This window comes from Amphiura filiformis, chromosome 6 (assembly GCF_039555335.1).
Source record: "Amphiura filiformis chromosome 6, Afil_fr2py, whole genome shotgun sequence".
NCBI lineage: Eukaryota > Metazoa > Echinodermata > Ophiuroidea > Amphilepidida > Amphiuridae > Amphiura > Amphiura filiformis.
The window spans coordinates 68,763,752-68,907,930 of NC_092633.1; the positions used below are offsets into that span (position 1 = coordinate 68,763,752).

Here is a 144,179-nt window from a genome sequence, read left to right on the forward strand (position 1 = left end):
TTTTTAATTTAATTGTTTTTGTGGCATACTTGTGCATTCTACATTCAATTGTGTTTTATTCATTTCTTGTATATAATTATACGTTGTTGTTTTGAACGCGCCGCTGGTTAGGCGTGTGCCACTGATACAAAAGTGTATGTTCCAATAAATAAATAATAAAAAATAAATAAATAACACAAATATTAGCAGTAGATGGCTTCGTCAACATCAATATTAGAAGTGAGCGTCTTCATCAACGCCGATATCAGCAGTAGATAACGTTCTTATCCCAATGCAATATCAAGAATGGAGAGTTTCTTTATCAACATTAATAATAATATATAAATCAGTAGGTTAATCGCTTCTTCATCAACGCCAATATCAGCACAAGATAGATTCTTCATCAACACCAATATCAGAGTAGAATATAAACACCAATATCAGCCGATTTCTATGCCACCAAAGCCAATCATTATTTCGTGCGATGATATAGACTTTAGTAAATTCACCCAGTGGCGTTTAGATTTCTTTTTGACATTGGAGGAGTTGGCAGGTTGATGTAAAAACCGAGCAGGGTGATGAGTAGAACTTCTTTCGTTCACAGAATATGTGATGAGAATAACTCTTAATAGAACTTCATAATTAGGGCCTAGTAGTATTAGCTATCTTCTGAAGATAACGAAATAGACCGCACGGAATTAATTATAGGTGGCGCATGTGCCTAGTAAGTAAAAAGCAGTAAGGTAAAGAAAACTATATCAAGGCAGCCTACTTTGCTTCAAGTTGCATAGGCTTTAATAGTTTGCTTTTCCAAACATACTTTGCTTTTACAAAGCATATAGTTTGACTTTGCAAAGCAAAGCAAAGCGTCAGTAAGAACAATATAAAGTCAAGTCGATGAACATTGATCATGTTGATCACTGATTGGCTCATCATTCAGGATGAGAATCAATGATTGGGGGAGTTCATTAGAGGTTGATGCCTGGGTTGATGTAAAATCTATGTATGCAGTAAGTGGAACTTCTTTCGTTGCCAGATAAATGATCATGTGCCAGTGGCGTGCGCAAAGGGGGGGCGGGGAGCAGGGGCCATGCCGCCCCACTTTTGTTGGTCATTCGGGGGATTCGGGGGAAAAACGTTTAAAACATCAAAATTTGCTCCTAATCAGACTCCATTCGGGGAACTGAACAACCTGCCCCCTTTCAATGTGCTGATGAGTGATGATCAGTGACTCATGATTATGATGATGATAAAAATGCCTGATGATGATAGAGGAGGAGGAGGAGGAGGAGGAGGAGGAGGAAGGATAATGATGATGATGATGATGACGATGGATGCCTTTGGATTTATGATAATTGAACATATCTGTTTGGAAGGTTTTTTTTGATTTTTTTTTTTTTTAGTTTTTGTGTTTTTAGTTATTTTTTTTTAAAGTTTATTTTTGTGCATGCAGTAGGCCTATTCATTTTGGTAAAATCGGTTGACTTTGAAAAAAAAATCATTTTTGAAAGTAATTTTGCTTTAGGATAGGTTTCATATAAAAAGCCAAAATTTACAAAATGATGAACGGATCAGGCCTATTTATATAGGCCTAGGCCCTATATCGCCATGCATTGGCACGGGATGGCATCTCATCTGCCAGGGAAACTTGATTTCCAAAAAATCTAAATTTACTACAAATTCATGAGCTGAGGAAACCTTTGGTAAACATATTCTATTTTTAAGTCGATTTAACCTCCCTGCCCAGCATGAATTCACAGTCTAGAAAATTAATATCATGATTAAAGAACTCTAGACGACTCTAGAGTTGAATCAGGGATCTGGAATGCGAACAATGCATCTTTCCTTGTGCCAGTGACAAACTTTATTATAGCATTTCACATTCATTCGCAACCTTTTAATTCAACGAGAGTTTTTTCAAGATTCAAGTGCTTGAAATATTTTACATGGTCAAGTTGAAAATATTTTGGGAAATCGAATAGGAATTTCTTATTCATATTTTTAATTTTTTTACCACCCGTCTTTGCCAATTATGGCAAAGTGACGTCCCATAGTGCTTTGCGTTCGACATTTCCAAGATGGAGGATTTATCTGTAGAAGTTCGGGATACCAACGGAGCGTTTTACAAGGTAAATTGTCACCTTTTACTTTGTTCTTTTCAAAGATTTTGTAGTTGCGTGTAAAACGATAACTTAGAAGTTTATATTCTTAACCTCAATAATGGTAGCCAGTTCTTTAAAAAGCTGTTTCCACGGTGATTGCATGAACTTGTGTTACGTGAAGCTTCATGTGCATAGCAAATCATGAAATAGCATTGGCCCATTGGCATTGCATTGAACTGCACTGTGCACAGACCAGTACCTTCTCGATATTAGCACAATGAGTACAGGGAACCTGTATGTACATATATATTGTTGATTCTTTTTTAAAGATCTGCATAGTGAGCACTGCAACGCTTACAAATTTCCCGAATCTTAGTCTAGAAAATTATCGGAAATAAATGTCAACTCATGTGTGTGGATTTGCATTACTGGTTCAGTTTGAGACAGTATTCAATGAGTATTTAGGCTGAGACCAGGTATTATGGTCTCAGATTTAGGTATGAAAGGTGAATTCAAATTTGCCATCAAACTGCATCATTTTATATATCAAATTACAGCCCTTGGCTTGAGTAAAGAAAGCCAAAAATGAAAACCGTTTCATGATAGCTCTGGTCATAGCACTTTCCGTACTTCTACTTCTACGTTGATACTCAGCATAATCCTCCAGAGGATGTAGAGCCAAGGAAATAACTTAGAATGCTCTAGTGCGGTGCCAAAGTTGCGGTGCATATTATACAGGGTGCAAGTAAAAAAGTCTGGTCCTTTAAATGTGTGCTGCAACTGCTCCCTTGAAGGCCTCAGCTGTTGGCAGGGCGAGGACATCTCCAGGGAGGTTGTTCCACCAGTTGATGGTGCGTGGGAAAAATGAGTATCTGTACAGTTGGATGCGAGATTGAATGGCTTGGTACTTGAGAGGGTGATAGGACCTGGTGCTGCTCTGGACCATAGGAGTGAGGTAATGGTCTGGATTTATGGCAATCTGATGGTGATGGATACGGTACATCAAGATGAGGCTGGCGGCTTGTCGTCGGCTCTCAAGGGAGGTCCACTGGAGATCACGTAGCATAGCTGTGACACTCTCCCTCCGGACGGTAATTATTGGTGACAAAGCGGGCAGCTTGACGCTGGATGTTTTCAACTTTGGATATACTCTTCTTGGTGTATGGATTCCAGACAACAGAGCAGTACTCCAAGTGTGGACGGACTAGAGAGATGTAAGCCTGTTCACGTAGCTTGCGGGCGCTTCCTCTCAAGTTGCGTCTGACGAGCCCTAACATTCTATTGGCTTTGGCAGTGATGGTGTTTATGTGGTTTTGCCAGGATAAGTTGTTGGATAAGGATAGTCCAAGGTAAGGGTAGTCAGGCACCATGGTCAGCAAACTTTCTCCCATATGCTAGTATGTATTAATTAAGTTACGCGGAGAGTGAACCTGATGGTATGGCACTTGTCGGTGTTGAACTTCATATTCCACGTGGTGGACCAACGATGGAGAGAGTCCAAGTCTCGTTGCAAGGCTGCAGAGTCGTTGCTGTTATTTATGGTCGGTACATCAAGCAGTCATCTGCTAAAAGCCTAGTCTTCGATGTTGTTCCAGATGGCAAGTCATTGATGAAGCTAAGAAATAGTAGCGGACCCAACACTGTGCCTTGGGGGACACCTGATGTTACTGGTACCCAGCTGGATGCCTCTCCATCAACCACTACACGTTGGGACCGTTTGGTGAGAAAATTGTTGATCCACAGCAGGAGGGAGTCCCTGACTCCATAATGGCGCAGTTTACTGATCAGCCGCTGGTGAGGCACACGGTCAAACGCCTTGGAGAAGTCCAGGACTACGGCGTCAACCTGCTCTCCCTTATCAAGTGAGCTAGCCAAGTCATTGCAAGTGATGGTCAATTGTGTCTCACATGATCTGCCTGGTCTGAACCCATGTTGTACGTCGATAAGGATGTTGTTGCTATCGTAGTGGTGCATTACATGACTGAATATAATATGTTCGATGATCTTGGAACAAACGGAGGTAATGGAAACTGGACGGTAGTTGGATGGAATGCTACGGTCGCCCTTTTTGTAGATCGGGGATATGTTTGCCATCCTCCAGTCTAAAGGCACTTCACCGGTGTTTAGAGATTGTTGAAATATACTTGTCAAAATTGGAGCTATTTCATCAGCAAGATCTTTTAATATTCGGGCTGAAATTGCGTCCGGTCCTGTGGCCTTGTTGGTTTTTAGCGACTTCAGGAGCTTAAGGACGCCTTCACAGGTAACATTGATGTGACCAGCTGTGGGGTACTCTGAAGTGCCCAAGTCAGGAACTGTGCTAGTGTCCTCACATGTAAAAACAGAACGAAATTGTTCGTTGAAACAGGTGGCTTTGCCTTTGTTGCTGAAAACAACCTTAGTCCCGTCTTTTAGCGAGGAAATGGTAGTAGAGTCAATTTTCTTAGATTTGATAAACTTCCAAAATGCTTTATTAGACTTGTCACTTTCGTCAAACATGTTGTTCTGGAATGACCAGTAATTCTGGCGAATTCTCTTCTGGGTTGCTTTCTGATATTCTTTAAAGCGTTTCCAATCATCAGGTTTGTCGGTCAGACGAGCCTTGTTGTACAGGCGTTGCTTTTTCTTACTCATGCGCCTAATTTCCTGTGTGATCCAAGGGTTGCTGAATTTGACCCTGGTTACTTTTGATGGGATATGGTTTTCCATGGCATCACCAATTTTGGTCTTAAATAGGTTCCAGGAGTCTTCAACACCTCGGGAGTCAGGGTTGTTTCCAAGAAATTCTTTCTGGAAGTCTAACATATCCCTTTTCAGAGCACATGTATCAGTAGCAAAGTTACGGTACATCTTGTCAAAGATTGACTTTCATCAAAAAGATTCAGCTAACAATTTCACAGCATTTATAACTTAAGGCCTGTTCACGTTATTCAGTTAAGGAATTCATGGTGATGTTGCATCAGCGCATCACCAGAAACACCTGGAAAATAATCATGGCCGATCCGATATCCGTGCCGAGAAAGATTTCAGCATGGACTGGAATGCCTCAAACACACCAGACTGAATTGTAACAGGTCGTGCATCATAAATTGGGTACCTTAAATAGGAAAAGGTGGAGGTGTTACATTTTTTCACTGGGACGTTTTGTCCTCAGATCTCAAGAATGAGGGGTACGGTACTGAAATAGTTTGGGTCTCATTTTGTTGCTCATTTATCTAGCGCAAATTGTGGAAAGTAAGAACTTCACACTTCATTTACTTCTTATATATTGCAATTCAAACGATGTGAAGTCATCGGCAGCCCTCGAATTAAGGATCTGAAGGGGCACGGCAACTTTTTTAGGGCAAGTTGATAATTGCCTTGGATTTTCACTAAAAAGGCAAGGCAACATGGCAGTTTTTAATATTTCAAGAGGGCATCATGGCAACTGTTGAAAATTTGAGAAGGGTACCAAGGCAATTTCTCAAAAGTGAAGAAAACACACACAAACATAGATAGATGATTTTATAATGAAGGGTCAGGACTGGGGCACCTACGGCAAGTGACTGCCTTGGGTAAAGGACATATTTTGAGGGCATTACGGCAGTGGGGATGGGCACCCACGGCAAAATGCCATGGGTGCCGTGGGTTAATTCGAGGGCTGGTCATCGGTGGATGATCCTACATGTATGGTTGAGGATCCTACGGTTGAGGCATACATGTATGTGTTAGGGAATGTTGATTTTTAGTGCCTCACAAATATGTTTTACTGTAACTTCATAACCCAGCAAGGTACATGTATTGAGATGGATTATGAGGATTGTATGTACTGGTCAATGGTCATTGTCTTGGTTTTTGTGTATAGTTTGATATGTGACCAGTTTTACTCCAAGTTAAGTTAATTTGTTGCAGGTGTGCGGCTTTTGCTATACGTTACTGCACTGTGTTTTAGTGTTCATTAAGGGGATACTACACCCCTGCCCAATTTTGTGCCTATTTTTGCAGTTTTCTCAAAAATTATAGCGCATTGGTAACAAGTAAGATTATAAGGGCAAGGACTACAACTACTGCACTGGCAATTTTATTTCAGCACAGACAACAGCTGTGGAGTTACAGTCAAAAATGAGGGAAAACCAATATTTGATCAATAAATCAATAACTACTTGCCTTGAGTTGCTGAAGTTTCAGTGCAGTAGTTGTAGTCCTTGTCCCTGTAATATACATATTTTACTTGTCACCAATGCGCTACAATTTTTGAGAAAATGCAAAAATAGGCACAAAATTGGCCAGGGGTGTAGTACCCCCTTAAATGCTCTGAAATGTTCTGCAAGGTCATATTTCTTGAAGGAGTTACCCTACCACTGCTGTAAAAATGTACATTTTTTGGATGGAAATTTGATGAGGAATTCAAATTATATATACGGTATGCCACTGGTTTTTGTGTAGAGCATGGAGGAAAAAAAGTTTTGATTGACGGTGTTATAAAAATCAAAAAAATTATGTACGACTTTTGAACACCCTGTATCTCAGTTAGGCAGCAAAACTCACCACAGGTTTGCTTTTATTGAAAGCCTATTATAAAATATTATCACATCTAAAAAGGTTTTAGCAGAAAAAGTTAGTAAATAAGAGAGTTACAAAATTTTATACTTTTTGAACCAAAATATATAACTTTTTCACCATGATACCTGTGGCACCCTATATATATCAACTTAAAAGAGTCGATTTTAAAATAGTCTTAAGTTTATGTTTGAAGATAGCCAATGTTGATGACTGTTTCAAGGATTGATCCGAGGGAGTTCCAGAGCAGGGCACCCTGAATCCGAAGGGTATTTTCACTATTTTTCAGCCAGGCTGGTATTGGTAAGGCCAGGGTTAGCGCTGGGTCAAATTTTACGGGGTCCATTGGACCCCTTCAACCCCCATTTCCAAAAATTTCGGGGTCCGGGGTAACTTTTTCGGGGTCCCAAATTTTGTTAAGCATTTTTTTGGGTAATGTGATATATGAACACATTAAGAAGAGTACTGAAGACGAACAATAAAGAATTAAAGAAACAAGGAGTTATTTTGTGACTGATCATGTTTTGAAAAATTTTGTGACAATAATTACCACATGGCCACCCATGCATGGAAACTGTAACATTTGTTAAGCTTATTACTGGGTAATTTTGTCATTGGGATGGAAATTTACTAGATGATGTGAAACAGTCAAATTTTACTATCTGCGCCGGTAGAGGCAAGTCAGGCAACGTTATGCAATTGCAGTGTTGCAGGCCGAATGTGGTTCAAAATTCGGCACCCTAACTTCTTAAGCTGATTATCATGTGCCCTTTCTAATGCAAATTTTCCTTCAGTAATCAAGAGAAGTTCTACATTTTTGAGTAGAGGAAACTCACAAATTCACTAGCTGAAGCATTAAAATAATGTGAGGAATCTATGTAATCCTGAAAATCTTGTATAATTTTGGATGATTGTCACGCAGGGCAGGACACACGATATTTTCGTCTCACCACTGAACTATACACCCATATAAACATTGCTACTTCTATGATGTCATAGTTGTCTGGCATTAAGTTTTGAGTATGAGATCCATGAACACACGTAATTTGCATAATATAATTTGCATATAACGGAGAATACTGTATTTAGTTTGATGATCAATTGGCGAATTTCAGGGATCTTTCTTGCATTATGAAGACTGATATTGAAATTTATTGCGTCCGGTCGGACGCAGAAGGTTTGATAATTTCAAAATTAATGCGTCCGGCGCTCAAAAAAAGCGCCATGGACGCGAAGACGCGATCTGGCGCGAACCCTGGGTAAGGCTAACATGAAGGCCATTTGAAAATTAAAACGGGTGTCATGGGTGTAGTGGGGGTCAATAGTATGAGATGGTATTTGGTCAATGTTCATGATAAAGGTAGTTGAACATAAATTGGGCAGTTTGGAAAATGTATAGGTCTTGGATTTTAAGCATCCGGAGAGGCTTGAATAAGAGGTCGGTGTGGGCGAGCCAAACTGAATTGGTAGATGTTCTGATAATTTACTTTCCGCATTAATAAAAGTGTATGGAGATGGGAATTGTTTTTGTTAGCCCAGATCATGGCACAGTAGTTTAAAAAGATAGGGAAAACATGAGCAGGGACTGCCTTTTGAGGAGAGCGAAAACAATTGCTCGCTACTGCTCTCCGTAAATCTGATATGGGAGAGTGATTTTTAGCTCTCCTTAGTTGACCATTCTCTCCTTACATTCTATTGTAAATGCTCTAAAGTCTAAACAGCTCTCCTTAACGGGTTATGCCATTTTAAATCGACTTTCGAAAAGTTTTTTGATACATTCATTGATTTCTCAAAAAGTAAAAATCGCAGTTTAACAAATAACGGTTCAAATGAAAGCCATTATTGGGGGCTAATTGTTGTATCACTATGATAGGCCTGACACCAATATAAACACTTGTTTCGGTGACCCAAGTTCATGGTCATTTCTGCTCACGCACTTTTTTACAGATGGCCTGGAATTTCATATTTCGGTTTCAGCGATTGCCGAAAAAAGGTGGTATGTTTTTGAAAAGCGTTTCCGCTTGGAATGTAGATAGTTATTGTTGCTATTACTCTTCGCGATTTTAATTTATGCCCTCTTTAGCCGACAATTTTCAATGCATTTTACACAATAGATACGTCGCTTGCATAAATACCGCTATTTTTAACAGTATCGTTTTTGTTTTTAACATCCAAAAGAGTTCTCAAGACTTTGATGAGACCATAGATACCAAATCGGACTACATGCGATGAACAGATTTTACACTAGAATCAAAAGAACCAGCGTAGGCCCTCTCAAAATGTACTTTTTAAAAATATCGCGTTGTGATAAAAATGACTGCCTTTTCCTTGTTTTTTATAACAAGGAAAAGCTTTACTTACCTCAAACTTCAAACGTAGTGCTGTCTCAGTGTCCGTTACTGGTTAGTATTATGCCGATTAAGCGATTTTCATGATTTAGGCCTACTTAGCCTACATTTGAGCAACTATTTGCCCACACCGTGTACGAATATATTCCAAATATGGCGCTGCATTCAGTATCACACTAATACTAAGATGTGTAAGACTTTCTGACACTATATTCACGGTTGTTCTAATGGCTATTCAAACTTATGACAAATTTGGCTGGTTTGCGTTGTTCAATACCATTTCACCTAGTCTTGGTACCAGCGGTTTGTGCTCCTCCGTCACTAACGGTGACGGAGGAGCACAAACCGCTGGTACCGAGACTTATTTCACCCTGATGTGACAGTGACGTCACATCCGGGTCACGTCAGTATAAAGCTGGTTTCCACATATCTTACTCCTCTGTGCTGGTTTCATACTACCATGCGGTTGCAATGAGCGGCGTGGCATGACGCGCATTGCAGACAAACGGACACAATCAAGACTTGTCATTGGTTGAAACGCTCTGCCGCTTGCCGGGTGTTCGTGATCGTGCGCCATTATCGTGATGATCGGGGATTCCTTTTTTGTGATGAAGGCACCAGCCGAAATTTCCGTTTTCCAGAATGCAATGAACATAACTCTGTACTCCCCCGGGGAGATGATGTATTTTGCGCACAGAGGAGTAAGATAAGACAGAGCGCGTACCACCAGTCAAAGTCTCCGCCTCATCCGATAATGAGGGCCGATTGTTCCATGAAATGCGATAGGCGAGACTGCTACGCAATTGCCGCGTAGTTTCAGGGTCTATCGGGTAATCGCGAAAGCACGCAACGCTCTATCGCGTATGCCGAAGGCACGCAGCGCTGGCGTGATTGTTTGACACGACACGATCGAACAATCGGCCCTCATGAATATGCGAGAACTGGTAGCATACAATACATGGGGACTTTGACTGATGGTACGCGCTCTGTCTTATCTTACTCCTCTGTGATTTTGCGACACTCGTGGCGGGAAAGAGATATGAAACGAATTTTATTAGGCGCAGCATCACTCGCTGGAGTTCGATGGCGCTGGTGTACATACGCACGCGCTTAAAGACACCGCATAGATGCGTGAGCGAAACAGCTGTTCACAACGCGCTGACATCACTGCCACATCGGGTGAAAATGGTAGGTAATAGATGACTATGAAACCTCAAACTCGCCCCTCGATAAAGGTTGGCAATTGAAGCAGGCCTCAGTTTAGCGAACTTTGTCTAGTTTAATGCGATGCGAGTGCAAGCGCCGCTCAGACTGTGAAGGTTTCTGGATACCGAATATGGGTTTAGATTAGGCCTGTATCATGTCCTCTAGGCCATATAATTTATTTTTGGAAAGGAAAGTCTAATCTCGGAGCCTATTCAATTGAGAAGGGACTGGATTTTGTCATAATAATATAAAAATTAATACTTAATGCCTCGCGATTTTTTTTGATATCCAGCCATAGTGTTTTAATTGATTAAACTGAACATAAAGCTATATCTTTACTAGCTTCATGCACTAATTTGCAGACCCGCCCGGCCTTCTACATGTAGTGAGTACCACATTAGATTGTGTTTACAAGAAATAATAAGCGCTGCCTCCTCGAAATTTCTTATGCCATCAGCTTTGATGATTAAATATTATCTACAACTCGGCACCTGTGTTCAAGGCCTTTCTTTTATCTATTGACCTCAAAAGAAAGGATTAGAATTATCAGAATGCCGTCCCTGAACCCTTTCCACACATTAATAATGAGTCGGTAAGGGAACGTGCTACCGTTATGAGTACGTATGGCTACTACGCAGTTCAATGGCCTTATTGTGATCTGGCGGGAGTTTTAAAAGCACGGTCCCTGACTGCGTGGGCATATTTCCGGACAAGGAACAATAGAGACCAATGACGTCACATGTAATCCCAGTCTATAGTGTGATTAGAACATTATAGGCTGGTGGTCACTTATAGTACGATCAGTACGAAAAGTCCAATGCGATTATTAATGTATTTTCTAAAATTAAAAGAACCACTTTTTAGCGGGAATTTTTGTAAGTTACACAGCTGAAGTTGTGAAAGGGTTGAAAGACTACAATATTACGGCTTAAACAAGAATTTCTTTGTTTGGTCGTTATTCCTATAGACTCATCCCTTAAAGGCTCTAGAAGAGCTTTTTAATGCTCTCTTGCAAATTCCAAAAGACAGTCGCTGCATGAGTATTGTTACAAAGAGTGATCAAAGAGTCAGGGGGGGGGGAAATGGTCTAACCTTTCTAATGATACAAGTATTTCCAAACAATTTTTGTAACATGGGATGTGTGTGATTTCCATGACAGGTCGTCTTCTATTAGAATGCCCAGAAATTTAGTTACATTAACTTAATCAATTAATCTATCGTCAATGCAAATTTTAATAGTAGATAGGGGGAAGCGAGTGTGTTTATTTTTAAATAGCATGAAATAAGTTATTTTAATATTTAGAGAAAGTTTGTTTAGTTTAAACCAGTCAGATATCACAAAGTTCTTTTCAACTTGGACTCAAGAGATTTTTGGTCTTTATCCGTCATAATTTCAGTTTTGATTGCACCATTTTTCATTTCCGACGGCCAATGAACAAGAAGTTCATAAAAATATTAGTAAGTCACCTAAGAACTAAGAAGGTCCAAAGTTTCATGTAATATAGGATGCAGATGTCAAGGGATCGCTCGCATTATTTGAATGTGAAAAGTGAGTGTATAATATTAATATAACCAGTCCTTCGTTTTTAAGGAGCGCAATTGCGCTAACCCTCCTTGGCGCTCCTGAATTCTGATCCTTTAGCGCAATTCACTGCGCTCCTTGCAACATGTGAAAGAAAAATAAAAGCTTCGAGCTCCAATATTTACGACCCGTCCAGAAATTATGTAACATAAAATGCAAAGTCGCGGTAGCATTGTAACATAATTTAAAAATAAGAATAAAATACACACCACCATCGTATATTACACAGATTGCGATATTGTCTAGAATCACTGATGAGTTATTGCAGTACTGAATGACGACACGTACGTGAGTTGGTAATTTCTAATTCTAGGGATCGGAAAGAATTGCTTCACAGGTGGTGTGTAGAGATATGCCATCGGTGAAATACGAGGCCGTAGAAGAAAAAAATGACAAAAATGTTTAATAGTCAAAATACTCCAGTAAATTCAATAAATATTATGATATTTGGCCTAAAATTGAACTCATTTGCAATGAAATGTAATTTTTTATTAAGTAAACATGGGTTTTTAACTCATCCATGTGACTTGCAATGCTGTTGAATTCTGCACTTTGGCAAAGTTGAATTGCATTTTGTGGAATTCAGCGAACTTTTATGGCATAAAGCAACATTTTTATAGTAAGTACACTGCTTGGGGACTTTCTTAAAAAGCGAGGTAGTTGGTAATAATAGCAAGATCGCGTTTTTTGCTGGGCCTTAACTATTTATTAGTAACACATTATTATAACCAAAATGAAAATCACAAAATCTGATACTGATTGAAACGGTACATTCAATACTTGACAGATTAGAGAACCCCTTATTTTAGGATTTGAGCGCATATTTTTAACACTTTCAGGGGGTTCAGTGGTTCTGAGAACCCCTGGTTTTAAAACCTAGTGCGACCCCTGTTTAACTAATGATTAAATTTCAAAGTTTGGTCTGTGTCCACATACAATAAATGCATGGGATATGGACGCAAAACGATCTGCCTTCATGTTCAATTGGGAGCACAAATTGAGCTCCTCAGTTCTACCAGGAGTGTAATTTTAAGTGCTCAAAGTTGCTCTCCTGAACAATTCCAGGAGAGCAATTAATTGAGCTCCACTGATTTATTTAAACGAAGGACTGTATAACAATAACATCTTCTGTTGAAATGCTTTTGTGGCAAGTACATGTAGTGAACAGTTGATTTGAATTTGTGCTGCTGACTCAAGTGTTACAAAATTGGTAGTGAAATTGAATACCTGAGTGGAAGAAGGGCCCAACTCCATCAAAACTGTTTTTGAGATATTAAGAAAAAACTTAATATTTGGAAAAGTTTTATAGACAGAATGTTTTCATCTTTAGGGGACGTTTAACACATGAACATACAGTATTACATACATTCAAAATTATATATGATGTTTCCATGGCAACGGTACAGGTCTTAATGCGAGCTGGAGTTGGGCCCTTCTTCCACTAATATACTTTAGTATACTGCAAGCGCCAGTTCTGTAAGCAGATGCGTTATAAATAGCTACAGAAAATGGGTAAATTATCCATTAATTGCAGAAGTAGAAGCATGTAATAATGTTAGCAAGAAAGTTTATTGCAGTGAAAAGCAGATTTCATGGATGAGCAAAATTCCTCTTTTACCCAATATTTGTGGAAGAAGGGCCCAACTCCATGGAGTTGGGCCTTTCTTCTATGAAAACCATGATTAAGTGTACGTGGAAGACTATTAGAGAGTGGATTTTGGTTCATATTTCGCACACAAGGAAGAACAGTCTGCTGGCAATAAAATGCTGGGTCTAACTCATTTTTGTAAAAATTGGAGTTGGGCCCTTCTTCCACTCAGGTATTCAATTTAAAACCTGCCTTTGGTGTGTCAATTAACTCAAACTGCCCCCTCAACCCCCGTGGGGGCTCTGCCTCCTTGACCCACATGGATTTCAGAAGCCCACTCTCATGCCTGAATTAGAGCATCAGAATGGTGATTTCAAAAATCTAAAATCCATGAGTTTATTAGGGGCCCTAAGGCAGGCCCCTGGACCCCAACCGTTAAGGGCAAGTGCCAAGGGCCCAAGGCACTCACAAATTTCACAGAAAATTTAAAGCAACATAGTTTAAGTTCCCAGACAGGAAATATTTTTCCTATGCTCTGATGCTCAGAATTGAATTGAAATTGATCATGGTAGCTGTTAATTTCACTGCATTCAATTGGAATTGAAATGAAATGGGTTTGATATTATAAATATTGAATTGGAATCAAATTGAATTAATTCTAAAGCAAGGTGGATTGAATTGGAATTGGATAGGAAGGCTCCAGCTCCAGGTGTAGAAAGTATTGAATTTGAATTGAAATCCGTTTTCTGGAGTGAAATAAAGAGGCCTACTTCAGGCCTCTGTTTATTTAACTTGAACATGAGTAGTGAGATAGTATGTGCAGGTCAAAGGTCACAGGCCAGAGGTCGTTTGAGGTCAAAAATATTTTTGAAATAATGTTCATGTAAAAGCAGACAGCAGTTGCTTTAAAAGTTTAAATGAACACCATCCTGAATAGGAAACCGATGGAGATTTGGCCTTCCGTCGCTAGTAATTGCATGATTATGGGGATTCCCCACTTGAGCTGACATGTACATACTAGTACATGCATGGACTTCATTCAGTTAAATCATGCAACAATCACATTGTGTTTGGGAACTAAAACTCAATAATTGCTTTGTGTGTGGGTGGATGGCTATGATAATGATTATCTTGGTGCAAATTCCAATGTGGATTGTGGACATCAATAGTTATAATTTGTTCTCTAATATTAATTTGAAACTAATTGATAGAAATTTGGTGAATGGTATGTTACAATTTGGAGGCTTAAAAGGGCATTTCGTGATCCACAGCCTCATCCCCCATTTTCTCAAAAAAGTTGAGATTTTTATATCACTGGAATACTCTGGCTACATAATGTTTATGTACAAAATATTTCTTTGCAGATTAATTCGTTTAGCAAAGATATCATGAAATTTGAATTTCGTTCTGGTGCACCAGAACGAAATTACAACGTATTGTCTATGGAGCAGTGTAATACACATAATCATGCATAACTCGCAAACGCATAAAATCGGAATCAACTGAAATTTTGGGAATATGCTTTTTCGTGGATATGTACTGAAAAATGTCATAAAAAGAGGATGCTAGGATCACTTAAATACTCCTTTAACCTCTTTGCATACATCCTGTCACAGAGGAAATTTTGATTTTGGTGAAGTCTTAAGTTAAGGTTTGTTGGAAATGTGGAAACTTTTGGGCCTCATGCTAAATTGTTGGTCTAAAAAGTATGTACATTAGAAAATTGCAAAGACTTGAATCCATCTGCAAGATCAAATTTGGACAAAAATGCTCAGTTTTGGAGAAAATCCCATAGATAGATAGATGGTATCTAGGACTTGTTTTTTTTTTAAATCTTGATCAACTTCACCCAAAATATTTGAAATTGAGCAAAAATCAAATTTGTCAAAACAAATAAAGAACGGGTCCTAGATATTTTATATCTAGATTTTTAACATTTTTTTGTTACGTTGTCCGAAAAAATTTGGGCAAAAAATACATTAAAAAAAAATTCTCCAAAACTGAGCATTTTTGACGAAACTTGACCTCACAGATGGATTCACCAAGTCTTTGCCAAATTCTAAATATGTATACTTTTTGGCCCCCACACATGTGTGGGGCTTATGTTATCATCCAGATGGTTGCCTGGTTCTTTGTTTGTTTCTTTCTTTGTTTCTTTCTTTGTTTGTTTGGCTGTCCGGGCGGAAGCAAATTCTTTAATCCACTGTGCAGCCCGAACGCAATAACGGATCAACTTTAAACTTGGTATGGTCATAGGATATGGTAGCCTGATGTGCTGTATAGTTTTGTGACATGTTATTTGCATATTTATGAATATTAATGAGCTTATTTGCATATTTTGCCTAAACTGTCATTAATCCACTCTGCAGCTCCAACGCAGTAAGCGATCAACTTCATTATTATGTTTTCAGGGTTATTAGGAGTTAAGAAAACCTAATAATGATAATATTGGATGGCTTATTTCGCATGATACCATATCATATCGGATTCGTCATACAAATATCGAACTCGCCGTTGGCTCGTCCGATATTTTTATGACTCATCCGATATGTTATGAGTATCATGCTCAACCATCCAATATTATATCAAACTTGGTTTGGTGATTGGATATGCTGGCCTGATGTGCTGTATAGTTTTGTGACATGTTATTTGCATATTTATGAATATTAATGAGCTTATTTGCATATTTTGCCTACATTGTCATTAATCCACTCTGCAGGTTAAACGTAATAAGCGATCAACTTCATTATTATGTTTTCAGGGTTATTAGGAGTTAAGAAAACCTAATAATGATAATATTGGATGGCTTATTTCGCATGATACCATAACATATCGGATTCGTCATACAATATCGAACTCGCCGATTGGCTCGTCTGATATTTTTATGACTCATCCGATATGTTATGGTATCATGCTCAGCCATCCAATATTATATCAAACTTGGTTTGGTGATTGGATATGCTGGCCTGATGTGCTGTATAGTTTTGTGTCATGTTATTTGCATATTTATGAATATTAATGAGCTTATTTGCATATTTTGCCTACATTGTCATTAATCCACTCTGCAGGTTAAACGCAATAAGCAATCAACTTCAAACTTGGTTTGGTGATTGGATATGCTGGCCTGATGTGCTGTATAGTTTTGTGTCATGTTATTTGCATATATATGAATATTAATGAGGTTATTTGCATATTTTGCCTACATTTTCATTAATCCACTCTGCAGGTTCAACGCAATAAGCGATCAACTTCATTATTATGTTTTCAGGGTTATTAGGAGTTAAGAAAACCTAATAATGATAATATTGGATGGCTTATTTAGCATGATACCATAACATATCGGATTAAGTCATACAAATATCGAACTCGCCGTTGGCTCGTCCGATATTTTTATGACTCATCCGATATGTTATGGTATCATGCTCAGCCATCAAATATTATATCAAACTTGGTTTGGTGATTGGATATGCTGGCCTGATGTGCTGTATAGTTTTGTGTCATGTTATTTGCATATTTATGAATATTAATGAGCTTATTTGCATATTGCATATTATTTGTATAATTTACAAACCTTTGTTATTTACACACCTTTGTGTGGGGGCCACCTTAATTACGAACCGCGTAATTCTAGTATCTACCAAAAAAACGTTGACAACGTAAAGAAATCAGCAAGTTTAAAAAAACCCACCTCGGCTCACTTTTTGAAACTTGGTCCCATTTGTAAAAGGTACTGATTTAAACTTTATCATATTTATATAAATTTAAAACATTTCCAGAAGTGTTATGTATCTTTAATGTGCAGATGCGATATTAATTTGTAAGCTTTCTGGAACGACCTGAAAGGTTATTATCTTGTTCTTGCACGGTAAGCCAATATCCTATTGTGTTTTGTTTTACAATAATCATGATTAATGATTGAATTAAACAAATAACACGTAGGCTTGTACTCTTGTTGGAAACGCTGTGTTCTGTTGAAATAAAATAAAAACACTGATTTGCTGTTGATGTTTAAAATGGGACCAAGTTTCAAAAAGTGAGCCGAGGTGGGTTTTTTAAACTTGCTGATTTCTTTACGTTGTCAACGTTTTTTTGGTAGATTTCTTTTCTTTTTATGAATGTAGCCAAGCAGCTCCAAGCTTGGAAAGTCATCAGGTTAGGATGTGCTGCTCCATAAAACAAATAAAACGAAAAATAGATGTTTGAAGTTGCAATTCTGGATTCATGACAATAAATAATTAAACAAAACTTTATCAGTCGTTTATTTTAAAACTTGCTTGTCACACGTGACTGTAATGTTAAGAGGCGTACACAATGATCAATATACATTTTAATATATTTTAATTATTCAAGGCAACGTAAATATGTAAAGAAAATGTAAATATGAACAACACACACCCAATGTTGACAATGCCAGAGAGACACAGAGAGTAAGTCCGATTTAGGTCTTACTTCAAGTCGGAACTGGTAAATGCGCATTATATTTAAGCCTATACTACGGAAGCGTCTAAATGCCCCGAGTAGGCAATATAATCGTGTTTTAATGTGTGTGGTTCTTTGTAGCCCTGCGGGGCAACCTAGTTCGATATTCCTATTAAGCGGCGGTTGTCGGCGATCTTTCGTGGTTTGTGGTTTTCATCATGCCCTGCCCTCTATCGGGAGCTAATTTATAGTTTAAGCTTGTTGGATATCCATATTTCGTGGTTTCTGGTTCTTTGTAGCCATGTGGGGCAATCTAGTTGCATATCCAAATTTCGCTGTTTGTAGTTCTTTATAGCCCTGCGGGGCAATCTAGTTGGATATCAATATTGAGCTGCAGTTGTTGTTGATCTTTCGCGGTTTGTGGTCTTAATTTGTTGGATATCCATATTTCGCGGTTTGTGGTTCTTTATAATCTGGCTTGCTGGATATCCATATTTCGTGGCTTGTGGTTCTTTGAAGCCCTGTGGGGCAATAGTTGCATATCAAAATTCTGCGGTTTGTGGTTCTTTATAGCCCTGCGGGCAATCTAGTTGGATATCAATATTGAGCGGCAGTTGTTGTTGATCTTTCACGGTTTGTGGTCTTAATTTGTTGGTTATCCATATTTCGCGGTTTGTGGTTCTTTATAATCGATAGGCCTGTGGGAAATCTGGTTGGATATCCAAATTGCGCGGTTTGTGGTTCTTTGTAGCCCTGCGGGGCAACCTAGTTGGATATTCCTATTAAGCGGCGGTTGTCGGCGATCTTTCATGGTTTGTGATTTTAATTTCCGTATCAAGCCCTGCCCTCTATCGGGAGCTAATTTATAGTTTAAGCTTGTTGGATATCCATATTTCGTGGTGTGTGATTCTTTATAGCCCTGCAGGGCAATCTAGTATATATCCAAATTTTGCGGTTTGTGGTTCTTTATAGCCCTGTGGGGAAATCTAGTTGGATAACAATATTCAGCGGCAGTTGTTGGCGATCTTTCGCTGTTTGTGATTTTAATTTGTGACAATTTATAATATTTATTCCAAATATAATTTCAGTCTGAGCTGTGAACAGAGCCACTTAATGTGTTTTAAATGACGAAGATATCATGATAGTCAGGCATGGTGAAAGCCCGGGGTGAAAGCATCTGGATGGTGAAAGTAGGCCCTAGGCCTAGGCCTAAATGTGAATAAAAAATCAAACATGTTCGTTTGATGAAAAAAAAATAATATCACAATAGCAATGGATGTTGAAATGGTGTTATTCTTGATTTATGACAATAAATTGGTTAATAAAATATTTAAAAAAGGTGGTGGGAAGTTTGAACTTGGGCAAAACTTCATAAGTGGATTAGAAGTCCATGGCCTTAACCACTTCGCCACGGGGACGTCCCGAAATAACGATAATGGAGTATTTATTAATATGAATGTATGCTGTGGTCCGGAAAGCATAAAAGAATTGTGAAAAACTTGATTTTTTGGCGAATGGGATCCAGAATTTGTATGTAGGGTATCCAGGAAAATGCTAGGGTATATTTTGAAAGTGAATCTCAAAAAGTAGTGCGACAGTGACAGCCATGTATGGCTGTAGCAGTGACGAAAGTTTCTGGATATCAGTATGATTAGCTATGATTTTACACTAATTTTGGCTATGAAATACCGCGTGAAATAATACAAGAATGTTTGTTTATTATCAAACAATCGGATTGACTGTAAGATTGGTGTAACTTTTTGAATTAATGAGTTATTACAATATTACACTTTGGACAGGATAAGATTTAGCATGGTTTTAGATATATTTTGTACCCAGCGAAAAATATCACAGAACAATAGCGTTTTGTTTCGTGTAAATATAGTCCGCGGTGCATCTGTTTATTCTTCTTTATCAGTCGTTTTTTTAAAACTTGCTGGTCATGCTACCGCTTGACTCTAATATATTTTAGACCAACAATTTAGCAGAGTTTATGAGGCCCAAAAGATACTAGTATGAAACTCTTTTCTTTTCACTTGCATTTTAAGCCATGCAGGAAAGGTGGAACATTAAGTTCAATCAGAAGATTCCAGGAACTTGAAAATTTTTGACAGTAGGCTATTGGCTGCTATGTGGGTTTATACGGTCTACAATCAAGGATGCAAGAAAACAAAATCATCAGATTTTCATAAATACACTAACACAGATTGAATATACTTCATTGAAATTATTTGTGTGAATTTGTCCATACAACTTAATTTGAAAATAAGTAAAAAGAACCATCAATTATAAGCATTGCAAAAACCATTTGAAGCATATATTAAAATGATTGTGAAGGTAATCATAATGAAAGAGCTGTGCACATCATTAGTTTCATATCAATATGTTTTGCTAATTGATGGACAAAAAGTACAAAACATTACACAACTCAAGGATATGTGTGCAGCCGTAATCAGAAAACACACCAAATGCCGCTTAAATCAATATACTCGCAGCAGAAATCATTGACCCTATTGTATATCATTTGATGGCCATGGAGAGTAAGCACACCTTGCGTGTATGATTGGGTTTATAACAAAATGCTATCGCAAGCATTATTTTGTGACTATTTGCACAATTTCATAACTTAAATATTTGTTAATTGCTTTATTATAACACAAAATACCCGGTACTAGTGCTAGTGTTGGTAAATCTGCTGTATTAAAAGCAGTTTTGACCTATGTTATGGTCACATTTTTTTGTAATTTCATGAACAGAAAAAGTGATAGCCTCATCTCCCATGATGTTTTCCACACATACTGTTCTATAGGCCAATGTGAAACACATTTTGCTTCTACAAAACCGCTAGTGCAACTTAACTCAAAACTCGGGTATCTGACCCCCCATGTCGTACATAAAAACAAGAAAATACTTGGTCTTACAATTAGTAGGCCTACTCTTCAGGTACATTGCAACCTGCTTAGGCCTAAGCTACTGGACTAAAGGAAAAGAACCAACAATTTAATTTTTACCAATTTTATGTTACTTTTGAAGTAAACTTTGACAGACCATATGTCGATTTGCAGCACTTGCTTGTAGTTGTTATTTTGAGGATGCTGGCTCATATGATGGATGCCATACTTCTTGTGATGCATGAGAGCAAGCTGTCAGTAATGGCACATATACTATCAAAATTTGAATTCGCTGTTTTACAATTCATGTAGGAGACAGAGCCAGGACACTTAGTAAATTTTGGATAACACTTTTTGTCTAACAATTCATTGAAGCGAAATTATGCATCATCCATGGAAGTACATGTAGGCTTCTAAGTTTCAGATGAAGATTTGAAATTCCTGAAAATAAGACCAACACATTTGACAGCAAACATTTTAAGACTAGATAGAGTTAAGTCATCTATCATCATCATCTTGTCGGTCCTATTTGATGAAAAAATAAGCAGGAAGTAGAAGTAGTTACTACACATAAAAATTTAGACGGTCATTGAAAGTTTGAAAATAATGGCAAACTTTTCTCCTCTTCTGTGAGTGATGCATCATATCGGAAGTCAAAATGTATGTTGATGCAATGTTGTTCTTAATGTTATTATTAGGTAAATTGATGAGTTGAACATATCTAGTGAGATTTCAAACTATATTCTTGTAATAGTGTAGCAGTCAGGCTGAATCAACTCCTATGTTTACCTACGTCACATGGCCAATGCCAAGCAACTTTGGGCCATGTGTCATTGCAATGAATTTGAAATAGATCTTGTATTGCAGAACTCAGTCAGCCAACCAGTCAGCAGGTATAGTAGTCATGAGAGTGTACACACAATCATGTGGAGGCATTTACCTCATGCAGCTTGATGATCAACTATTTTGATCTGATAAATGATCTTCATAAGGTTCTGTCTGCTTAGCACTACTTTTGGGCTCTTTTGCTATTTTATTTGTATACTATCCAGAGAGTTTGTGTTGAGGCTCGAGCCAACTAATTTTAATATCTACTATTCAAGTGCTGGCTTGGTGCACAATCATTTTTTTTTTATCTATTAGCTCTTTTTATGATGAAAAACTAAAATGTCAATGAAAAGCCCATTTTCAGCGTTTTAATACTCAATCTTTTAATACTTAGTATTATATATTGGTGCCCATTTGTTGAAATTACAGCATTTTGTTAGGAAAATCTAACATTTGCCTGAGTGCCCACTTTATTGTCCCTTAGTTAACCCTTTAAATCAACAAGAATTTTATCCCTCATTAGGCCTACATACAATGTGTATAATGTATGCACATATTTTGGGGTATTAGGTAGGTGGGTACACAAAATGTACATGTACCTCTGGCATGTACCATACATATGTGTAGTAGATACCTGCAGGTTTATTTCACCAGAAAAATTTGATAATACTTTTGAAGAAATACTGAACATCTGAAAACTGGTCAAATGTGTTATTATTTTCTGACTGTCAATTTAATGCATGCAACCTGGATTCCTATGTCTTCCAATCCATGCTATTTGTAGCCATCAGTGTCACTTTGAATTTAACTAAAGTTGGATATCTAGTTTCATTTTTACGTAAGTGTGAACATCCCCCTACTCACAAAAATTGAACTAGATGAGGTATTTAGAGAGATGGAAGCAGTAATAATCATAATAACATGAAGGCCCTGCCTGTTCTTACATTTTAATTTTTATTTACATGCATTCATATAGTGGCCATGTACAGAACTAAGATCAGAGGAAGTGTATTTTGATCTACGGTACTTGATGTTGCCAGCTGATAGAGGCTAGTCAAAAATAGCGATGTTAAAATAGCCGTCTGGGTAGGGTGTCAATAATAGGGTAACTGCTGGGTCTCCTCTACTGTCTATGGTCCGTATGCTTATACAGGCTCTGTGGCATTTGTATGTAGGAAACTGATCACGATGTACTACGTAAAACTAGCTTTTAAATGCAGGTCTACATTTTTTTACCTTTCAAATTATTCCCCTCAACATAAATCTTAAAATAGTCAAGAATTGTTTTAGGCCTATATTTTGAATATGAAGAATATTGAGAATGCCAGCCCGCCACCCGGCAAGAAGTTGTGATTAGGATTAGATTTTAGGGTTAGGGTTAGGTTACGTATCTCCCATTGTTTTCTTGAAGTGTCCATGTCCATATTTGTAGGCCCTACATGTGGGAACCGAGTTTCCTACCTTAAAATATTAAGTTAAGTTTGATACTAATGATAGGCACTAAAATTGTTAGTCGATGCATAATGCATTGATTGTCAATGGCATAAATACAAGAACTGTATTGATTGTAATTGACATATTTAACAAGAGATCATTACACCTAGAGCTCTCTGATGATTTTTATAACATGATACAATAATGCCGGTAATCTGTTTTTCCCACTCTGGTTGTAGGCAGTGTTTACTCTTTCTGGAAATTGAGTGCGCCAAATGAAGCATTTCTCCCCCCAAATTGACTCAATTTTGTCTCAGTAATTCTTCAAATTAACTAATTGTAATACAGCATCGCAAATTGTTGTGGGCCAAATATAATTTTCACTGGGCCAAATTTGAGACATACAGCCTCTGAGTAAACACTGGTTGTAGGATGTGCATGCATTTCAGTCAGAGGTTCTAAATGTGTTTTAAATACTTGGTCAATTATATTATAAATGACGAAGAACTTTAATTGCTTGATCATGTTGACAGCTTGCAAGGTTCATGCATGTTACATTGTGTGTGCATCAGATCAGCTTGCAGTCATAGCTCTACAAAAACATTCATTTAAATTTGTATAATTAGAAAATTGCTAATTTATATGTAAAAAGTAACAGGGGATTTAGAACCTCTAAAATGCATGCACATCCTACAACCAGAGTGGTAAAAACAGATTAATTACCAGCATTGGTTTTTCTTGATCCATCACATGTATGTGTCTTAGCCCTACCTTTCAAATTCCAGCTTTGATGATATACTTTCTAATGTCAGAAACAAACAAATATTTAAAAAGATCTTTGCATGTTTGTATTCATGTATAATTGGCGCAAAATTTGATGTAAAATATGTGAATGTCAGAGTCAGATGGTGGGTATTTTCAAGGTTAAACCAATCATCTTATGCTGAAATGATCCATAAAAGTGAAAAGGTTAACCAAAAAACTAAAATCAAACTACAACTGGTGCAAGGATAATTCATTTCAAATGTAGTTCATCATGAACATGATCAAGACCTGGGTTGAGTGTATGTGTACAGCTGATGAAGAGCATCCATAGCCATGGGCATCAAAATTATATTTGGTTGGTCATCGCTTAGAGTCATCGCTAGGCTGGATGTTCTAGTTTTACTTTATAGTTGTGTAAAATACCTATGAGTGTACACAGATTATCATCATGATCGTAGTATAGGAACTTTGTGTTGATGATTGATATCACCCAGTAAGAGTGATGTACTACTTACATGTAGACAGATGGATATTTGAAATGTTTATGATAATTTGAAGAAAAAAAGAATATTGTTGAAGCTTACAAATCTACCATTCTAGAGTCCGTGGTGATATATTTTACCATGTTCTGAGAGTGGCAATTTTTTTTCTTCATGGGTTCCAGAAATTATGTTGTACATAAAATGTATTAATTATATCACCATGTAGTCCACCTAAAATGTTATAATATTCCAGTACCACTTAAACACACACATGTACACAGAACCCCACAGCAAACAAAACAAAGAGCAACAAAACAAAAACCTAGATGTTGCAATTTAAACTTTATAAGTGGAAGAGAATGCAAGCAATACCTCCTAATTATGTATCAGATAAGTCATGATTAGACATTGTTCACTTACAGTGACTGACTCATTAAAAGAGGAAGGAGACAATCTATTTATGAAAACTGGTATTAAATGTCATCCATCAGTTGGAATCCCATGCACAATTAAAGTACTACTGTGTAGATAACATGGGTCATCTTGGTCATAGATCAACCTCCTGGTAGGGGAGGCCAGTGTTAGATACCATCCACAGAAAATCTCATAATGGAGGCATGTGGACTGAGAATGACAGATTTCATGATAATATTAGCAACTGTAACCCAGATACAAACCAAAGGTGACCATGTTAAATTGGTTTTCATATTTGCATTCAGTGTTTTCTTCCTCCTGTTCCATCATAAGTAAAATATTCTTGCGCATTCTGTGGTTTTAAAATGATACCAAGTTGTGTTCATGTGATGTCTTATCATAGTGTTAAAATAAAATTACAATTGTTTCTTTTTGTCTTTTCTTTTACTGTTTTACAGGCAACAATAAAAGTTATTCATGATGAAGAAGTAACTGTTGAATTTGAAGAAAAGTAAGTTTGGATCATGGGTATACCCAGCAAACACAAAAATGTTTTTATAACATTATAAAGGTGAACGGTGAACATATTTTGATTTTGGTCAAAACATTTAACATTTAAATGTTGTGTTATATAAAGGTCATGAAAACATTTTAAAAACATTGTATATGAAAAAACACTACAGCAACATTTTAAAAGTGTTATCAAAATGTTACTGCAAAATGTTTTTAGCAAACATTTTGGCAGCATGTTTTGTTGACACCAAACAACATTATATTACAATGTTTTGTACTAAGGTTTCAAAAATGGTTACTAAATGTTATTAAAACAGTTCCTACCTTTTATATGAACGGTTTCTGAAAAACAGTTTGTTTTGCTGGGTATATACAGATGTCATAATTACAGAATTAAGTGGAGGCATCGATTTCTGTATTGATATTCAGTGATTTTAGAAAAAGAGCTTACTAAGAGTTGATTGTGTAGCAGTCATAAACTATATTGTGTCAGAAAAAAAGCTGCAGACTCAGTACACCGGTCGATCTTACCGTTTCCGATGTTGATTAAGATACTTCTTGCATCGATCCCGAGATGCGGAAAAACCAATAGTCATTTTGTCCCACATAAATGAATAAATAACAAAAACCCCGATCCCCGGTGGACTCACCCAAAAGGTGACGTCACACCATATGATCGCCCTTATCCTCCTTGGTCTCCGACTGACACAGACGTGCCTATCGATTGTTCATAGCACTGTGTATCAATTTCTCGACCAAAGGCGAGCGAGATATACGGTTGTAGTTTCACACCTTAGGTAAAACCAAACCGGTATTGTTCGGCTGAGGATAGTTTTGACGGCATTTTCTGGCGAAAAAGTGACAAAAACGATCCAAAACTTAGCTACATATCGTGCCTCCGTTTGTATACGGGACACACGAGCAATTCAAAATGGCCGCTCGTTGACGCCATTCATTTTGTTTCCCAGCCACAGTAGTAGCCAGCGACGGGCAGCATGCAAGGGTACCCCGGGCTTGCCTGGGTTGAACCCTAGCATGCATGGGTTCAGCAGAGACGATACCGCTGCTAACGCTGTGGGTGTAGTCTTAGCAGAACCAACTGGGGTTGTCACACGGCAGCGTTCCATGGCGGGACCGCCGAGTGATACCCTGGGCCCTAGAATAACTGCTGGCTGTCCACAGGGACTGGCTGGCGATTATTCAGGGGTTGGGCTCGCAGTCTCTCACGGGACAGCGACCCAGGTGCATTCGGTGGCAGCTACAAAGACGAGCTACGGCTTGACTTCAGTGGTAGCCGCTATGCACCCGCCCATAGCTGCCGTGAGTGGTCCGCCACACACAGCGACCTTGGGCGAAGCTCTAGAGGGTACAGTAAGTAGCTTGAACAGCCTAGCTGATCAACAACCCACTTATGTCCTCGAGAGCCAGCGGAGCGTGGGTGATCCATTACCGTCAATGGGTCAATTACCCTCTCTTGATCGATCACTGTCAAATCAACAGGGCATAGCTCCATTGATTGGACGCTGCCTATTCAGGTGGCGAGGTGATTGATCGGGGTATCTGCGCTCAGCTACCCGTGGTACTAGGCAAGCTCCCTCTAGCCAAGGGACAGCCGGTATAGCGGGTACCCATACACTGCGGCTTGATCCCCTTGCGGGGAACGCAGTGAGGCATGGGTACAGTGGTACACAGCCGGGAGCCCTCACGGGCACCTACGCTAGTACAGCGCCGGTACCACGCCAGCACACAGCTTGATCCCCAAAAACAGGGAACATAATGTGGCGAGGGTACAGCGGTCCACAGTTGGGACCCCGCCACGGGTACCCACGCTGATACCGCACCGGTACCGCAGCCCCCGCCTTAGTCGCCACAGTCTCTGTGGCAACAAGGGGGGGGGAGGCGGTGCTGGTACTGCAGTACCATGGGGTTACCCTGGTGGCGGATCCTTTCAGGGTCAGCTGCCGGCGGTATGCCCCGTGGTACCCGCCGCAGGGTGTTTCTTCCACGGCCTAGCACCGTGGCAAGTGTCGCCTAGCGATGGCCACGCAGTACCAACATCAGCTGTTGACCAGGCCAGCCGGCTTGGGGCTAACCCAGATCTTGATCAGGGTAGGCCCCGTGCTGCTAGCGCTAGGACGACGGCTGCGAGAGCAAGCGGACCCAGTGGTGCCATGGCGGATACCTCAGGGTCTTGCGGATTACTCCCTCTTCTGCTGGCAGGTAGTCGGCGAGCCACACAGTGGTTATGCCTTCTTACCCGCTTTCAGATGCCCGTCCTCAGTTACCGTCATCATCGGAGCATGATACGGATACTGTGGGCGAGGGAAAGGAGTCGGAAGCTGAGTCCGGTAGTGACATCACTACAGTCTCCGTCCCCCGCTGCCCCGCGAGGGGAGCAACAGCACTGATCGTCCTCCGGACACCCCCTAAGGGGGAGTCCATGGAGGAGGACCAGGGATCCTTTCAGTAGGATGCTCAGCTGCTGCTTCCTCACAGGGACGCCTACACTCTCATTCCCGGCAAACCTCACGGGTAGATATCGTAGGGCTGTCGAGCTCAGTAGAGCTATGACGCCGCGTGCTTGCACGCTTCCTCTGCGTGTAACGCGGGAGGACCACGGGACCTACCTGAGGGGATCCGAGAGGGACCCAGATGTCGTCAAGCGTATCACGCTCAGACAACATCTGAGCTCTTCCGCGAGGTGAGCCTATTAGCGGTGCTAACAGCTAGCCTCAACGAGAGCTCCATGGGCCTAGCCCATAGGGTGTCCACTCAGCTCCGGGGGGAGGGGCCTGCCACTCCAATCGCTCAACGCGATAGAAAGGCAGGGTCCTTTTTCTCTTTGGATGCTTCTGCGCCACGGTGGAGGACCGTGCAAAGAAGCTACCAACGGGAGCACTCTGAAGAGGTCGGAAACTGCCCTTACCATGGGTAGGAGCTCCGACTTCAGCAGGCCGTGCACCACCAACAGTACCCGAGCCCACTACCTCTGCAGCACCCATTTCTGGGAGGCGCAAGGGTAGCACAGGAACAGCTGGCAAGCCCGAAGAAGAGCAAGCGCTCTTCCAAGGGAAGCTAGGCAGAGCATTCCTGGGGCTCAGCGGTTTTTCCACAGGGGATCTCCCAGTGGGACGACCGCTTATGGCTTTCACCCAGAGGTGGGAAACCATCTCTTTGGCGCCTGGGTATGGTCAGTGGTGAGTGGGGGTTACAGACTGGCAACCCAGTCTCCCCACATTCATCTGCACATTTCAGAGGTCCACAGTAGTGCCGTCAGACGGCCCCCAGCGTCGGGCACTACTGACAGGGATCACACAGCTTCTCACAGGCGGGCGATTGTCCGGTCTACCCCCGTTCTACGGGTGATCTTGGAGCCATTGGCTCCAAGGAAGACCGGCGACGGGAGCCCCATCCGGAACCGCAGGCTGTTGAACACGTTCTTCAGGCCCAGAGGTTCAGAATGGGGACTCTCGCCTCGGTGCTAGCCTGCTCCATCAGGGGCATGGGAACAGCATCGCTAGATCTCTCGGACGCCTATCTGCATATGCCAATCGCCTCTCAAGATCGGAGGCATCTGCGCTTCTAGGTACAGGATCAAAATTACCAGTTTTGATACCGGCCATCCAGCCTGTCCATCTCTCCCAGGGTGTTTAACACTCTTGGTCAGAGCGGTGGCAGCGTGCCTGAAGCACAGGGGTGTCAACATCAGTTGCTACCTGGACGTTTGGCTCATATACGGACGCACTCCACTGAAGACTACGGGTCTCATGGGGTTGATAGTCCGTGGGGTAGGGTGCGGGACCCTGGATTTTTGATCAGCTCAAAAAAGTCCAGCGTGGTCCCGACGCAGTCACCACTATTTGTAGGGCCCAGATCACCCTCACGGAGGGGTTCGCGGTGCTCTCACCCGAGCGGGTGGCGAACATGGTGCGGTGTGCCTGACTCTTGGCGAGTCTCGGGCAAAACCCGCTGTGGCATGGATGAAGGTGGTAGGCCTAATGGCGGTATGGTAGACCTCGTACTGTACTGCCGTTTCTCGTTAGGGCTTACCCAACTACACCTTCTAGCCTGCTTGCAGGCCCAGTCGTCACCAATATCCCTCGCGGTTCCGTTGTCGGAGATCGCGCGAGAGGAACTCTGGTGGTGGACCCATCAGCCCAATTTGACCCAGGGTGTCAGGTTTCCTGCACCCCGGTATGTCACGTAGTGGCGACCATAGCGTCAAAAGCGGGGCTGGGGGTCCACATCCACGGAGACTCCGTCTCGGGCCTATGGGGGCCATAGAGGCAGAGTTTCACATCAACCTCCTCGCTTACGAGGAGGTGATCGTGGAATCACATACCGTTGTCCTGACGGATAACACAACCGTGGTAGCCTACCCCAACAGACAAGGGGACTCCGGGCCACCACGATTGAGCCTGCATGCACGACACCTGATAGGGTGGTGCAAGTTCAGGCAGATTACGATGAGAGCGATACACATCGCGGGCGTCACCAGCATCCTCGCGCACAATCTGTCACGAGGAAGGGTGCCGGGACCAGCAGAATGGTCCCTTGCTCGCGAGGTCGCTCAGGCGATCTTCAAGGGGATGTACCACCCCTCGAAAGATCTGGTCGCATCTCATCGCAATCATCCACTGCCGGTGTACTGCTCAAGGGTCACGGACCCCCAAGCATTCACCGTGGACGCTCTGTCCATAGACTGGGGAGGGATGACAGCTTATGCAGTCCCTCCGATCTCACTACTCATGAGGGTGGTGGCCAAGATCGGGTGGGAAGACTGCATTGTCATTCTGCTAGCGGCAAGGCCGCTGGCACTCCCAGTACCAGATCTACTCCGGATGCCCGGAGCGGAGGTACCCAGTCTATCACTAGAGCACCTGCAGTTAGCTGCATGGCCCTTACCAGGGAACACGCAGCGGAGGGATACTTTTCATCAGAAGCTGTTTTTCTCATCGCCGGGGCTAGGCGGAAGTCTACCCTCCGCACGTATAGCCAGAGTCTGGCTCCATACTACGCTTGGTGCAATGAGACAAATAGCTCTCCCGCTAGAACCTCTGTGCGGCTAGTTCGGAGTTTCTGACAGAAAAGTTCCAAGCAAGACTTCAGCGGGCCACTGGGGCCAGCTATAAGTCAGCTGTCCTCTCCATTCACCGAGGTTTGAGGCGGTCGACTATCATAGCCGATGGTTACCTTATTAGTCTACGCCTCGACGGTATGTTCAGCGAGTGTCTACCAAAAGGAAAGTGATCCTCCTAAGGGATCCCAACACAGTCTTAGATTACTTTAAGGGTCACCCTTTTGACCTTCCGTCAAAAGCGACGCTTAAATACGTAACTCTCAAGATGGCTTTCCGGTTTGGCGTTGGCTTCGGGACGGCGGTGCTGAGTTGCACACGGTCTCGAGGTTAGCTTCCGTGTTCACAAACACTGGAGCGACACTGTTTCGGGCGCTCTGTTCTCGTGACTACGAACGGCGCGGTGCATACCGACATTCGTCCCTCTCCAATCCCCAGGGTTGGGCAAGGTTCGGCTGAAGCCAAAGATAGGCTGGGGTGTCCGATAAGGCGCTGCAGCACTATTTCTTCCGAACACAAGCCTTGCGAGGGACTCACGACCGCATTCATCACCCTTACAGAGCCTTTCGGTCCAGCCGCTGTCGCAATGGCTGGTCCAGGTGTTGGTGGGGTCCGGGGAATCGCGAAGGTTTCGCGTCCCACGACCCACTCGACACGAGCTATCTCATCATCTTGGGTATACCGTTCGGTTGTCCCTTGAGGAGATCTAGCAGGCGGTGTCCCGAAGCCACCTTCGCCCTTCTCTACGATACTTCCGTTTACGTTAGTAATCAGAGACGGGCGGGCGGTTTACCGGGACATTGTTCGGGCGATCATAATACGGTGGTGTACGGGTACCAGGTTTTCAGACTATACAGAATACTCAGCATGGTAAGAACCAGTGTCGCTATTCTTAACCACCAAACTTATTAAGTAAGGAGGTTTATGTCTGTGATCGCGTGGTCTTTTTTGTTTCCCGACCGTTGGGGAAAATATTTTCTGACCTCGCGAAAACCATCGTTACCCGCTCCCGATCCCTGATCTGATGCTGACCAATCTTGTACCTCCATCCGTCGGTTACTTGCTAGATCGATCTTTCAGATGTTGATGCAAGAAGTATCTTAATCAACATCGGAAGCGGTAAGATCGACCGGTGTACTGAGTCTAGTCCCAAACAAAAATGTTTGGTAGACTCATAACCGTGCGATCTTACCTTTCCGATGTTGATTATCCGGACCCGCCACCCCTACAAGTTTGGTCGGTAGGGGATCCCAAGTCGGATAAGGCGATCATATGGTGTGACGTCACCTTTTGGGTGAGTCCACCGGGGATCGGGGTTTTTGTTATTTATTCATTTATGTGGGACAAAATGACTATTGGTTTTGTCCGCATCTCGGGATCGATGCAAGAAGTATCTTAATCAACATCGGAAAGGTAAGATCGCACCGGTTATGAGTCTACCAAACATTTTTGTTTGGGACTAATTATAAACATTTGACAAAAGTTATATAGTGTCTGGATTGTATAGTTTATTCTTCATAATTTGATCACAACAAATTTGCAATTGTTAAAGAAACATAATTTTGTGTAAAAATATCAAGGCATGATCTTTTCATCCCATTTTCATTCCTTCCTTCCTTCTTAGCTGGGCTCCTGAGCGCCGGGTCCCATTTGCATTAGTGCGTCTTCCCCTACTGATAACAATGATGACCCAGTAGATCTACAAGCAGGAGATGAAGTTGAGGTAAGTGGAAAATAAAAAGTACATTTAAAAAAATCATTAAAATCTAATATTTGCTATCAAAATATATATTTTTGAAACTTCCAGTATAATAGTCCCTGGTGGACCTTTCGGGAGTGAAGACTACAAGGTACATAATACTACATATTATGTGCATATGTTTTGACAACTGATTTTGGCCTTTTTGTTGAAGTGCAGATCAGTGTACAGGTGATGCTGGCTGCTGCTTAGCAACAAGTTTGAGGACAGATGATATTGTTATCATCAAATCATCAAAAACATGAAATGACATCAAAGCTCTATTTTAATAACATCTAAACTACATTTGAGATTTGATGTACCATTGCAAACTTTTTAAAAACAATTTACAAGACTGTTCTTGCATTAACAGTTCCGATGAATGGCTTCAAGAGGTATTTTTCTCTGTTCCCCAGCTGCAAGGTTCTGACACATTTCATGCAAACCCTGGAACACTAATGTCATCACTTGCTGAAAGAATAAAAACAAAATCTTGAAATGAAAGGTTTTATGTGATGTCCATGACTTCTTTTTATATTCAAATGTTATGTACCGTACTCTAAATTTACATGATTTTGCTAAAATTTTGCTGAAATTACTAAAAATAATGCCTTTCATCTGTTGCTTTTACAACATTAATTATGCCCAATTTTGCAAATTCATTTTGTGTTAATTCAAAAACTGTTAAAAGTTGCTTATGTGTGAACTGTGAATTACATTTTGCACATATGTTATGCAAATGTATGCTACAAAATTGCCTAGAATTATTTATGGTCGAGCTTGGAATCAAATTACACCTAGGCAATAATTATCTAAGGTAGGAAGTGCTCTTATTTAAGAATTTTGGCAAGTGCTTAGATTTATAATCTTTTATGTAATTACCACTCCACCCTTTACTACACTCTACTCAACAAATACGACCAGTAAATATTAAATATTGTTCCATTATATTGATCCACACCTAGTTGGTAAATTATGTATGGCAACATGTATTTTGGTATGTTGTAATGAGAAACAGTGAATGCGAAGCCAAGAGAGCGAGGGATAGCTGGTGGGTGGGGACCAAGTCATGCACCACCTTTGTAATTATTGTACAGGAAACTGATTATTCAAATTGAAAATTATTCACAGATTTACCGTCAGTGTAGTCCAGGGGACGATGTGCCCATCTCCCTTGAAGCCACAGTCCCGGTAAATATAAAATGATTTTTTTGAATTTGGTGAATGGGAGGTATCTTCTTCAAATACTTCATCAAATTGAGATTTCTTGTTAAATGATGTTTGCAAGTAGATCAAGTGCATTTAGATTGAATGGAGAGAGAGGGTTTGCATGAAAGAAATAGCATCAATGAATTTTAAGCAGCGACAGCACTACCGGTATATATTGATAGGTTAGAAATGCTAAATTTTTTATGATAACACGATTTACATGACATGTCATGTCTATGAAAACAGGAGAGACTAAAACTAGTATTTATTTGAATTATGGATGTAATTGATATGCAAACAGGATTAACTGGATTGTTGACTCAATACAGTTATATCCACATGTGCTATTTCACCTTATCAAAACAATGGTACTTGTTAACTTTATAGTAAAGTTCTGCAGCTGATGTTTGCATTTGATTTGATCTCATAAGAAAGTGTGCAAATGTAAGTTGTGCAACAGAAGTTGGCGCAAACCCATATTTAAACATAACTAGGGAAATATGTCATGAATAAATATAGAAAACAATAAGGAATTAAAGCCATAATGTATGATTTCCTTTAAATTTTAAATTTGTTATGCTCAAAATGCTGAAATAATGCTAGTTGTCGGGAAGGGTTTCTGTTGATTTTGAGCTGAAATAGCAAGGGCAAGTAACCCTACTGGTTATTTTAGCCATTTAACGTGCAGTTCTACAGGAGAAAATGAAGTCATAATTCATGAACTATGATTTTATGTCGAACTTCGCTCTGTTGACCTACAAACACAACAAATTTGGCCGATTCCATTTCTAAACGTGCAAGATGGGACATGTGTAAACATTACAAATATGCCCAAAAATCAGGTTTTAAAAATATAACCAATTTCATATTATAAGATCGTACATTATGGCTTAAACTAGTACTATATTTGTCACATGAACTCAATATTCTACCTCTGACATCAATGTGTGAGCTGTCATTGTAAAAGCATGCAGGAGTCTTGGTCAAGAAATCTGAATTTTTTGATGACAACTAACATGTTTTGATGTGATGGGTCACAAGTAAAGCATGATTGCACCTTTTTCACCTGATGTTTTTTAGCATGAGTACAGTAATGAATAACATGATATGCGCATTTTGTAATAATGGGGAAAGGAATATGTGATGAATTACCATTTCTAAACGAGTATGAAGCTTCAACTGTTTTTTGACGATCCAGGTAATTACATAGGCCTAATTTGAGTGATGAATGGCTAATTAGTGAATATCTTGTTGTATTTATTGATTGACAGGTTTATTCTAGGGCGGCAGAAGGTGAGCCATGTGGCTGGTGGAATGCCAAGATTCAGATGGTTAAAGGAGAGGTAAGGGACCCACAATGTTCATGTTGATTACATCTTATATGTCTGAATCAGATAGAAGATGTTAGCTAGGAGATGATCGGCTAGTGAAATGTCATATTTTGGGTTGATTGATTTATGTTTTTAGGAACTGCTCTATTCATGTACCGCATGTAATTGGGTATGCCAAATGATTACATACGTTAAAGTTCAATGAGTTGATAACAAGGTCAACAAATCAGGCAGGATCTAAATGTCAACTCTTCATATTCAAAGATGACTTCGGACAGCATATTTGAAAAAATATATGACAAAATTTAAAAATGTACCAGATGGGGAAACGGTTCTTATGAATATCAGCTGATTTGCATGCGTAGATACTTTTTGGAATGTTTTCTTATTTGTTTATGTTTCAGTTTGTTCTTGTGTCTTTAACGTAACCCACTTGTGTTGGGACCATTGCTTGTGTTTGTATACTGCTCTTGTTTTTTTTGTATATTTTATTTTGTTATTGTGATGTTGTCTTGTCAAACCCTGCTTAAGTTGGGTGTTCCAGCTCTTGATCTGGGTTTATGTGTTCCATCTTAGTTGTCAAACCCTGTGTTCCAGGTCTTGATCTGAGTTTATGTGTTCCATCTTAGTTTTTTGATTGATTTAGTAATTTTGATTGAATCAAAATATGCTCCTGGTAATTTTTGTCATTTCAGTTCTTTGTCATAACATATGTAGGATACGATAACACATACAATGAAATTGTTCAAGGAGATAGACTACGGCCAAGAAACAAAAAGTAAGTCAACTGCTTTGGTGTATGTATACTTAAAATTCTTCTTAACTACATACTATTCGGCAAGGTCTGTTCTCACCCTGTAAATTTGGCGCTGTTCACAGCATAAACAAGGATGTGGGGTTCTGATTGGCTAATTAGAATCACATCATCATCAAACATAGCACCTCATTCGCTGAACAAAATGCGTAGCAGCATTGACCCAGGTACTGGACAAGCGGTCAGGCAGTGCAAAATATAAAATCACGTCTGAATCGCATTGACACATCATTTGCTGAACAAGATGTGTAGCAGCATGGCTTGACCCAGTCTTCTAGGCATGACCTAGTTCTTTTTATGCAATAGAGGCCATCAGCATTTTCTGCGGGATCCGCCATCTTGTGGGTACTGCCGTTCTACATGTCATGCGTTAGACATTACGCCCCCGATTACACGGAAGTCGCAGCGCGTGGCGCCCCTCTTCAGTCAAGCGTCAACGCGGTGATCATAGCAACAAGGCACTCCGTACCCACAAGATGGCGGCATTGACGTCACAATGACTACTTCTATAATCTGGACAATCGGTCGGGCTCTGCAAAAAAAGGACCTTGCTGAATAGTATAGAACATAAGTATGTGAGAAAGAAAATCTTGTATTTGAAAGTAATGTTAACTCGTAGAAAGTCTTAACAGATTTTAGATAGTAGTTTTAGATGTGTTTCAGGGATATATCATATATCTTGGATGAATATTGCAGTACTTAAGCAATTTTGATCATATAATAATAATATTTAATTTTCTCCTGTCCACAGCCCATGTTTATCAAACAACACATTTTTCAGGGCAAGCATTCAAATGCCGAATGACTTAGGCAGTTAGTAAGTATCATTTTCTTGTCTTCATATTAAGATGCAAAGTATGTAACTGCTCAATAAATTTGTTTTTTCCTGTGTCAGAAGATAGAACTATGTTAAGTGCTATTATTTTCTAGCCATCAGTGTTTGTCCTAATGATTTTGGTAAAGCATGACTTCAGGTGGTATTTGACTATGTAATAATTTTTAGCAATCATTTATGTGGTGTGAAAATGTCATCCAAATGCTCTGAACCTTCCTTCTCTTAAAAAAATTGCCCTTTTAAAAGATATGTCAATATCTGGTGTAACAATATTTGCTATCTAATTTATTGCAGTTGTAAAAATACATCATGGCATAGTGAATTTGTGAAAGCATCCGGTGCGCAAGCTGCACTGTATAATGAAGAAACGCAGTCATTAATTGTCTTGGTAAGTATTTATGTAAATCTATCATCAGGCATGAGAAATCTCCGCGTTTCCGCGATTTTCCGCGTTTTCAATGACCCAAATCCGCGAGAATAACTGCTTTCCGCGTTTTTCAAGTATTAGGTAAATCGCGGAAATCCCCGTCTGAATTGTACATGTTTTACTCGCGATAAACGACTGGAATCGAATATTAGCAAAAGTAGTCTCACCATCAGACTCTTGATGACGCTAAAGATTAACATATCGTGCACTTGGGCTACCCACAAGCTTGGGGATGAGGCTATATAGCAAAAGACCTTTGACCCGACGATAGTAAACTTTTTTAAAGATGGTTCATGTCATGAATTTCGTCTGTAAAGAGATGCGATCGGGTGAATAAAATCCAAACAATCGTGTCCGAAAGCGAAATATTTGAACTAAAAAACATTACCAAAGAGTTAGTATGGCGTCGAGGGATTGTGATTTCCTAGAAAGGGCACTTCTGCAAGCAAGCTAGCTATTCAAGAAGATCGAAAAGACCCACTGGTGAAGAACTTTATGGCGGTGGGAATGGCTGGATCATACACACAGTGCAACCGGGCAGAAGTTGTCGCATTGCATAAGATTGATCAAGAAACCTGGTTTTGCTTTCTGCATTGTTTGTGATAAGGAGATCAAATACGCAATGAGTGGACGCGTGGCTCTAGTTGACCACGTGGGAAATGATAGCCACAAGAAGATATTGAAGATGAGGAAGAGTAACACTGTTCTTCCGTAAGCTTAAAACTCTTTGTCATTTTTTGTATCTTCATGCACTGATGCATGCATGTCATTCATTGTATTGTTGAATTTGTTGACTATCATTTTAGGAGGCACATACCTCATTTCGTTTCTCACATGGTTGTGCCAAAGTCTAGGCCGGGTTGATTTAAGTTGGGGTTATATAGGCCAAAGGGTATGTAGGGGTCAAAGGTCAAAAAATAATCGAATTTTAATTGTGCATCACATATCCAAGAATCGGCTTCATCGGTCATGTTGTTAAGTAAATATGGCCAATTTAAGATGGCCGCCCGCATGTAAAAGTATAGGCAGTTGAAATTTCAAATCGCTGTATCATCCAAACGCAACACATTTTTTTATGTATACATTTGCTAGATGCCAATTAAAACCAAACTTGGTAACAATGATCAGTGGATGGGGGACTAGGGCTGAGGTGAAGGGTCTTGAGGTCAAAGGTCATCTAGGGGTCAAATTAGGTGAGGTCACAGGTCAAACCATCCATCAAATGGTTTGCGCACCAGTAACATTGTACTAAAAAGTGCTATTTTTTCATTCAAATTAAACATTTTGTCTTCATTTATGTGTCTTTTTTTTTCCTGTAAAATTGCTCTCCTGAGAGGGCCTCAATAGGGTTTTTACAGTGTAGAAGCCCTCTGGCTTCGGGGGCTCCGCCCCTCGACCCCACCGGGGCTTCGCACCTGGACCCCCCGCCGTGAGGGGCGATACTCCGGTCGCTACGCTCCCTCTGTTCGCCATTTTTCCTCTTTTTTTAAAATTCCTCACTCTCATGCCTGTATCATAGGGAGCCCACAAAAATCACAGCATTTGATAGTTACCATATGTGTTATCTTACACTTTGTTTCTCCTCGAGTTTGGTGATGTAGGGGTGGATTTCGCTTTTTGCAGATTAGAATCGTGTGCGCAAACCTAATCCTGCAGAGCATATTCTTATGCTTTCGAAGGCGGATTGCTGGCGTGCTTGTGGTGCATTCAGGTACAAGCATAGATGTTATACCAAACTTAAAGTGTAATCATTGGGAGCTCTTTCAATTTCAGAGACCTCATACCACTTAACAACAGATTTAAGTTGCATACTCATGAGTATCTGATTTGATTTTTTTGTTTAAAACTGGCAAAACAGGCAATCAGCATTTTTGGGTTCTAATTAATTTTATGAACATAGGCGACTATTATGTAGTACTTCAGGAGACATTTGCTTAAAAAGTTTCCTTTTTCAGAGTCTTCATTGAGCAGCGACGTAGCTTGCGACACCATCAGGAGACTTCAGGAGAATTTTAGACATGTTCAGATTCGGCAGTATTGATCAATCTCAATCCTTAGTACATAGAAGTGATAAAAAGTACTTTTGAAGGATGAAAACTGTTGGGTGTTTGTAGATTGTACAGGAAAAATTTTGGTGTTCACACATGTTCACACAATTTCTTTGGCTCTAGCTTTGTCCATCATATTTGTTACTAAAGTGCTGTGCAACAGTGCAAAATACTGAAATCCAAACAGATGTTTCTCACAATATAACAGTGATCTCTTCAATCTAATTAAGGAAATTAATCGTTGACCGAATTGTTGTTAATATTTTGTTTGTTTTTTTGTTTGTTTACTCAGTGTCCCTCAAGAAACACAGTACGTAGAGTAGAGATGCTGGGTGACATGCATATACGTAACATCCGAGAAAAGGTCCTTATGTTAAATAGAGCTGAGGAAGCTGCCCAACAACTAGAGGTTGGTTTTTATCTTGCCTACAATCCTTGAAAAAAGTCCTTGGAACACTTTAGTCATCTTTAAAATAATCAAACATGTATTTTTAATGTGGATAAAAATGTTCAATATTAGGTATTAGGTAAAAGCTTGGCCTTCAATTAACACTTTTCCCTTCCCTGCCCCCATCATTCAATGTTGCGACACTTTGGAGACACACTTAACACATTTACATGTTTCAACATTGCACGAGGAGTGGGGGAATAAATTTTCCTTAAAGATGCTTAAATGTTTCAAGACTCTTTTCGAGGATTGTAGTTGCTAATTACTGGTAATAATTAATTGTTTTCACTTCCAGAATGTCTTAAAATGTCTATTTTGGATTATTTTCATCATTCAATTTATAATCTTCTCATTCAATTCTGACTTAGGAGAGGGGTAGTAAAACTACATAACATGAGCAAACAAAACTAAATGTAAATAACAAAGAAGTCATTGCATATAAATGGCTTAAATTCTTCAGTTGCAATTTGTCAATGAAGTGGCTATGTAACTCCTTGGTAACCAAATCATGCCCGTTTTGGAATGCTTGTGCATACGGCAGATTTTGTATGGCGATCAGTTTGATCGTGAGTTAGGACTAGTATGATCCAGTTGACATGGTGATAATCACCTAATACCTTGATGGTGAATTAACATGATGTACCCTTATGCTGGTTTCATACTTCCCTGCCGCTTTGCAGCTCTGAAGATGATTTTGCTTCACTGCGCAGTTGCACCAGAAACGCTAGCAGTGACCAGCAGCAAGCAGATATATTGATCACTCCACTGCTTTGCCCAAGCGGCACCACCGCTGTGAGTTGAATTCAAGTCACCTTGGAGCTCTGACATATGAGAACAAAATACGATTTTGGAGCAGTGCTAAGCGGCAACAGTGGCTTTCAGAGTCTTACCACTGCCACCCAGCGGTGTGCCGCTCCGCTTGCAGACAAGTGCAAGTGGCATGATGAATCGGCGGCAGAAAGTATGAAATCAGCATAACACTGTGTCAGAAATTGGATAATAAATGGCAATTAGATAACCAAATCTTCCAATCCTACATGTAAAAGTATTTTATATACCACACACTATACCTTTACTGACTCTAAACATCTATCTGTAGGTAACCAAGCAACAACTAGAAGGTTGTGTAGATGAGTTTGCAGTACGTGAAGACCTGATGGGTTTAGCAATCGGAGCACATGGAGCAAACATCCAGAATGCCAGGAGAGTGGAAGGTGTCAAAAGAATTGACCTGGATGAGAACACTTGTACCTTTAGGATTTATGGGGATGTAAGTGCATTGTGAAGGGTTTATCTAAGGCCGGGCAAAATCCATGTTCGTGGAAAATTATGTGTTATTCAATTTGGATTTTGATGCAGAATCATCGCCAAATGAATTTCTGTGGATAAACCATTTTTGTTTCAAGAAAATGTAATTTTACTTGTTGGGAACAAAACATGGTTTCTGCTGGGCACCATACCATTTTCACCCTGATCTGGCAGTGACGAGCCCTTCGGATGGGGGTGGGGGATGCATTGGACACATCAACATCTCAATGTATAAGTGCATTATTTTGAACATTTTTTTTATTCAAAATCTCGCTATTTAAAAGTGTATGAAATCTCAACATTGACACTTACTAAACTGGTAGAGATTGTAAATTCTACTGGGGTGGCCTGTGATACATCTTGTTCATCACTCATCAGTAACAAATTGAATTGTGTGTGTGTTTGTTTTACAGAATGCTGCAGCAGTGCAGGAAGCTCGTAATATGTTAGAATTTGGTGAAGACTCCTGTGATGTACCTAGGAATCTTATAGGTAAGGAGACATAAGTAAAAAATGCAAAAGTATTATTGACTGATATTAATTAAGTGGCGGATGTAATACAGTTTATGTTAAATGAAATGTTTTTAACATTCATACACAGGTGTCTAGACAATCTTGTGTAGACCTAGACATTTATTATATGACAAAAATGATGTCTTTTGGACATATACATAATACTTCTCGGCATGGTCCTTTAAACTTGACAACAAAAATTAAATTAGTGAATAATTAAATCTGGTCAACCAGAAAAACTCACTTTTTTGGTTAGATGGAATCACTGATGTTGCGGCCAAAACCTTTGGCCTTCAGCTGGGTAGATGATTTCTTCTTTGGCGGCAATATCAGTTATTCCATCTAACCAAAAAGTTACGTTTTTCTGGTTGACCAGATTTAACTATAACCTAATTGAACAAATACTAGATGCCTGAAAGTATAAACAGCGTTAACAACAAAAAGTCTTCAAGAATGGGGATTTTATTTAAAACCATAACATATGATTTTGGTCAAATTATGATTTTGTTATTCTTTGCCAAGAATTATGAAATAATATTTAGCAGGAACTGTCAAAAATGTTTTCTGGTATGGTCATTTACAAACACGTCTGATTTGGCCGAGTCCAATTTATTTTAAATTGGAACAAGATTACAAATATGCCAAGAAATCCAAGTATAAAAAATTTAACCAAATTCATTTAAAAACACCGTACATTATGACTTTAATAAAATGGTTGAGGGAAGTCATTATAACTTGATTTCAATATTACAATGACGAAATGCTTTGCATAATTGTTTAACATTTTACAGGTAAAGTTATAGGCAAGAATGGCAGAGTGATACAAGAAATAGTGGACAAATCTGGTGTAGTGCGGGTGAAGATTAAAGGAGATAGCGAGAGAGATGATGACTTTGATGACAGTGTTGTGCCATTCTTATTTGTAGGAACCAAGGAGAGCATTGCCAATGCTCAAGTTTTATTGGAATATCATTTGTCACATCTCAAGGTATGTCTTAATTTATAATAGTAAGAACATCTACTCACTGGTTATAATTAGCTTTACAAAGTGTTATACAGATTCTAAGAAATTTACACACACATCTGTATATTTTGTTAGACTTTGTACATGTCTTTTGTAGGGAAGAAAAAGAATTTCCGACTCAGACTCATAATCTGAGGGTTGTGGTGGTGCATTGGTGCTATTGTGTTGTGCCTTTAGATAAGGTGCTTAACCTCCATTGTCTCTCTCCACCCATGTGTATAAATGGGTACCGGCTTAATGCTTGGAAGGGCAACAAGATTTGGGATGAGGGAGGAGTGGCAGACCCCCCCAGCAACATTATTTATGTAGGAGTCTGGCCCCAAATCACTTCAAAAGAGAAATGGCCACTCCAGCCTGTAAACTACAGGCATGATCTTTTACTTCCCATATTGAAAGAAAACAATATTTAAAGGAAAAAATGAAGTTGACAAACGAACTTAAACCTTGTTCTGATGAAAGCTTGAAAGAGCAGCTGAGTTGAAATGTTAGTAGCTAAGAAATAACTTTTAAGTACCAAGCAATAGCCCCTTCACTGTGACAGCATGTTGCACAATTTCTCAATAGGACTTTGAGGTGACCACAGTTCTTGTAAAACATGTTAGGCTAAAACATATAATTAGGGATAACCATCAAAATTTCATGTTGACCCTATTGCTACAAAAGATTGTTTTCTGGGTAGAACTCATCAACAGAAGTATTTTGGTGGTTAATGGTCAAAATCGGTCAAAAACTTTTGAATTATGAATTATCAAAGTTTCCCATTCTGACCGGTCATTGGAGCGAAATAAAATGACAAGGTCCAAAAATAGCAATTGGGAGCAAAATTGGCATAAGCATATATTTACCTTTATATATTTCTTTATTTTAACATATTTGCAAACATGAAACAAGCATATTGTGAAAGTATCAAAGGTGTTTCTTATGAAATGGCACTTAACTAGTCACTGGCATAACTTATTTTTTCAAACCGAGGCATTGAAATCATGCATTTAGAGGACATTTGCCAAAAATCATCCAAGATAGCCGATATGGCACAAAATCAAAATTGCACTAAGAAGGTGAACTTTTTTTCACAACCAAGAATTTCAATGTTATTGGGTTTAATATGACCAATTAGTAGGTGTATGTAAACAAAATCTTAAGTTTTGAAGGTCATTGACTCATTCACAACAATAGAGATTATCCACTCATCATGCTCATGTGTGACTTCTAACAAAAGGCGCTGGTTCCTGTAGTATTCCTCATTCAAACCAAAGATACTCAATACATTATATGAGTATCTTTGTTCAAACCAATTCAATGCTTGACCTCGGAGTTACCTGCATGACTATCGCGGGCTATTTTGAAACAGTTATGGTTGCACATTCAAGTACTTCTTTTGAAAGTCCTAAACAAGGTATAGCCAGCAGCAAGTTGTAGATGTTATAGGCCTACATATAAGAAAACGTTTAGGGTTGATATCAGGTGAAAAATACATCGAATGAGCACGAAACTTCACATTTATGTTCAGAAAGGTGTCTTCTTAACATGAGTTGAAAGGAGTATGGAAATTCCAAAGGGAAGCTGGTGATTTAATTTGTAACTCGAGATCTACATGTTCAATTTTTAACCTTTTTACAGAGGGTATGATAGAGGTATTCCTGGCAACTCTGCCACATTACAGCTCAGTAGGCCACGTTTTCACCTGAAATTATTGACATGAATATTTTGTGCCATTCTTGAGCAGTGCTAAACTCAGCCATTGGCAATTAAGCGCACTGTGGCGATGGACCAATTTTGACTCGCACTTACAGAAAAACGAAATAAGTTATGTTGCTGTAATTTGCAAGATAGTTACCAAATATAATTGGCAGTAACTTCCCCAATTTTTACAGAAAAATATTGTAAAATAAAAGAATGAGATCAATTTAGAAATGTCTGTGCAAGCAGTGCACAGTTGAGCTCCCTGCATGTCTATGGGAGTGTTCTAATCAAGTTGATGGTTCATTGGTCATCCCTAATATAATACTATGCCTCAAAGCACTTGGCAGTTAAAATTTTTTTTAAACACAATTTTGAATTAAGATGTCATTTGCGAGTGTTCAAAAGTACACAGCATAAAATTATGGTTCATTTACACAATTGATGTACAAACAATAACATCAATTGTTTTATTCCTAAACAATGCGAGTATTGAATCTAGTAAATTTTCTTCAAAATATTTCTCAGAATTTCATGATTTTACGATTTTCATGAAAGAAAAAAAATTGCTGTTTCAGCTGAAATGGACGCGCTAAGAAAAATGAATGTGCGTGGGCAATTTGAGACATAGCTTCTTTTTTTAGCCTTAGGAACTGGTCTATCGACACACATAAGGTAAAGCATATGATCACTTCATTGCTCAATAGCGTTATTGTCTTATGTCTGATTTGGTGTGAGTAACCTTGTGGTTGCCTGACATTAGGTATCGGCTTGCCATCACATGCCACCTCATGATTTCATACAATAATGATAGTTGGTCTCTTTATTCAGGATATGGACAAGCTACGTATGCAAAGGCTACAAATAGATGAGCAACTCAGGAGCTATGGGACTGGGTATGTGCAAGGTCCATATTTCCCACCACCCAGAGAACGCAAGGAGAGAGGCTATGGGTCAGACTACTCAGAAGACAGCAGCAGTACGGGAGGAAGCCGTGGGAGGGGAAGGGGTGGATTTAGAGGAAGGGGAAGCTCAAGAGGAAGATATAGAGGAGGTGAGTATTGGACGTTGCTGAGAAAACATTGGCTTGAATTTAGATGAAGCAAGATTTACAAAAAAAATGTTATTGTTTGTTGTATAGAAATGTGCCTTGGATTGGCTGTCCTCTCAAATCTGTACATGACTGGAATGGGTGTCATCAATAAAACTACTTTTTAGTTTTTTTGGAAACAAAAGTCTTCCTGTTATGCACATATTGTTGCTGCTAAACCTGCATTACTCTAAAAACATTTGATATCTTGTTTTGGTTTGGAATGCTCCATATATGAAAATTAAACTTTAGGGTCTGTATGCACAAAAGAGTTAGACTGGGTCTAAAGTTAGACCTGGTCTAAGTGGAATTTAGTCCCATGAGAAAGGACTTTTTCCTTTACATTTGCTGAAGTTATTTTGTATTATTTTTGAACATTGCATTAAAGTCTTGAGAATTTGCTAGCTATTCTAGGAAGGGAAATAAGAGTAAAGGACCATTCCTGATGGAACTTAATTCCAGTTAGACCTGGTCTAACTTAAGACCCGGTCTAACTCTTTTGTGCATATGGACCTATGAGGTAAACTTTTCACTCAGCCTTATTATTATCCTTTGCAAGATGTTTTTTCTAATCAACGTCTATATTTTTTTTTATTGATTGATTGATATTATTTTATTGCAAATTAGTGGCCCATGGGCCAAATTACATACAATAAATTACAATATAAAAATACACATATGTGTACATCCATATCAAAACGATGCACCTGCCGGCCGCTACATGTGTCTCATTCCACACAACAGCTAGGATCAAATACCAGACCCATCCCCGCAGTGGAGGTCACCCCAAATCATCCGAAGTCACATGGGTTAGGAATACATGTATTATAGCTAAAGAATATACCCATTCTTTATGTCCAATTCGATCATTAACTCAAACATTTTTATAAAGATGACATTGGTGGAGGTGTCTATGCAGAGATATCATAGACAGATGTAAAAAAAAAATCACCAATCGAGGTAGTTAACATTATTATTGCCAAAATCACTATTTACAGACTAAAATTTGTGAGAAAAATCTGGCCAAGAACCCATTTACCGCCCAAATAATACAAATGCTGTACTTTCAAGAGGGGGAATGGGGCATGACCTTAATGTTCCACACAGGGAGTGTGAATTTCAAATGGGGTTACCTGAATGGGTGACTCCATTTGTAATATACAACACGTGTGTATGAAATTAAAGTTGTGTCCTTCATATAACTTGTGTAATGGATTTCAACTGGAATAGCTCAGTACAGGTGTGGTTCTCTATCATCATATGAATACTGTGTTTACCTTTCCTTTCTCTAGATTCTGGTGCATCAGGAGAGGAAGGTGTTTCCAGTGGTACATGGGCAGAGCAATCGGACAGAGAAGGAGCAAATAGAGGCCCTCCATCTAGGGGAGGATTTAGGGGAAGAGGAAGAGGACGAGGTGGCAGAGGAGGACGTGGAGGAAGAGGCAGAGGCATGCCTTTTGGCAGGGGTAAGTTTCCATTCTTGAGTGTTAACCAGGGTTCACGGTTTGCTCTCAAATAAGCGGGTCCACTTTTTTTATGCTGGACCCATTCAGATCCCATTTAGTCGAAATTTGCGGGTCCCAAATTGATTTTTGTGGGCCCAAATTGCACTTACGTACGGAACTTCAGAACACCCGGAAATGTATTTTCAGTACTGGCGCAAACAATAAATATTGAAGTTGCCGAATTCGGCACCCACAATTTACCAAAGTCGAGTCAAATTACTGGGTAAAAGACGACTTACCGCGATCGGCCGCCTTTCTCATAAAAAACTACAATTACTACCTAATAACATGCATTACTTAAATGATCTAATTATTTGGTTATTTTTTTATACTTGCTCGGTTGAAAATACAACTACCGCGAAAACGTGTTTTCGCGATGTCACCAGAAATTGACCATGTTTTGTTGACATTATTATTGTAACATAATATTTGCACGATCTGAAAAAATGCAAGTCAACCTCTTCCATTATAGTTCACCTCATATCACTGATCAAATATCTGTGCATGAAATAGCGATGGGGTGTGTATTATGTTGCAGCGATATTAATAATTGTGTGTAATTTATGAATGAAAAGTTGTTAAAAAATGTGCTGTGAGTCGATTGAGCTGGGTTCTCGCACAATGACGATCTGTGATGATATTTTCTATTTCTTGATGGGATTTTTCCGGGAACAAGCACAGCCTGCTGGACCCATTCAGGCTACATAATCTTACTTTTTCCGGGTCCAGTGAGTTCAAAAAGCGTCCTGGATGCTAAAACACGAAAAACTGTGAACCCTGGTGTTTATGCATTACAAGTGATCTCATTGGCCTACACTGGTTCCCAATAAGCAACAATCGACTTTAAGATCTTGGTCCTTGTTTACAAATCACCAGCAAACTCCAGATTATATTTCCATGTGCTTCATGAACAAACTGGACGCAGACATCTTCACTTTACAACAATGCTATTTATGGAACAAAGACATACCATTTGTGGATAGGGTCTTTGTTATGGACCACACATCTGGATTAACCTGCCTGAACACAGTTAAGGTGCAGGGTCTGTTGATAAACTTCCCGTCTATAGACGAATCTGACGAGCCAAGTGATGGTCAGGATTAAGTCGACCATAGCTGGGGCCATCCGCGCCAAACTATCTTAGTTCGTTTGGATTGTGATCCAAGATGCCCACTATCGCGAGGGCAGCGTAGCGGGAGCGGTAAACGCTGCACGTCTATGATACTGGTGTCGCGTAAAATGGATGGATGGCCCCAGCTATGGCCGCCAGTGAGGTGTAGGAATGCGGATCGTCAGATTCGTCTATATAATCCCAAAAGACCTACGCCATGTTGCAGTACCACAATTGCACAAGGATGGAAAATATCAATTTCAAATTGCATTTCAACTGAGCCCCATTGTTACAATTAATTAATGTGTTTTACTGTAATCTCATGATGCAAATCATAAAGTGTCAATATGTATATGAGTTAGAAGAACACAAAAGATCAGTGTTGGAAATAAGGTGGGATCTATCGGTATCCCAGAGTCAGCAAGATGAACTTGTTTTCCATTGCTCCTTATCAAAAATTGAAGTTTTTGCCCTTATCATGGATACCATAAAGATTCACCTAATGGCGCACATGGCTCCCTTGACATACTGGAACTTATAGCACAAACTAAAAGTGCCTTGCCGTAAATGTAGACAATTAAAAAAATTTGAGTTTGGGGCCGTACGAATTGATGAGAGTTGGAGAGATTGAGACCTATGTGCCAAAATGCCCTGCTTATTTCCAACATGGCAAATGATGTACCTCATTGCAAAACCTGTAATAACCGTAATACAAAGAGACCTGTTGTATATAGAGTGGTGCAACATTCACATGTTAAGAACAAGTATATTTTTAAGGAACTTGTCAAACTTATCATTCATGTATTGTGAATGTGGGAGATGTTTTGTGCATTTGTAAAGAATATGTAAACTAACAATGACCCTGTCTGTTGATTAATCCACAGATGGCAGAACAGCAACTCCACCGTCAGAAACTGATGAGGATACGTATCTAGACAACCGTCGCCGCAGACATGATGATGAGGACACCATATTAGAAGATAATACTACATTAGATGAAGATTCAAACAATATGGATAGAGATGGTAGGTGTTTGGTTGGTAGCAAGGCACATCAAATTTGGATCCATACATGTTGAATACATGATGAACGCAAGACAGAACTAGCAGGGGAAAGTTGGGTAATGGCAAACGGTGGGGAATGGCGAACGCCGCAATTTTGGTGAAAGTAGAATATAGGGCGCAATCAAACTAGTCCACAACAATTTCTATTCATCCACTCTTTAATACCATTCACAATTACCCAACAGGGTGTTGACCAATCAAGAATGCGGCCATTTTGTTTTACAGGCCATAAGTCCCCAGTGGAATGTGTTTTCTTCGTATTTTGTGGTTGTATGTTACAAATTTCAATTACAAGCCGACGACGGATGTCGGCTTGTTCTGTCTCTTCTCAATTCTTTCTTCTTCTTTCTTCTTCTTCTTTCTTTCTTCTGGCAACCAATCAACTGCATCTAGCTTCGCAAAGGATTGACAGATTTCAACCAAAGTTGACCCAAATGACCACTGGGCTAGGCCAAACCTTCCATTTGACTTTGACCTCGCTGTGACCTTTGACCTAGCTATAATGGTCAAAAATAAAAAAAAAAAAAAAATGCTACTCCTTCCACAAATTTCATGCAATGATCATGTGACTCATGCATATGAATCAACATGTGGCAGTGCTTAAAACTTCCTAAAAAGAATTGAGGTCAAAGGTCATTAAGGGGTCATTTCCGGTCTGAAAGCTAAAAATATTCAAAAATCACTGTCTTTACAAAATATATAGCAGAGAGTCGCCATTAGCACACATGCATTGCTACTAGCCAGGGTCTTTAGGATGCCTACAGGTTTGGGGTCAAAGGTCATTAAGGGGTTCTTCCGGTCAAAAACCAAAAATGTTCAAAAAAATTTTATCTCAAAATGTAAACAGACCAGAATAATATAAGCAACATACATGAATTAGTGTTCCCTGATGTATGCATGGTATTTTTATTTTGGGGGTCAAAGGTCATTAAGGGGTCACTTCCTGTTTTTAGCTGAATAACTTCAAGAATTTTTATCTCAAGAACTGAACATGTTAGAATTTTTAAATTAAAATTAGAACAATGCATTTTGTCGGTGTACATAAGGTTTTTTTTACATTGAGGTCAAATGTCATTAAAGGGGTCAAAAGGTCAATCAAAAATTTTCAAAAAATCAAAATCCATGTATAAGTTCCGATTAAGCTGAAATTCACCAGGAATATTTCTTATGCCATCCTAAGCACAGTGCAAGAGCAGTTGACCCCATCCGTAACCCAGGGGTCAAGTTATAGGGGTCAAATTGCGGCTTGTATTCAGCGTCTGTTGACTCTAGTTTATGTTTGTCCGTTGTTTTTAGAAGCCCAAGAGAAAAGGTGTTCGCCATTACCCAACTTTCCCCTATGTATGCAAATTTCAAATTTGGTCCAACCATGGAGTACAGAAAATATATGTGAATCAAAAGAACGGATCCTGAAGTGTGTTTTGTTTGTGGTGAAATAATATTGGTTATTTTTATTATGCTATGAAATTGGGATAACATTGATCGTTTTAATCATCCTAAAATGTGTGTGATCTGTCGTTGAAGGTTGGCATTAATTTAATCATAGGCCTGTAAAATATACTTTTCACCTACAGATCAATCAGGCAGAAGAAACCGGCGGCGCAACAGAAGGCGTAGACCACGAGGAGGGCGTGGTGGTGGTCTATCAGGTGATGAATCATTACGAGAGGCAGATGACACCGATACCAGTAAAACTGGTTCACCTCAGCCACGCCGCAGAGTAAGTGGGAAGCCAAGCCCATTAACAATGCAATCATCTAATGGAGGAGGTGAGATAACTGGAGCGGCTGCTAGGAATGATACAAAAACTGATAGCAGGGGACCTTCTAATAGAAACGAAGGTCGTGGGCCCGCCTCCAAAAATGGAGCGCCCTCAGTGGCTACTAATGGTAAGAATGAAAGAGCCACAAACTCTAGTACAAAGCCTGTAGCTAGTAACAAAGACAATAAACCAACAGTGCCTGTAAGTCATAAGCCCCCATCGGGGGCAAGTGTTATCAAGGAGCAGAGGGATCCACGGCCTCCGAGGAACCATAAGCCACCTATGGTGAATCACAAAGGAACAAATGGTAATGCAGTGGGAAATGACAACGAGAGAGTGAAAACAAAAGCAAAAGTAAACGGAGGTGGAGCTGAGACCAAAGAGCCCACAAAATTAGTCAATGGTACAATGTAAGGATGTAACTCATATTTTAATTTAGGGACATAACGAGTATGTTGTAAATGAGGAGTCTGTTTCAAAGCAGCTATTTTTTTCTTGCTATTACAATAATGTGTGCCATACTGACAAACACTTGTTGAAGAAGCAGCAAATGTATATGAACAAGTATGCTATTTATACCTTTACTTTCATTTCAGACAATCTTTGAATCAGTATGTTTAACAGTTTTTTTTTTTAATAACTTCATTGTAAAAAGTTTTCTGTTTTGTTTGTAATATTTTTCCCTCCCATCTCACCTTTTGTAGCGTAATACCTTCCTATCTTTCCTAATCCCATTTTTCGATATCCAATTGTGTGTATAGACAACATCTCAGCTAAACTTTAAAAAGTTTTTTTGTTGTTGTTTTTGTTTTGAGCAGTGTGCAATACACCTGTAGATTTGTATCGCATTTTGTAAATACAACCAGAAAAGAGAGCTGCAGTATATTAATTAATTCAAATAAAGCAACACAATAATAACTAGAATTGCAAAGTTTGTGCACAAATATAAAGCGCAATTCGCCCAAACGTTGGAACAAACATAGATAAATATGTTTATATGCAGTTTGTTTGTCGATCTATGCAGGTGCCTTGAAGACTATACTTAGTTATTTATAAATGGTAAAAATAGAATTTTAGTTATGGGAATGAATCCCAGTCACCCAAATTTCTTTGTAATAGTTGCCGGATCATCGAATATTTGAAATACCATTGCATTACATGGAAAGTTTTTGCCATAATCAGGCAGGTGTGTGTCCGCTGCCATTATCCAAGATCATGTCAGGATGACCCAAGAACATTTTATTACACTTGTTCAATACTGTTTGTAAGTGGGTTCAACATCTAGCATGGGGCTGAATAGCTCAGCTGGAAGCATGCTGGACTTGCTATCCAGAAGTTATTGGGTCAGAAATTTGCAAGCAAGTGCGAGAATCCTTTTGGATTCTCTCAGTGGAATTTTGCAAGAATCCATGGATTCTAGCCATATAACTTTGTATGATAAATTGAAATATTTACGAGAATCCATTTAGATTCTTGCAATTTTGTTGACGCGAATCTTTGCGAGAATGGATTCTCAGATTCTGGTTGAATTTCTGACCCTCAGTCCCAATATCATCTCATGCAAATATCCTTTGCGCCTAGCACTTTTTGTAATGTTTACTCAAGTCAGTTGCCCAGAAGTATATTTTAAAAGGTGTATGTTAATTGATACCTGCACTGTTGCTTACTAGCTTGTATCCATTGCAGCAAGACATGGCTTGTGAATATTTAGTATTTAGTACTTGGGTTTGCTGTTGATCATAGGACCTGTCGTGTTAGGCTTACCTTCAGTAATTCACCAGCTAGAATACTGCTTTAATCTGTCTATGAGCATTCAATTAGTAATTATGTTTATAATTTGGTTCACCTCAAGTTCAGTAGTGACATCAGTGCTTTGTCGCAGTTGCACCGCAAGGCTAAGCATGTCAACAAACCGCCTCTGTATGCGTGCGTGTACACTCAGCGCGTTTAACTTTGCAAAATATACACATACGTCACTTCCAAACTTGAGGTGAACCAAATTATTCCGTTTCAGTTTTCAGTTGAAGTAAATTTAATTGGCCAAGAATAACCAAATATTGAGACAACATATAATGTTGGTCATTGATTATGACACTTGGTATTTACTCAGTGGGTTGTAATTGACGGTTTGGATAGCCATAGATGAGCACAGGTGATTGAATTGTGACCACTGCCCATCACTGTATCCAATGTCAAGATTGGCGTACATATTATAACCAGGTAGCCATAGGTATCCATCTTGTTTGTGTATCACCTGTTGTGTTCAACAGAATCAAACAAAAGTCATCACGCATGATCTCAGTTTTAATCTGTTGACATAATAGGTGATATCCAAACGGCATAGATACCCAAATGGTCTGCAACATGCATTGCATACCATGTACTAAAGCATCTTTTGAGAAAGGTTACAAAGTCAATGATTGGTAGCCTTGCTGGTATTCTGGAGCAATGGGATATTCCATTTGAAATCAATACACCCCCTGTAAGACATTACTAATCATCTATTCAGGTAACTTCCATGTCCTCCATAGGTGTATGGATTTCAACTGGAATAGCCCAATGTTGCAAAGATGAAACTTTATAATTTTTTCCCTCGCCCAATGTATTCAAGATGGCTGCTACAGTGGAGAGTTTGTGTGTTTGTATAGATGTTAATCCTAATCATATGTATGACTCTCTATTGTAGCCTCTGTATTGAATACATTGGATGAAGGGAATAGGAAAGGGACCTGTATTATGTCCTCTCTGTTACAAAAGTAATATGTTGATAATATGGTCTGACAAATTCTCCATATAGCATATCTCAATTATTTACATGTTAGATAGATTTCGTAGTAAACTTTCCTTCCAGTACTTAAACAAAAACAAAAGTTGGCTTTGTCAAATGGAAGTAAATATAAGCAAGATTTTGTATTTTACATGTTCAATATTTTTTATAAATTACAATGTTCATAAGTTCAACAATTGCCAAAGTAAAGATGATAAAAGAAATTAATTTAGGTTTTGATAATTGAACAAGCCAAAAGTTTGATGTTGTCCTATAAAAGAAAGTCCTTTTGTTAGGGGGAGGGGGTAAAAAATGTTATTACGTTGTAGATAATAGTTCAAATATTGGAGAAAGATGCCCCGTTGGTTTGGAATTCAATATTTCACACTTACGTTTCAGGGAGTTAGGGGGTCTGCCTCGTAACGAAAGCACTCTCGTTAATAGAACATCATCGAACTTGTGGTTCATTTTCTAACTTGGTTATATTATATTACTTGGTCATGTAAAGTGATAGATTCATACAATATAATAAGTAAAGTTAGCTTACCTCCCCTGCCTCAATGAATGAGAAGGATATGCCTGCTAGATCCTTGACATCATTTTGAGGATATCAATTGTCAAGCATGAAATGGATCACTGCTGTGTTGGTCAGGATGCATGCCCCAATTTGCAGGGATAGTGCATGTTTGTTTGTACAGAGCTATAAAACACAGCCACAATACACCCACATGCCATGGACTCTTTAAATTTGATTCTATCCAAGTGTGGACCTAACCCTACACTGGCAAATGTGTTTAATGACTCTATGCCTTCTTAGTTCATGAACCACAGATGTCTGTAGTTCATGTGATTTATTATTCCATGAAATGAATTTTACTAAAAAAAAAGAAAAAAGGAAATATGAAAAAGATAGTACTAAAACTTTCTTGAATGATTTTGGGGAAGTTGTAGATGGTTTGTTGGAGTCGATAATGGGCATGAATTATCACTGCGCCTTGAACATGGTGGTGGTATGTGGGCATGATACTTAATACACTTTATTTTTGCAGGTTTCATGCATATGTGATTACAAACTTTGGCTGGCGATTTTCAGTGATTCTTTAATTTATTTCAGAAATTGCATCTACTTGCTAAATAAAAATGATTAAAAATAAAAATGCACAATTTAGTATCAACTTCAAGGGTTTTTAGAAGGCTTTTTTTATCTGAAAGGAGGAACTTATATTTTGTACTCCTTCGCCATGTTGTTTTTTCAGTTCTGTTATTTAATTTTCCATTATTTTGTATGTGCTGATCTTGCAGCTTCCAAGGAGATCAATCTTTGTTTGCATGTATACATTAGCACTCAAAAACTCTAGGGAAAAGGTACTTGAAGGGTAAATCCAAATAATTTTGAATAAAATCTGTAGATCAAGGACATAACACTTTTTGTTGGAAAATTAGAAATGGTGATAGATTCATGAAACATTTTAATATTTCATTTAAACATGAATTTGTTTGAAAATATGAGTGTAATATCTGTGGAAATTTTTCACTGATTGAACCATTTTTCCTAGAAGTATTCTTTGACACAAGAATACTTCTGCCGCTGGAGTCTTTATACAAATAAAGAAAATGTTGCCTCTTGAGGTAACGTAATGGTAATGATTATGTAATTGATTAAAATGATGTACAGAAGTAATGAAGTAATGCTGCTATGAATTGGCCAGATCAAATCTACCTGTCGGGCAGGCAAGCATGTAGTAATTATTACAGTAGGACTTTAAAATTGTATGATAGTTTGAATGGCAGCTTTGTACTTTGTTTAATACTGTCCCTTTCAAAATAATCTCAAAGAGATTAAGTTGATTGTGGGCAAATAACTTAGATTACTGGTTTTTTAAAAACAAAGGTAAATGAAGTAAAAAAAGTTTTCAAGGAAAGCACTTCTGATTATTACACATTTTTAGGAAAATGGCCAGTAGATAATAGTTACGCAGATGAGAATTTGCCGGTTTATACCTGAAAATTCTCATGCCTGTGTTATTGTTTTCCTCTAGGTAAAATAAATAGCTTAACAAGGAGAAAACTAGATAACACATATATGAGAAATTTACATTTTCAGGTTTATACCTGAATTAATTTTAAAATTTTATTTGCAGCCTATTTTGGTGTGTGTTTGCTCAATTTTGTGTGCTTTTTGCAGGATTCCCCATGACTTTCAGGTTTTTCCATTAAAGTTTATTCTTATGTCGGGTAATTGTAAAAAGTGTAATGGAATTCAGAAGATTGATGAGTAAGATAGGGATTGAGAGGTAGCTAGCTGACAGACAAGATAATGTCACTTGGTCATAGCAATACCATAAATTGTCACATTTTTATGTTGTGTCTGTCTGTCTGCTGCCTTTTCTTGGGAACCAAGGTGCTTTTATAACTGCTGCATTGTCATTATTTGTAAGAAAAGGTTGTTGCTATTGTTCACTACGCAAATGGTAATGCAGTCTAGTCTATAGACCACAAATATGAAATGAACATTGTAGGGCCTTCCCATCCATATGTATATCTGCCATGGTGCAGTCAGTTTGGATACCAATGGAGGGGAGGGTTTCACAATACACAATTTGTCATGATAGTTTTCATTTTATGTTTGTGAGTGACTATCACTTGCTTTTGCTCTTCCCTATATGTAGGTGAGACTAATATGGCTGCATGTTGTCAGTAGCCATTCAAATATGTACCATAACTAATTTATTAAGGCATAAATTTGAATAATTATGAATGTCCAAATGCATCAACAAGTTTGCATCATTGTATATTGTTGTTGATTTGTCAATAGCGTTTTCCTGCATTTATTATTTTCATTACATATAGGAACCTGTGTTTTTTGGTATCAGTACTTTATACTTATTTAATATTTTCTCCTGAAAATGATGTAAAATATTGATTGTACAGTCGGCATCATCTTTTTTGATGAATATGTACAATATTTTTTCTCAAAGTATGTATTTATGAAAGCATGTGTCCAACCAACCTCTTTTTTAATTGATATTCAACAACCTGTAATTTAGATATAATTTGTTTCTATTTTTTGAATAGTTTGAAATATAGTGCAGCATCTGGTAGTACATTAAATACATACTTCCCAGGGGTGGATCCAGGATTGCTAGAATTGGCTGAAATTGGACTGATTTGGAATGATTTTAGCTTAATTTCATATGTTTTGGGGAATTGTAGGGAGCATGCTCCAGATCTTCTCCTATGTGGATCCACCCCTGCTTCAGGATTACTGTTCTGTATTTGGAGTTGACATTTTCAGTGAAACTGATTCAAATGTAAGCAAATGTAACCAAGTCAGGAGATTATAGCTGCCTTGTGGATACTTTCTTTGTCTGTAGTTTGATTAGAACAAAATAGGCAGGCTTTGTAACCTTGTGGAATGATATCAATATCCATGAATTTGAGTCATCCATAGCATTGCCAGGGATATTGCACCTGATATTGAGAAAGATGAGTATATGGCTTATGTGTCAATTTATTCATTCTCTAGAATGTTTTATTCTTTTTTTAAGTGGGTCTACTCAAAATGTCTGCCTATTTGGTAGCGATCAAAGTATACATGTATAGGAGTGTTACACCATTCATGACTGGTCTTTAGCTGCTGTGTGCAGACAAACAAATGGGTTGAAATGTGTTTTACACTCACAAGTCCATTTTACCAAGACTTGCAATCAATCTTTGATTTATCATACTTAATGCCCTTTTATATCAAACATCATGGGGAATTGGCCCTATTTTGATTGCCACAAATTGGAACTAAATTAGCGTATCTGTCATGTTTGGTGATAGCTTGAAGTCAAATAATGATTGACTGAGTGTAAAGGTTTGGGCATGTATCAAATAGTACATGTAATCACCACAAGGAAACAAACACACATTTTCAGTTTGTCAGACATGTGGCAAAAATAATCCAAAGCCAAGGTACACTATTTTCCCTCCAACACACAAAAATGGCAGAGTCTGAGCTCTCTCAGTTTAATTTGATGCTTGAGACAGGTGAAGTATGTAAGGATTGCATGTGATAACATAACAAACCCTACAATGTTATCCGCATTATGGTCTTGATATTTTACCCCTTTTGATATGTAGGGGTGCATGCACAAAATTCATTCATAAGATGAAGTGTACTTCCTCATGCAAACTACATAATGTATTGCTTTTATTAGGAGAGAAACCATGGAGGATGTAGTTGCAAAATGAGTAGTCTCAAGGGGTCGGTCACACACCTTTGCACAGTATTTTTTGGACATTCCTCATGTGCACTCATGTCCCACAAAAAATACTGTGCAAACGTTGCAATCTGATCCCTTAATGGAAATGCTGGGCCAATAAATGTGTGACATTTGGTATCTCAGCTATTTCATAACTGGAAATTTAATTTGAGATGCTCTGTGTTATATATTTTATCATGGATGTGTACATGATTATTAACAAAACAATTTTGTTTTATTCTAGCTTTTAAGTCCATTTATTTATACATGCATAATTATAATTTAGGTAACAGATTCGTGTGTGTGTGACCTATGTACGTAGATAATAAATGTTATGACTTGCAAGTATGTTTAAAATTAATTATAAAAAAGTGATTCAAAATGCCGAAGGTATTCAAAGTGATTTGATTGTGAGGGGCAATTCTTTTGATATCTCCTTTTCCTTTTGAAGGTGATTACAGGAAATGCATGTAATCATTTAAGTAAACATGCATGGGTGGTTTATTAATGGATTTCTGTGCATTAATTCTAAAATCAGTGTCACAATTATTTTGTGTTTGCCAAAGTGCACGTCGTGGTTAGCTTGGAAAAAAAGGCCAGTCACTCAGCCAATGAGAAGTTGATAATTGATGACTAGATCCAATCAAACACTCATGCACTACGTAGGCAAAATAATGTGGCAGTGACTTTAGTGGCAGGTTTGGTACTTAGTACTGAGAAAATACTGTCATTATTCAATGATGTATTGTAACTGTGGCTACCGTATACTGTAAGAAAACAAGTTGTATTCTTTCACTCTTTTTATAGTGTAAACAAGGTCACTGATTGTAAAAGCCAAATCTCTTTTAAAATGCTTATTGTAGATTATTAAAAAAAAGGAGTATATGCCTTCTGTGGGGTGTGTGTAAAATAAGTGTAATAGCCCACAAGGGAGGCAATACTACTACGGTTGGATATGTAGATGATGCAAGTTATTTAGAGAGAGGTGGGGTGAGTTGAGTTTGATTAAAAATAAGTTAAATATAACATGTTTACAGTGTAATGTGCTTGATTTATTTAGAGTACTGTAATGTCTCAAAAGTAGTGGAATTTATGTGGAGAAACAAAAACAAGACTACTCTACAAACATGCAAACCAAAGAATTTGTATTTATGCCCAAGTTGATTGTCTCTTTGCATATATCTGTTACACACATTTCGAGCTAAATATAAAGTTAATGTTCATTTTGATCAAGTTCCTGTGTTAATGTGTGTTTGTCTGTGTGGGCTGTTACTTCCTTATGTGAGGTAATTAGTCTGATTCAATGCATCCTTCTAAACAATTGAATACCTGAGTGGAAGAAGGGCCCAATTCAATTTTTTACAAAAATGAGTTAGACCCAGCATTTTATTGCCAGCAGACTGTTCTTCCTTGTGTGTAAAAGATGAGCCAAAATTCACTCTCTAAATAGTCTTCCACGTAAAATTAATCATGGTTTTCATGGAAGAAAGGCCCAACTCCATGGAGTTGGGCCCTTCTTCCACAAATATTGGATTAAAGAGGAATTTTGTTCATCCATGAAATCTGCTTTTCACTACAATAAACTTTCTTGTTAACATATTACATGCTTCTACTTGTGCAATAAATGGATAATTACCTAATTTCTGTAGCTATTATAACACATCTGCTTACGGAACTGGCACTTGCAAGTATATTAGTGGAAGAAGGGCCCAACTCCAGCTCGTATTAAGACCTGTACCGTTGCCATGGAAACACCATATATAATTTCGAATGTATGTAATATTGTATGTTCATGTATTAAAGGTCCCTGAAGATGAAAACATTCTGTCTATAAAACTTTTCCAAATATTAAGTTTTTTCTTAATATCTCAAAAACAGTTTTGATGGAGTTGGGCCCTTCTTCCACTCAGGTATTCAATTGACTGTCAGACAGATTTGAGACCACAGTCATAACATACATTGTAATTAGGCACTGAAATTGTTACAATTAAACATGACAACAAATAAACACAAATCCCGACCAGCACACAACCCAACTTGTAAAAAAAAGCAAGAGAATGTACCGGCACGGGAATCGAAAACTGGGTCTAATTTGAGCAGTTGTGCAACTCTACTAGTCTCATTACAAGACTGCCCTACCCCACCCTAACCCCTAACCCTCATTTTAGCTTCAATATGGCAGACTTTTTCGCACGTTTTGTACGCAGGTGCTGCATTCACTATACTTTTTTTCAAACCCTATCCCCCCAATGTCAAAAAGAAATCTACACCACTGCCTGAAAAGTGCCAATTTTTTTCGCTTGAATTTATTCCACTTTTGTGGCATACTTCACCAGTTTAGCTTCAATCAGGTAAATTTTCTCGCGCTTTGCGCGCCGTTCTTTCATAAACTGATTTTATAACCGAAAGGTGCTGGATTCACTATACTTTAACATGTTAAAGAGATTTTCCCAACCCCAACCCCCCAATGTTTAGTCAGTCCCCTCCCCTGCTCAGTCGACTGAAATTTTGTGACAAAATTTACGATTTGCATCTTCCTTTTGGTCTATTTTAGACCCAAAATGAAGCCCATTTTGGAACATTTAGTATTAAAATGTCAAATTGCTGTGCTCGCGCGCATTTATATCAACAAACCCATTCTGTGAGTAGATCAACGAGTTGCCCCATTGGAAATTCCTTTTTTTTTTCATCTCAAACTTGAACACGATCACAAATCTAAAAAGGTTATAACTCCATCCTTTCTATTATGCAAATCATAAATGAGTGCTAGGAAACTCCTCTGATGCCTGGAACAAGCATAAAACTCTTGAGCTGGATCAAAATGCCGAGACTAAATTAACCAAAACTTGTAAAAGGCCTATGCATCTTCCTTTAGCACAATTGTCCTTAATTGTGTTCATTTTAGCATCAAAATTGCAATTTTTTCGCGCGCATTTGTCCCGGTAATGTTCTTTTAGCGGCAGATCAGTGGGACCTTTAAATATTAGCATTGAAATATCAAATTTTCGCGCGCATAGCCCCAAGGGATATTCAGAGGTACAAAGAAATTTAAAAAAAATATTTTTCACAATGCCCGATATATTACCGATGCAAAGTTATTAACCTCATTCATAACCGTCACTTTCATCTCTTCACTTTACAAAATAACACAAAATTTTGTAAAAATAAACAATTTTTACATTTTCCCTTTCTAAAAATCGGCTTAACAGGATAACCAATAACAAAAGTGCATATCACAATCAGTGCAAATAAGATAGTGCACAATCCAAATACAGCGGCCAACACACACACAGTTTGTTACATGCACAATATGGCACGTGTGGAGGTTACTAATATTTACACTGGAATAATTACGCATTTTGCGGTCAATTCCGAGATATTAATGACCTTGATTTGCGTTCGGGTTTTTACAAATAATAACATATGATTGGATTGCGTATATTCATGTTGTTATGAATAGTTGTAAAGGTCATCTTAAGGTCAAATCAGTAAAAATGGATGGATTTTCATGAAATTGCAAATCAATATTTTGAAAGGGCGAGGTCAAATAAATAAATATTCTTGTATTATATTGAAACCTAGAGTGGAAATGTAAACATTTATTTGGTAGTGAACCACTTTTACTCATTTTGCATGTTGCAGAGTTTTGGTGTAAAGCAAGCAACCCTCTAAAATGTCAATGCATTGCTACAATGATAATCAGCAACTTCTATTATTTTGTCTCAATACGGGGCAACACTTATGAAGTGTATTACACATTATTATTTATATCGGGCTTTTGAGCGATACAATAAAACTGTATATTATACAATATTTGCAAAATACCCGGATGCAATACAATATTTCTTGAATATTGTACGCGTATCGCGTACGCGTTACCATGGTGACGGCACCAACACGCGTCATGATACAACAGCACAACAATACACTACAGACATCGTAACGGCTCACAAGAGATTTCGTACTGTATAAACAAGTAAAATCACAAACTTAATTCGCGGCAATTCTGGATGATGATAACCTGAGGAAATATAATCCAAATCTACAAATAAACCTATATATAATTATTCCGAAAATGTCTTTGGAGAGTAAAGAGCAGAAAACAAGAAGGTCAAAAGGTAAGCTTACATTACAATACACATTGGTTAAACCGGTGGCTAGGTAAGCTTAAATTTTCATTTTACCGCATAGCAAAAGCCTGATATAAATAATAATAATAATATTGAATGGCTTATTTTAGTGTGATACAAGAATATATTGCACTCGATAGAAAAATATATTCTTGTATCACACTCAAAGCCATTCAATATTATATAACTACACTCAATAACATGACAAATAAATTAATTACTTAATGGTACTGAATGTGTCCTAAGAGGACAAATTTATTACCCATATTGAAAAAATACCATAACATTTATTTCATTAGGATATTTGTACAATTGAAAATTGTGACATTTTGTTTTATTGTAAAACCCAATTTTTTTTGAAATCATAAAAATAAAAAGAGTTATTAAAGCCACTACTTGAAATATCAGAAGGGTAAATGGGATATTCCAGTTGACATCCCCTATGGAAGACATGTTCTTCATCTCCCACACAGGGGTGTATATTTCAAAATGAGTCACCCATTCAGGTAACTCCATTTGAAATTCACACTCCCTGTGTGGGAGATATAGGCCATGTCTTCCATAGGGTGTATGGATTTGGTCTCAGATACACATACTATTATTTGAGTATGCTCTGGTATATTCAGCAAGGTTCTTCAGCACTGGTCCTTCTGATTTTTATGTGATGATGACATGTTTCATCATTAGCCACTTCCATGTTTACACTGTGCCAAATCAGCAGACTGCTGAAGGACCTTGCTGAATTAATAGTACCACTTTAATATTGATGTCACTTTATTTCCATGGAATATGACAATTTTCAAGTAGTGGGTGTAAAGTTACATTCAAATCATGCAAATAACACTATCTTGATTTAAAAAAGTTTGTCTTATGTATTATATACAAAGTACTGCTTATAAATGACAAGGTAAATATATTCACTACTTTCTACTGTCAAACTCTTGCATCTATAAGTATCATAATAAAACCCTTTAGATCGAATACTGTATAACAGGTTATTTTCGGGGGTTCATTTTGTAATTTTAACAGTTCTAATGGTTAGCAAGGTAAACAGTTTCACAGGGTTAAATAATATTCTTGCAACTTTAATTGTTCAGGTTTCTTTTATTTATGGTTTTGTTTAAAAGTTTCATACAGCTGCAGATTCACATTTATGGGTTAAAAAAGTTTTTGCAGGATTTTAAATTTGCATTTGCCTGTTTAACTGCCAAAGTTACACCCCTGCAAATATTTCCTGTTATCAATACTACCTAAAGGGACTGTGGCAGACTTGCCTGCAATTTGTTTGATAAGTCTGTTTTTTGAAACATGTATATATTACAGTTTCTGGTAGAGAAGAACAGCAGTTGTTAACATCATGTTACACACAACCATACAGTTCAATATGTTATAATGCCAAGATTATAATAGCTGTTTAAGAAAAATCATGTTATCAAAATAATTTTTTTTTTCGCACACTCTCACATTAATCACGCGCACATTTTGACATGACCTAAAGTAATTCCACCAAAGTTGGCGATAGTACGACTTTTGCTAGTTGAAGCTGCCGACTCAACCTTATCCAGATCCAAATCTGCCACTGCTCCTTTAAACATTGGGTTTGATGAATAGTGATGAATATTCAGAACTTGATACAACAAATAATATTCACAACTTAATTGATGAGTGAGGGTATATATTATACTACATTATTTCAATTTTCACTTCACAAACTTGAATTCTTCTCAATGTCAAAAGTACAATTTCACTTTCTACAAAAGCTATTATGACCCGGCACTTTACTTACAAGTCCAAATCAATAGGAGTTTGTCTATAATTTCTATTTTTTACAAGTTTATGTACATTTTGTGTTCTATTAATTAAAGCTACAAATATAATCTAGCACAAAATCACTATAAAAATTGCACATAAAGGAACATTATTACAATGGTTGATAACAGTCTATGATTATCTTCTCAACAAAACTGCACACTGGCTTTTATACACTTCCAAATCACTTCCAAGTTAATTTCTTATGCAGTTAACTTATTATTTGCTGGAATTATTCGCCAACTCTTTCATAAAAAAATCTACAGACAAAAAAAGAGTCAGCTTTACCATTAAGGTCACCTCAGTATGTTAAAATAATCATTTGTTATTATTCACATTATTCAAATTTGTTTACAATAAATGGGATTTGAAAGAAATGATTGGTTCTTACAGACACACCTTCACTATCTTATACAACTTATAAATTTGTTCGATGTTTTTGCTTTCAATATACGCACAATATTTACACATTAAATACTGTTTCATAACACTACAACTAACAAGGAAAGTGCATGGAATAATTGGTCAAATACAGTATGAAGTTTCCATGATTAGAAATTCAAATAATACAGAATGTAACAAAATGGATGGTAATTTGCGAAAGACCCGAAGTTTATATTTGTATGACCATTATTAAATTTAATCTACAAATGAGGTGAACCTTATGTTGATAATGATTTTGAAGTCTTGTCAATAATCACTGGAAAACTGATGGGTACCAATCATTTTGATACAGCCTGTACCCCACACCTTTATTTCTTTTCTTTTTAATTTTGGTTACAATCAGAACGATGCAGAAATGTCTGGTATAATACGTATGTTAAGAAAACTAATCCTTTTGAAATAATTATTCAATGATGTTGACAAAAGTATTTGTCTTCCAAAGTAGTACAAACATATTACACAATATGAAACAATATTACAAAGAAACAACAATTGCAACAATACACTTGATTGGAAAGAAAAGAAGCTTCACTTCATTTCACCTGGAGTATGGTAGTGACGTACTTGTACTTGTGCATTTAAAACAATGACCTGTGTTATTAGATTAGCGAGCGTGATTTAATACTTCGACCAGCGAAATACACGCTATGTCACTACTAAACTTGAGGTGAAACATAGTATTTGTTTGTTACAATCACTAAGACATGATGAGTTGCTCTACACTACACAGCTATCATACATTTGTGACCCGCTCTGACGAAACCCGCCATAAGTCGCACTCAGCCATTTTGAGATACAGCAAGTCAAAGTTGGGAAAGGGGGTAAAAAACCTTGCAGATTTTGTTTTTCAGTTTTTATTATTTTTTGATTCCTTAATAATAATATGTTTACTTTAACCTTCCATTGAAAACAAAATATTCTTTTACATCTAAAACACCCAAATCTAGCGTTTTCTGAGCAAAAACCAAGTCCTTAACATGTCATTTTACAACCTTAAAGCCATTTTTCTAGCATTTGCCTTTTCTTTATGTGTCGCTTTCCCCCTTCCCGTTGAAAGACTGTAGAATGAGGACCACATGTCCCAGAAACATAATTTTGGTATCAAATGAAAGTTGAAGACCTATACTAAATGACGACATCAAAAACTCAATTTTCAAAATTAGTGACTTATGTCTGGTTTTGTGGGAGCGGGTCACATTTATCATTGCACTTGGGTTGGTTTATTAAATCCTTTTGAAAATCTATGGTCAAACTATGAGGCTCATTCAAAAAGTTATTTATTATGAAAATGTGATTTTTGGTTGTTTATATATTTTGGTTAGAGCGAACACAGATTTAGTACGTCGGTTAAAAACTGAAGCAACGGTTAAGTAAGCATCATGTTGTAGCTATAGATAATCTCCATAAAAAATGTTAAGATGCGGTTGTCCATCTGCTTACTCAGGATAAATAGTTTGATCCTATTTGAGCTTCCTGACATGCCTTGGAACTTCAAAACAGAATAAAACACATTTTATATGAGAAGAAAACATCAAAGGATTCAACAGACACACCCATGTTGGTGAAATGGGCCAGCTTTCCACTATACCATGTTTATGGGTAATTCGTAATTACATCCTCATTTTCAGCAATGGATGCATCTTGATGTGGAAATAAGATGCTCAGTTTGTTAATAAACTTGTATATACTTACAAAATACTAACCCTGTGCATACAACTTATTTGATTTTAACTTGTGAAACAATGAATACGACATGAACCAACAAGTACTAACCTGATCAAGGTCAACAACCTATGGAAAAGGATCAATATGAAGGCTTTTCTGAACATGTATCAGTTTTGTTGTGCAAAAGACACGATACCCAGTAAAACTGTACTATCTGCAAGTATTAGATATTGATTTGAAAAATAAAGCAATTGAATCATTTTCAGAAATAAATCTGTAATGATTTCCACATAGATGTGGGCAACCTTTTTAATCAAAATAAGTCTTTCTTTTCAGACCGTTTCCGATGTACCAAATCTGTATTCACTTTAACCAACATATCTTAACAACCAAAAATCACATTTTCATCAAATAACTTATATTTTGTAGCCAAGACTTAAAAGAGTATAATCATGGGTAATTTTAATTTCCTGGCATGTAAGATAACAGAGATGTGACAATGGAGGTAGAACTTTTTGAATGACCCTCGTTTATATTGTCTGCAGGTTATCATATCCTGTGAGTGTAGTACAGTGTTTTTATTGGGAACTTTTTTCTGGAATATACCAGATAATTTGGTTCAAAAGAAACATACACTATCCCCCATAATATATTGGCAGCTAATAATAGTAGCAAGAGTTTTTACTTGAATGTATCATTCTGAGGAAGGCGAATACCAGTGGAATATTCTGGCTAATGTCAGTAGAAACACATACAATTCCACCTGTATGTGTATACCAGTAAGAAATTGAAATTCACTATAATTGTATGAGCTTTTATGACCTTGGGCATAAAACTGACCCTAGGGGTACTTTGTATGCTGTATCCTCTTTTGAAAAATCGCACGCACCCAGGGAGTTTATTACAGACAATACATAACATGTACTTATATGGGACTTAATCATACATTTGTTCTTGAGCTAGAGGCAAATAAAACAAAGAAATCTATGTGAATTTTTTTGTTTGTACTCTCACTGTTCAGAAGTACATCTTGGGCAAGAAAATTGTTTTTAGTGCATAATATAAACAAGGCACTTACAATTTTCTTGTATTATAATATTAAATTTTACATAGTCAGAGATGCCAGTGGAATATTGTGAACTGTAGAAATTGTGAAATAATAAAGCACAAAACCAGGGAATAGTCTACGGCAAGGGTAAGATTTTTGCGCAGATTTAATTTTTAATAATGGCCAATTGGTCAGGAGAAAAAAACTGACCATCTGAACTTTTCATCTTGGGAGAGCAAAACAATTTTTTGGCCTCAAGTTAAGTATGCACTTTTCCCAGTGGATCTCCCTATGATGAGTCTTATGACATCAGTGTGTAAATTGAATTTATGCAAACAAAATTACTGGCAAGTTACATCGGTAAGATGCAGCACTCTGATGTCACAAACTCATACATTTTACCCAGTAAATGTTAATATCTAGCAGGTCAGTGAACTATTCCAAATGTGTTAAGTCTTTCTTAATCAAAGCTATAGTAAAAATTTCATTTGAATGAACACAGTTGCCAACAGCTGTATGGCATACGCGATAGTATGTTGGGTATTTCAAAATACAATGTGAACCGTGAATGCACAACCAAGGAAACAATAATGAAAAAACTAACCAATGATGAGTGATTTGACATTGTTGGATTCACTTCTGCATTACCCATGCACTCACAGGTGTTCATCACACAGTGTAAGCAGACAATCCTCATCCTGATGGCAGCTGTGTTCATTCAAATGAAATTTCAACTATAGTTGTACAGTTGACTTCAAGTTTTATCCATTTAACTAAACAAACTACAGTGTGCTTCTTAATATCCATACATTGATCTTACAAGGAATGAGTCAAGTCTCTGCAGACACCGCTAGGTCATGCTCCTCTCTGACTAAGGATCAATACTTATTCAGTGATTTCTAGCACACATCTAAAATCATAGCTATACTATATCATATAAAAATTGTCTTCACTTCATATAGACAATACAAACATATATTTGACATTGGATTAATCAAGTTTTGATATACATACAATGACGTTAAACTCACTACTCCACTTCACCTTGAGTTTGGTAGTTGAGTGATGTCAATGCTTTGTAATGCCAAACTGCCCTTTGCATGTGTGTGTATACGCTCACGGGTGAAGGTTAGTGTATATGATTTTATACTGCCACCAGCGAACTATGCACTATACGCAACAACCAAACTCGAGGCGAAACAGAGTGTATGCCAAATGTTAATATTAAAAAGCAAGAAGATTTTCATTATAGATTTCATACGGTCAAAACAAGAGACCATATGTGACCCATCACATCGAAACAGACCACTTTGTGGCTAGCTTCATTGGCAGATAACAATGAAAGAAGATGGAAAAATATAAAGAAAATAAAAAGAATTCTGAGCTTGTTTTGCCTCATAAAACATCTTTAGTGTATCTGATTTCAACAAGTAAGGTGTCATTTTTAAGCTAAAAAGCAGCAGTTTATCCTAGTGTTTAAATCTCCATTTTCATTTCTGCCGCAAGGTTGTCTGTTTCAATGTGATGGGTCACATATACTGACACTCTAAATTCAGGCAAAAAATAAAATTCAAATAACATTAAGTTCTCTATTTAAAGACATTTCATTGTATTGCAGCAACCAGTGATTATTTTCCTCTCTATCAATGCAAAGCTAATGCTTTCCCAGACAAAACTACACCACCAGATTCCTATTGCTGCCGCCCCCTGAGGTACACTGCTGCCCAGCTACTTCACTGGTACCTGCGTGTGTATTCTAGAGTACACACACTGGTACTGCACTGGTACTAGGGAGAGCGTGGCGCAATGGTTAGGGTACTTGCCTTTAGTGCATGAGGTCCTGGGTTCAATTCCCGGCGGTGGCGATTTGCTGGGATATTGACTTGGAAAAAAAGTCTGAAATTAATTGGCAACTTCTGTAGATTAAAATTCAGACTTCCGCTCTCCCCATGGTTCATTTAGAATTGGGTAAATGAATCATGAAAGTACTCAAATCCTTCGGAGGGGCGCCGTCGGTCCCGTGTGCAGAGAGCGAGCCATACCTGTACATGTATTTCGCAGCCAGTTTCGAAAAGAGTAGGGTGTTAACCCCTGACTGTTCCCAACCCGTCCCGGTGTTCAAATGGACCCCAATGGAAATAAGCTTCAATAGAGGCTTTCTTGGGTTATCCAGGGTTGTCAGAACCCGAACAAATCAAATTAAAAAAAAATACTCTGAGTAGCCATAAAGTAGCTGGGCAGCAGTGTACCTTTAGGGTCTGCAGCAATAGGAATTTGGCAGTGTTAGTTCTTTTTTCTAGATAAACTATAACAGTATTTTTCAATAGGTAACAGGTGACATCGCTGTGCAAATGTGATTAAAATACCTCAAATTGTGCAATGTATATTAATGACATCCAGTGTTGTTAATCTCTATATTTTAACTGAATTCACATTAAAAAATGAACATAAATATTACACTTTGATTCACCTGTGGCATTCTTACTGATGAAAAAGAAGCTACATTTACACATGTCTGCTCATCTTTGGATTTGTTTCCTCTTTCTTTTTATCATAACTCCTCACTCACCAAGCTATCCAGAGAGATGTGCACACCACATACATACACCTCCCCCACCCCCACCCACATCCTTACACGTTTTCACCAACAAATGTGGATCCTATGAGCCTCCTAAATAGTTAATAATATAACCGTGGACCTCTAGGCACTGACTATTCACTATTGAAAGCCTAGACATTTGGGGTAAGATATGATATATAACAGTTAAATCGTGGACCTGGTATTACCAAGGATTCTCGAGTAATAATATACTATAGGATAAGCCACACGTTTGCGCAAATGAAGTCAGTCACATACCCAATGCACGATCATGCATGTGATGGCATGCGCTGTATAGGAGTGTATCACCTGTGGAAAAGGTGATGCATGTTTACGTCATCGTTTCAAAAAGAATTCACGAACAATTGGTCATTTCTTTCCATTCCTATAATGTTGTGAAAAACCAAATAGCTGAGGAGTTAGCTCAATAGGCTAGAAAAGTATTCTCTACGATGACTCCATGATGAGACTGGCTAAATAAGCTGTATTTTTGCCGGAAAGGGTCCGAATAATTGGCAGTCGATGTGTGCCATCTTGGAAAAATAGCTCGAAATAGACTTCTTCGACAGTCGTTCAAGATTGAGGAGATTTTAGCCTGACGATGTTAGACTTGATCAAGACGGACTGTCGTTTGTACCGTAGCGGTCTAAATGTGCATATTTCATACATAAAATTAGCTCGAAATTCAATAAAACAAGTAAAATATGGACCTAATGTTCTCCCTACTAACATAAAATATGATGAAAGGGTATTTTCTTTTTTAAAACAAATAAACATACGTTCAAATTGCGTTACAATCGTACATGTACTTGCCAGTCTGGTACTAAGACTAATTTACCACTTGGATGCACTAGCAACTGTCAATCAAATACAGGATAAGTCCTTTTGACCAATAAAGCACTAACGCACATCATAGCTGTTCACAAGTACGTAAGTTTTAGGCTTACCACTTGGATGCATAGCAACCGGCATAGCAACTGTCACTCAAACTGCCGGTGAAGTGACTTCATTTTTTATACAGGGATTGAATACAAGTACATATAATCCATATATGCATTATAACGGTGTGTAGCGTCCTCTGCTGATCTCTTATGACAGTGGACATGGGTCTGCACTTTATAAGTGAAATGTCATAGGTGGGTCCACGTTTGTTGGTGAAAACAAACATACCCTCACACAAACAGACTCAACTCAAACACAGCGAAATCAAAAACAAATCAAGACGACACAAATCAATGTTGTTGATTTCCCTCCTACTGTTTGATGCTGCTTTATATTTGATGGTTACTGCAAGGTGATCCGATTCCATCACAGTCCCTGCTCCAACCTCTGCCTACAAACTACGCGTAACTTCTCTATGTTTGCTCTGCTCATTGGTTGCGATTCTAAAAATACATTCTGAAAAATAGAAATGGTTATGATGAAAACTTACAACATTATTTGTGACAAGCTTTACATACACATATTATGTTATTGAGTAATTAAGACATAGTCTTGTAAGTTTTTGAAACCATTATTTTATTCATTCTGTCCATACTGAACACTGATATGTGTATCGACAACACAATACATATTTGAAGAACATAGTGAACAACAACTAACTAGTCAGGAAAAAATGATTATAGTCATGTCGTACATACACAATTGTTCATCATCAAACAGCTGCACCTATTTACACATACATCTGCCCTCCCTTGGTGATACTGCATAAATGTATGGCAGTCAACATTTTGAGAGCTCTGTAAAAATCTTACCTGCATAAATGTATGGCAGTCAACATTCTGAGAGCTTTGCACAATCTTTTTGTAGGCCTCTACCAATAGGGGGAAATTCTCTGCCTTAAGCACAGTCTCTGAGTTGTGTTTAACCAGGTAGATGCACACACGGAACAAGACCTTGGAACCCTCATAAAATAAGCAATCCCAGATACGTAGAACCGTCTGTTAGGGGAAAATGGAGAGACAAACAATGTGAAAATGTATTTGAATATTTCAACAATACACAAACAACTAAAGCATATCTAAGAATTGAAAAGTTCTGGGAAGTATCATGTAATAATAGGCCTACACAGGTGGAAGATTAGGTCAGAGCAATGCTCACAGGACAACAAAAATATGTATCATATATTCATTCCAATAAGCGCCCAGGGCGCTTAACAAAGTCATTTTGGGTGGGAGCTTATTTTTTATGTAACGGTGAAGATTTTTTTAGGGTGATTTTCTTTTTGTTCAACTTTGGATCCAGGGGCTTACTCGGGCGATAATAAATGTCCAATCCCGTTACACAAAATAAATAGACACGACGGAAGACTTGTAGATATACGCTGTTGTTATGCTCCGGCTTTAATATAATAATATCTGATGATAGAACCAATGAAGATCGATGCAATAATAATATGATGACGATTGAATTGATATTGACAAGTTGGCAGCTAAGATGGAATATTTGATGTTAATCAGTTGATGGCTAAGATGGAAGATTTGATGTTAATCAGTTGAATGCTTGGATGGAAGTGAAGTGAAAATAAGAAACAAGTTCATATGGGAAAACACTTGACACCCAACTTAAGTATACCATCTCTACAACAGCATAAATAATAACCTTAACTAAGCATTTACTTTGACAAATCTTAACAATACACAACCCGTTAAAGAGATAAAACTTTCTCATGAATAATTCATAAGCAGACCACCTACCATCTTAAGCCAAAAGATAAGTTAATTGGATAAGAGGCAATAAATACCATAGCACTTAAATTATTCAGATAAACAATACAACACTCATATAAAAGGAATCAATTGCTAAAGTGCTCTTAAAACTTCTATGAATGGAAGACAATAAACAATAAAGACATAAACATTTGAAATACTCATAAACTTGAGAAGCAAAAGATGCAGCGTGTTCATGATCAGTGGGGTAAATGACCTTTTCAAATTAAAGATAAACCATGATCTATTAACATCATTTCAAAGACAATGATGATTATGATGGAAAATAAGTTTACTTGATGATGATTATGATTGATTAATTACACAAGAGATAGAAATATAATTTGATATGAAACCAAAAACCTATATTAATTAAGAATGACACAATCAAAATAAACAAAATAATAAACATGGTAAATAATCATATACCTTAAGTCCTAACATTTCAAACACTACCCTTATTATTAAGACCAACCATTCTGATGCCGGTTACATTTACATTACTTTTTTCCTAACAGGCGTTTATTAGACACAAATTTATGTATGTTATAAAAGGGTCTTGAGACATTCTAGTAGCTTTTCTTATGCAGAAAATGTATTGCAAGTTTACCCAGGACTTCTAATCCCCCAGCTATTTCACTGTATCGACGTCTATCCGTCATTTCAACATTAATAGTACCCTTTAGCAAATTGAAAATAACCTGGGTGGGCGCTTATTGGGGCATGGGCACTTATTGGAATGAATACGGTATATCAACTTCCTGTTTTTGTTTAATTTCAGATTCAGATTATATTTACATGAAATATTACTGAATATATAAGAAATATATCATAATTTACATACAATTACAAAATACCAGAGACGAAAATTAATTGCACCTGCTTTGATGGTTAATTTCTCTGCACATGTTAGAAACAATTCAATGATCATAAAAAGCTATTAACAAGTTTTATTGTTTAAAAGTTTTACACAATATGGCACTGGACTGTTATAAGAACTGGTAGATCTAATCAGAGCCTGAGATGTTGCGCTTGAATTGCTTTTTTTTTTAAATTTTGTGTTAGGAGACAGAACTTTGCATTTCATCCCTGCTCTCTAATTTAAATTGTTAATGTAGCTATGGATTTCACAAACACACCTTTTTCCAGTAGCTTCTCCGAAAAAAAAAAAAAAAAAATATAATTGATATTGAAATCACTTATGAGCCAATGTGCAAGCAGTGTTATGCAGGCATGAGAATGGCTTTTTTGACAACTAAAAACGTGTGAATTCAGCCTTAACAGGCCCAAAACGGGCTGAAAAAATAAAAATGCATAAATTTGGACAACAAAATAGCCTGAATTCAGGCAAAAGCATGAAAATTCTCATGCCTAGTTATGATATACACTGCACTGCAAACAGCAATGAAAAACAAAAAAGGCTCTGTGCTTTCTATTATGTGCTGGGTCACAATGCATTATATAAGAGTTTGGACACTTTGGTACAACAATAATACAATATGTTACATTCGCAATTGAAAGTCTTGTATGTCCATTCAAATACTAGTCTAGAAAAGGGTTGTAAATAAAGTAATAAACCACAATATTATGAAATCATAATGCTTCATTCAACTTACTTCTATAGGGAGGACATCAAGAAATAAGCATATAAACCATTTGGTTGTAGGAATGGACCATGGAACTGACTCTTTGGCCATGTGAGCTGCAATCTGGGGCATTTTCTGTTTGACAAGTTCCCCTAGTACTTCTTGGTCCACTTTTAGACCTGTTAATTGTGAAGTGTAATACTCTGGAAATAAAAAAATATATATTAAGAATTGTGTTTATTATTAAATTAATTTGGATAAAAAGTTTTATTGTTGTTCTATTCAGGTCAGTTGTTGTTCGTATCCAAACGGTTACAGCCGGCTATGTCAAAGGCTGGCTATGTCGAAGGTCCGCAATGTAGAAAATAAAGCTAAATGTCAAATCTAATGCTAACTGTAAATCTAGCCTTAACCTAAGCTAACCTCATTTCATATTCAATATAGCAAATCTCATTTCATAGTTGACATAGCCAACCTTATTGTTGACATAGTGAACCTTCAACATAGCAGGTTATACCTAGCACACAACATACTAGGCTCACGTGGCAATTCACCCTTTGCACTGTCATCTCAAAGTGTGTGTTGTGTACCACATACACCTTGCAAAAGCCTATTGGCGCATTGCTCAAAAAGTGCAAAAACAAGAACACACATTTTACGCATGGAATAACTTGCCTAATAAACAACAATGTTTGGGGAGCAAGATGGCGGATCCATGCACCAGTTCAATAGGAAATATATTCAGTTTTGGTAAATATAAATAGATAATAGTTTAAAAGGATTTAGTACAGACCATTTTGAACTCATCCTGTAAATATACTGTTTCAGACTAACTTGTTGCTTTTGAACAGTACCAGCTACACTGCCTTCAATATAGACAGATCCGACGAGCCAAGTGATTGTCAGGATTAAGTCGGCCATAGCTGGAGGCCATCCGCGCCAAACTAGCTTAGTTCGTTTGGATTGCGATCTAAGATGCCCACTATCGCGAGCGCATCGGAGCGTGTAGCACTTACACAGCATCACGGGAGCGGTAAACGCTGCACGCCTATGATACTACAGCTATGGCCGCCAGTGAGGTGTAGGAATGTGGCTTGTCGGATTCGTCTATAGATTAAACTTAAATATTACCTAAAATGATGTTGACCAGCTTGTAATCACATATTGGCAAATTTGGAATTTGTATTCTAAAATGCATCCATAGCCTTGGAGTCTTGCCTTTACTCATAGGTAATGGTATTGTGAATCTGCTGGCTACTCATAAAAGAGAAAAGAAAGGTGTAAAAGTGGAAGAGTAGAAGCAAGAAGGATGTGAGAAGGAGGAGGATTAGGAGAAGAAGGTGAAGAGGAAGAAGAAGAAAGGGCAAAAATATAAAAAGAAGATGACAAAAACTACTTACCTGGTACTATTCTTGCTAGGAGTACATCTAATAAAAAGAAGCTGCTTTCTTCATCTTTGAGTACAAGCAACATGATTGCAACTATAAAATTAAGCCCTTGGCAGTAGCCTACACTAGGGTTGTGATGTCCATATGCGACTAGCACATTTTCTAGCTCCGAGCGCTTGCTCGGACTAGCATCATTGGCGTAATAAATATTTTCTGGGAATGTTCTATGAAGATCTGAGAAACAAACAAAATAGATTACATGTGATGAATATGTAAGGAAATAAATTTTTGAAAGTCTAGGCAAACCATATTTGAACACCAAGCGTCATATTTTCAGGGTTTATTCAATCCCATAGCTAACATTATATAGACCCTAGAATTCTAGAGTTATACGCAATTTAAGCACAGCCTTACAAAGTGTTTTACTTTAATCTCACATTTCTTTCTGTTTTCACTTCTTTTTCAAAACATGCATTGATTCAAAAGCAATTCATTAATTCAAAAGCTCAATCCATTTTAACTGACTGACATTGAACAGTGAAATCCTCTGCAACAATAAGCCCTTTCACAATCACAGAAATCTCCGCTACTTGCTACAGTATTTCAATGTGGGTGAACTTGACACTTTGTAAGAAACACTTCCTGTGTTTTTCATATTTTTGGATCTTGATGTCTTCTGAAAACAGGAATGTAAATCATGGGGAAATTCCTTTCAGGCGCAGTTCATCACACGCATCGTCAATGGAGAAGGTTCGGTTGTCATCTTGCAAAAATACTCGGATGTTGATGCCCAGTTCATGTGCAGACTGAGATTTTTGAAATTGCGAAAGGGCTTTTAAATATGATCTTATCAAAGCTTATGTACATGCATACGTACCTGTTTTGATTGTCTCTAAAAGTTGTTCATCTTTGGGTCCATCTAAAAGTCTTTGGTATAGTCCTGGGTTTTCCTGTTTTGCCCTCTCTGCACCACTCACATACATCCATACTAGTCCTCTGTGTTCTGAAGGAATGCCTTTTCTTATATAGCGTTTAACTGTGGAGATCAACATGGCAAAGTGCAAAAAATATTAATACACTGCTAACATTATTAATATTTTTGCCCTCTCTCTGCCTGACTTTGGTTATGTTAGCACCATCTGGATCCATTTAAGTATGTACATTGTATACATGTACTTGCTCCTTCTCGGTCCAAATTAACTCACATTTTCTTAATTCTTGACAGTTTTATCATGATTACCACCCATCAGCTGCGTCCACATACTCGCTCACCTTGCCAAAACACTAGGGTAGCATTGACATAAAATTCCTCAAACATTTCATGGTCCAATTTGACTCACCTTTTCTTGATTTCTTGATTGCTTTATTATGATTACCACCCATCAGCTGTGTCCATTTACTTGCTCTTCTTGCCATAACGCTGAGGTAGCGTGACATGAATTCCTCATAGGTTTCATAGTCAAAATCATCTGGCCTTCGGAATCCATAAGCATCTATTTCACTGTAAAATTAAAAACACATATAGGTAAGCATTCACAATCTAGTAAAAATATAACATTCTTAAAATTGATCGAGTCATAACTATGAATCAAAATACAGAACATATTTTCAAATCCTTCCAAAAACCTAGTATGATGATGATGATGAAATATGGCCAAAGAGGAAGAGTTTGAACTTGAAGACACTGATGTGGAAAGATTGTGGTCCAGTTTCAGAGACATCCCCAATAAGATCACAGAAGAGACTGTGGGTATTTAGAAGACCCCCAAGTGAAAGGACTCACAGATGATGTTTGTGGGGCCTGTTATCAAAGAAGAAAAGTCAGAATCGGAATGATGAACAGCTCGTCAACACATAATAAAAACAACTATGCCAACATACCAAAAAATAAGACAGTGAAAGAAGTGAAAGAGGATGCTATTTGAAAGAGAAGTGAAAGAAAATCAGAATTTTTATCAGTTTTTGAGGTCAAAATGCACGGTTCTTTGTCAATACACAAGCTAACGACTATCATATTCTTTCAACACATATATATATTTAAGTGCAAGCCTTAAAGAAGTACCAGCACATCTGGATTTATTCATAAAATGTTACACAAGCTTAGCATTTTATAGCATAACATAATCCATGATAATAAAATTGTCCAACTCGCCAAGGTCCTGACCATCTAAAAGAACATAGTGCAGTGATATGTAAAGACAAGGTTACTTGCCCAAATCCTAGTATAAACATTTAGTAATTGTTGGTATTTAGTTCCTGCATAAACCTGCCAGTTGACCAGGCCAACGATGGTGGACCTTTAAAAATGTCTATTAGAAACCAAAAATTACGGGAGATATTCATTATTTTCTACCCCGGTATCCAACGATTTATCATCTGAATATCAAATTGTGCATAGCAGTTACACGTATATTGATCCCGGGTATTGATTTAGTTTCCCTGCATGTACAAAATAATTATTTCCCAGGTGTCGTCGCTGTGCAGTAGGTCTCTGGTTTACAACCTCAAATAACAAGTAATTTAGGGTCTAACTTCTTTTTTTTTCCATTTTTGTAAAAAATACAGAAAATTGGGAGGATTTTGAGAAGGTTTTTCGAGAGCCTCCCGACCAAATCAGGAGGGTTGGCCCCCCCCCTCCCCCGGTTGGCATCTCTGCATCAGGCACAAGGCAGACTGGAGAGGTTGACTCATTTGAAGGTCTGTGCAACAAAGGCAGGTAATTAGGCAATTTACACAAAAAAATGCAGTGTAATTTATAGGGCTTCTTAATGGCAACAAATTACCATGCAGTAATATTGCATTTTGCAAGTATTAGCATAATTCAGTCATTATTGATCAGCATCATGTTGGCTAAATTGTAGCAATTAGCAAGCAGATACATGTAAAATATCAAATTTCTGAAATTTGAATGCAAATTATTTAAAAAAAAATGTAAACATCATCCAATGAAAAAGAAATCACAATTTTTGTTGTCTTGTATTATCTATTCATATTGTTTAGAACACTGTGATGGCTAGATAAATCCATAAAATGACTATTTGTTCATGTAAAGTAGGTGGCTATGCATCCTACACAAGAACAAATAAATACAATGAGCAATGTTTGCTCGCTTCAAAAGGAAACTTAATTAATAAGAAAGAAAGAAAGAAAGAACAGTTACCAATCCAAAGTGTAACAATTAAACAAGACAACAAATAAACCTGACTGGCACACAATTGTACATGGTACAAAGTACATAATCCAGGCCAGTTACTTTATCATCTGTTTGTATCATAAATCAATTCTTTCATACATCAAAATAGGAGTCCACATATATTATGTGTGATTTTAAACAGCTCCCAATTATGTTTTTTAGATAATCCCATGTAAGGGCTAATGCTGACAATTGATTCATTTTTCGGGTGGTTTGATGCATTTAAATTTGGTTCTATTTTCCAACATTTTTAGTGATAATTTTGTTATATTAACAGCAAAAATCATGTGTTTTTTCTTATTGTGTATGAAATAGGTTAATGAACGCATATTACTAGATTTCGTGCCAGTTTGCGAGAATCAAAAACCATCCGAGTCGCTTCACTTACTGCATGATTCAATGAAAGAAATTGATTCTTGCGACAAATGTTACGAGAATCATTACGAGAATCGATTCTGTGATTCTCGTCGAATCTGAGGCCCTGTACTTGTTGCTCGAGAAATTAGATAAAATAATGCACTTACGCTGATGTTGATACTTCTAATACACTCCCCTTCGGGGCTTGTGCATTAGACGCATCAACATCAGCGTGCATGCATTATTTTGTCTTAATTTCTCTCAGTCTCCCAACAAGTAATACGTATTCATTAGCCTATATTGTATTTGCCTTTTATAAAATGTTCTTTGTGAATTAAAAAAATAAATAAAGACCCTCACAGGCTTTGAAAGACAAAAAACAAGACCCTCACAGGCTTTGAAAGACAAAAAACAAATGATATTTTCAGCCTTGGCAATGCCCGAGGCAACCGATTTGTTGATGGAGTGAACTGATTCTGATATTTATTACCATAAATAAAACATGGGCACTTTCCACTTATAAACTAGGTAAAAATAAAAAGCGAAACATGTTATGTATGCAGGATAGAGCCAAAAATCCTTCAACTTGGTATATATGTATGCTGCTAAGGAAAGTGTGGGGATTCCCCTACTTTTGTGTAAACAATGGATTTTATTATAATCACTCAGAATTTACACATGCATGTCATATAAAGTAAACAATTCTTAACCAGGCAGGAAGGGCTTGTATTCCTGGCACCTTCCTGTGACCTTCCTGTGTAATGGTATTTTACCATGTTTACAGATAATTTCAGTAAGAATATTTTAATAATTTGGATGTTTTAATAGTATACAAAACTATAATCAAATTAAGTAATTCTTGGCCAAACTGGAACACTGTGAATGCTAGTGGCTCCGCGATAAACACATGCAAATATAGCGTGGTACAGAAGAAAGTATACAGGCGCCTTACACTGCGTACATGCTTAGTACACTACATGGACGCAATGCGCATGTTCCAGTTTGGCCAAGAATTACTTAATTTGATTATAGTTCCCTTTTTCTTGAATCATAGGCCATCAGGCCCGTAGCCAGCCCTCGGAGTTACAGGGTTTGTTTTTGCAGATTATGGTAATTATTATTAAATGAAGTATGCAAGTAATGGCTGATGGGCAGTGCAAGGGGGAGTCTGAGGGGGGATGTGCCCTGGGGATGTGCCCTTGAATTTCTGAATCTTTTCAAGCTTTCTTGGTCAGTGTTTATTGCACACAAATAAATTTTTTTTTCAAATGAAGATGAGACACAGAGCCAAATCACTCTACTACTAATTGCATTACTGTAAGTCATCATTATGTTTTCCACAAACAGAAACCGGGTGTCGGGGGATTTTTAAATTGCCCCGCTAATCTGATCTTAAAATTAGTGGGACAAATGTGTGCGAAGCGCGCAAAAAATGACAATTTTTTTATGCTAAAAATTGGTCATTTTTACCACATTTCCATGTTCTCCTTTTTTGTGTTAAAAAATATGACCCCCAACATGGTAAATTCAAGCCTCTGAATCAGTCATTCACAAATAAATGACAGGGTGTGATACACAATACTGTAGCAATTTTTTTAATGACATGGCAGATTTCAAGTTTTCTTCTATTTGTCCATTGTTCTTGGTGCTATTGTTGTGTGATGAACATACTTTACCAAATTAGTGCTTTATCCCTGATTGGCTCATGAAATATTAGCACCACATTCATTGAACAAGTCGCATAGCATTGTGTGACCCTGGCATGACCGAGTTCTTTTCAAACGGTAAACAGGGTGCGCGCATTTGCAAGTGCAAAATTACCTTGAAAACTGAATGTAAATTAGGGTCCTCCCAGGGCATAAAGACCAAATCCCTGGATTCCTAGGCCTTTGCTCCTCAATCCAACCAGGACCTGTGAAGATGGTCCTGGATGCATTGTCATGAAAAGTGGCTCACTTTATTTTCATACAAAACCATCATATGCAGCCTCTTGCTATACAGAAACAGACATCAAACATTATTTGATAAATTGCAGAGATTTGATCATTTTAATAAATTGCACAAATTGATACATTTAATATTGATTTCTAACACATGTTGATATGGTAACAGCTGTTGTTTACTCTATCTTTGACAGTAAATTGTACATATTTAATGAACCATATTAAATATGATCCATAAAATGGTTTATTTGTAGATATTAAACCTATCAAGGAATCTGTGCTTGGAAAGCCAATTTCCTTTAAATAAAAAATTATTACAAACGGCCAAGTTGTGTTCCAAGTCCAACTGCAAAATGGGTCAAGTTCAAGTTCAATTATATACATTCAGGTCTTTGGTCCATAGTAGGCCTACCGTATTACAAAATATTTTGCATTATTTATAAAATGTCACAAATAGCACAAATAATTTAAAATATAATGAGAAAAATAGTATAATGATGAATACATTTTTACCACGAAGTTTTAACTACACTATTTCTTAGAAATTAGAATGAATGCATGAAAAACAAATGCAGCTAAGCCTGCCAAAGTGTTTGCGTCTTCTGTTCAAACTTTTGACGTTTGGTGAGTCAACACCCAAACTGGCAGGTATCTGGGGTCTTCTACATAATTCAATTTCTGCAGTCTATGCACTGAATCTGAGTCAACACCCAAACTGGTAGGTATCTTGGGTCTTCTACATGTAATTCATTTCTGCAGTCTATGCACTGAATCTGAGTCAACACCCAAACTGGCAGGTATCTTGGGTCTTCTACATGTAATTTCATTTCTGCAGTCTACATGCACTGAATCTGAGTCAACACTAGGGGTGTGATTTTTGGGTAATTTTGTGCCCGGGTACCGGCGCATTTTTCGGCGGGTAACCGGCACCGAAATTGAAAAAAAAAATAAATTTTTTAATTATTTATTTTTTCGGTTTTGGGTGGACCTAGACCTAAATGCTAGGATCATTCATGGTTGACCTAAAAAAAAAAAATTCAAGATGTTTTGTAATTTTAATAAGAAAATTGATCATTTGTATTCATGTCATACTCTATTAATGATTTCAAAATGCATTGTAATAAAGTATGACATGAATACAAAATATCAATTTTCTTATTAAAAATACAAAACATCTTGAATTTTTTAGTTTTTTTTTTTGTTTAACCATGTATGTTTCTAGAATTTATGTTTTGGTTTAGGGATAGTCTAAAACCGAAAAAATAAATAATTAGAAAAAAAAAAAAAAAAGAAAAAAATTTGGAAATCCCTGGCTTCACTGAACACACTAAAAATATGTTTTTAATTTTTTAATTAAAGGATATAACACAATAGATTTGAAGTTGTTTTACTCCACCAGACAATGATTTTGGCCAATAAAACAATTTAACACCATGGAATTTATAATCATGTTAAAGTGAGGGTATATATCCAACATTTATAAGAATTGATTCGAAAATGTCCAGAAATCAAATAATAAATCATCTTAATTATGCATAGTGTCCTTTCTGAAAGGTCATGGAAGGGAAAATAATAAATGTAAACAGTTAGTTGGAAACAGGGGTTGGAAAGTCGTCAAAAGTGACCGAGCTTAGCATACATTGTAGATGTCCCTACAAAAGGTCATGGAAGGGGAAATAAATGTAAATAGAAGTCGGCAAGAGGAGTGCACAAAGGGGTTGTCTGCAAAACTGTCTTCTGAGGTAAGCTTTGAGCTTAGGTGTCCCTTCAAAAGGTCATAGAAGGGGAAATCAATGTAAATAAAAGTCGGCAAGAACCTTAGAACTCATCACAAAGGAGCTCACAAAGGAGTGGTCAGCAAAGTGTACTTTGAGGTGCAGGGCACCGACGGCAACTTCTTTAGAGGGCACGGCAAGTGACTGCCGTCGGTAAAGGACATATTTTGAGGGCATTACGGCAGTGGGGTAGGGAACCCACGCCCACGGCAATATGCCGTCGGTGCCGTGGGTTAATTGAACTTAATTTGAGGGCTGGCGTGCAACCAGTCCAGTCTCAGCATGCAGCATCACCCAATAATAATGAGGGCCAAGATTGTTCCATGAAATGCGACAGGCGAGACTGCTGCCTACGCAATTACTCATCATACTCATAGTCATACTGCGTATTTTCACGGTCTATCGCGTACCCGGTCCCGGATCATGTAAATTGTAGGTATGCTAGGTGAATTCAAATTTGCCATCAAACTGCATCATTTTACATATCAAATTAAAGCCCTTGAGTAAAGAAAGCCAAAACTGAAAACATTTTTGTCATAGCACTTTCCGTAACAAAGTTACATCTTGTCGAAGATTGACTTTCATCAAAAAGATTCTGCTAGCAAAATTCCCAAAAACAACATTTAGGGGTGTTTCTAGATCTTAGTCTCATGGCGATAGCATCTTTTTTTAATGGAACTGCTATCAAAATCCCTCTAAAATTCCATGTGCGACTAGCTCATCACCATAAAAAATCATATATTTGGGTCAAGTGAAGTATAGAAAACATATTTATGTAGGTTTCCTTCACCGACCTGTTCTTGAAAAAAATTCAAATTTCTATGTAAATATGCATTGTGTTTGGGCCCGGTCTAGGCGAATTTCGCTGACTATAGGCAAAATATTAAATTCTTGATCATGAGAGCAAACTTGGGTACGCACAGATATTACTAAGGTTTGCCTGGGATACCTATAATTGTAATCCTGGCCGAAGCATTTAGCATGCAAGTTGCAACGCTCCGTCTCGTATACTATTATTACTATACACGCAACGCTGGCGTGATTTTAAATGTTAGACACGACACGATCGAACAATTGACATCATGAATATGAGAGAACTTACATCATACAATACACGGGGACTTTGACTGGTTGTACGCCAGACAGGGTCTAATTCTGCATAAAACCGGGCAACATTATTTCTATAGATCTGCTGCGCAATTTAATTGCATTGTATTGCACTGTAATTTCATTTGTGTCCATGCTAATGTATGTTATAACACCATTGTGCACGTAACACATAAACACTAATGATCACGTGTGTGCAGAAATTTCCCGATAACAGGTGATCAAAAGCGATCGGAATGTTACAAAAGTACAGATCGCGTTTAGCTTACTTCGTTTAGATGATTCGGATGAAAATTGTGGCATCATTTCCAATGATGCCTGCAGAATTTCGTGTAGTTTGTGACCTGAAATACTCCTTCATGTCTATCGATGAAGACGGCGAAAGATGTCAAAGGTTAGCTAGGGCTTAGCATTTTATAAGAGGGGCATATCCTATTTCATGGGTGCAATATATCCTATTTCATGGGTGCAATATATCCTATTTCATGGGTGCAATATAAATCGCAGTAATTAAAATTTTACCTGCACATCAAAACACAAGTACGCTCCAAACACCCCTATTATCAGCTATTGCATTTTTACCAGTGAAGTGCGCAAACTCCGCAATATTGAAATTGACTAGCAGGCGGCGAGTGACATGATAGAGAGAGACGGCAAAACTGCTCAACTGTATGGCACTTTCCATACATTTCGCAGCTGCCGTAAATCACTGAGTGGTACTCGCCGATCAATTTGCACACTGAGTGATCGGAGCCTAACCAACACGGCGAATTTAAACCGTCAGAGCGACGCGACTGTCACTGTATTTGATGAATAGTTAGTTTTGTGGGGTTCATTATGGTTTTAGCTTGCATTATTAATATTATAGATTAATATAGGCCTACCAGTACTTGTGTGTGATATTTTAAGCGTTTTAAAATGTCTAACTAATCCTAGTTCCAGTAACTGTAACTTGTCGTACGGTACCTAGAGTTACAGTTCACTCTATTATTATCTTTTCCACAAATAAGAAACATCACAATATGTGGGCTCATTTTGGGCTCTAAGGATGCAGCTGAGGAACTCTCTCAAGGACAGTTTGGGCATGCACTGACGATTTTAATCCCATTGTACCAGGGTTTGGGCGTGCTTGGATGATTTTAATCCAGCACTGTACTAGTCTATACTCCCAAAGTTGAGGTAATTGATCAACATTGATCTCATCTTTTGGGTGGGTTCAAAATTCCCAGGGTTGGCAAACTTGCAATCTTCATGGGAGTAATTTACTTAGTGCAAAAGTGGTCAAAATATTGCTCTGCAAAATGTCTTGATTTTCATGATTTGGATTTATCATATTGAGCAGCATTCTACTTGTGATGTTTCTACACTGTGTAGAGAGGGTCTACAGCATCTCTGAGGTAAAACTGACAAATACAAGGTATATTTCTTGATGCTTGAAGTTTGGATTTCTTAAACGTACAGTGCATCCCTATGTACCGCTGCAAGACTTCAGGTCAGTAGATGTCATTTTGTTTATGATAAAGACTGAAGTCTTGCTGGCAGGACTATAACTAATCCCATCGATTTAAACACGGCGCACAGCCGACAAAGCATGAGAGGAAATTGACTGAATGTAGAGAATTTGTGCATGGCGCTCACCACCTGCTTTTAATCGCCATTTTCAAAATATTGATGTCATCGAAGATGGCGAATTCGCACATGGAGGTGAAAAAGAAATAGACAAATTGCAGGGGTAAGAGTGCAACGATTGCTGATTTGGTGTAATGTCAGGAGCTACCGTAAGTGCATAGGAACAGGACAAGCTTATATTTACATCTGCAAATGATGAATTAAAGTCATTTAGGGCGCAATGACCATGCGATTATTTATGTAAGCTTATGTAATGGGTTATTCATAGTCATGAGCATGTGAGTAGGCGGGCTTCTTCTTCGACTTCGTCTTATCTGTATGTAACAGTATTGTTCTCCAAAAAAACCCGGAAGCGCCACAAATGGAGCTCTAGCTGAAATACAGCAAGATAATGTAAGATAGTAAATGTAAACCTGTAATTTAGCTAGAGTATCTCGAGCTATAATGGCAGTATTGTACGCGCTCTGTTTCTTTCTCCTCTGTGGGCCAAACATGAAAAGGTTGCCGAATTTGGAAACCAGTCAAAAGACCGAGGACTTTTGAACCAAAATTAACCATATTTAAAAATGTAAATTGATATGAAACCGAGACAGCTGTAATTGGTTAACTTACTACTTCTTATATATTTCATTCAAACAATATCAATATATCACATACCTTCGATAATTGGCAATATCTGCAGGAGCGGCGTCTGCATCACCCGAAGCAGTCGCCATTTTCTCATTGCACTTTGGTAATGACGTCATCACATGAAAACTTTATTTTTAGATATAAATATTCGTTATCTGCTCTTTACGTAAGAATCATTTCCTTCTAATTTAGGGCTTATTAATACAGAATATACTGCAAAAAATCAAACTGTAAAAATTTAGAATGATTCTTTTTCTATTTGTGATTGAAAATAATACTTATTTCACTTTTTGAGTAGAGCATTATATTGTATAATATAAAAAATAATTATACACAGCTACTTTGCCATAGATGGCGCTCTTTAAATTCACCGCCATTAAAATTTCTGGTTGCCAGGTATTTGGCGTCGTAGAAACTGGCTATTTCACAAGAAATAAGCAAATTTCTGATTTAATAAGTTTTATCCTATCCCACCGAGTCAAAATGAAGTTGAAGAGGTTTCTTTTAAGATATTATCCACCGGGTAAGGTTATTTTTACATCAAGTTGAAGTCTATTTTAATATGACCAATTCAGAGGGCAAGCAAGCAGTGCAGTGCCAAATTACATGTCATGGGCCATGGCCAAGTCAATGCAAGTGTCATGAGCATGTGAGGGCTGTGATGCAAGTGCAACTCCTCTATAATTTGGTTCACCTCAAGTTCGGTACATAGTGACGTCAATGCTTTTTCGCGGTTGCCCCGAAAGCATGACAACAAACCGCCTCTGTACTCGTGCATGACAACAAACCGCCTCTGGCTCTGTTAGGGACAGGCATAAAAATTAATTCTATTAACATGAATTGTTGTTTATTGGAAGAGAGAACTTCTCAGAAACAATTTGACACCAAAACCAATCTTCTACTGTATTGCTAAGTGAAGTTATGACGAAATTACTGTCGGAACATTGGGCCATTTTCTCTGATAAGACTTATGCATTCGTCAATTGCAGTCCCGGCTCCTGGGTACCCGGGCACTACGGGACCTAGCCGGGACATGGCGGGAACTCGTCAGCAATTTCCGCCCGCTAGCCGGGAAGATTTCGCAGTACTCGTCGTGGAGTCGGAGGAGCCGGGGTGGGGGCCGGGAACTTGTCGGGTACTTCGGCAGAGACTCGTAATCGGCAAAAAATTTCGTTGCTGTAGTATAAATGATTTTTTTTTAACGTCGCGACCGACGACCATACACCATTCTATGTAGGCAATGTGCTGCTGAAAATAGTGCCGTGATTCGTGAAGATGGAAACTTGCGAAAAAGTTCGCTTTATTCTTTTATCCGGGTCTTTTATTTACTCAATGAACTTGTCCTTTTAATATATAAATATGCGTGATATATCAGTTTGAAATATACTCACTTGAAGAATCCAAGTGGAATTTATATTCAAAATTGGCGATTTTGTTCAATCTGTCATTTGGATTTCATAGTACTGAACATCAAACCTTGATGACGTAGTAAAAGTGTAAGCCCTTTCTTATCAAAGTAGGCAACCCCTGATACTGTCAATCCAGCTCGGCTTCAGGGAAATGCTAACGAAGAGCGGCCGATCACTCAATCGGCGAAAAAAGTAGGTCCGATTCACTGCTTCGGACAGTACCGAAACGAGTTCGTTGAAAATGGGAGGAGCAAGTTCTGTTCATTCATAAAATGTGTAGAAACTCTCAGGGGCGGTGTTTCTATATAATTTATAGATGATTGGAAAGAGGAAGACGTCGATTGACCTTGTTTGGAACTAGCCGAAATATTGCTGGCTCCTGATCGTTTAAACATTTTATAGCTTTCTATTCGAATATGACAAAGCAGAATAGTTTATTGAAGCTGTGATAATCATCTCAGGTTTATTCTACAACTTTTACTTCAAGAAAATCCGTGTATCAGGCGCTGCTGTTTTGCTATTCACATTTTGTGCCCTTTTTTGTGATTTAACTCGATGAAATTAATTTCCAAAATCACATTTAAAAAAATCATTTTTTCAATTCTAATAACTGTTCGACGAACAATAACTATCGTACATGCAATTTATTTGCATGGTTTCTAAAAAATATTTTTTCTAGGACTTTTGTGGGATTTCAACCGATATCCCATCTCATTAAATATTCATATAACGTGTGACACATAAATATACACAAAGCACACACAGAGCGTGTTGCGGGATGTTTGTCACATGCCGTTGACAACAAATACAGCTCAGAAACTCTTTTATCTAAAATGATGATGATGAGTCGCTATCTAGCACGGTACTGACTGACACGTACGCCGGGGACCTCGTCGGGAGGTCGGCGCCGACACGCACAATTTCCCCGGGGCATAGGGCCCGAGACTTCGTCGGAAACTCGTCATCAAATATTGCCCCGCATTGCCGGGTATTCGGCGGAGTGCCGTCGGAAGACGTCAATTACTCGATTTTTCAAAGCGAGTTGATGCCGACTTCCCGTAGTGCCCCGGTACCCAGGAGCAGGACTGCAATTGTGAATGCATTACCAATACCATAGGAGTGCATGGATGGGGGACTTGATAATTTTGTGCCCCCTGTCAATTTTTTTTGTTTTCACTGTAATTTAATCTAATTTTTGTTGAATATTATGTATGTTATCATTTTCAACACATCTGTGAAATTTTGTATGAAAATTCAAATTTTAAGGTGGTAAAAAAGTGATTTTTGTGCTCATTTTGGTCAAATTTTGCCATTTTTCGGCCATTTTGGGCCCATTTTAGGCAAAAACAATGATTTTTCCCAAGCGATAACAAAAAAGTGCTTTCTCTCAGCAAATAAGTAAACTGGAATTGTTATGTGAAAAGGATGAAAGTTTTTGTCAAACCATGTTTCCCTTTTGTCAGAAGATGAATTTTGGGTCAAAATTGAATTTTTTCCCAAAAATGCCCCTTTTTTTTTTGACCAAAACGGTGATTTTCACCAAGGCATATCTCACAGAACAAAATATTCAAAAGTGAAGTCAATGTTGCATTCTGCTTCCTAAAGCATTGAATCTGTTGTCAATGCAAACTAGAGCATCTGAAACAGATTAATTTTGGTTTTATTCATCATTTTCTCCAAAAATGGTGTTTTCAGTGGCACAAAATGGCACAGATTTACATAGGGCTTTATTATCAAGTAAAATAAATAGCGCCCTCGCTCAGATGTGCCTGTCCCTAGCTCTGTACTCGTGCGTGTACACTCATATCGTCATGATCGTGTAACTTTACACGCGCGATTCGATACTGCGGGGGGGGGATTCTGCGGCGAGCAAAATCTATGCCTACGATAGGTAGAGTAGAGAGGGTGAGATGGCCGAGCGGTTAAGGCGTTGCGCTGCCGGCCGGGAGATACGATCGACGTCGAGGGTTCGAGCCTTGGGCTTGCCGCCTTAGGTGAAAATTCTCTTGATCTTCCCTCCCAAAAAGTTCCTATATGGTCAGGAATTCTTCAATTAAGTTCAGTAATTTAATTTCAGAATTTAATTGAAGAATTTCTTCTCGCCCCCATACACTGCCTAGCACGTGCAGATATAGGTAGTGTATGTGCGACGTCCGTGGTTCGGAAGTCACATAAAGCCGTTGGTCCCGTGTTCAGGAGGATTCATCCCTGTCAGTGCACGTTAAAGTGTCAGAGCTATTCGAAAAGAGAAGGGGGATCATCCCCGGTTCTGATATCTGCACTCAACCCTCTAGGTTCAAGAGGACAAGATGGGCGCGATACAACTGTACATAGGATGTCTACCCATAAAATCCTGTAGAATGGTAGAATCATAAAATTTTGAACTTCAGAATATATCTCCTTCAAAATGCAATTAAATGAAAGATGGCAATTTTCTTTAAAAAATGATGGTTCAACCAATGTCTGCAGGTTAAATAATTACAAAGTCTTTTTATTGCCAAAATTTGCATTGGCAATTGCAAAAAAAAAATCACAAAAAGTTTGTTCACCTCCTAATCATGGCTTGCCATATAGCATGATTTGACATTCATTTTCCCATTGAAACCTGTGCTAAATTTTAAACTATTTTAGCTCAAATGTGCTTTGCTTTCATGATGTCCAGTTGCTTGTGTGTGGTTATTTAGGCATCTGTGAATACACCCTGATATAACTAAGAGATTTTACAACATGGGATTCATAAAGGATTAAGATGAATGTTGAATTTCCCCCCATACGTTTACACAGTAAAGTACACTGCCAAATTTTGCTCACATGGCATGCCATGATGATACATTTTACAGTTTGTCCACTCTGAAGTACAAAGTGACAACGCGCGCGTATACGGCGCGTAAACAGTGCGTAGTGCTGCGTCTCTGCTGCAGGTATGCGTGCCTTCAAAGTCGGCACAATGTGTGCGTCCGTGTCGGTACTTTGTACTTCAGAGTGGACTGACTGTAATGCTATAAAGGACTCCCTCTATAATCAATGTCAATGATGTGATTCTACCTACCTACGATGTACACAAATTAAATAATTTTTCTTATATTTGCCCATGCCCACGTCCAACTTTTCGTCAGCACAGACATTGATTCACTGATATTTTGTAATGGAACCCACATACAAATGTACAGGCTTTGAGTTAAAAAAAAAAAAAGAGGAGTGTGATAAATATCACTCCTCAAACTTATGAGGAGTGCTATTTTGTGAATGAGGAGTGCGATTACACTTAAATGTGATGTAAACTTAAAGCTTAAGGAGTGCTTTGAATCGCACTCCTTTAGGAGTGTGGAGGAGTGTGATAACACTCGCACTCCTCAATACGCAAAGGCTGCGTACCCGTACCATTAGGGCAAAAGTCCAAACGACTCTCCTTGTGGTCGAAGGACCACTGCACTTCTAGTTTTTTAGTGTTTTTTGTTTGTTTTTGATTTCTACAGGTATCATTCTTGAGTATGAGCAATCCAAAGTGACCAAAACAAAATCCATTGATTTGTTGGATTTAAGACCAGAGTAAGTCTTCTTTCAGAACTCTGCAAAGATATATGAAGAGCTTGGTTTCAAAAACCCTTTATCCACTCTATATGTCAAAATTAAATACCCATTTTGCTTTCTAAAGAAGAGTTGCATTGTTTCAAAAATCAATCAAGTATTTTTTAAGATGGTTAGGGTATTTAATTTTGACCAAAAGTGGATGTAAGGGGTTTTGAAACCAAGCTCTTATGAAATTAGATTCCAACATGTAAGGGGTAACCACACTTTAGTGCGATTAATGAATTTAGGTACCAGTCCCTTTAGGTCTAGGGTCATAGTTAAGGGTTGTTGCTGGGGGTAAGCAAGAATGGCTGCCACTGTTAAGGTCTTTTTACAAGGGAATATGAAAACAGCATCATAGTTTTTGAAAATCAAGTATTTTTAAGTGTCTTGTGGAATTGATTTACTTGGCAACATGTATACTCAAAAACATGGATTTAATTGTTAACAATTAATAATTATCCAACATTTTTGCAACTTAAATGAAAGCTTTTGAGTAGGTGGTCGTAGGATCAAAACATTATTGTTATTTATTAGAGAATTTATGTTATTTGTACTGGTATCGATTTGCTCTAACAGAAGTGATCTTGATGCTATCCTTGATGAAATCATCAGAAAAGAGCCACTTATTACACCCAGTCGCCAGGATCAAGTCCGACATCTGATAGAAAAACTACAGAAGAAACTGGGTACTTCAGATGACCAGAAATTTTATTTATTCAAGGTATGTATTATATGAAGGAATTCAGTGGTAGAATTTGAGTCTTTAGAGTGCTTTGAAAATTTGTTTTTATATGACAGCCCATAGCAAGTCTTTAAACACAGTTTTGAAGTCTCAGAAAGTATCACAAATGTGGACTAGCTAGAACATAATTTGAACACTACATTACACTGTCTTCATTGTAACTTTTGTAAGTACTTTGAAATAAAGTGTAAATTTTACAATTTGAGTTCAGGCCCAAAACATGCATTGACAAAGGCCTGTACATCTAAGGAGACTCTGACGGGAAACAATAAATACATTGGGGTTTGGTTGGTGGTGGTTAAAGAATCTGTAAGTGCACTTTATGTCCCTCCATGAGGGACATGTAAACATTTGGCTAACCCTCTATTAGGGACAGGTATATGGCTGATGCAGGTAAGTTGTCTGCTTTGATTCAACGACATCACCATAAAAACACTCATATAGAAACCATATAGTATTTCTTTACACCATACTTTAACTACATGGGGATGAGGTGGTAAAAAAATAGTCAAAAATAACGCTGAGGAAAATGGTCCTGATTGACCGCAATGAATTGGCATGATTAGCTCATGAAAATTTACGAGGTGTAATAATGCATAATATCACTCTATATTCTCCATCATTGGTCTGTTTTTAATACCCGTTTTGTTTTCACACATCCAGGTGCTACGAGCTCATATTCTTCCTTTAACCAATGTTGCCTTCAACAAGTCGGGATCTAGCTTCATTACTGGTAGTTATGACAGAACATGTAAGATATGGGACACCGCGTCAGGAGAGGAACTACACACACTAGAAGGACACCGAAATGTAGTCTATGCTATAGCATATAATAATCCTTATGGGTATGTTCACTGAAAGTATAAAAGTAATGAGTGGGATTGGGTGAAAACTAAGGGTTTCAAATCTTTACAACTACAAAAGTAAAGATAGCAATGCTGCAAAGCATCATTAAACTGATAAATGGTTTGCAATCTGTAAAAAATGTTATCAATATTCTCTCTTTATGTGGATGTTTTTGACTCAGAGACCCTGTTTCTGTTCTTGTGAAAATCATGATCTTGCTCAATGACCTCTTAAATTAGATCCAAAATCCATCTTCAACCAAAGACCCAATTTTTTTAAACACATTTTGTGTGGGTCACTGAATGTCAATTTTTGTAGTCTATGCTATGGGAATTTTTCTTGGGCTGGTTTGATGAAATATACCATACATCTCTATCTGAACATCTTCAAGAATTTTAAAGTTCTCGATATTTACACCACTTAATTATGTTATGCAATTTTGCTATCTCATATTTAATATTTCTTGTCTTTTTGCCCACAGAGACAAAATAGCAACTGGTTCTTTTGATAAGACATGTAAATTATGGAGCTCTGAAACGGGCAAGTGCTTCCACACTTTCAGAGGCCATTCAGCAGAAATAGTAAGTGCAGAGTAGCTCAAATGAATATGAAGTGCTCTAAAATATGGGTTATTTGCCCATTAAAATAAAAATTTTAGGCATTTCAAATTCAGTGATCTGGTATCTAAAATAATCAGTGTTATGTGAAATAACATTTTGCAAGATGTGTTTATTTACATTTATCTATAAATAAGGTATGATTTGATTTTCCTTTTGCTGTTGGTAATCATAACAGATTTAGTTTCAATTTGTTATCACATGTTATATCTTTCTCAATTGAAACCTATTGTATTGCCTTATTTTAACTGAAAATGAAACTAGAAAGAAACACCACAAGTGCATGTAGGTCAAGTGACTACTTCCACTCAGGAAACCACACAGTTGTCATACTTCTAAAGAAATGTTAAGTAATAAATGTGTTTTAAAACCTTTGATAATGAAATGTTTCAATGTGTGGCTTTTGTTTACTTCTAGGTTTGTTTAGCATTCAACCCACAGAGTACTGTCCTTGCTACAGGTAGTATGGATTCCAATGCAAAGCTATGGGATATAGAGAAAGGTCAAGAAATGAGCACATTAGCTGTAAGTTACTTTTAGGTTTGTTTAGCATTCATACCCACTATTGCATCTCTGTTTAATTTCTAAAGAAAATTTAACTATGAGAAAATGAATTTGTAGGAGCATAGGGATAAGACATAAAAAGCAGACAGTAGCATATTCTCTAATTCAACCTTGTGACATTGGACCATAGACTAATAAACTATAGATGGTTCACCACTGGCAAAGTCCCAGCATCACCTGTTAATGAGGGTCAATCATTCCATGAATTGTGGCATAAGAGATTGATACGCACATACCGCATATGTTTGCAGTCAAACGCGAAGGTACACAATGCGTGCATGATTTGTTAGATGCGAATGATCGCCCCTCTTGAATATGTGAGAATTCTCACTGCATACGTAAGCACAAGACTTTGCCTGTTGGTGCAATGTCTGTAGCTCTTCAAACTATGCATTGGGTGTAAGTGTTTAGCTTGAATTTAGCCTGGTTATATTCATTTGGTAAGCTATGGTAGGTCAAAAACGGACAAATGAGATCGCCATTCAGTGGTAGTGGAAAACAACAACTAGGCATGAGAATTTTCAGGTTTTTAAGTCAAAATTACAACTTTATTTAATTTCAGCCTGTTTTTGGTACTTATTGCACAATTTCACATGCATTTGCATTTTTTTTCAGGTTTTTTTAGGAAAGTGCAGTCTCATGCCTGATTGTGCAATTCACTATGAAGTTAGCCAAATTGTGAAAATGTAGGATTTTCCAAAGCTTGTATTTTAGGCAGTGAAATAAAAATGAGCAAAATGTGGAAAGTTAGGAATGAGCGAAAATGTGAGATTCGTGTGGAGTCCTTTAATATTGTTATGTTGATCTGTTACTTTGTAGGGTCATTCAGCAGAAATCATTTCATTATCATTCAATACCACTGGGGACCAGATTATCACAGGATCTTTTGACCACACAGTATCAGTATGGGATGTAAGATCAGGAAGGTAAGGAGTAGGAGCACTGGAGTAAAGTAGAAACAAGTAACTTTATTTGTAATTAAAATACCCTCAAGTTAATGACTCTTCATTCTCGATATTGTGGCAATATAGAAGAGTTTAGTACCATACTTTCACCAATTTTGTGATTAATTCCAAAACAATACTTGAATCCACACACACCGTCATCATCCCTATATCTTCGTGTTAAAAATTGCCGTGATAGTACGATGAATCCTTACGTTTTTCAACAACTACGCATGGTGATTTTGTTCCGAGATAGGCCGTGCGACTCAGGCTAAGCATACAATTTGAGATTTTGAGAGCCTGCCACACTGTTTCTATTCTATGTTTTACGATTTTCGCATGATCAATATATGGCTGGTCGTAACCGCCTAACGTGGAGCTGCTACGCGTAGCTTACTTTTCGTCTCGCGGAGCTAAATTGACCAATCATGATAGATCTTTTCATTACGCGGAGCCAGTGGATGCATCCTCGTTCAGAGAGAGAAAACTCTTGCCAAAATTAATGTTTACTATGGGGATTTTAAATGAATCGATTGTAAATAAACCACGACCAGTTGTACAGGATCAATACCATTGTTTGATTAGTGTATAGTCAATGTTACCTTGCATGCATGTGTCATGTGTGTGGCGTGTTTGTTTGTTTGTTTGTCTACTGTGTCAGGCCAGGATCACTGACACCCACGGTACTGATACTCTCATACTATCACGGTGATCATATTGTTGAATGTTGTTGACTTTAAAATAATCATGATGCAGTCATGTCTACAGTAGAACTCACCACGACCTTTGAAGGACTTAAACCCTATTAAAAGCTATTAAACCAAGATAACACTCAATGAAAACAGCTCAACTATGTTACATCAGATCTTCTCTGGTTAAATACACACTGCACTTGTGTCTGTTTTACCTGTGCAATGAGCAATGAGCTGGTATTATAGTTTCAGTTGGGTGAACGATTATAAAGCTTAACGCAAGGTAACAATACTGTGGGCTTTTGTTTACGAAATGAGACAATAGTCTGCTTATTGTTAACCAGCGTTCTTGAAAATGAGAAGCTTAATGACTTAACAAGGTTTAGAAATAATTTCTTCATATTTTTTGGTGCAAAAGTACCAATATTTCCAAACACCTAAATTAGCTAAAAATTAAGGACATGTTCTTTCTAGAATTTCAGAGAATACTTTAAATATTGGCCGGTTATTTTTTACACAGTGACGTCAACTAGGCATGGCCTATACTTCTAACATACACTATTTGTAGAGGTCACGCGTCAATGGTGAGCGCACTGAGTATTGTGTATAGGAAAACGGACAGTAACTACAGTATGTATGGCCTACTACTAGTATATAAAGTAAATCCGAACTGGTTTGCAGTTTGCTGAAGGTCGAATTCCGCAGGCCACACCGCGCAAGTTATACAAATTAGCTCCCGGCGATCTGCAGATCGCAGAACTGTGTGCATGGTTTACCACCACTCTGCCTAGCTATATAGTTATGTACAATACTGTATGAATCCCGGTATGAGTTTCTTATGAGTGCATCTCAATCTTAAGAATCGGTTCGTACTTTTCATAAACTACTTTTTGAATCATAACTTTCGTGACCGAGGATATCTTGCAACTACGTGACGCTCGTCTGGCAAATTCTTAATGAATAAATTCGCTTCACGTAATGTCGCTTCAGTCGCACTTGATTGGTCAGTTTTACCTCCGAGTAATGAAAACTCTAACATGATCATTGATTGGTCAGTTTGAGCTAATTTGGCTCCACGGAGCAAAAAGTCAGCTACGCGTAGCAGCTCCACGTTGTGGTGGTTGCGGCCTACCATATCAGTATCCCACTATGATATTTCTATTGCAAGAACATTTTATTTGTTGTCAGATAAATCACAGGTTTTATCTTAATTACACTAACTGGAAATTAAATGCACTAATTAGTGAGGACCGGTATTTTTCTGTGGATATGTTTAACTGCAATTTTGCGGTAAACTTTTGAAATCCTGGGTAAAAATTGTGATCATTTCAACTCTTTGAGAAAATATTTATATAAAGGAATGCATGTAGAATCAAGGTGCAATACAATGTACATTATTGACACACTATCACTCTCTTTATCTACGTCAACAATAGAATATCGATTTCAATCGAATTGAATACCTTGCTCAGTTTTGACTTTGTAGTTGACTACTAAGCGACCTAAGCGATTGATTGCTAGCCAATCAGATAGAACTCCTTTTCTTGCGTTCAGTGAAATACCACTCGCCCGTCGCTCACCAACGGAGTATTAAATTTATATTTATCGTATAGGAAGTCGACACTGTGCCACATCCTTTTTGAATTCTTTAAAAAAGTGAACAATCTCTACAGCTCTTGCGTGGATATTGGTTCTGATAAATGGTACTTTTGATTCTATGCTGAGAATAATCTAATATCTTCATACTAATTTGTTTTACAGGAAGATTCACACTTTGATAGGCCACAGAGGGGAGATCAGCTCAGCACAATTCAACTATGACTGTTCTCTTATTGCAACTGGTTCAATGGATAAAACATGCAAGATATGGGATACTGGAAGTGGCAAATGTATTGGTACATTACGAGGGCATGATGATGAGATATTAGATGTAGTATTTGATTATACAGGCCAGTATATCGCATCTGCATCTGCTGATAGTAAGTACACATATATTTCATGACAAGTGACACAGCTGCAGTTTAATCACATACAGAATTCATTTTGTAACATGTGACATAGTAGGTCTATAATAGAAATGTGAAAGCACTATTGGTTTGTGTACAAGTGACAAGTGTGCTTTTACAAACTGTCAGCTGTCTGGAAAATAACAAGCAATATCCAACACATGTTAAGCCAAATTGAAAATAATCAAAAGATCACAATTTAGAGCTGATATTACTTCATTGAGTAACCCGCTATTCAGATTAAGACTCAATTCATTCATGGGTGCTTATTTTCTTTTATCCTATGTGCATTTTAGGTACTGCCCGAGTGTACAATGCTGTCAGCCATAATTGTATTGCCAAATTGGAAGGACATGAAGGAGAGATATCTAAGGTAGGATTTGAAGGAGAAGACTGATTTCATTACATACTATGTCCACCTTCGTTTTATGACCATGACCTCACTCTCATGCTGGTATCACAGTCCCTTTTGATATGAAAGTCAAAATGTGCATTTGAAAGTCCATAGCATACTGTGTGAGTAATAAATGGGTTAAGGAACATGGATAGTTTCCTGGATCCAAACATTACACAGTGTAAATGAAAAACAAATATGGGCTTATTGAAACCTAACCTTGATTTTGATGGAGATAGGTGGTGATATTTAAAAGGATGTTGAATCTTTGATAGGACCATCCTTCTTTAAAGGCACACATATAACATCTGATCTAAAACCAATATCCCATCAATGTTGTTGATGTTCTATCCTATGATTCTCAATGAAACTTTTAAACAGAAAACAAATGTTGCATTTTGTTGAAATGTGCACTGCCAATATAGTGAAATCCTTCATTGCAGTGTGTGTCCAAACAAACACCTGTCTCCCAAACAGACAAATCAGTGTCTTAACCATTTCCTGCATTTTTACTTGTGAATTTACACTAATTCTGACCTTAACATACATACTTTATTCCTCAAATACTATTACGGATAATGTGCATTATGGAGTTATTCACTGATTACAATAATTGTAGGTACATAAGAAAACAAATAGTTACTTATCTTTTTTATTTGGTGGGATTCTGATTGGTAAATGTCCCAAAATGATTAGTGCCTATCCATGTTACATGACATTTTGAAGTTTTACTTGGCCATCAACACGCTTAAGATAATTAACAGCTGATAATGATATATATGTTTGATATAAATTTAATATTGCAAATATTATACATTGAACTTATACAGTGTCCTAATACTGCGTTGTCTTTGAGAAGGTTGCAACACGTGCCAGTACCAATTGATTTGGGACACCTTGTGGGTCTTTTAGTCTGTTTTGTACATTCAAGTGTTGATTTTGGATATACCCTTACAATTTTCAATGTAATTTTTTTTGTTTCCAGATCACATTCAATCCACAAGGAAGTAAACTACTCACTGCTAGTGCAGATAAAACTGCTAAACTATGGGATCCCTTATCCGGGATTTGTCTACAATCACTAGAAGGTCATACAGATGAAATATTTAGCTGTGCATTCAATTATGAGGGAGATACAATTATAACAGGTAAATCAAGTGAAATAAACACCTTGTAGATTCGAATGAGCTGTTTGCTCTCTGTCCACTCCTCTCCTTTACTCAGTGTTTACTTGGTGTCTCTCTGGCTCTCTCTGTTTCTTTCTTCACATCTTGCTCTACTTCATTTTCCCTTTTGTCACTTCTCATGCCCTCCATTCTTCTTGCCTCTTGGAACTTATTTTCCCCAGGTTCATTGTTAATTGTGAACGGATGATCTTTTCTGTAGGTGATGGCATCCTAGACATGTATTATGGATTTTGCTTTGTTGCGATATCTTTGCTGGTAATTGCATTACTTAGGGCAGAGCGTTTCATCTATGCGCCCTAAGCGCACAAGTTTTAATGCAATAACAACATTGTTCATGTTTTCTTTTGTAATGAATTGTATGACATTTAGTGGTTTAGGTGGAGGGTACTGCATCGCACACTCTTTGTTTAGTAGACTCCTCAGTCATCATCCCATTTCATATACTTAACTTTCTATGCTTGCACTGTAAAACAATATATATTTAATTGAATTTCATTTGTCCCTCCCCTTTCCTCCCGGTAACTTCTTCAATTATTTTCAAAATATAAACTTTTTAAAATCATACTATTATTAATAATATTATCAAGTAGGCCATGGTGGCATGAAAATTGATCTGACGGTACATCATTAAACTATCAATATTAATGCAAAAATGAAGAAACAGAATTGTGTAATTGTATTTGTCAGCAGTTAACAAACTCAGCCTTCTTCAGCTGAATGACCTGACTTCACTTGACATTGGTATATTTATTTTAGCATACAACTTTGGGGTGTATTTTGAGCAAGATGCTGGCTGTGTTTTTGAACACAGCATCATATTATGTATGCTTGCTTGTTTGTTTGCTTATCTGGTTGGTCCGTAAGGACACACATTTGATTAAGTCAATGAAAAGATCCCTTGACCAGACCTATGCACTGTGCCATTTGCAATACTTTGTTAATTATTTGTCAATGTCTTTGTAATCTCTTTTATAGGCAGCAAAGACAACACATGCAGAATTTGGCGGTGAGACTGGTCGTTAACATTTTGTTGTGATAAATTGACTGTAACATCGGATACTCCCTTGAAGGTTCCCGCAATTCTGTCTGAAGGTGATACGTGCGACTCTTCTTTGCCAAGGAAAGTGCTTAAAACTAATTTGAAATCATCATACTGTGGAGCAATATTATGTTAACTTAATGCAAAGTGTGGACTTGATTAGAGCATATTTTTACTGCCATTTCACATAGTCTCTTACCTAAGGTCATGTCATTGTATTCCAATATTTCAAACTGAAATGGGTTGGGGAAATCAGACAAGATCAAGTATGTAGCAGCATTTTGTTAAAAAATGCCTGAGTGTGTGTGTGTCAAACACGACCCTGCATGGATTCTCAAAGATATTGTTTGAATGGTGTGTTTCCTTCATTATCCATGTAGAAAGTTGGGCAATGTTTCTATTCTGGAAGTCGGTAATAAGTTAAAGACCAAAATTTATGTGTGCTGGCTGGTCTGGGTAAAGATTAACATTTGTTCATGAGCACAAGTTTTAGAATGTTTGTCAAAGACATTCCATTAGTTGCTTTCATCACAGCCATTCACTGCTATGTCAAATTATAAACTTTTATTCACCTTGTGGTTGAGTGTGATTTTGTTGATTATATAACTCTGTAACATCTAAATGAAGCAAGGTAAGAAAACATGACTGAGGCCTATTAGGTTTATACTTTAATTTCCGTCAGCTATCTTTGCAGCATGCTTACTTTTGAGTGATAACTACGGTATAGAGGCCCTGCACGCTTTTATCGATTGGCTCCAAACAAAGGATTTGAACCGGTGTCCTTCACCGTAATCATGGCGCAGTGCAGTCCATTCAATAAAATGTTGTCATCAACCTATTTGATCGTAGTGCATTTGTTATGTGTGTGAGACGAACAGTCGCGGTAGGTTGCAATCATGCTTTTGTTGAATGCATTTGAGTAGTCCGCCATATTTACAGTATGATACGTCATATGCACAACCTCTATAATATTAAGTTATTGCAGGACATTTTTTCCTCTCAAAGCCAGTTATGCCCCTTTGTTATACCATATCATAGTCGCAGTGCCATGAAATAATCAAATAACAATTTCACACTGGGGCATGCCAGCGACTACTGATTGATTGATATATCTGTAATCAGTTTTCCAATCAAGCGATGGATATAGATGCAAAAAGTAATCAAAAAATGCTACACTAGATACGACTGTTTAGTATGACAGGGGTGTTAATTGAATAGGTGAAGACACAATGTGTTCACCTATGTAATTATCTGGTGTTGAAAGGAAACGTTTTCCTGTTTTACACAAGGCTGATGAATTTATATCATAACCCCAGCAAACTGAAATGTCTTTTGAAATGCTATAAATGTGGTATAAAGAGAAAAAAGAAAAATATCATGCATAATAGAGTTCAATAACATTTTTGTAAGAAAACTGCAACAAAGTTTTGCATAAAAACATGATTAGGTACTTGAAAATATAATAGGCTATTACGACATACATTTTGGGTAAAATCTTCCCAGCGGGAACTCCTTAGGATGGGTAATGCAGCAGTACAAAAAAACTTGATCAGATACTGGGCAATTTTGACATGCATTTAGGTAACATATTCCCAGACAATAGGGGCTCTATTTGTCTGTCAAGTTAAAAATAAATGTTTTTGAATGTTATTAAAATGTTTTATACCCTTTACATAACCCGACATTTAACTGTTTCAGTACAAATGTTTTTTGTGTTTGCTGGGACTTCATATTAAACCAGCAAACTTTGACAGACAAAATACAAAATTGATTGAAACATAGCAGGCATGAGAAATTTCAGGTTTAAACCTGAATTTTTTTTGTCCAAGTTTCCGCACTTTCTTTTAATTTCAGCCCGTTTGGGCCCTTTAGCCCTATTTTACACACTTTTTCAGGGTTTTTCATAGATGATTATTCTCATGCCTGACATAGGCATGGTCCTTAGATGTATTCAGCATATGAAATTGTGATATAATGTTAAGTAGAATATGGAAATGTGAAGACTATTTCAAAGAGGTTACACTGAATATGTACAATTAATATTTATTGTTAGTAGAAATGGCTATACATACATACATATACATACACAATTCTTTTATAAAGCGCCGTTACATCTAGACCACAGCGCATAAACAAATTCAAAGCATAAATACAATATAACAAAACAAAGTGAGCAATAAAAACAGTCAACTTTTTGGGAAGAGATGTGATTTCAATAATTTCTTAAAGACTGGTAATGAGTTTGCAGTACGAATGGTGATGGGTAAATTGTTCCACAGTCCAGGAGCAGCCAGAGAAAAAGCTTTATTTGCGGCAGAATGAAGAGATTTGGCATTGAACTTATGTATAGTAAGCCGTGTTGTATCTGAAGCAGAGCGAAGTCCAGTCTGCGATTGATGGTAGGGTGTGAAACAAGAAGCTAAATAACCTGGAGCATGTCCATTCAAGCATTTAAACACATACAGAAGTACTTTGAAATTAATGCGCTCTTTCACAGGGAGCCAGTGGAGTTGTTTTAAAAACGGAGTTGCGTGATCGAATTTTGATGCAGAAAAAATTAGTTTTGCACCCCAATTTTGAAGGCGATGAAGTCTGTCGATATGGGTTGTGTTTGCTCCCAGCAAAAGAGCATTTCCGTAATCCAGTCTGGATAGAATAAGTGATCTTACAATACTACTGCAGGTGTCAAAATCCAAGAAACGTCTGATGCGAGTGATGTTACGCAAATGGTATGAAACAGAACTGGAAAGAGATGCTATTTGCGGAACTGTAAGAGATTTGCGAACTCTGCAATCTCAATCATTTCAGATGCAGCCTTAAATAATTTAAAACCTGAGGCATATTTCCTCTTCCTAATATAATTTAGGGTATCGACCAAAGTTTACATTTATTTTATAAAGATCAAATTCTGTTGTGAAAATATCCACTTTTCTTTAGTTATTCTTCACTGAGGGAAATGCAATCTACTTTTTTGTTGTTGAATAGTTTTAAAACCAAATGAAACTATTCTCCCCAAAATCAAAGTCTGATTTGGTATTTTGTATTTTTTATAAAAACATAATAAAGATGGGTCATGAGTCATGTCTCACTATATTTATGTAAATGAAAAAAAAAACAACCTGTGGATCGACCCACTTTGGTCAATTAGTTTAAGTTTATTGCTGGTTTGAAACTTTGAAAGAGGAAATGTGCCGGTCAAAATATTTGCTAAACCTTAGCTAAGATACAATATGTTGAATCAACTTTGAAATTTTATCACAATAGGAAAGAATATGCTGCATATTGAAATGTACCTAACTTTGAAATGTTACCACAACAGAGATTTGCTGCAATTTACATTTCAATACACTAAGGCTTAATTTACAAGGTTTTGTTTTAAGTTGCTCCATAGCCAAACAATGAAATGAAAATAATTGTCACATTGAATTTTCCAAAAAATTTTATCAAATTATCTAGTGAATGCACAATAAGTGTGCTAATTACTATAGTATGGAACTGTTTACTTGTATTTATATTGATAAGATGTGTAGTACTAGGAGTAAATATTAAATAGATATTTGTATAAGTGTTTTTATATAATTTACACAACAATATGGGTACTGTAGTTTCAATATTTATGAGACATAGCTAGATCATTAACATGATTAATGACGTCGTGGTTTTCAAACAATAGGCAAGGACCCAAATTTGGTCGCAAGATTGACATGCCATATTGAAAGTGAAATAAATGGATCAAGTACTTTAGAAACAACAAATATTTACGATGCTGCTACATACTTTCAAAAGTATGTCTCTTGATAATTCATGAGTCATGTCTCAATATATTTGTGTGAAATTTAGGGGAATGCCAGCTATTCTAAAGATCTGTTACTTGAAGTAAAACTAAGTATTTTCAATGCAATTAGACAAATTAAATAAGCATGTTACATTTCAAATTGTCCTCTAAAAATGGTGACGCTTTTGAAAAGGTGGTTTGGTAAAATCATTGTAGAGGCTATTTATTTTGGACCTTTAAAGACAGCGAAGTTTCAGAAGCAGGAGCCTGTGGAACAGTAGATCTTTAGCATAGCATTCTCTACCCAAATTTTGAGCTAAAGGTTTGAAAACTACTGCGCACATACAGTACCTGTAGTAGTGAGTAACAATAATCCTGCCATTTAAGTGAAATAGTTTTGTATATTTAGCAATATAATCAAATTACCAAAGAATGTATTATTCTATGCTTTTTTTTTCAATTGATGGACCAATCATTTATTGTGAATTTTGTGCCTTGAGTTTTCTTGAAATGACCATTATGATAATGTATTCGATTTGCAACAATTAATGGCTACCATGCTACATAATAAAGTTGATTTTGAATCAAATGTAATCAACACTGTATGTTTGCTTTTATTTTCTTGGAGACCAGCAAAATATCAGTGGCGGTTCTTTGAGTACAATCATACATCATGGTCCTGGTAATATGTATTTCAAATTGGATACATCATAGACCTGATATATGTAGTAAAATGTTATCAAGGACAAAAGATGTGATGATAAAAACAAATCAAAAAGGAAAGCAATGCATGGACATGCTTTACTAACCTTTACAACCAAATTTGAAGCCAACGGCGACAGAAAAAAAAATCCACCCTGTTTTAAGGGCGCATGAACTTTTCAAGTAGAGTTGGTTAGTCAGGATTTTTTCTGGAGGCTAAACTGACCCTAAAATATCACCAAAAGCTTGAAAATTTGATAAAAATTTGACAATTTTTTTGCAAGCATATTTTGAAACTAGAGCGATAACCGCACCATAGCTGAACCATGTGGCTTCGGCAGTATATTGTGGTAGGCCTATACCACTGTCACCCTGAGTCTGTAATGGACATAATCTCGAAATGCTACGAAGGTATGAACGCCCGAGTGGTGTTAATGAAAGAGGAAAAGTAAAGAATATAAAATAAACTAGAGCAACTGTGCCCTTTGCAAGGGCACGAGGTAAGTTAGGCGGATGACTGTGACGATCTGATCAAGCAGCAATACTGTGCAGGATAGTATTAATTTTAATAAGACTGTTTCATTATTTGCCGTTTTAATATACCTTGATCGTGAGAAGCTGGCATTTTGAAAACTTGACTTTTGACCTCTGTATGACCCCCTTAATGACCTTAAATGAATTTTAAAATATTTAAAACATGTTAAGAATGTCATAAGGATCATTGCATTTAAATTTCAGCTGAATTGAAGCATTTTGAAAACTGGACCTTTGACCCCTTTATTGCCCCTTAATGACCTTCAATGAATTTTAAAATATTTTCAACATGTTGAGAATGTCACAAGGATCATTGCGTTTCAATTTCAGCTCAATCGGAGGATTTTTGGAAAACTTGAACTTTGACCCCTTTATGACCCCTTAATGAACTTTAATGAATCTTTAAATGTTTTTAAAATGTTTAGAATATCATAAGGATCATTGCATATAAATTTCAGCTCAATTGGAGCATTTTGAAAAACTTGACTTTTGACCCCTTTATGACCCTTTAATGACCTTAAATGAATTTTAAAATATTTTTTTAATGTTTAGAATGTCTTAAGGATCATTGCATTTAAATTTAAGCTCAATTGGACCATTTTCGGTTAAAATGACCTTTTTTGACCCCCGTGACCCCTGGATGACCTTCGACGTTTGGAAATATTTTTATTATATTCTTTATGTTTTCCTCTTTCATATGACACCACTCATGGGGTCATACCTTCGTGGCATTTAGAGATATGTCCATTTCAGACCAAATGGTTAGTCAGTTAGTAAGACCTTTTTTGACCCCTGTGACCCCTGGATGACCTTCGACGTTTGGAAATATTTTTCTTATATTCTTTATGTTTTTCTCTTTCATATGACACCCTCATGGGATCATACCTTCGTGGCAATTAGAGATATGTCCATTTCAGACCAAATGGTTAGTCAGTTAGTAAGCTAGTAAGTAAGCTAGTAAGTAACATTCACTCCTATAGGCTGATACCATTTCATGGTTCAGCAAAAATATTAAAATTTTCAGTCAAAATCAATAAATTTTGGTCCCAAAATGGCTGATTTTACATTACATTAGCAAAAAGTAAAAAAAAATCTCCTAAAACACAAAATCTGGGTCAATCGGCCCGGTAACAAGGTCATGAAGCTCTTCCAAAAGCATGTTTAAAATCCTTGTGTTTAATGTCAAAAAAATATGATCATGAAACATGAAGTTTCAGATTAAAAAAGGGAAAAGCAATGCACAAACATAATCATTTTATGTTTAAAGCTATGACCTTTCCAGGGTAGCTCATAAAGATCAAGATCCTGCCAGGATCGAAAGCTCAGGCCACTAACTATAACATGAACTTTGAAACTAAGTTATCAACATGAACTTTTGAATGTTTGAAAATTACCTGTTTACATTGCCAAAAATCTAATTGCGGATCATGATAGGGTAAGGTAACATCAAACATGTGAAGCAATCAAACAAGATGATAGTCTATAGCAGGCCTTCTCAACTAGTTTATTTCCCGGTTTTTTATTTGAAATTTTAGTGATCATGAAGGACATATTTGCGAGGGAGTGTGTGTGTGACCGAGCGCATAGGGGGCGGGGTCTATGGCCAGGCTTTAGGGCCCCTGTGGTGTCCTGGGGGCAGCACCCTCTGAAGGTCCTGAATTGTACGGTTTTTTAAAGGCTCAAATTGGGTATTTTTCACCCCTTATTTGCTCAAGATTTACTGTGCGCCACTTCTACTGCCGCCAGTTGAGAAGGGTTCAAGGTGTCATTCTGTAGGCGATTTTCTAGTTTTCACGAGGGACTGCTTGTACATTATAAGATACATCCAGCCAAGTATCTAGCATATATCGATCTCGTGGCACGCTCCCATCGGGTATTCGGATTATATACCGATGAAGTAAAGTGGTCAGAAATAACAGCATCTCCATTTTAGCTAAGCCTTCTCCAGCACACTTCCGACGACCTGTTTAAATTATAATTGAGAGATTATGTCTCGATTAGATCAGTGAGCCAGAGCGGGATGTGTTTTCAAATAAACTCACCACTAACATGACTAATGGGTGATTCAAAAAAGGGGCCTAGATCTGGGTTTTTTTCAGCAGCACCGTCACATAGGTTTTGGCCAAGGGCTTTGGACCTCTGGATAAGAGGTTACTCAGCGTATAAACCAGAACAAAGAAACACATCAAGATCAGTTTAATATCGAGAGGACACTGAATATTCATATAAAAAGAGAGAACATGAATTTTTCCAATATCTGGGATATTACCGGATATGTGCGATAGTTGAAAAAAATTAAGAATAGGACGAAAGTCACGGCTAGGTAAGAAACCACTGAGATACAATACAAGCCGGCCTGAGAAGATAAACGATTTATATAAAAGACACGCATATCAGAATCTGTCAATAATTCCAATTAATCAAATATGACATAATTCAGTTTTGTGGGTATTGTACGCCGAGCATGCATCAAATGACCATATTTTGACCCAATATAATCATATCAACATGATCAAGAACCATAAGACATGTCAAATGTTGTATAAGTGAGTACTGAATGATAAGAGATTCTAACATAATAATTCATGTTACCTGTTCCATATGGGAAAAATTCGCTCCGTTCCTGATAATGCCCATTTTCGTCTAGAAACCGTTCCGGCTTACATGTCTCAGGATCGGGCCACAATACAATGTGGAATCTTCACATATCGTGCTATTTAGACCTATTACAGTAGCCCCTTTTGGTATGGTATATCCTCTCAACATTGTCTCATGACCGGCGGAATGAGGAACTCCTGAAAAAGGGTGACTTTGGCGAAAGAGCTCCATTATTGTAGCTTGGGTGTAATGAAGTTGGTGTCTATCTGACCAACACGGCAGACGATCTTTACCCACTACATGGATGATTTCTTGATACACACAATCTTGAATTTTCGGTAATGTAGCTAGCATAATAACGATCCGTGAAAACTGAAGTGCAGTACTGTCTGCTCCTGCCCTCACTAAAAGGCTTAATGCTTGTCTCAGGAAGTCCTCGTCGAATTGTGGATCGGGGGAGCGCTGCTGTTCTTGGCGATCAACTATATCTACACTGTCGTTGTTTTTTGATGCATGCTCTACAATCAGGTCGTCAACAAATGACCAAATAAATTGGTTACATAATTTCCATACTTCATATGCTTTAGATGGAAAGAGTCGGATAATGGCCGACGGTATGAAGATACGAGCAGCAGAACCACCCGTACTTATCTTTAGTCCCTCATTTATAGCATCCAGTAATTTATGTACATCTTTATCATTCCACTCATATCGCTTGCTACTCATAACTGAAAATATGACATTAGCTGTACCGTTACGAACAAGTGACTTGATATTGAAAGCGTCACCGATAAGAGAAGCTGACATCATTCCTTTTGAACGATCTCTTCAAGGCATTCTTTCTTGAACCCATATTTGCCATTTAGGACTCCCATGATAACCTTCCGGTGGATTTTAGCTAAATCATAGTCGAGCCCTGAGAAACAAATCAGAATAATATAAGTGTGTTTTACTCATTATCTTAGACAGACAAGTCAAAATACACGTATTCCAAGCAACTAGAAAGTGTCATGCTATGCCCGGTGTTATATGGTTGTGAAACTTGGATCATCACCATGAAACTTGGTAAAACATTGAACAGGTGCACTAGAATGTTAAGATCAGCACTAAAATGTGAGCTAAGAAGCACATTTGACGAATTGGAGAACTTATAGGGGGCATTAATACGCCTATTTGTAGCCCATTTATAGAAAAGTTATAGTCTCTACGCCCCCCCCTTAACCATCCTGGATACCGGATCTAACCCCTGAGACCAGCATGCAGGACAAGCGGTTTTGGCGAGCCATATGCCCAACAGCAAGAGTCGACGGAGTAAAAATAAGTAGGCCTATAATAATACGTCGATGGAAGCTCATGGACCTCGCCACGATGTTGTTCAAATTACTTTGCAGAGCCTCCGGAAGATTTTAATATGGGGGAGTGGCGTCAATGGGCCTGCTCCGAGGCGCAACACGCTGAAGGGTGTGGGTGCGGGAGGGATATTCCCCTCCGGCGCGAAACGCGGAAACTTTTGAACCATATTTGGGTAAATTTATTTTTTTAATCAATGCACTATCTAATCCTGCTCATTATGACACCACATTGAATCCAATATGACCTCAAGAAGTAAAGTTACAAGCAATTGAATAGCCGAAGGTCCAGTTTTAAAAGTGATAAAACTGGCCTATATACGAGGCTCAAAAAGATTTAAACACATATTTTTGGTTTTAAAATTTGGAATGGCATTGCCTCTTTTGGTTGATTCACTATATTAAAATCTTCCGGAGGCTCTGCAAAGTAATTTGAACAACATCGTGGCGAGGTCCATGAGCTTCCACGTTTTTCATGTCAGAAATTAACATAACAACCGAAACCGAAACAGAAGTTATCTTCGTTCAACTTTTCTGTAGTCAACAAAAGACTAGAATAAAATGATTGTTCACACGTACCATGCTAACACTTCAAAATAACAATGAGATCCGAAACCGAAACCGGAAACCGAAACAGAAAAGATAAAACGACGGTTAATATACCACTTCATTTGTGTTTTTAAAACAGTTTAGAAGTGTGTAGAAACTGTAATTCTGGATTTTCCAAAATTAGGGTCGGTATTCATTTGTACAGTAAAACAAACAAAACAAAACAAACAAAAAAAAACACCTTTTTCCAGATTTTCCAGAGGGTCGGTCGGTGGAGGACAAGCAAACAATCTTCTTCTTTTTTTTGGCCCTATATGGATGAAAAACAGCATCAAAAGACGGCAAAAGTACTGCTACTATACGCCTTACCTTTGTGACATCCAAGATTCAATCTTGGACGCCTATGCAATCTTGGACATCCAAGAATTTCGCAGTAGATTTAAAGGCGGGAGCTGTCACCTGGGTAGCAAACGAACTTGCTTTCTTGTAGAGCCTATACATTATGTGACGTCCCATGTCAAAACCAGACACTTTTGGGCAGGATCGTAAATGGAGAAATAGCCAAAAATCTGCCCGGGGGTGATTTCACACTTTGGGTTTGTTGCGAATTTGTGATGTCATTAATGTTTTAAATGTTGTCTGATAGTTTCAGATCGGAATATAACTGGCATCTTGTATTTTTGAGACATTTTTCAAGGTAATTCCTACTCTCAACATTATCAATAACATTTTTAAAGGTCGATATCTCAATTTCCAATTTTATAATTCCATACGGTAACTTACGAACTCAATATCTTCGCTTTTAAATAGGAATGTCCGATTTCATTGGGGAAACCGCGTTGTGGAGCAAAATATCTCTATATTAGCTTATATTTTAAAGATAGGCCTATGTAAAAACCTCAAAATAGATAACCTGCCCAAAAGTGTCTGGTTTTGACATGGGACGTCGCATGATGGGGCATTATTTAGTGGTGTGCCTCCAAATAACATTGGTGCCAATCTGCATGGCTTGATATATGTGTGTGTGTGGGGGGGGTGGACAATGGGACTGAATTGTCAAAAAGTGGCTCAAGAACAAAAAATAATAATCAAAGTTATTATATTGGGAAGTAATAATAGGTCCAATTTCCTCAAAATTGGCGAAATAATTGGGATTTTTGACCAACAATGCCATTGTTACATTTTTTTCAGAAAAAATAAAAATCGGACTTTGTGAACAAGGATGTGTGCTTGGTTAATTTTGCAATGGGTCACATGCCACAAAAAACACCAACTTGCCCATATAGCCTACAGCGAATATCATTTTTAGCTATTTTTTGGATTCTTCATGGAATGCAATACCAAAGTGCTTTGGTCAGGCTATTTTTAACCCCTAGGGCACCCTTAAAAATTATTAAATCAACTTCAAGGTGTAGAGGGAACCATAATGTTAATAAATTAGAAATGTAATCGGTTTTGTTGGGAAGCAGTGGTTTAAAAACTCTGAATATTGACCCAAATGAGCCCCCCATTTTCCGGTAGCGTACCGGTATAAAATTGAACTTGAACGGCAAGGATCCGTGTGCAAACTTCAAGAAGAAACCCAAAGGTTTTTTAGGCCGGGGCGACTTTTAGCATGCCAAGAGGGGGGGGCGTTTGGACCCCTGAGCTCATATAATACTAGGCCTATTGCCGGGGCCTATTCCCGGGCCTATTGTGAATAAATCATGTTAATAGCTGTTAAAGGGGCACTTCGTGATCCACAGCCTCATCCCCCCTTCTCAAAAAAAGTTGAGATTTTTATATCACTGGAAACCTCTGGCTACATAATGTTTATGTACAAAATATTTCTTGCAGATTAATCCGTTTTGCAAAGATATCGTGAAATTTGACTTCGTTCTGGTGCACCAGAACGAAACTGGTGCACCAGAACGAAATTACAACGCATTGTCTATGGAGCAGTGTAATACACATAATCATGCATAACTCGTAAACGCAAAATCGGAATCAACTGAAATTTTGGAAATAGGCAATTTTCGTGGATATGTACTGAAAAATGTCATAAAAAGAGGATGCTAGGATCACGAAACACTCCTTTAATGTCGCTCCACATCCCTTTTAAAGGTATTTTTATATGCAGTTTCTATCCGTTAATTCTGCTATCATGCACTGCACGGTATTTTAACGCCAAGAAATTTAACTAAAAAGGATACATTTCACAATAACAAGATAAAAGGGATTTAATAAGCGGAATGTTCTCCCAAAGATTTTTTTAATAAAGAAAACTCATCTTCTGACTAAAACATCCGTAGCTTTTAAGCAAAGTACAAGCGATTTAAGCGTTAATTCCTGTAATTTTGAGATCCAAATACCAGGTATCCGCCTTAAAATGTATCCATACTATTCTTGTCAGCCATTTTAATTTCGTGCCACATCGGATTTGTATGCGTGGCTGGAAACAAATCGGGAGTTGTTCACGAATTAATCATAGAAGTAACCAACAAAATTAATAAACAATTTCCTGAAATTGTAGAAATCCGTTTGTAGTAATACTTTCTTGTATGATTTTGTCTGTCGGCGGAATCGAGCATGTTTAATCGGCGTTTGTCCAACCCCGTTTTCGGGGTGTTCGTGTGTTTGGTTCTAATTGGCTGTTCAACGGGGTTTTATTTGCCAGGATTAGCACCTGTTAGCTTTTGCGATCCAGAATATGAAAAAAGAACAACCAAGGGGACACTGATTACCCTTGTCAAGTAAGTTGGGTGTAAGATAAGATTATTTATACATGTAAGTTCAGTCAAAGGTTTCTGGGGCTGGCGAGGTACGGTTACCGGTACTCAGTCACACCTCCGTCACTCTACGATTTCCAGAAATTCCACTGAGTGACACTGTCCTTCTCCGTATGAAGGTCAGACTGAGATCTCTACCTTTAACCTTTCCAGGGTACACATAAATTACCACTTTTTCTCATAAATACCATACCAATTCCTCATGTGAAGATGAGACTTGTATGTGAATATGCCTATATGGTATTCACATGAAGAATGCACGCTAAATCGCGGCGACACATACACGTAGCTCCTTGGAACTCACGATCGGAGCCGTGAGTTCTAATTATTGGAACTAGGTGACCCCCACCTTTTCAATCTAGCGCTACTCAATTCAATTTCAATTCAATTCCCTCAAATGAGGGAAATTTATTCAGTATATAAAGGCCTCCGGCCCTAAAATACAGACATACTATTTATGCTGCATTTGTGCAATTCTGACTCACCAAAGTCTACTACGGACCCCCTACCTTTAGATTGTCTGCAAGTTTGGGGGTCTGGGCGGACTGTGGAATGCTTTGTTCTAGCGCTACCCCTGGTTAGGGTTAAGGGCTCGGATAGCAACATTTGCACAGCATTTTTTGTGGGACATGAGAGCACATCAGACATAATATAACATTCTGAATAAGAAGAATGTCCTTCTGATATCAGATAATTTTGATTTTTTGAAATCCACGATATAATACAAATTTTATATTGATATTTTTGATATTTAACAGTCCGCAAAGTAAAAATGATCAATCTAATATGTACCGTAACCACCCGGGTATAAGCCCACTCTCGGTTATAAGCCCACCCCTATTTTTGAAATATTTGAGAAACTAGGGTGCACTTTCGGGTATAAGCCCAGTACTAATTTTGACCAAATAATACCATCAAATCAATGGTGAATGAATAAATCTGACATCTCTTGAACAAAGCTTGTTGAATAATTTCATTTTAAGTTTGTTTTTCCTCTTTATTTTGAGGATTTATTAAGCCAATTTATGCTCAAATTTATAAACAACAGTGAGCTACAGTGAACGCAGTTACGATAATGATATGTGAGCAGCTAGGGTATTTCCCCAGATTACCCAAACTGGTTACAGCTTGCTAGACCACACGCTCGATGCTCCAGGTATGCCCTTAAGCCCCGCCCAGTAGACACGTCTTTGGACAGTTTATGACATCCTTTAAGCCTCGCCCACTTGGCACATGTTATGCTTCATTAACATAAATTTTGGCACATCAACCGCTCTCTTAAATCTATTGGGGTATCATTACAAAAGTTGCTTTTTGTTCAATGCCTAAACGGAGAAAAACATGGACAGTAAAAGAAAAGGTAGACATCATACAGTGGCATCGGATGAATGGTCTAAACCAGACTGCAACAGCAGATGAATTTGGTTGTGGCGCAAGTCTGTTCGAGAATGGGAGCAGAAATACGAGGAGCTATTGCAACTTTCCGGCGGATCAAAGACTAAAAAAATGAAGAAAGTTCATCCCGGGGCAGAACCACTCAGCCTGGCACCGGGCAATAATACACAAGCGAGAGGAAAAGGATTATGCTTTGAACAATATTGTGAACATGGATCAAACTATGGTAAGGTTTGATATGGTGTATAAACGGACAAATAATGAAGGCGGACAACGCACTATACGTTTAGCAACAACAGGCGGTGCAAAAAAAGGGTTTACAGTGCCCTTGCTGCTTCCGCCAGTGGTATTAAACTGCCGGCGTGTATTTACTTTAAAGAGCTTATGGACAGATCCCCCCACGTGTTCATGCAGCACTTCACATTCCAGACAATGTGAAAGTGGCAGCATCACCAAATGGTTGGATGCGTTCACCTGAAGTTGAACGATGGATTCGCAATAGACTTGATGCGGTGCGAGAACATGATGATACTGTCCCTCTGTTGGTTGTCCTTGATAGGTATACAGCCCACAACTCTGCCGCTACCAGAGATCTTCTAGAAGAGCTAGGCATTGATATTGTTTATATCCCTGCTGGTTGTACCAGTCTTGTCCAACCCATGGATGTTAGCGTCAACAAACCATTCAAGGATAAGATCGTCAGTTGTGGACCGAGTGGTTCTCAACACATGATGAGCGAACACCAGCCGGCAACCTTAGAATGGCCACTCGCCAGCAAGTCATCAATTGGGTTAGCACTGCGTGGGAATCAGTAGCAGAGGACATTATTGTTACCGCTTTTTGAGATGCGGCATCTCAAATGCCATGGACGGCACAGAAGATGACGAAGCGTGTGATGAGTTGCCTGATCCTGATGAACAAGATGATCTGGAGAATGATGCTGCAGGTCTCCTATTTGACGATGAGGGGGAAGACTCCGATGATGATATTGACTTTGAAGGATTTGAAGAGGAGGAAATGAATGACATTGAACAATGAATCTAAAAATTTGGTAAAGAACTTACAATGAACAATGGAAAACAGAAGTTTGGTCAAGAAGATTTGTTCTTGAATGTTTGTTTTATTTGAATAATTATTGTGATGTGATCTAACAAAATGAATCAGTTGTTGCCCATTTGTTTTTAATATTGCACTGTTGCTGAAATTCCCGTTAAAATGTAATCACTTGCAAGTTTTTTTTCAAAAGATAATCAGTTCAAAAACAAAACACCAACAAGAACATGCTTGATAAATACAACAACCAAGTTTTTGCGCTAGATTGCATCACAATAAATTGATAGCAAGGTTGTCCTGTACCGTCTGATTGAATTTTTTAATTTTAGTCATTTTTCCATTTTATTTTTTTTTTCATTTTTTGGTTGACCAAAAAAGCAAAAAGTACACCAAAATATTTAAGACGGTAGCAGGTCTATTTTTTTTTTTTTTTTCTTTTTTTACTGAAAAAGAATGTTAGCAAGAAAACAAGAAACAGTCTGTCTGTGTGTTTGTTTACTCTATAAATTAGGGTAGTGGCACTTTCCTGCTCTAATGGCATCCCAATTGAATTTGTTTTAACACCCCCATTCATGCATTTCATAATAAAATATCGTATTATGCCAAAACAAGACCATGAAAGGTCGTGCACCTGGATTTGCTCCATTATCAATTGGCAATGTTTTGCATATCAATGACCTATGGCTACTGATGGACTGATTTACAGCTTCATGCTTCTATGCTCCGCCCAGTGACCCTCCAGTATTGATTGGCTGAATAGCTGAGCTGCATGGTCTGAGCATGTGAATATCTGTTTACACATGTGCTTCTTGTCAATCCCCGTGTCAATCACTATGCTACACCACTAAAACGCGAGTGTTGATTGGCTGGGCTGCATTTAGCTCTTGGGCTGCATGTGGACATAAGGCCAAATAAAAAAAAAAAATAAACATGTTTCAAGCGTCCCCTCCCACTTCCTTTTTGAGGTTTCTTCAATTTTATTTTTATTTTTTGAAATTCAGTTATAACTTTTAAAAAAAATGTCTATGAAGTACAGATGCTTTCAATAGCCTTGCTAATAAACAAGAAACACTTTTATAAGGTTTTGTGATAGTTAGAGGGGATATATCTCTCAGAACAACAAATAAAAAGAGGCCTCCTTTTTCCACACATTATTGTATACGCTAAAACAACTCTAATTATGGGTATTTACACTGATTTAGCAATAAAAAATAAAAAGTCCCCTCTTCCTCTTTTTTTCAAAAACCTGGACGTGAAACATGTTTTTTATTTTACTTGGCCTTAGCTAAACCCTGGGCATTTATACCCGGCCTCGTGGTCTGTCTACAGGGGCTTTCTCGTGTCTTGGGAGCATAATGAAAACATTTTATTGTACATGTACTGTACTGGTACATGCATAGCTTATACCCGGGTGGTTACGGTACTTTAAGTGTATGTAACTGGGAGGAAAAGCCGATGATCATTTGAAAATGTCCAACCTTTGTATTAAAGATATACATTTTTTCCCAAACACACAAATTTAGGTCTTTTGGGGAAAAATGTGTATCTTTAATACGAAATGTCAAGATTTTCAAATGATTGTCGGCATTTTCTCCCGGCTACATACACTTTAAGTACTGGACATATCAATGATATCATTAGATTTATAAATTTTACTTTGAGGACTGTCAAATATGAAAAATTAAAAAAAATATCAATTATTAATAATTTTCTATAAAATTTGTGAGTCCAATGCTCAAAAATATTTTTGAGTCTAAGGCTCGCCTTAATCTGCCCATCCAAGTGTGACTTATACATTGTAGCTCACCTTATAAAATAATAAAGTGTAGTTTATAACACACCTGATTGCTTGCCTTAATATTTCAAGGAGTGCAATATATTGTATGCCTAGTATTTTCAAAAATGCAAGTGGGTGGAACAATCCCTGAAATAAGACAAAAAAATTCAAAGTCATGTCGATGTCTTCTGGGGTTTAATCGCCATAGATCGTTTCAGGTATGTTGTAAACCAAAAGGAAATAGTTTGTAAACACAAAAATAACTTTGCTTTGTTTCTTTTACCACAGAGTGAAATCAAACTTTATGTTAACAGACTGGATTCAGTGGAGAATGTCATCCCATATGAGTATGACACGTAAGTAAATTTGAAAAAAATTAATAAAATGTATTTGGTAAAATGTTCATATGTGACACAATCTAGTCCATGGAGGGCAAAGGTGGCAAATTTGTAAATTGAGATAAAGGAAAATGGAGTAAAAAAACAAGAAAATAAACATCTCAAAACTTTATAACTTTGGAACCAAGTATGCTAGACCTTTGATGATGTTTTGAATATATGATGGCCCAGGCCTTGTCTTTTGAAAATTGCTGGCGAGTGACAAATCACTCTCCTCAAAACTTGTCAGGTGAGCTGTAGGCGAGTGGTTTTGATCACTTCTATTAGTATTACACCAAATGTAGGCGAGTGATAAAAAACTCTCCTCAGCTTCATGTTAGGCGAGTGATGGTGATGATCGCTCACCTCAAAAGACAAGGCCTGATGGCCTAATGTTTGTATAAGGTAATAATTATAATAGTACTCAATTTTCAAAAATGCCTCCTTTGGCCTCCAGATCCTGTCACACTTACCCTTTAAAAGCTTTAATTTCAGTGATAAATTATACTAGGATGTTCTTACATGAAATTCAATGGTTGCTGCCAGGGTTGTAGCTAGGATATTTTTAGTGCTGGGTGGCATTTGATGAAAATCTTCATATTTGACAATTTGTTTTCAGAATTGACCAAATTTATGACTAATTCAAAAAAAGTGTACATTTGTGGAAATTGAAACATCTTGGGTACTACCTTTTACTGGGGTAATGGGTAATATGAGCTTTCTTCTGATACCAAAGTCTCAGTTTTGATGAAGAAAATGGGGCATAAGCCTGTAGATCGGGCCACACCCCTTTAAATCAGATTGTTCATAGTGATAAGCTATCATCTTTGTATGAAAGAAATATGAATCTGAAAAAAAATGGATCACCCATCATATCAAGGTTCAATGATTAAAAGCCACTACATGAAAACACCAGAAATGAGTTGTGAAAATTGTGTTTGCATGTACTATAATTTGATAGATTTGCCGCTCTGTTTTCACAGTGGCAAAAAGCAGGTGCAACATCAAGTTATTATAGTGGCCCTTGAACATGAATTCTTGCTTTCATACCAACAGGTTTGACTTCTGTCAATTGGCACAGGAAACAAGTCCCGTGGAAAACCTTGGGCAGGTTGTATTTGGAGAGCGCATCAAGTCATCACCATACAATTTCACATTTGGGAAAAACCAACAATGCACCAATGTATGTCAGAAAACCTATAGCTTGAAGGAAGTAAAGGAAAAGGCACATTTAGCCTTCTTGAAGAAAGGCATCATGTTAAACTACCAACAACACTGGTAAGAAACAGTAATATAGGATTACATTCTTGTTATTGCTATAAATGTTAAAAATGTGAAGATCATAATAAGTGGTATGGCGACGACTTATGAAACCATCATTAAGATTGAAAGAAACCCAAACTAATTATTAAAAGAACTAATTAATTGCATAATAAAACCATGAGACAACCTCCCAGCTATAAATGCAGATGATTAATTAAAAAATAATTCCTGTACCGATTTATATACCTTTTGTTTTAAAAAGCATTTTAATTAGAGTTTGCCAATCTTGGAAATCTGTGTGTAACTTGTTTAGTACTATATTTTCATGTGAACTTATTAAAACTTGCCATTGTAGGGTCTAAAGATAGAAAAAGCAACAAGAAGAACATAAACAAAAAGGGCAGGAAATTAGCCAGAAGTTGATGGTGTTGAACTCATGAATGTTTCTTGATATTATTTTTTTCAGGATTGTTGACAACATGCCAGTGACTTGGTGCTATGAGGTAGAGGGTGGTCAGACCTACTGCAGTCCTGGTTTCCCTGTCGGTTGCTATGTTGATAAGCAGGGTAGACGTAAGGATGCCTGTGTCATTGATGTAAGTTTGAAGCATTGGTCACCTGTGTTAGAATTGTAAGGATCAAGGAATGTGTGTTTTTGTTCACATGAATTTTGCAGTACAATCCCAGGCAGAGATAAACTCTGAATATTGTGTCTGTTATCACCTGTCACTTAAAAATGCTATGATTGGTTGAATTGCCATTCTATGTTATGCATATGAGTGACATCCTTTGAGTGTAGAAACAAGCCCCTCAAGGATGATGTCAGACACAAGAATGAACTTTTGGAAAACATTAAAGTGTTATTTTTCAATAATATATTGATTTAGACAATGAAAGTTGATTTTTTTGGTTGCTTCGACCAAAAAAAGATAGCGTCGCCTTAAGAAAAACTGCCGAGGAGTAATAAACATTGCTCTTCCAACCATGCCTAGAGTTACAAAATACCATGCATACAGTTAAGGTATCAACCAATTGACAAATAATGTTGTTTGTTTCTTTACCCAGTCTAATTATGGTAACAAAGAGACTTACTACGTATTCAACCATGTAAATGTCACCATCAGATACCATCCACTAGCAGAGAAAGACGGGGTCAATCGTATTGTAGCTGTCAAAGTAGAACCCATTAGGTAAGTTTTTCAGGTATTTTTCTCTTGGTGTCTATAACTTGTATGCAAATTTGAAATGGCAGACCATTGATTGAAGTGTAAGATAGCATATGCAACGTAAAATATTCCAACTTAAATTCCATACGCCCTGTATGGACATGAATAAAGATGTGACCTTAATCACCAACAAAGGGCCGGGTAATCCAATTTAAAATCCACACTATCTGTTTGGGTAATGAAGGGCATGTCTAAGGGGTGTATGGATTTGAACTGGGAATAGTCAATGTATGATTTTCATTACTCAGTAGTCTTATCTTCTTGATAACAAAAAATGAATTTGGACTGCACCATATGCATACCAAGAACACTGGTCAGGACCTTGGCAAGTTGGACACTTTTATTATCATGGATTATGTTTTGCCATTACATGTTGAGTTTCTGTAACACTTTATGAAGAAATCCAGATGTGTGTTAACGCATTTTAGTGCTATTTATTTTGTTCCAGCATAAAACATCGACCAGGTAAACCAGGTGAATGTTTAACCAGCGCCAGTCTGTCTCCTGACTATGAACCCATGGCAATTCCTGCCAATATGGACAATGAGGCAACAATCACAGTCAATTACACATATAATGTTGTGTTTGTGGTAGGTTCTCAGCCAATACATCTGTATCCTTTCATTAAGACGTACACTAACCCTAACACTGTTGAATACCACAAAATACCTCTGGCACAAATCAACTTGGTATTGGAGGGGTCCTTGGTTTGACCCTGGAACGAAGCAAACACCTTCATCTTCTTCCTATTCCTTCCTTCCTTCCTTCCTTCATTTCCCTCCATTAAAAAGTAGTGGCAATGTTAGGGTCAATATGTGTGGATGGGAAGAACCATTAGAGGTAGAAATAGGAACCAGAATGTTACAGTGTCAGTGAACATGAATCCTTTTAAGCAGAGATTATACTGCTTAAATCAAAGTGCTGTATCTAACTGTGGAGGATTACATGGAAAAGTAAACATTTCTTGAAAATGAAGGTATCAACAAAATAAGCTCTTCTGTAAAAATATATTAATGACCTGTTACCACCAAACTCAGACAAAAGTACCAAAATTGAATTTTTGAGATTTTACCAAATTTAAAATGCTGGGATTAGGCAAAAAAAAAACCATGTTTGTTTCCTGTAGCAGGTCAAAAAAGTCAAATGCGAAATGCAGTTTTTTTTTTTTTTTTTTTTTATTATCCATGTCTTCAAATGAAAAAAAAAACCTTTTTGTTACAAATTGGAATGGAATTTTACAGTGGGTCTCTCCAACACACAAAAAAATCATATTTCTTCATATTTAGGAATATTTATGACCCCCTTTCAACCTGCAGTAGTTTTTCACAATGCTCGTTTGTTGTGTAATGTCTAAATGTTTACTCCAGTAGTGATTTATATTATTTTTGTGTGATTTTTCGGGTTTTTCCTCTTTTTTTCTTTGTAAGTGAAAAAAAAAATTCAAATCGCTTACTATAAGCAGTCAAAAAGCGAAATCTTGGCCTTCTGGAAACAAACTTGTTTTTTGGCCTTGCAAGCTTTAAATGATGTATCACATGTTCTCATGCAATCTTTTGTCCTTCAAAAATCAATTTTTCCTTCAATGATTCAATGTTTCCTGTTGATATTTGATGTGTTCATTGGACTGTATCACTAATATTGCTCTGGCAACTTTATTTGGGTTTGTACAGAACAGATCACATTATATATAGATACATATTATATATACCTGTGGTTAAGATGACCTTGGGATAGAGCAGTCGTACCATGTTCTTACGGTTACCAACACAGATGAACTTTCATGATAATGTTCTTATGCTGTTTCTATGTTACAGGCCGATGAGAAAGTACGTTGGGCATCTCGATGGGATTACATCTTGGAATCCATGCCACATACTAATATCCAATGGTTCAGGTGAGTTAGCACGCAGGCTATAATGCTTGTCAAAAGTGTTGGAATACTTTCAAGAGGGTAATGTAAATGACCCCCCCCCCCTTTTCCCTACCAATGTTGAATCTATATTGCTGATGCAATATTGATTAGTGGGAAGGGGAGTGTTGGGAAATTTGGAATGGTTTTAGGCTTGATACCAAAGAAAGCAGCATTTCAGCATGTTAAAAATAACAGAAATAAGGCCATAATATGGTGTAATTTTTCCAGAGGTGTCCCAATCCATCTGAAATTCAGATAGCTCTCAAATTTAACATTTTAAATAAAGACATTGATATTACTATATTAAAGTAAATGGCAGAATGGCTATGAGATGCTGATAGAGTACGATGAGTGTTGTTGTTGCAAATTTCACAAGGGAGATGTAAGGTATAGAAGGTGATGAAAGGGTCCAAAAAATTGTACAGATATCCCTTGAATAAAATGTACATTTTGTGCCATACAATGTTTAAATTATCTCATTTTCAGTGCTGCCAAATAGTTAGTTGTATGTCAGTAGCAGTAGTGAACATATGTTAGACCTGTACGATACTCTTTTTGGTTTGGATATGATGTAAGAAGCTTATCCGTGTTTCAACTGATACTCTGTGATTTAGTAATTAGCTACTGATCCAAACCACATGACAATCCAATGTGGCACATAGAATTATTATACATAGGCTATATGCACTTCTTTGTTAAAATTGTCTACAAAAATTATGAATGTTTTCCATCAAATCAATGTAAACATCCCTGTCAATAAGTATGAATGATTTTTTACAGCATCATGAACTCACTGGTGATTGTTCTGTTCTTGTCTGGTATGGTAGCCATGATCATGCTTAGGACACTTCACAAAGATATTGCACGTTATAACCAGCTGGACACAGTAAGTATCCATCACTCATTTTAACCTGTTAATTTATAGTCACATGTTGTTTTGTCAATGGGTTCTGGGTGCCAGATATTCACTCTCTGATTGCCCAGACAAAGTTTCAGGGCAAGTGCAATTTGCATGATCTGTGTCAGATATGGGCAAGTTTAAAAAATAAGTGAAATAGCACTGTTTCAGTGGCTGTGCCCAGTTGTTTTAGAAGATGTCCACGGACCCCTAGTCAGTAATAGATTCTCATTCCACCCATTCATTTGATGATTGTTTAAAGTTTGATATTTGGGACCCACATATGTTTGTGATAGTCAAATCTATAATAAACTTTGTATCTGTTGCCTTCGCACTACAATATGTTCCTGTAATATTCAATCAGGGTTCCCAGTCACTCAATGGAATCAGAGATAATGAAAATCCATTTATTAGGGAATATGAGAAAACAGCTGAAATCAGGGGAAACTCATGGGAATTTGAGTGGCCCAAGAGGACAATTATTTTGTCATTTTAGCATACAGGTGCCTTGCATACAGCAAATGACTCCCAACAGTGGAAAGAACGGGAGGATAGGGGACAACACGGGGGTGGGGGCAGCAAAGTAAAAGTTGATTAAAATGAATTAAATGAAACGACTGATCAATCGGTAATAAATTAGGGAGTTGGTAAAATTGTTCGCAATAAAAACTTGGAGGGTGGTGATACATTTACGAACTGCGCAAGACGGGTGATCGCTAGTAGTACAGCTATAAAAACTGAGTTCTTATTTCATACAAGCATTGCATACAATTCTCCCTTGTCCATCACTATGTAGTTGCTTGATACAGTCCACACACTGATACAATATTGGTAAAGTGGAAATATTTCTCATGGAATTTTATCAGGGAAAACTTGAGGAAGATTGTTTTTTTTGCAATGCTAAAAACCCTGTCAATGCTAATCTTTGGTAATATTGTTTCATTTTAGGAGGAAGCCCAAGAAGAGTTTGGATGGAAGCTTGTACATGGAGATGTATTCCGACCACCAAGGAAAGGAATGTTCCTCTCAGTCCTTCTTGGAAGTGGGGTGCAAATATTTGTCATGACCTTCATAACGCTTGGTAAGTTTTAACATCAACCCAATTCAAGTCTCCCTAGCACATTGGTGGAAACATTTCGAACCAGTAAAGGGTAACAAGGATAGCATATGGCAGGCAGTTGCCTGTTGGAATTGAGGGTTGTAAATTTGAGTAGTTCAGTCCTCTCAATCAGTAAGGTGCTAGACTCTGGCATGTGAGTGCTTGGTGGTATGAGTTTGAGCCCCACAGTGGCTATTCTGTTCTCATTGAAAAATTGAGCTAGCTTGAAATGCCCTCAGACTACTGCGAATTGTTCCGATCTACTCATACAAAACTCAGGGGAGCTGATTCTGGCTATGATGGTCATTATGTTGCTGACTAGGGTTCTGCACCTGTATAGAGCTGCATCTCTGAATGAATCTATATGGTTTATAAGGAGGCTTTTCTTGGGCCATTGTGGTCAGAGACTTCATGTAAAACACAATGATATTAATGTAATTAATGCTTTATAAATTGTAGCCTTTTTTAATGCATGGAGCAAGTTGTAATTCATTACAAGACATCAAAGATAATGCATTAAAGGGCAACAATTTGCCATTTTATAATGGCACATTTTCTTATGTTGGTGTAATTTTGCATAATGATTGTTTGTTTCTTGCAGTGTTTGCCTGTTTGGGTTTCCTTTCACCTGCAAACCGTGGCTCACTTATGACATGTGTATTGGTCCTATACGTCTGCTTGGGCACGCCTGCTGGATTTGTATCAGCAAGAATGTACAAAAGTAAGTGATTTTAGTTCTCTCATTTATTCAAAAGTGAATGGCTGAAATGGACCCTCTTTACAGGCTGTATAGTGAGCTTGCAAATTTAAGAAGTTCATAACAATCCCCAAAGTGTACTGAACATTACCATTAGAACAGTGGTGGCTTTTATTGTTCAGGCTGAAAACAAGTTCAAGAGTGGCCTTTATATAAGTGAAAAGTGACACAAATTCTTCATTGTCATGTATGTAAAATGTCAATTAATGTTAATCATTTGCTTTCATTTTGCAGCATTTGGAGGAGAGAAATGGAAGTCCAACGTCATTCTGACAGCTTTCTTGATCCCTGGGATTGTGTTTGCTGATTTCTTTGTCCTCAACTCTGTGTTGTGGGTAAAGCACAGCTCAGCTGCCATACCATTCTCAACTCTGATTGCTCTACTTGCTCTCTGGTTCTGTGTGTCAACACCACTTGTGTTTCTGGGGGCTTATTTTGGTTACAAGAAGAGGGTAAGTAAATAAAACACTGGTTTCCAGTTGAAATAGAATTAAAGACATTGTAGTCTATGGGGGCACATCGGCAAATGCTTCCTTACTGACTCGCACTAAAAACAGGGTCTTTCTGGAGCATCATTTTCTTGACTTGAGAGCTTCTCAGCACTTTCTGCAAGTTGAAGGGCAGATGAAGATGGCCAGTGCAAAGAAAACACAGAGTCAAGTGAGATTTCGCAGGAAATTCCCTACTAGATCACCCTATAAGCCATACAGCTTATGCCAGCTCAAAATAGCATGGTGTTTCTGAAATGCCACACATTTTGAAAGCTTAGTCAAATCTTCATAAAATGTCAGATCCTGCTCATTTTTCGTAGACAATCCAATACTCAGGCGTAAATGAGGAGTAAACATGAATTTTTTTATTATTTTGAAGCCTTTCCAAATGTGTAAAGTAACATGCCCTTTTTCCATCTTTAGAAACACTGATATTTTCACTGAGGCAATTAGGAGATTCCTATTACAAGTGTGTGGTTTTTGCCAAGTGCATTATGTGCAATTTTGCCAAAATGTCCACTCAAGCATTGTTTTATGCACACGCATGCGGTTAAATACGCTGCAGAGATGAATGCTTGAAATAGCTGCTTCAGCACATCGCATATTAAGGCACTATAGACTCGTAACATCATGGCTTGACAAAGAATAGCATACATGCATTTTAGCCAAGTGTACTTGGTAGGCCTACATTTTGTACTGATGACCTTATTGATGCTGGCATTAGCAAAAAGCAAGTGGTTTTTACCTGGATGTAGTGTTGATGAATACATGATACAAATTGAGTGTTCATACAAGCCTGATTTATTAGCAGTTTGTTTTACTTATTTTGACCCAATAGCCGATGGAGTTCCCAGTGCGCACCAATCAGATACCTCGACAGATCCCAGATCAATCGTTTTACACCAGGCCTATACCAGGTATCGTAATGGGTGGTGTGCTACCTTTTGGATGCATCTTTATTCAGCTGTTTTTCATCTTAAACAGCATTTGGTGAGTTACACACAAAAGGAGATTCAGAAAATCACTGTTGTAAAAATAAAGTAGATGATGTAAAACCAATGTATTCATGTATTTTTGGCAAAATACCAGCTTTAAAGGTGTTGTATGATTGCTTTTTCTGCCCAATGCTATTTATTTATCTGCCATATAAGTCATTGAATGGAAAGTTAGAATGAGTTAACAGAGAAGAGGCTAATAGAGAGGGAGATAGACAAGGAAAAGGAAAGATAGAGTAAGAGAACAGTTTGACATTGCAGGCATCATTATCATTTAGCATACCAGAAAAGGATGCGTGGTTGTGACACCATCTGCCAGGATCTTTGTAACATGCAGCCTATGTGTATTGTGTAATGCCAGGGTCACAAAATGCTATGTGGGTTGTTCAGCAAATGAGGTGCTGATGTTTCATTGCATGATTCAAAGTTCTTGCACACACATGTTCACCTCTACACATTTTTCGCCGACAACTGTGGACCTGTATTGTGTGCACGTGGTTGTTAACATACCGTGGAACCACACACACACAGACATCATAATCCAAACATGGACTTCTGTGATATTTGACCGCTAACCAGGGACCTGGTATTACACCTACGATAGAGGACCCTACCTCATATGCAAAGTTAGGCACCCTCTGCCGCTGTCATGCTACTGTGGATGTATTTGTGGGTGAATACAAAGGCAGTGTTATGATTCCAACAATGAAAATGCTAAATTTGTTGCACATGAATTGTTATGTTTTTCAGGTCCCACCAGTTCTATTACATGTTTGGTTTCCTGTTTGTTGTGGCTATAATCCTGGTAATCACCTGCTCAGAAGCCACTATACTCCTTTGTTATTTCCATCTATGTGCGGAGGTAGGTTCACACACATTGTATATCACATGCTGAAGAGCAATATTCAGAATTTGTTGGTCTAAATGCTCCACAAATTGATCCATTGATAAGCAATAATCAATTTGATGATAGTAACTCATGATGGGAATAAGTAATTCCTGAAGTGTGCATTTGTTTATCATAGTTTGGGCAACTGATAAGTTTTAGAAATTTTGTCTTTTGACATGAAAACTAATTTATTCGGGGGGGGGGTGTCCATTACTACATTAGGAAAACACTTTATTTAAGATGCAAATAAAACCTGGCAAGTGTCGGGAGAGTTTGGTTTGGCAGCGACAGATCTCCTGAGTGTGAGTTTCAAGTTGTAGTATAACATATGGATAAGTTGTTACAAGAATTGTTAATTGGAATGCCAAAACTAGAGGTATTTGTAAACTGAAAATGTGGCAAATATTACAGGCAACAGCACTAAAACCAGTAATGTAGATTTTCATTAGTACTAACAGGTTGAAGCAAGTTTCTGATATCCATATGTGGATAGTTACAAACATGTGAAAGCTAGTCAAACATAATTACTGTTTTAGCATGTTTCCTATCACTCCCAATTGGTTTAATTGCTCAACTCAATCGGAAGCATTTATGCAGAAATGCACTGTATGTGGTCAACTCCAATTAGACATGTGTAGGCACTTTTAGGTTATTCCCAGCCTTTGACTTCATATGGGGTACAATACATCTTGATAAAGCACTAAGATCTTAGCCTTGGATCATATCTTTTTAATTGTTTATCCTTCAAATCTCTGTAATCAAAAACTAAAGTATTACCCAAACCTTTGTTTCTTTCCTGACAGGACTATCATTGGTGGTGGCGGTCATTCCTCACCAGTGGTTTCACAGCTGTTTACTTCTTCATCTACTGTGTGCATTATTTTGTATCCAAGTTAACAATAACAGGAGGTGCAAGTGTATTTCTTTATTTTGGATACACTTTCATCATGGTGTTACTGTTTTTCTTATTTTCTGGTAAGTATCCTTGTCAACATACAGCATATCCTTCACAGTACTTGGTACAGTGTGTTAAGAACCAGGTACTTTTGATTTCAACAATTTTTACTGGCAGTGGAAAGCATTAGTCAATTGACAGAATTAGGTTTTTTTGTATGTGGACATGTCATGTCATTGTAATGTGCTCTAGCTGCCAGATCCCTACTAGTGTCAAGAAGTATTTTCATTAAAAAAAAATGAGGTACCATATTGCTACATTGATTACATGGCATAAAATTGATATTATAATGATGTTGCGCATTCACATACAACATCCACATTAAAAATTCACATATGGAAAACTAATCAAATATGTCAGATATGGTATGTATTGGTTTCCCCGCTCAAGAGTTTCAAACAATGCGTTGATTTATGAGAAGGTAACGATGAAAAATTACATTAAGCAAAAAAAAAAAATAATAATAATAATAAATTGGGAAATATGTGATTAAATAACTATTGATTGCATATCTTGTTTGTTTTCTCCTTTCAGGAACCTGCGGTTTCTTTGCTTGCTTCTGGTTTGTCTCCAAGATATACAGTGTCGTCAAAGTAGATTAACATCTTCAGCTTAGACATTTTTGTACTGGATACATGAAGTGGAAGAATGAATATAATAAGTATATTTTGACAAATATAACGTTGCCTCATATGTTTTTGTATGGTAGTAAAAACTACTAGATCTTTGTGAGATGTTTCATCCCATACCATGTTACTGCATATATGCAGTGAAACAGGAAAGGACCAAGATTTTATGCGTCGCTGCAGACTTGCTGTGACTCATGGAAGGAAAATTGTCTTCTTATTCCCCTCTCCTTACTAACGGTCTACAGCCGAGCGGCCAGATTCATCAATTTGATTAACAGACATATTTTGTCACGTCAGTACAAGAATGCAACTGTTAAGTTTTACTGCACTAATGTGGCAAGTCAAGTAAGCATGCATCAACCTATCAGATGTTATGTTATTGTTATTCCCAATGGTCTGCTGTTGTATTGGTATTAAAGATTGGACATAAAATCAGTATTCTCACTAAGTCGGTAAACAAAAAGGCAACTGTTTAAAAAAAGCCATTCTTAATGCTGATAGCATGTCTGTTAGCTTTTGAACCCACCTGGGCTTTTTTTTCCTAATATTCTCATCATCGAGTGTACTTATTTTTGTGGGCTATTTTTCATTTACACACTCTGCATGTGTTTGCAATGCACCATGCTGGTAAATTTGAAAACAGCTATGTGCAAATAAATGGTGTTCAGGATCTATACATTGCAGTGGGTCAAACCTGCTGATTCTTCTTAAGTAGAAATGGTTAGATGAAAAGGCTACGAACACTCAAGATTGTATCATATTTTTAGCTGCAGTTAAAAAGTTTACTTGAATGGTACAGCCATTGTATAATCCATGATAAATATTGAGGTTAAATGCATGTGAATCAGGTGTGGTAGGAACATGTCATAGAACCTTAAACGCAAACTAATATTAACTGGTTTTGTGTAATGGTCAGTATGAAAATGTTGTCCTATCATCCATCTTTCTTTTAGTTTAAAATCCAAACTGTTTTTGCCCAATACCTGTTGTACTGGTACACACATTGCTTATAATTTGGGTAGGCCTCAATGTTTACTGACTATTGCCAATAAACAAGCAGTCAAATAGGGCTATGTTACAATAATGCTTGCACTGCAATGGTAAAAGTTAGTATTCTCATCTGGATAAAACAATGTTGGAAATAGTTTTGGTTTGTAATCGTCATATTTCAAAAGTATTGTATATAAAGCTTTATATTCACTGTTCAAATTCTTACTAATAGTGATCTCAAAGATCATGAATGTTTCATGTATATGTATAGAAACAGATGCGGTGAGAGGGGAATTGAAAAGCATGTATCGTTGCTGAAGAGTTTGTGCTGTTTATTTGGATGGAAGCTTGAGTGTGTTAATAGACAGTGTCGCCGAGAGCCATTACGAGCCTGGGGGGAACGCACGGGCCCCCTTTTTTACGGGCCCCCTGAGGTGTCTTTTCTTTGCTTTTGTGGGATTAATGTATGTTTTCTTTATTTTTACAGGCCCCAAGGACCCGGGCCGGGGTAACGCACCCTTAACCCCTCTTGCCGGCGGCACTGTTAATAGATTCTAAAATATGAGAACTATTTTAGGTGGGAAATTTTGTCTTGTTCAGTTCAGTGACATTTTTTTTTAAATGTTGCTGCCAAGCAAATAATTTTTCTATATAAAGGTCTTTCTTCTTGGTACTGAAGCTACCAAGTTGTTAGGGGATGTCGGTCGTAATGTACTTAGTACTCTGGACATAGAATTGAATCCAGATGTGTTCAAAGCAGTTGATATACAATAAATGCAGTTGTGTGGACAATATTGCTTTACATGTATTGTACACACAATTATGATGATGGTGGTGGAATTGAAGCAATTGATAATATATAATGGTTGACAGAACCAAGACATGTTGATTTGTTGTTTATTGTAACTCAACACGTCTGTAGCACCATGTGATAGAGGCTGACATCCTGAATGTTAAAATATTATGTAGGGCCAAGTTGAGATTGGCTAATGTGTTTGTGGAGCTATATTTGTGGAGTAGTGTGCTTGAGATTTTGATATTTTCATACTGCAAAACTGTTCTTGAGCCATTGTTTCAGTGCACATAATCATATGACTTGGGTGGTTTCACAGGGGCTTGTACTGCATTGTATGCATGGGTGGAATTTCATTTTTGTTGGGCTGGTAACTAATAAATGACACCAGCGTGTTGGTATAGAGACCTGTCCAATATATTGAGTCTTATTGCTACCAGACTGTGTGGCATGTAATTTTACTATATTACCAGCTTGTTATCAAAGTAACCAATGATGGCTGCCAGGCTTCTGTTAAAAAGCATAAATGCGTGTATTAAAGCATTCCAATGCAAGGCTCTGAATCCAAACAAAGTTCTAATGTGTTCCAGTACTTGGATGCATTAGATTTTTGTGATATGGGCCCAGTCATACGAATCAAGGACAATGTTATGCATGTATCCTACAACAGTTGAAACATTATCTTTGTGAGTCTTTAGGGACATAGTTTTGGTTCAACTAAATCTAACACATGTACAGCAGGTGCTAATATGAATATGCACAAGGCTTACAAAAAACAAATCACATTAATTGTGAGGATTTATTTGCCTGTATGTGAGCATCCATTTTCACAAAAGAGCTGGAAAGTCAGCAATTGCACTGTCCATATTTGAAAGAAAAATTCTTATGAAAATATGTGTTGCAATAATACATTGGTCTTAATGTTTGTGAGCAAGGTAAATCCTTATGTTGCTTTACTAGCTTTGCAAACTTTCTGCCTCATTTGTTGTGGATGGTCACATATTGGCCTATATATTATGTGTACATACATGGACATGTCTAATTAACAAAGTAACAAGGAATATAGTCATGCACACTTGAATTTATGTGCTGCAGATATCTGTTGTACCAATGTGCAATTTATTCAAAGATTATTGTAGTGCAGGGAAGGTACTTTATTATTGGCTGATCACCTGGAGTGGGATATATCACGTAATTCTTGGATTAATAGACCAGTTCATATCAAGATCGGAAAACCAGATGCAGTGAGCAGTATTTATTCAGTAAAAATAGCAAAGAAAATCATGAATCATGGTATCCTTGTGAACGAAAATACAGCCTATTTGGCCAATGTAGACATATTTTCTTAACATATTGAACTAACACTATTTGGCTCTTCTCAATATGACAGTAATCAGGGCTGTCAACTCTCACGCATCGAGCGTCACACATTCAGGCACTTTCTCACACCATGGTAATAAAATCTCATGCCACGGTAGTAAATAAGAGCTGCCAAAGAAGTAAACTCTCATGCATAGTCAAAATATTACATGAAAATAACAATAATGATGTAAAAATGGTGCAACAAATGGCTTCATTTGGACTTTCATTTTGCAAATTTGACAGTTGACAGCCCTGCAGTAATGGAAAGAAAAGGGCAAATGTTCATCATTTTGCAGTACAAATAATTTTGATGTCACAGGATAAAAACATCAATCTCTTACACAAGACATAACCACATGCTTGATTGTGTTGTTGTGTTCAGGCTATAACGTTGTGTGTGTGTTAGCGTTGATGACCCGTAATTATAAACTGGGTATTCCATAAACAAATGGCAACTGTTTCCGGAAAACTTTGATTTGAACAGGTCTATTAGTTAATTAAGTAAATAATTAGTTATGAGCTATTTTAATATTCAAATCTAATATATAGTTTTCTATTAATAATTTTGAACTATTTTTTGGGGGGTGTTCTGAAACTCGCATCGTTTGGATTTCAAAATTTGATTTCTTAAGTGTATTCCAACAATGGTAATGAGTATGTGTGACTCATTACAGATATTGGAAATGATATTTATGTAACACAGGCATAATGTGCCCTTTTATTGCAACATCTTACATACTGTTAAAAGGTTGTGCATTTGTTGAGGGAGGTTTGGCTACTTATTACGTTCCAAGTTATTTATATTTATTTTATTAAGTGATCAATAGCCATTTTATTGTTGATTTTTGGTGAAATGAAGCTAAGATTTTATAAATTAGAAAGTGAGCAGTTCTTTGTTTCTGCACTATTTTATACACATTGCACAATTTGTAACATATTTGAAAAAAATAATTATTGGGATATTTGGTCTTATTTTTTTCCTTATGGTTAAACCACCATTAAGCAATTTGTAAATATTCATAATGTAGACTTATTTTTTTCATTTCATTTGTGTATGAGTGATTTGATGTGTATACTTGTTTGTAATATATGAAACTGACATACAATGTTATGTATGTATGCAGAGAATGGCTGGCCTACATGTTAATATTAATTAGGGTGTGATGTAATAATAATAAAATTAAAAGAAAACACAAAGTCACTGTGATTATAATCTGCATCTTGATCAAATACTTGATTCAGCATTCATTACATAAAACAGGAATTCAATTAGCTAACAAAAACAATCAAATGAAGAAGAAAGAAAAAATTGTGTGTGTGTGTGTGTTGGGGGGAGGGTGAGAGAGAGGTGCATTGTTTTGGGAGATGAGTCTTTATTATATTAACCCTGAGGTGTGTTGATCTTTAATATTGACAGTTTAGAATTGGGTTAGGTTATATCTACTTGAAGGTCATTGTTGACCATCTTGAATGCCCTTGGATATAGTGTACTGTGTCTGTGCTGGAGATGTGATTTTCCAGAGAGTTCCAACTTTTATAAACTCAGATTTTCAGAAAAATTGATTTTGGACATAGCCAGTTTTGGTTCTAATCCCTCGATATTAGGGCTATAACATACAGTTGATACATGATTCATATTGGTATTACTTCAGAATATCATTACTGGATTGATCTTCAAGATCTTAAATGCAGAGATGGAAATTTGTATGACAAAAATTACAGAAAAGAAAAGAAGAAAAGGTGATACCTCTTTAATCTTTAATGTAATGGTGGATTCACTAAACCCATGCTGATTACAAGTGTTGGGCAACCTGGAGGGCCAGGTTGATTTTCAAAAAATGGATGGTTACCTTGTTCAATCTCTGGTTATGGAATAATGGGCATACTCTGATGAGAATTCCAAAGTTATGTCTTCATTTCACAGTGTGTCACAAAATTGGCACAAGTGTAAATATCAATTGAACTGTGAGCTTTGAAACATGGTTAGAGGGATCATGTTCATACTTCATTGTCTGAAATAGGGCTCATATTAACATTATTTAATCAATACAGCTAGTACCATTGGTACTATTGTACCTGTAAAAACAGTGATAGTTCCACTATTAAGTTAATTAAAAGTATATTATTTGTGTATTTTATAGCACTATTCCGCATATTCAGTTCTCTTTCAATTCCTGTTTAGTTTTAACTAACTTATTGGCTGTTCAGTGGATTTATGTTGAATTAGGAATGATTTTACAATTAAACTGCAACACACTCTACCGTGAAGTATGTGATATGCTTGAAAAAGTGATAATTCAGTCCACATTCATAATGTGTTTGCACATGTTATAATGTGTGTAAAAGTCTTGTCATTCATATAAAAATGTATGAATGTGCTTGTATACTTCCAGAACTACATTTGGGTTTTACTACTGAACTACTCTCTATGTATAAAGATAAAGATTGTTTGAGTATTTAGTGGTGAGAGGTTAATTGACATTACCATTCCATTCAAAATTGTTTCCTTACAAAACAAATTATCTTTCTTTTAAACATTTAATGATGTTGTTATTGCACTCTTCCCAAAAGTTTTGTTACACAATCATGTGAATTTAATATAGAGAAAATCCAAGACATTTGAAACATGCAGAGGTAGTTCTCCTAAGTTGGATAAGAGTTGCAGAAAATTTCCTGATTTCAGGGTAGTGTATGTTCCAAGATCTGTCTCTGGAGAAAAATGAAAAATCCTATTTCTGGTCATTTTGAGTGTTTCAAGTATCTTGTTCTTTACTACGGTTTCTTTGGTACTACCAAACTTGTAATGTGAGTACTATTATGAGTTCAGTGGTATAGTATGAGTACGTTGGTATAACTACGAGTCTATGACTACAGAAATTGTGCTCACTTTTGAGTATGAGTTCTACAAGTCTGGGTACCATGGTTAAGATCACTATTACAACACTCCAGTAATTGGACTAGGTTGATGTATTCTGATATATTAACCAAGAAGGTTATTTGAGTGAAATTCCGTAGCCGTGGAGTGGCTGCTTCCTGGCTTGATCTGCAATCAACATTTTCAGGATGTGTACAGATGAAGCAAGTTGTTGTTTGCTATATCAAGCCCAATCAGCCAATGATAACCTTGATAGGACAATTACACACTTGTGCAGCATCAGCAAAATTTTTAGATGTTTTGTGATGGTGATTGTGTCAGACATGTTGAGTAAATGACCTGTTCACTTGTGACATTCATGCAATGTTAACACTTTGGTTTTGATGAAATAATTACAGTCATATATGTATAGAAAAAAAGAATAAACTACTAATTCTTAAACTTATTCATTCTTGTCATTATTATGTCTTATCTGAATCAAATTAGAATCTCATTCATATGGGAATGTTGAAACTGATCAAAATAAATATAATATGGACAGCCATACATACCATTTTGGAGGAACCAACATTGTAAGATTTTGAATATATAGCCTTTGGTTTTCAGCACGGTTCAATGAGATCATCTCCTGGAAGGAAGTGACCTACAGCATAACAACTCTGCTGACGACTAGTTTATAGTCTCAACATTAAGTTGCTTCAAACAAGGTATGGCTGGCTGGTTCTCCATATTATATTTATTTGACTGTCTGTACTTTAATGTGTTTCAAACAAAAGATCTGAAGTAGGTGCCTATAATCTAAGACTTGATTTAAGGTGGTACTACACCCCTGCCCAATTTTGTGCCTATTTTTGCATTTTTCTCAAAAATGATAGCGCATTGGTGACAAGTAATACATGTATATTATAGGGGCAATGACTACAACTACTGCACTGGAAATTGTATTTCAGCACAGACAACAGTTGTGGAGTTACAGTCAAAAATGAGGGAAAACCAATATTTGATCAATAAACCAGAACTACTTGCCTTGAGTTGCTGAATTTTCAGTGCAGTAGTTGCAGTCTTTGCCCCTATAATATACATATCTTACCTGTCACCAATGCGCTATAATTTTTGAGAAAAATGCAAAAATAGGCACAAAATTGGCCAGGGGTGTAGTACCCCCTTAAAGACAGCATTTTCGATCTGATTGACATAATGTACGCAAACTATTATAGTAGTCTTTTTAATTGTTGCTTGAGCTGTTTCATAGGTTTCAAGTTGGAAAGAAGTATAATATAATATATAGAGGATGAAACAAGTTTCACCAATCAAACTACTGGAGTTTGTGTGCTACTCTCCGTACATGTATGATGTTTTTGTATAAACTACCTTTATTGGGCATGGGGCTAATAACCTGGTTTCAGTGAATGAAATTCAGCAAAAAAGAAAATCTAGCAAGACATGCTACTGGTTTCTTGTTCCATCTGAAGGCCACTATATAGTCTTGCTCCATTGGGACGCACGCAGCAACACATATTCCGTAGTGTCATCCACTCCAGAAAACGTCTGTCGCTGCGGATAAAACATCGGACTATATACTAAACAATATCCTGTGTCCTTCAGCAATATATGAAAGCTCTTGTAATTTATTCATGTATCAGCATCATTTAGGCCTTTGGAAAAATAATTGTTTGGCTGGGTTTCCCCACTGGACTCGGGACCCCCGACCTAAAAAATGTCTTCACAACTTCCTATCGCAGGAACTAGTGACTAGTTTCATATAGCTTTTCAAATATTTTTGCGACCGACGGACCATATTGTTCGAGCAGTATGCAACCCTAATCAAACAATTATTTTTTCATGGCCATGTGAAATACGTATTTACAATAGTGTAGAATCATTTCACTACCTGACTATGTTTGAAGGTGGCATTTGCCAACTGAGGTGCCAAAATCTCTTGAAAAACAGTTGAAATTGGTGAAGGTCTGTTATAGACCTCAATGTTTTTAGAGGGTTTTTGGCAGTCTGGGCTCTCAACTATCTCCTGCTTGAAGAGAACTGTTTTATTTCTTTACACTGGTGAACATATGACAGCTCTTGTATGGATGAATTTGGTAATGCATGTTATGTATATGTTTCACATTTTACATAATTGAAATATTTCCAGAGCAGTCATTGGAATTTTTGTGGAGAAATTTGCATTGAGGCACAAATTCAACTTTACAGGTAAAAAATAAACAGAATGATAGAAATCAGATTATATCCAACGATAAAAATCTTATTTTAGAATATGTAAAATGTTTTGCCTAATTGGTCTCATAACCATAAATAAAACCAATGTGATGTCTCTTCCCACTTTTTATCATATGACTATATCCATTATACTATTGACAAATGTCACTTGCTCTAAAAACTCCACCTATTGCACTTCTCCCACCATTCTATGTAGGGTACCTCTTGCTCATTTTCCGATTGCATCAGAAATACAAATTTCAACTGAATACAAACAATACTTAATTGATGGATTCGTTTGCCATTTGGATACATCAGGCATGAAAATTTCCAGTCTTTTGCCTAAATTTAGGCAGTTTTGTTCAAATTTTTTAAAGCCTGTTTTGGGCCTTTTAAGGCAATTTTCAAGAAAGCCATTCTCATGCCTGATACACACATCGCCATACTTCTGAAAAAGGTCATCTGTTTTCCACAAAGTTTTCACATGATTGGGAAGTGATAAAAAAACCAAATCCCATGCCAAGTAGGACTGGTAGTTTGGTCATGTTCTCAGTGGTAGTGATTCTCATTGCTATCCACAGACGTCTTCTCTGTCCCAGCTCCAGCGAGTGATAGGTATGGAAAACTAGCAACATGCTATATAAGACAAATATATTGGAAAAAATTAGGTATCATTTCAATGTAGCCAATGTAGTGTGTTAATTACTCTGGATAGGTAGCAGAGTAATGTGGATGTGGATCCATTTCATATATCTTTCGAAGTGATGTATGTTAAATTGTAAGCATTGGTATATGACTAATTGGGCTTAAGCCAGGTGGCTTAAGAATCTGGACCACCAGACATGCTTTGAGAAACTGGCCCTACAGGTCCACCCCCTCCAACATCTACATGCATGCTCACGGACCTGCACGCAGGGAGTGTGCGTGCGGCAGCATACCCCTCATCCGAAAAGGTCCACTTTTTGCAATTTTTTTCCAATCAAATGTCCAAGATCTGGGGAAAATTAACCAAAAGTTTTTGGTGTTAATGTGGCCTTCAAAAAGCCCCAAAGGGGAGTTGTTAGAGGGTTCAAGTCCACTCGATACAAAATTCTGTGCAAGTACACTTTTCATTCAAAAAAGGATGAGGTTGATGACTTGGTATAATTTGTTTGATGTTCAAATGACATACTTGCAGGGTGGCGCATTACCTTTAAAAAATATAATGACAATAAGCAAGGAAGTTTGAACTCACTTTGATTTTTGGAGAATACTGCAAATAGCTGCTTCTAAGATGTAATGAGTACATGATATTTACATACACCCCTATTCCAGACCAAATATGCCACCACATATGGCCCTGAGTTAGCACAGACAAGGGAAAAGGAAGACTATCTCTCCAACTCCTGTAATCAAGGACACATTTTGTGAGTTAGTTATCACATTCTCTGAGCTTGACTGATGTTGAATGGATTATTTTCTTCTGAAAGGGATCATTTAAATAAATTGTATGTACCTATGATCAGATGATTCTTGATGTTTGTGGACAACTGTTAAAATAGGGCGTACCAGGGCTACCAAACTGGGGGGAGGTCCAAATGAACCGTAAAACGCCTTTACTGGGACAAATGCAACGTAAAAATTAGGACAATTGTGGCATAAAAACCAGGCTATTAACGGATGACGCACGTCAACTGTCATGACTTTTGGTCGATTTTGCACCGATATTTGGAGTCGGGACATCTGCTGTAATTTTGTAACATCTGCTTAGGTCTATTATTTGTTTTCATAACTTTGGCAAAATTTTAATTAATATGAATATGGCTTAGTAAATACTTAGCAATATAGCATGTATCTAACAGCTACAACAACAGCTGTATTGCATCTGGATAGCACAGGATGTCAGTTGTTTGTCACGGTCGAACTCAGTGTCACAGAGACGTAACTGTCCTTTTTATTCGTGGAGCTACGTCTTTGTGCCACTGAGCCATCAAATTGCAGTTTACTGCCTATACAGCAAAATAATTAGTAGCTATGTTCAGGAATAATACAAAACTGGCGGATGTATTCCTTCTCAAGCATGCTAAGTCCATTTATAATTTCTATGTATACCAACCTGATTTGTGAGCAGAATATGTTGTCAATATTCCAAATACCAAAGGCTCCAATAATTGATGTTACGGAATAAATGAATAAATATCTTGAATGCCCCATACTCCTAAAAAACAAAAACAATTCCAAGATTGCAGTGAGACATTAACTTATATTCCTATTCATTCTTTAACTCTTAGGGAACAAACAAAAAGATGGATAAAACCATATACACTGAGTTTTATTACAAAGTTGACACTTCCTTCCACATCTGAATGCAACAAATTTGAACATGCTGAAGCTAGTATATCAAAATAACATGACAATATTTTAAGAATATATTGTGAGAATTTTTACTATTTAATTGTTATAAGTATGATAAGTAATCACCTCATACAGTATATTCCTCTGCCAATAATCGATACAACAAGAATGCCATAGCACACCTGAAATTAAAAATATCAAAATATTTTGCCTCAAATTTGTCATTTATGTTCTTATTTCTTATTTTGACGGGGAAAAATCCGCAAGATTGGAGACAAATGTCCCGTGCCCCCCTGCACACCCCACCTGGTGCCGCCCAGTTCCAACCAATATAGTGAGCATCTATTCTTGCTTGTGTGTGTCTTGTATAGTGGGCAATCTGGTCATTATTGCAACTAGATGTATTCATTTGGAAAAGTTTAACCAGAAGTGTGGAATAAAAGCATCCATAAAGCGGCAGACCACCCCCCACACACACACACACCCCCACCCCCACCACCACAGGCACAAACAACAGCTGCACTGAGTTGAACTTACCTGATGGAAGATAGGGTCCTGTATTGTGAGATATACTATGGTGATAGTTACGGCACACAAAAAAAGGCCTACTGCAAGAGCCAAGGACAAATTTGACTCCTGTTTTTTCCCATCAGTTTGAAATCTGTCAATGTAAATTTAAAAACATCAGATAAACTTTGAAGGTAAAGGCGTCATTTACATGTATGTTGCTGTATGCTTCGGATATCGTGTTGTAATTTACATTTTAGTATGAAAGGGTAAACCCACGGCTAGACTCCAAGAATTTCTTCAAGTCCAGATATAGATAAGCTTCAGTGGCATTTTCAGATTGAATTGTTAGGAATTTGATTTATCTTGACCCAGAGGCTGATGGTAAAATTGTTCATCATTTCATTCGTGCGGAGCAGGCGACTACAAAGTTTCGCCATAAAGATCCATTTTGCTAGCGAGCCTGACTGAGACAATAGCATCTGGTTGTAAATCTTTGCTGGTATCCCCAACAGCTTCTGAATACAAGTCAGATAGATAAGTCATTTGTCGCCCTGGTCTCTTTTTGCCACGTGAAGAACATGAAGAGCATACTTATTTTCTACAGGGCTCCTCTCCGGGGGCCAGTTGCATTTTTCATCAGGTAGTCAAAATGGGCCAGAACATCCCACTGCAGAATACCCCGGGAGATACCTGAACTTGACCGGGTCTGAGATGCTGCAATACCGTATAGTATGGTAGTTGCGGGGAATTGAAAAACACTCATGTTAATCAAAAGCCTTCTTGAAGTCGATAAATGTGTTGGTGAGTGGAAGTTGATCGATTCTTCTAAGGATGTTGATTTGCTGTGAGCAACTGGGCGGAATCCGGTCTGTTTCTTCCTATTGGATCTATATGGTATCTAATTCGCTACTTGCACGGTTCCGCCATTATGCACTATGTGCGGGAGAGCCTCGAACTGGCAGCATACATGAATGGGAATTGAACTAGTCATAACGTTCTGTGTAAGGTTACATAATTCTTCCTTTCATGTATGCTGCCAGTTCGAGGCTCTCCCCGCACATAGCGCATAATGGCGGAACCGTGCAAGTAGCGAATACCATGAATACTATTATCTTGTTGTATAATACTTTTGCAGCAATGGACATCAATGGGACTCCCTTTTCTTTTATAGTCATGAAGCCGGGGTTTCCTTTCTTTGGCAATAGAATAATGACATTTGTGATCCAATGCTCAGGCGGAAATATTTTCACACATAATTTGCCATGATGTTGGCCATAACTTCACCGCCAACTTGGATACTTCTGTTTTAACATTTAACAATTATTAATATCATGGTTATTATCTACATAGGTTGGGCACATTAAAAATTGCCTAACCTATGTAGATAATATATAACCATGATATCATTATAATACTTACGCGCAGTATACCAGTACACAGCAACCATAAATCATTGGGAGCTCATCCAACATCTGTAGATGACAGAAATATGACAGAAGTATTACTATTACTATTTACTAATATGACTTAAATGTTTTGGTGACACCAATGATAACTGGAAAATATACAATACACCCTTACTCAACCATTAATGTTAAAATTTTAAGATGAAATATTCTATATTTGATTTGATATAACCAGTATCATAGCGTATGCTTTCCCCATTTTACTACTTTTGGTTACTTGTCATGTATATGAGATTATTAATGTGGTTACGTGTGATACATACCACATTTCCATAAAATTATGTTTATAAATGCGATTTTCATGTATCTTAGTTCTTTCTTCGCTTTAAAATGTTGATATATTATCATTTTCAGAGACGGTGTATGCACAGTGTTGTAATGTAGGGTTTAATGCCGCTTTTGGGGAGATGCAGTTCCCAACATGCAAATAGGGCTTATGGAGTGTATGGAGTGGAGTGCAATATATAACTATTGAAGAAAAAACAACATATAAGCAAATTAATGCAGCAGGCTTATGCAAATTAAGCAATATTTTGACCATGTTGACTATATATTGTATAAACTTTGACCTCACAATTTTCGAATTGCCAATGGTATCAATTTGTATATATAGGCCTATGGCCTATACCACTGAAAATATCATTTAACCTCGGTCATGCGTTACTTAACAAAAGCTTGAGTTTCAATTCTTATACGATTATTGTTGTTTGTCATTGAATTCTTGATCAAGGAACTTTCGACATTGAATCTATATTGATGCACTCTATTCAAAACCAGACGTACCTATATACAAAAGATGCTAAAATATTCAGTCTCGCAATATCATATCGCAGGGATGAATCCAACAATGAATATTGCATTAGATGTTTTCTTTAAATAGATAGGTTATCTAACATTATATGAACAATTTTATAAATGGAGCGAGTTAAATCATGAAATCAACAGAAAACGCATGTGAACTGACGTTTGTTTGTTTGACACTTACTTGCATTTCAAATAATAGCGTCATATGGAAACACCATGATCCGATCCCAACAACTAAACAATTGAAACAATAGGAAGACGATCATTATTGAATTTGATTTTGTGATTTATGTGCAGCAATTAAGATAAATCATTCATATTTAGCTATATTTTGAGTAACCTTGTGTATTTGTGCCATATCCGTCTATTTTAAACGTATACGGTACCTGACAAAAAGGAATGGTTATAGACCATTTACAAAAAAAAAGCTGCAAAATGGTTCTAAAGTGACATCAAAGACGAAAACCTTCGCAATCATGCATGACAATTGAACCTTCGAACAGTTCATGAAAATTCAACCGTTGAAGAAACCATTTAGATTAATGCATGCATGGAACCACAAAAGGCACACCGATTCAAAGACCAATATGGAGTAAACAGTGGTAAAAGGGGAAAAATATGAAGAAGTTAGAACTCTTTTGAAACTGTTTGAACTTACATACAATGTGATAACTGACAATTACATATTGAAGTAAAGAGGCCAAGACAAGCATGCTTTTTTTGCCAAATTTATATTGTTTTAAAAAGATTATTTCTTTTAACTCATAGTCACTTTGGATGCAAATCAGTGCCCGATGAGTCAAGTCAAATCAAGTCAAGAAAATACTTCAGATCCACACAGAGGAAATTTCACTCGTGATGAGTGCTCATACAAGATAGAAAGAAAACATAGGCCTATATAGACCTACGTAAGATAAAACTACACAGAATACCGCCATAATTACCACAAACAAGCTAAACTTAGTAGTACAGATGGCTGTTTATTAGGCCTACAAAATTCACGTTCATCTTGTACGATGTTCAACTTGGTTGATACTTACTCGTCATCAGGATGCATGCTACATAATATCTGGTCTCTATCTGTTGATATTTTGTGAAGTATCCCATAGCTAGAATTGGAGGAAGAATTATAGCTAAATTGCTGACGGTGTTCCCTGAAAAATAGATATAGTAAGACAATAAAAAATATATTAGCTTATATTGTGGCTTAATTTCCTGCTCGCTTCGTTCGCAATGCATACTTTTAAAAGAAACCATTTAAGGTTTGGAAATTGGGAACCCAACAATTTTTTATCCCGGGGCCACGGACAAACTGTGCATTGTTGGAGAGTCATAGTTAAGAGTTTCGAGTATCGAGTTTCGAATTTCGAGATAGTGAGACACATTACGATTATAAAAGACGTAGAACTAAAACACAGGTTTATATGCTTCTTTGACACCTATAACACAAAAAAACACATCAAAAAGTAACTACTTTCGTTAGCAACCATTGTTCGAAAGTCGTTCAATAAAATAAAAATTCTGAAATATTCTTAATTCATAATTTTATCGAAAACTTTCTGTGCTTCTGGGGGAGGGGCAGCTCGTTGTCTCGGGCTAGCTCAGATCTCAGACTGCATATAGCTATATAATCGCGACGTGGATTATCAATCAATTGCAGGAGGTTTGTTAGGAATGACAGAAACGAGTAGGCAGTGATAGGAGACTATATTGCTGTATACGATGCCATTGACAATCTCGGCAAGTGCAACTTTTGAATTGGACCAAATCGGACTTCTGTCATTTGTCACAAAAATGATGTGTCAAGTTATCTTGTGCATTTCGGATTGTTACTTTATTGAACGACTTACAACCATGGTGACTTTTAAAACTGAGTGGTTACTTTTTGTGCTGGGTGTATATTTGAAGCCGATCTGTCTTAATGACTGATAAATAATACTTACAAAATTCTGCGATGTAGTACGAAACCACATAATTTTCTTCACACCAGTCTAAAGTTGAAGTAGGTTCTCCCCAAAAACCTTCCAGATCTTTGCTGCTTGGCGGTGCTGGTGCCATTGTTGCCCACAATCAATGTCCACAATTCACTCTTTCCCAATTGAAGTCTACTTCTACTCTGGTTTTCTTACACCACATGAAAGACAAACAGGTGCTTTTGGGTGCTTTCTTTTGGATCCTTTTCCTGAAGTCTATTGGGATGCAACACTTGAAGAGTTAACAGATAGCTGTATAAGGCTATACCTATCGGTTCAGTTGGCTGTAAAACTTTTTAGCAGGCTTACGCAGATATACCGATCGTTGCCATATCTCCAAAAAATTTGTTAATAACAAAAGTATAACTATAAGACTAGAGATATTAATGACAAACTACTCATCCAACCATGTCGATTTCTCGACGTGACAGGTTATTCCTGGTTTTGTTCACCATGCAGTGTGTCGTTCACGGTCGCCAGACTTCACCAGATTCTGTGCATACACGTGTCATTATGAGTAAATGTATATAGGGTCTACACAGGAAATTGTTTAAGATTTACACACATCCTGTGTTAACTTGAATTTGAATTTGGATCATCGGTCTAGATCTGTAGATTATTTATGGATTCGTATTGCAATGTGAAGACACTGAGCTTTGTAACTTTGTACAAACTAGGCCATACGCAGCGCGCGCAGGTGACATGCAATATAAATTATTTAATAAATATAATAAATATTTTTGTAATTTTGTATCATTTTAGATATATTCAGATGTGAATCATCGCAACCAGGGTGGCAGGGTATAGCTATATATAGCGCAGATTTGAGTTCAACAAACTTCATGATGCGTCACAAAAAACAAACTTAGGCCCTATGGCTAGTTTATATATAGTGACGTTATTCTCGTGACAGCTCAATGTGGGTGGGGGTGGGTGTAGCTTGTGATAGGGGTGCTCTTCAAAACGTCTTGGGCAAGGCAACTTTCGAGGGGCTGAACGTTTGACCACGGACCACGGAAAATGGTCAAAATTGGATTCAAAAGTACAAAAAATGCCTAAATATCTTAGATACGCGGTTAAAAATGAATCACGGTAGTTTTACAGGTAAAAGTAGAAGTAGACGCATGAAGGCCTAAATAACGTGGAAATTAACACATTCTGTAAATTCACAGCCATTTTCTTCCCCTTTTTCTTGCGGGATAAAACCTTCATTTTATACGGATCAACTATTTTCACAAATCTGCTGCCGGCTAAGGCGAATGGCCGTGGGGGTGGGGGGGGGGGGCATTTCAATTTGAAATGGATACAGGTGTAGGGCTGGCACTAAGGGCATTCGGTGAGAGCAAAATGTAAAAAATATGGGGTCATTGGGTGAGAGCATGATTTTTGGCATTCGGTGAGAGCAAAATGTAAAAAATATGGGGTCATTGGGTGAGAACATGACCTTTTTTTAAATGGAATCTTGGGTGAGAGCCGAAACAGCGCAACCGAAACCTCGAAAATCGAATTTCTAGTTCTAAGTAAATGGCTTCAAATTTCTTTGTTTTTTCAAAATAAGTGACAAAATCAGTGATAAATGAAAGTTGCTGTTAAAATTGAACATATCAAATGAAAAAATAAGGGGTCTTCGGGTGACCGAACATGTGTTCGTAAAAAAAAATATGGGGTCTTTGGGTGACAGCGACGCTGAAAAAGGGGGTCTTAACAGCCCTACATACGCGTCACTTCCAAAGTTGAGTGCCCCCCGCCCCCCGG

General features: G+C 37.5%; 5 protein-coding genes across 5 annotated transcripts; 3 read left to right on the forward strand and 2 right to left on the reverse strand.

Moving 5' to 3' along the window:
- The first annotated feature begins 1,889 nt into the window (after window positions 1-1,889).
- On the forward strand, window positions 1,890-58,116 carry LOC140155915 (RNA-binding protein FXR1-like). Its single transcript, XM_072178934.1, is given in 16 exon segments — window positions 1,890-2,108; window positions 25,036-25,088; window positions 31,792-31,834; window positions 31,837-31,890; window positions 34,386-34,457; window positions 35,141-35,223; window positions 36,011-36,076; window positions 36,389-36,482; window positions 38,862-38,978; window positions 40,117-40,287; window positions 40,739-40,817; window positions 41,630-41,826; window positions 44,374-44,596; window positions 45,925-46,098; window positions 48,133-48,273; window positions 49,887-58,116. Coding segments are annotated over 16 exon segments (2,220 nt in total). The 5' UTR covers window positions 1,890-2,057; the 3' UTR covers window positions 50,489-58,116.
- Window positions 58,117-68,198: 10,082 nt separating this feature from the next.
- LOC140155916 (growth hormone-regulated TBC protein 1-A-like) lies at window positions 68,199-85,237 on the reverse strand. Its single transcript, XM_072178935.1, has 7 exons — window positions 85,127-85,237; window positions 75,806-75,966; window positions 75,343-75,501; window positions 74,478-74,699; window positions 73,108-73,280; window positions 70,538-70,723; window positions 68,199-70,181 (listed from the first exon to the last, which is right to left on the reverse strand). The coding sequence occupies exons 1-7, from the start codon at window positions 85,213-85,215 to the stop codon at window positions 70,092-70,094; spliced, it is 1,080 nt and encodes a 359-aa protein (XP_072035036.1). The 5' UTR covers window positions 85,216-85,237; the 3' UTR covers window positions 68,199-70,091.
- A 215-nt stretch (window positions 85,238-85,452) lies between these two features.
- On the forward strand, window positions 85,453-100,488 carry LOC140155917 (uncharacterized). Its single transcript, XM_072178936.1, has 11 exons — window positions 85,453-85,622; window positions 89,985-90,057; window positions 90,658-90,802; window positions 91,487-91,668; window positions 92,151-92,250; window positions 92,704-92,811; window positions 93,670-93,776; window positions 96,248-96,465; window positions 96,789-96,865; window positions 97,872-98,034; window positions 99,049-100,488. Exons 1-11 carry the CDS (start codon window positions 85,583-85,585, stop codon window positions 99,081-99,083), a joined length of 1,248 nt encoding a protein of 415 aa, XP_072035037.1. The 5' UTR covers window positions 85,453-85,582; the 3' UTR covers window positions 99,084-100,488.
- A 15,249-nt stretch (window positions 100,489-115,737) lies between these two features.
- Window positions 115,738-128,491, forward strand: LOC140154721 (transmembrane 9 superfamily member 2-like). The gene is made up of 15 exons (XM_072177288.1): window positions 115,738-115,743; window positions 115,901-115,968; window positions 117,046-117,267; window positions 117,719-117,848; window positions 118,318-118,442; window positions 118,927-119,068; window positions 120,293-120,372; window positions 121,171-121,276; window positions 122,237-122,369; window positions 122,989-123,108; window positions 123,379-123,596; window positions 124,474-124,625; window positions 125,381-125,492; window positions 126,323-126,494; window positions 127,009-128,491. The coding sequence occupies exons 1-15, from the start codon at window positions 115,738-115,740 to the stop codon at window positions 127,074-127,076; spliced, it is 1,854 nt and encodes a 617-aa protein (XP_072033389.1). The 3' UTR covers window positions 127,077-128,491.
- Window positions 128,492-132,603: 4,112 nt separating this feature from the next.
- On the reverse strand, window positions 132,604-142,775 carry LOC140155918 (alkaline ceramidase 3-like). The gene is made up of 9 exons (XM_072178937.1): window positions 142,395-142,775; window positions 141,492-141,605; window positions 140,633-140,685; window positions 139,601-139,653; window positions 138,209-138,332; window positions 137,798-137,853; window positions 137,433-137,534; window positions 136,572-136,722; window positions 132,604-135,973 (listed from the first exon to the last, which is right to left on the reverse strand). The coding sequence occupies exons 1-9, from the start codon at window positions 142,507-142,509 to the stop codon at window positions 135,887-135,889; spliced, it is 855 nt and encodes a 284-aa protein (XP_072035038.1). The 5' UTR covers window positions 142,510-142,775; the 3' UTR covers window positions 132,604-135,886.
- Between the last annotated feature and the right edge of the window lie 1,404 nt (window positions 142,776-144,179).

What these genes read in the sequence shown, in the direction of transcription:
- LOC140155916 (XM_072178935.1), bottom strand. Translation starts at nt 85,215, where the DNA reads ATGACGTCATTACCAAAGTGCAATGAGAAAATGGCGACTGCTTCGGGT. An exon ending in GATATTGCCAATTATCGAAG is followed by an intron (nt 75,967 to 85,126) that starts GTATGTGATATA and finishes TTAATTTTACAG; the next exon opens with TGAAATAGATGCTTATGGAT. An exon ending in ACTGCCATACATTTATGCAG is followed by an intron (nt 70,182 to 70,537) that starts GTAAGATTTTTA and finishes TCTATTTTTCAG; the next exon opens with AATGTATTTTTAGAATCGCA.
- LOC140155917 (XM_072178936.1), top strand. Translation starts at nt 85,583, where the DNA reads ATGAAGTTGAAGAGGTTTCTTTTAAGATATTATCCACCGG. An exon ending in GAGGCCATTCAGCAGAAATA is followed by an intron (nt 92,251 to 92,703) that starts GTAAGTGCAGAG and finishes GTTTACTTCTAG; the next exon opens with GTTTGTTTAGCATTCAACCC. An exon ending in ATGAAGGAGAGATATCTAAG is followed by an intron (nt 96,866 to 97,871) that starts GTAGGATTTGAA and finishes TTTTGTTTCCAG; the next exon opens with ATCACATTCAATCCACAAGG.
- LOC140154721 (XM_072177288.1), top strand. An exon ending in ATTTTGGTTACAAGAAGAGG is followed by an intron (nt 123,597 to 124,473) that starts GTAAGTAAATAA and finishes TTGACCCAATAG; the next exon opens with CCGATGGAGTTCCCAGTGCG. An exon ending in ATTTCCATCTATGTGCGGAG is followed by an intron (nt 125,493 to 126,322) that starts GTAGGTTCACAC and finishes CTTTCCTGACAG; the next exon opens with GACTATCATTGGTGGTGGCG.
- LOC140155918 (XM_072178937.1), bottom strand. Translation starts at nt 142,509, where the DNA reads ATGGCACCAGCACCGCCAAGCAGCAAAGATCTGGAAGGTTTTTGGGGA. An exon ending in GTACTACATCGCAGAATTTT is followed by an intron (nt 141,606 to 142,394) that starts GTAAGTATTATT and finishes TCTATTTTTCAG; the next exon opens with GGAACACCGTCAGCAATTTA. An exon ending in ATATTCTGCTCACAAATCAG is followed by an intron (nt 136,723 to 137,432) that starts GTTGGTATACAT and finishes CCTTGATTACAG; the next exon opens with GAGTTGGAGAGATAGTCTTC.